Source organism: Melospiza georgiana, chromosome 1 (genome assembly GCF_028018845.1).
Source record: "Melospiza georgiana isolate bMelGeo1 chromosome 1, bMelGeo1.pri, whole genome shotgun sequence".
NCBI lineage: Eukaryota > Metazoa > Chordata > Aves > Passeriformes > Passerellidae > Melospiza > Melospiza georgiana.
The window spans coordinates 62,465,475-62,587,823 of NC_080430.1; the positions used below are offsets into that span (position 1 = coordinate 62,465,475).

General features: G+C 40.1%; 4 protein-coding genes across 8 annotated transcripts; 2 read left to right on the top strand and 2 right to left on the bottom strand.

Moving 5' to 3' along the window:
- Positions 1 to 12,840: 12,840 nt before the first annotated feature.
- On the top strand, positions 12,841 to 67,271 carry KIAA0319 (KIAA0319 ortholog). 3 transcript variants are annotated; one of them, XM_058021501.1, is made up of 22 exons: positions 12,853 to 12,938; positions 21,542 to 21,723; positions 24,007 to 24,171; positions 32,816 to 33,585; positions 40,860 to 41,043; positions 43,184 to 43,282; positions 43,955 to 44,052; positions 44,435 to 44,522; positions 45,097 to 45,189; positions 45,805 to 45,937; positions 47,605 to 47,833; positions 50,186 to 50,309; positions 51,687 to 51,819; positions 52,753 to 52,901; positions 54,772 to 54,923; positions 55,987 to 56,125; positions 57,294 to 57,453; positions 58,759 to 58,901; positions 59,872 to 59,994; positions 60,963 to 61,053; positions 62,600 to 62,691; positions 63,546 to 67,271. In XM_058021501.1, exons 3-22 carry the CDS (start codon positions 24,123 to 24,125, stop codon positions 63,722 to 63,724), a joined length of 3,228 nt encoding a protein of 1,075 aa, XP_057877484.1. In that variant the 5' UTR covers positions 12,853 to 12,938; positions 21,542 to 21,723; positions 24,007 to 24,122; the 3' UTR covers positions 63,725 to 67,271. The 3 variants fall into 3 exon arrangements, with proteins under 3 accessions (XP_057877495.1, XP_057877484.1, XP_057877504.1); XM_058021512.1 differs by lacking the exon at positions 21,542 to 21,723 and having other exon boundaries at positions 12,841 to 12,938; XM_058021521.1 differs by lacking the exons at positions 12,853 to 12,938; positions 21,542 to 21,723 and adding an exon at positions 13,127 to 13,205.
- Positions 67,272 to 70,091: 2,820 nt separating this feature from the next.
- ALDH5A1 (aldehyde dehydrogenase 5 family member A1) lies at positions 70,092 to 79,645 on the bottom strand. The gene is made up of 10 exons (XM_058021563.1): positions 79,349 to 79,645; positions 79,132 to 79,215; positions 78,028 to 78,198; positions 77,776 to 77,892; positions 77,206 to 77,349; positions 76,224 to 76,367; positions 75,343 to 75,501; positions 73,877 to 74,046; positions 73,076 to 73,134; positions 70,092 to 72,923 (listed from the first exon to the last, which is right to left on the bottom strand). The coding sequence occupies exons 1-10, from the start codon at positions 79,643 to 79,645 to the stop codon at positions 72,718 to 72,720; spliced, it is 1,551 nt and encodes a 516-aa protein (XP_057877546.1). The 3' UTR covers positions 70,092 to 72,717.
- A 253-nt stretch (positions 79,646 to 79,898) lies between these two features.
- On the top strand, positions 79,899 to 102,638 carry GPLD1 (glycosylphosphatidylinositol specific phospholipase D1). Of its 3 annotated transcripts, none has more exons than XM_058021551.1 (25): positions 79,899 to 81,148; positions 83,995 to 84,050; positions 84,565 to 84,643; positions 87,241 to 87,338; positions 88,146 to 88,256; positions 88,513 to 88,561; positions 89,043 to 89,097; positions 89,758 to 89,865; positions 90,556 to 90,583; positions 90,665 to 90,804; positions 91,739 to 91,804; positions 92,043 to 92,166; positions 92,670 to 92,809; positions 93,840 to 94,026; positions 94,998 to 95,108; positions 96,096 to 96,170; positions 96,629 to 96,785; positions 98,383 to 98,524; positions 99,101 to 99,173; positions 99,275 to 99,368; positions 99,954 to 100,130; positions 100,434 to 100,594; positions 100,853 to 100,879; positions 100,970 to 101,020; positions 102,174 to 102,638. In XM_058021551.1, exons 1-25 carry the CDS (start codon positions 81,052 to 81,054, stop codon positions 102,249 to 102,251), a joined length of 2,484 nt encoding a protein of 827 aa, XP_057877534.1. In that variant the 5' UTR covers positions 79,899 to 81,051; the 3' UTR covers positions 102,252 to 102,638. The 3 variants fall into 3 exon arrangements, with proteins under 3 accessions (XP_057877534.1, XP_057877514.1, XP_057877524.1); XM_058021531.1 differs by having other exon boundaries at positions 79,900 to 81,148; positions 99,074 to 99,173; XM_058021541.1 differs by having other exon boundaries at positions 79,900 to 81,148; positions 92,046 to 92,166; positions 99,074 to 99,173.
- A 1,404-nt stretch (positions 102,639 to 104,042) lies between these two features.
- MRS2 (magnesium transporter MRS2) lies at positions 104,043 to 116,191 on the bottom strand. The gene is made up of 11 exons (XM_058022012.1): positions 115,750 to 116,191; positions 115,448 to 115,521; positions 113,890 to 113,926; positions 113,186 to 113,298; positions 112,595 to 112,768; positions 111,820 to 111,950; positions 111,014 to 111,130; positions 108,368 to 108,520; positions 107,211 to 107,328; positions 106,351 to 106,464; positions 104,043 to 105,378 (listed from the first exon to the last, which is right to left on the bottom strand). The coding sequence occupies exons 1-11, from the start codon at positions 116,189 to 116,191 to the stop codon at positions 105,268 to 105,270; spliced, it is 1,584 nt and encodes a 527-aa protein (XP_057877995.1). The 3' UTR covers positions 104,043 to 105,267.
- Positions 116,192 to 122,349: the final 6,158 nt, after the last annotated feature.

A 122,349-nucleotide genomic window follows, 5' to 3' on the forward strand; every position in this document is an offset into this window, starting at 1 on the left:
CCTGTGCAGCAATAGAAGAGTCATTCTTGGTTGAAAAGGGAAGCACAGCAGTTTGTCCTGGTTGATAGTGACAACTGATGGGGACAGAGCATCTGGGTAGTGATTCCCTCTTTGTTACAGGCTTGTTTTATGCTGAAAGCATGAGAAATTCCTTAAGTATTACATTGAAATTCCCTCAGTGTTACATTAGATAGCCTTAAGCAGGTATTAAATTTGTCAGCATCACAATTCCTTGATCATAAAATTGAAAAAGATGAAGCAATGTTTGGGTAAATAAGATAAAAATTAGAGATGTCATTTAAAATGAGGTAATTAATATTCAATGCTCATTTAGTTAATAGTGTATTGATCCTGATTTTCAAATAAATTATTAGGGTGCACATAGTGCTCTAGTAATTTGGACTAGTTATTGCATTCTGTGTACTGTACAAATTATTCGTTTCCATTATTTGCTGAAAGCAAAGGAGTTATTTCAGATTTTTTGAAAGGGAAAGTGAAATTAAAATCTATTTGTTGTTACAGATTTTTGCTTTTCTGGAAGATAATATTTAGCTATTCTAATATATCTATACGCTTTGAAGTTCTTAGTACCATGAAGTACTGATTTAGAAAATCTCTCAAACCACCTCTAATGAAATAGTAATGTTGGATGTTTCACAAAACAACATTGATGCAATTTATTATCATGCCTAAATTAATGAAGGCTCCAAGAACAGATGAAATAGCTGATATTTTTTACAATTACAAGGTCACATACAAACCATTATTCCAGAGCAGCCATTTATAATCACACTTTTCCAAGAGTAGTCTGGGTATCTGCCATAGTCTTACTCACATTAGCTTCAGTAAATATCTCCTAAATGACTTAGAAGCTCAGTTTTCAATATTTGATGTAGTAATTCTTTTAGATACCCATCCTAGCACTATTTTTTTGTTCCTTCTGCTAATACTAATTGTTTCTCCAGCCAGTTTCTCCAGACTGTCATTTTCAGGAGCTATCCTTTTGTGTGGCTGTGCTTTGAGAGTTTTCAAATGTCATTGTAAGTTCCTAGTAAGAAAGGGTATCAAAAAAAACTGCTTCACCTTCAAACCAGAAATAATCAACCTGTGATTTCTCTGTTTTTAGGCAAAGTAATCATATTTCTATGCTGAGGTGCATATCCTCCCACCACCCCTCGAGCTGTTTTACAATTTCAGGAATGCTTGTTAGGACCAAGCCTTGTTTAATGCCTCATGCAGTTAGACTCCTCTTGAGATCATTGGAAACACTGTCTGCTCCCAGGAATTTCTGTTGTTTAATGAGGTCCTGTTTCCTAACAAAGACCATCCCTGGTCTTCATGTAAACCATTCTAGATTGATTCTAACTTGATTTTACTTTGTGTGCTTTATGCATATAGTAATAGAATGAACCTTATCACCAAGCTTTGTTCTTTTGCAAACTTATATTAAACCTGCATTTGTCAATATTTTAGTCAGTGTTTCTCTAAGTGACCTAGACCGCTCATTCACAATGCTCTCTCTTACCTTTCACTTTTCAGTCATTTCTTTCAACTTGCTAATGGCCTTCATTGCTGCTTTCCCATTGTCACCTATTTAATTGAAAGTCTTTTTTAGCAGTTAATTTTGCTTTAGATATCTCAGTATCTGATTTCTTGTTGTAAAAGTCCCTGACTGTAATTACCTTTCTGTCTTTTGATTAAAGCAGCTTTCATACCCTAAATCAGTGCTTGTGACTTTTCCTGCAATAAGCTCAATGACATCATGTATAATTGTCATTTATTACAACTCCTTCTCCTTTCCATGCAATTACATTCCAAGGTTCTCTTACTGAGTATCTTTTATTGGCATTCTTCCCTTTTCCCTGATTTAATACATTTGTCAGATACACACTCTGTGCTGCTTCCTAACAGCCTGAGATGAGCCTGGAGCAGTAAGTTAGGATGAATACAGCTTCTACTGCTCTTATGCTTCACTTTTGGATGCAGGAGCTGGCCACTATGAAGCAAAGGCAGTTTCATAGATATAAAACTTCAGCTGCAAGTGTAATAATTTCACTGAACTACCCTCACTGCCCTCTACTTTGACCCTGCAATGTTCTCCTACCAGGCTCAGCAGTAAGGACTCCAGACCCATTCAAAAGATGCAGCATGAGAATTCTAGGGGAAGAAAGAAAGGATCAAGCCTCCTGCATCAAGTCTTAGATCTCTTCTCCTCCATGCCAGTTCCTTCTCAAAGGACACTGTGTTGTTCCTAGATAAAAGTACACTGTCAAAACTCTTTTTTTTTGTAAGCAGGGCTTACACCAGCTTGCTTCCCACAGCAGTTCCCTGAGTACAGCTGAAGCCAGTTACAGTTTCCTATTGCAACTCTAGAGAGCAGTCAAGACCAGGCAGATCAGAGTATTTTCAGAGTCCTTTCAAACTGTCTTTCCCTGTTTCTCAGTTTTGATCTGAACATCTTACTCAAAACAGCAACATCGATAGTTTTTCATTATGGAAGTACTTCACATGATTTGACACTTTTTTTCTTGAATGACATGGGAGAATAAATATTTCATGTCAAAGACAAATCCAATAATTCCTTGTATGACATCTAAAACAAATACTGACTAAACAATATCCTCACAGTGCAAGGTTTTTTAATTTGACCTAGGTGTGATCAGAAAGGAAAAGACTACAGAGAGGTGATCTCCTTTTTTTTATCACATGTTTTGCATGTAGCTTCTTGCTTCAAGTGTTGGAAACATAGAATCATAGAATAGCTTGGATTGGAGAGACCTTAAAGAACTAGTTCCAACCCCCAATGATAATGATTACAATGATAAAACACATAACTATAAAAATTATAATAATTATAATGATTATAATGGCAAGACATAAATCATTCCAAATGATTAATTTCAGGCCAGTGTCTCCAGGTATTAAATATCAATTATTTCCTATTTTGTGTAGGTAGGAGGGTTAGATTGGGCAATTACCCATAAACATTGTTTTGGTTTCCATGGTTACTCAGGTGATTCTGGCGCCTTGCTTCCCCACCATTGGTTACCACGGATACAAGTCAAAAATTACAGCAGCTACAAGTCAAGATTGCAGGGGTATAGTCCTCCTGCATGCTGCACATATGTGCAATATGTGTTTGACACAGCATTTGAATCCTGAGGGCATAATCAGTGGAGTTCTTTAAGTTAATCAAGTTAATAAATTTGTTTTAAAAGGAGATTGTGCTTACCAGACATAAAATGGATATGACATGGCTACGTGGCCTGAAATAAAGCACTCGAGTACCTTCTGGCAAAAGATAGGAATATCCTGATCCTAACTGTATTATAAAATTCCAACCCAGACCAACAGAAACTAAATCAGAGCAGACTGCTGTCTACAGTTAAGGTCACTATTATCTTATCAACTGTGAAAATGTCCTGCACTGTAGATACTTGTGTAAAAAAAATTCCACAGTATTTTCAAATGTCTGCTGCAACATATAAACTGACAAAACGAGACCAAACAGCCTATAAATGTAAAAAGAGATAGAATAGGAAGTGCACCGAACTAGTTTTATGTTTTTCTGTTCACAAAATTGCAAGAGGTTTATGTGGGCATTGGTATGTCTAAGTGTCTAAACTACGTGGAAATACACAATAGACATAGTTAACCTATATTCAAAAACTGGGCTTTTAATAACCTCCACCACATAGCATGTAAAAAATAGATGCTCTTTTAAATTTTGCAGTGCACCTATATTAAAAAATAAACCCCTGTATTTTCATTAGAACACAGTTCACTAAGATCGAAGCTTTTAAGTTCTTTCAAATGGCAAAAAATAAGAATACCTGTTCTTTTCAGATATAACAAACAACTTGCTGAAAATTAATAACTTCTGATCTTGTAAAAACTCAAAAATTGTTAGGGGCGCTATAGCATGAAATATATCATCCTAGTTGTAATAATGTTTATTTTATGAAAGACAGTTCAAAGTATATTTTAGAAACCTTTCTGAATTTTATTGCTGTCTGAAACAACAGATCACATTTCTGAAGTAGAATGTAACTGAATAAAAAAAACCTTTTTCCCCATGAAAGAGAAAGCTTTAATTTTTTTAATGGATGTTCACTCTCTGCTGCAACTTCTAGAAATCCTGAGAATCAAGTGTCTAAAAAAGCTTGAATTATTTTTCTTCTGTCTTGATATTTCTGGGGATCTTTCCTTGTAAATGGATATCTCTCTATTTCCTTGTCTAAGACAGTATGTTTCATCTATAAATATTTTTTAAAATCCATACAGGAAATTCATAGTACTTTCTTTCTAGTGTTAACTGTGTATTATTGACAGTAACTTTTTAAATGTATAAAATGTGGGCAAAAAATAGAAATGGCTTTCATTTCTGAAACATATACTCTCCTTCTAAAGTTGGATAAAGTTAATGGACAGCCTTACAATCTGCTTAGAAACATAAGAATAAATTCTAGAGACCCAGATTCTGCTGTTTAAAATATTATATTGCAATTTTAGATGGTTGACCATTCTTATTCTAAGATATTACAGAATCTGTGGCAGGAGTCTGATTAGCTGCAGAAGAAGAAAGCCGGTTTGGTTTTTTTAAAATTTAATTAGTAATTATTTTTCTTCTGTTGAATTGCTGATTTTCCTCTCTTTTAAACAGATTTTCACAACTTACATCAAAGTTTGAGTTTTGAGTTTGCTAGCTGATTAAGAATGCTGAGTAGTCAGCTGAGTAAACATCTCCATGAAGAGATTTGCAAATTCATAATCATACTTCATTTAGGACCAAATTAAATAATATTAACTATAGTTGAGGAATGACATCTTAAGTTACCAGTGTTACAAAGCAAAGGCATTAAAATTACATGCAGAATTCACTAGGATGCTGCAAGTTTATGTGAAAGCTGGTCCTCAAAACACTAATCTGCTAATCAACCAGAAAACATTCTAGTAACGCTGTCAAAAGTGTTGACACAAAGTATGGAGTTAAATCTTTAGGCTTGACCTGATCACAAAAATTAAATTGGGATGTTTAGCTCAAACATTAGCAAGCTTTTGAGTCCAGGATTTTCATGTGACTTACAAGAACTGGCCAAAATCACTTTGCTAGGAGAGTTGCACTCTTTGCCGTGGAACCTGCTTCTGTGTGTTGGAAAATAGCTGCATGGAAATAGAAAAAATATACTGCAGAATTTCAGCAATATTGAAAAAAAAATGTGTAAAGCAAGAATATTATGTACAGTGCCTGTCTAGGGTGGATTCAGATTATCAGACTTTTCTGATGCCTGTTCTGAGTCACTTATTTGACAATTCAACCTCCCTATACTTTGTTTGAATTTGTTTGAGGATACCAAGCTGTAGGTGTTTGAAGCCTTGGAGCTCTGTAATTTCTTGCCAACAGATGGTATGAAAACTAAGAGCTAACACGAGGTCAAAGGGAACTTGGATGCTCATGGACTAGAAACACACAGGACTACTACAATCAGCTCACAAAGACAAAACTAGCTGGATGTAAAAACTAGCAAACGTAAAAGCTACCATGTATATTTTTCTCTAGCTGCCTGGTTTTGGCAACAATATAGGGCAGGGTACTGCCCTGAATGAACATTTGGGCTGACTGTGCTTATGTAAGAAATCCTTGACATGTAATTTTACCAATCAGATCTCCAAAATAAAAGAGTAAGTATGAGTGTTACATGAAAGATTCTGCTCTCAAAACTACACTGTGAGCTACAAAAACACTTGAAGCTCAGCCTGGATAATTGCAAATAGCCTGGATTTTCTGTTCTGAGCCCTACACGTCTCCCTGTAACTACAAACAGCACAGTGATATGGCTATAAAAATGGACCATGATGACACAATTTCTTTTTTCAAAAGGCACTATCTGCTTTTATTTCCTTTTTCCAGTCAGCTTTTTCTTTTAGGAAGGCTGGTATCACAGTACAATTTCTGGTTGAGCATCTTTGTCACCATAGACCAAAAAGGCCAGTCACTTTATTCTAATTTGATGTGCGCAACCTATGCCAGTGTGTTTAATTCCTATGTTGTCTACAGCTTGTAGGGGGGATAGAATATAAGAAAATAAAGATAGTGTAGAAAGTAATCTTACACCTAAGGAGTTGCAGCTGGGCCAATTATCAAAGATTAGGAACAGGCCTGACTTTACAGGCCACAGCTGTAACCCATGAGAAGAAGAGTACTATAAAGGAGTGGGATGGCTGGGTGAGACAGGAACTGGTGTTAGTTGGTGAGTTTGTGGTGATGGGAGTGGCAGTGTGCTGAGGAGCTGCCCAGGAGAAACACCAAGAAGGTATGAAACTTTTGTGATAAGGAGACAACAGTATGGAACCCCTGCAATCAGGTGGCCACAACAGCTCACATGTTTATAAGGACTGCTTAATGCTACAGGACCCAGCTATTGCAGGCAACAGTAATAAACTTTCAAAACGTGAGGGGAAGACAGCTGCAGGGATCAGAGGGGTAAGAGCTCCCATCTCACCTCCTGTTTCACCACACACCCTTTCCTCCCCTCTCATCACTCTGGGACCTGAGGGCCCTCCCTGGGGGCTGTGCAATGCCCTGGCCTTTCTGGGGCAGGGGGCTGCTCATGCACAGGGGTGCTCATGCCCTATAGCCACAGTCATGGCTGTGCCTCTCCGCTGCAGGAGGGCATGGCATGACAGGAAGTCACTGAGGACATTCAAACTGAGAGAGGGATGGACAGTGAGAAGCAGCCCTTCCTCTACGATCAGGAGCCCTGGTCTCCTCCTGGCCTCAAGGAGCTGCCCTGACCTAAAGTCATACCACATCTAGGCACAGCTTTTCATTATTTTTGGCTACAGGAAGGGAAACCATGATATGACAACTGAAATAAAATTTTAAAGGACCTATTCTTAACATACCCAGAAAGCTTCTCAGGAGTAACTTGGCTTAGCAATATCATTGTAAAGTCTCACGACAGCTAAGACAGAAAACTCAGTCTTTTATTTATTCATTTATGTTCCCAAATAACTAAAAGCTCATAAAATCCTCAGGTGCCTGCTAATTTTTATGGAACAGCTCTCAAAAATAACAGCAATAGTAAGTACTTGTGGCTTTTTGGTGGTTTTTTTTTTCATTTTGAAAAGCTTTTTATTTGCTTAGACTTTCAAGGAAATGATGATGATAGAGAAAAGTGTGGTAGAACCTTGTTTGTGGTTTCCACATTGCCAAACTGTCTCTTTTATGTTTGCCTTTTATACACCTTTAACCTATGTGTGTTTTTTTTACAAGGAATGAATCTGATGTTAAATTAAATTACTCCCTCCATCTTAAGTGACTGGGAGCATTTGAGTGCTAAGAACTGGGACTGTAATTTAAGTGATAACAGTCGTATGAAATTTGTAAGTCTAGTTATTAGGGTCATAGGATGCAGAAAAAAGGCAGTCACAACTTCAGTTCATATTTACTGGAATTTTTAAGGAATTTCTTCTGCACCAGTTGTCACTCTACATCTGTAACTTCAACAATGCAAGTGTTCCCTGTTCTCCTACATCTGGTTGTGAGTGACAAGGCCAGCACAAGCAAACAGCGCTAACAACTTTTGATTTGCTTCACATTCTCTTCTTCCTCACTAAGAGGAAAGAAAAACCATGAGGTTTGCTTTCATTGCTTACATCTCCTATCCCTCCCTAGGAGTCGCAGCCAAAGGACTAATGAGCAAGGGGAAGACAGGGAGTAGGAATTTAACATTCCTAAGGATCCCTGAGAAAGGGAAAGAACCATAAACTCATGCTTTGTCAAAGAAGCACCAGTTTACACACCCTACTACATTATGACTACTTTCGTTTCTTTGTGTACCTTCAGTACTATTTTGAAAAAAAAAGGAAAAATGCTATTAATGGCTGATATTGTAGGACAGGTTTTTAATTTGGAGAAGAAAGAAAAGAAAAAAGAGGTTTCAGAACTCTGAGTGACTCAGCATCACACTTAAGCTGCAGATCCATCTCTAGAGCTGACTAACTGCTCCCTCCTTTGATCAGTAGTGTTTCTTCACCTTTGAAAGAGTGAGTGAGTGGGAATGTAATATTTTTATTAGGTAGAAGCAAAGTCATAACACTTTGTAAGAGACAATTCATTTTTCTAATTGCAAAGACAGGCAAGAAGAAAATTATATTTGGTGCAATTAAGTAGTTAGTCATTCTTCCAGAATGAGAAAATCTTGCATACAGCTTTTAAAAATCTTTTTAAACTACAATAAAGCAATCATATTTAAGGAAAAAAAAAAAGGCATAAATGCTAATATTTTACTGACTCCCGAATATTAATCAAGCACTACATCTTTAATTAAATACATTTTAAACCGCTTAATACGTACCAATATCGCTGACAGTCAAGAGACAGAGCCCTTATATCAATTTACCTCTTCCATTGATGTAAAAGGCAAAATAACTGCTGAATATGGCAACCCAAACTGGTATGAAAACACCAAAATATTTAACGTTATAAAAACAAAAAATGTAAAACCTAACAAAATATTTACTAGGCTACAACTTAGAATTTGAACTCTTTTTCCTGAATCAGTGATATGATGTTATGGAAGCTATCCATCAAAAAGGATTTAAATGAACTTGGAATATAAGAAAATGTAGTGATTATCTCCAATTGATAATCAGAAACAACAATGGACCTTGATAAAATTCCATATGATAAGAAGCATTATTTTATTAATATTTTGATTTATGCATCAAGAAAAGCAACTTCTTTTGAGAATCCAGGCAAAGCTTTAAACGTATCTACATGAAAATAGCCTGAAGTTACTAAAACAGAAGAGATGTAACAAAATAATGTTTAACAAAATAACAAAATGTTAAACAACTGTGAGATAAAAAATAATTAGATGGATTTAAAAACAAAAAAGGGGGAAAGTAAAACCACAGTAATAACAGGAAGTTATTTTATCATGACTAAAAGTATACATCTAAAACACATTTATGCTCTTAGCTATTGAAAATAATCTGATTTTAACTATAGAAAGTAATCCGCAACTGTAAATAACAAAAATGTGTTTACAAAGAGGCTGCCATTTCAGTCAGGCTGAGAAAACAGGAGGCTTAAATGGAAGATACAGTAGGCAGGAATGTTGTTACATTACAATTGAAATGAAAGTAATATTGCATCTGCAACAGCCCACGGTGAGATCATTCCTCTGTCATTATTTCCAGATTCATGCATAGTTGACAATAAATGGACTTAAAAACATACAGAAATTTTGTAAAACTACAGTGTTGTAGGGAAAAAGTATGGACTGCCTCAATGAAACATAACATGCTTCAACAACAGAAAGAAGGAAAGAGTTATACCATGTCACTCTAACCTTTTGCACTCTTATTAGATTTCCTGATACTGTCACTGGTGGGACAGAGAAGCCAATAAAAAGCTACTCAGACACAATTGGTCAAGGCAGAAGCTTGACCTGGGCTGGCAGTAGAAATGACATGTAAGAACAACTGGACAAATGTGGCCAAGTGGAACTCACCTCCTTCCAGCTTTCAAAAACTTTTACTATTACTAATGAATAAAAAAATAAATCTGTCTCAGGTGCCTTGAAGGTGAATACTACCCTCTTTTTCAATGTTGGTTCCTTGAACTGAAACATATGAAGTTGTTTTACCTATTTAAATGGGAGGTGGGAAAAGGTTATTTTCAGAAAAGTGAAACACAATCTAATAAGGGTTAAGTAATGTGACCTAAGTGGCATATGCCCCAAACCTCTTTCTTCTGAAACAGATGTCACGGGGAAAACTTCTGAGCAGTTGGTTTAGCAATCCGGTTGAAAAGGGATAGGAGAATAGGATGCAGGGTAGTGCCCGCCCCCTGTGGGGGCAGGGACCTCCTGAATATCACCATAATGTTATGTCTCAGGTCAGGGCTTCCCTGACACAGCAAGGAGCTGCTCAAACGGTCCACTTGGCAGTGATGGGAGGTGCATGTCAGGGGTAGACTCCAAAATGAACCTGGATATCTGGTGCTGAGTTAATTGTCCTGGGTGATGACAGCTCCACGAGACTTTTGTCTGATCAAATGAAAGCACTTATTGTGGGAAGGCAGCTGGAGGTAACCCAATCAACATTCACCTAGAGGGGCTAGATTTTGAAGTTTTAATGATTTTGAGATAGCATTATGACACGCTAAGACTATTATTTCGGGAGAGTTTAGCCTATTAATTTATCAGTTATGTGAAAGGCAAGAAAGGCTCAGCAAGAAAATACCTTCTTAGCCTCATCCATCTGCAGCAAGCCTGCCTTCACAATCTGTTTAGCCATTTCATAGCATTTCTGGAGTTTGCAGACTGGCAGCAGAACAGGCACCAGGTGCTGCTGCTGGGTTTCTTGAACAGGAGCTGTTTGCTCCAATTCCTCTGTGTTTGTGTAGGAGGAGTAGCTGCATCTTGATTACTCAGTGGAGGAGGCAATCTGAAAAGCCAAGGGCACTGGATCAGGCACCCCTGTGGAGGGAAAGCAAATAGGGACAGTCACTGCTTTCATCCTTTTTCACCCTGTTTTAATTAAGACAGTGGGAAGAAGAAGAACCTCCTGACAGGATATGCAGAAGACTTGTGTCCCTAAGCTTGTGCTGTGCTAAGGAGCCTTTTGCATACCCACACAGATCCTTCAAAAAGTGATAACGTTGAGAGAATAATCATTCCTGCAGAGAAAATAATTTAAAAAAAAAAAAGTGCCACCATATCTGGTGGCAGTCAGTAAAATTAGGATCACACAACTGTATGAAACATTGGAGGTCAATTTTCTTCTCCCACTGGGTGAGTAAATCGAGTCCCAGTGCTGGCAGGAAGGCTTCAAGGCATGAGAAGTGGGGCTGCCACAAAGGAAAGATATCCAGGCTTCCTCTCTCTGCACACACATCCTCTTCCAAGTCAAGCAGACTAGGTCAACAGTGGGAATAATAGGTCTTCTCTTCCTTTTGTGTTGTTATTAGAACATGTTTTAGGAATTCACATGATACTTTTTTACTTCAAATTAGTAGACTTGGTCTCCCTAAGCTGGCCAAAACAGCCAACATGCAGAAATCGCAGAAACTGTGGAATCAAAATTGGCATGAGAACACAGAAAAAAAAAAAAAAATGTCAACAGACAGCTCCTTTGGGCTCCTTCATATATATTCTAAAGCAATCCACAATTACAATTCTGAGATATCATTCCTTACTTTAGAGAGCAAGCACGTGAGTCACGACCTTCCCATACTGAGGAAGACATAAAGTAGCTTCAGGAAATATCATAACAGACCATTGTTGAATACAGTTGGTAAGGTGGGAATCAGACGAGGAGGTAAAAGCTGTTGTTCACTCAAGAGATGACACTTTTACATCCTTAAAATGCTTTGATTTTTTCATCAAAGCATTTTAACTGCAAAACACTGTTTACCCTGAGTCAAGCACTGGCAATTCATTAAAGACTGAGCAGAACTTGGCAATACAGCAGCATCACTAACAGGTGGAACAGCGGATCTGGGACCTTGATAGGCTGGTGCAAAACAGCATGAAACCTTTGCAAGTCTGAAATTCACTGCTTTTTTTGTTTTATTTCACGTAAAAATGAAATAGCTTGTTGTACAATGTTGCTGAGGTGGATATACTTAAATCACTTCTCTATGGCACATGGACTTTGGTGTTGAGTAGAAAAATGCCTCTTTCCAAATCCAACTGGTGTATTATTTTGGAGTGGAGCTGTAAAAATCAAAGAAGCAATCAAACCATTTCTGCATGCTCTGACTGCAAACAGAAAATGGCAACGTGGCAAAAATAGAGCAAAATCAAAGACAGAGAACTGCTGAATATTTTGTTGAAAAGCTATTCTGGATAACCTATGGGTTCTCTTGCAGAGGCTTCCAAAGAGGTATTTGCCCTTAGGATGTGGGACTTTGTCAGATGAGCAGCACTGACTCCCCAGCCCAACATTCATGAGAAGATTGGAAAGGTAAGGATCAGAAGGAAGATAGAATGAGGATGTGTGAGCTGGGGAGTATGCCCCAGTGCATCTCATGCCTGACAGGTGCTGGCCTCCTGCTGCAGCCACCGTGGGAAATCCCTACCAGCAGTAACAGCGTCCCCAGAACGCTGTTCGTGGAAACAGAGCAGCGAAAAGCCGAGCAGGTGGCAAAAGTAGGGAGACCTGCACTCAGGGATTGGGTGTGGGATCCACCTTCGAGGCCCTGGGCAGACCAGCAGCAGTGCCGCGGTCGCCTTTCGGCCGCTGGCACCCAAAGCGGCGTGAGGCAGAGAGAGAGCTCGGCTGCCTCCCCGCTACAGCTTCTTGGCTCAACACCTTCAGACCCTTGCTGAAGGGCTTCAGACCTGGGAGACCTCTCGCTGCTCTATCTCCAGGTCGCGTCCATGGAACAGTAAAAGCCCTGTGGGCGCAATACCGTGGCAGGTGCCACCAAGGTCCCGCCGGGCGGGGAGGACAGCGGCGGGACCCTGTGCCCAGGGGCTGCGCCTCCCGCTCGCCCCCTCCTCGAGATGAAGACGCGGCACCCCCTCGCCTTGCTGCCAGCAGGAACCCGCCCCCAACCCCGACTCCCTCTAGGGATGGAGCTGGACCGACCCCAGCTCCCCGCCCGGGGCCGCCTCCCAGCCCTCCCCGCCGTGCCCAGGGCTGCCCACAGGTGCGGCCCGCTGCTGCGGCGGCGGCGGGCGGTGCGTGCCCGGCGGGGCTGTGGGCAGCGATCCTGCGCGGAACGCGGCGGCCGCCCCTCGGCAGCGGCGTGAGGGACGGCGCCTGCTCCTGAGTCAGCAGCGGCGAGGAGGAGGTGGCGGCACCTCCCGCCCTGCCCAGCCCGGCCCCGCTCCGGCCCCACGCCCGCTCCCGGCGCCCTGCACCCGCGGGAGGGAGCGAGGAGGGACGGCGGGGCGGTGCCGGCTCCCGCCCTCCGCTAGGTAGGGTCGCCAGGAGATGGGATCGCCGCCGCGGCCTGGGCGAGGGTGGGGAAGGGGCGGAAAGCGCAGCCGGTGCTCCGGGCGAGGCGCTCCGCAGCTGAGCGCTGGGCGGCCGCCCTCGGCTCCCGGCGAGGCGCAGCCCGGGCTCCGCGGGAAGCAGCTGGGAACGCCGGGCTGCAAGGCTGCGGGGCAGCGGCAGCGATGAGCCACCCGGTCTTCCAGGGAGTTCTCCTTCACTCCTTGACTCCCCCGTCTGCGTGAGGCAAAGTGTGTATTCTGAGCGACCTGTTAGGCCGGGAGCGTGGGGAGATACAGCAGTGGGCTGCTTTGGGGAAACGAGTGTGCGTGTTGGCAGATAGATGCATTTATTTACGTATGAAGGATCAGTTTTGATAGCATATTTCCTATGTATTCATGTGCATTTAGCTATGTGAATTCGAGATCAGAAATCATAGCTTTATGTTGTTCTCTATGTGTGTGTATATATTGATATTTATATATCCGAGGAATGTAAGAATATTGCTCTCACGAAGCTGCCCTCCAGTCTTCTGTCAAAGTGTGTTTTTGTTACAGCCCAGACGTGTATTTATGTGCCTGCCGAGAATGGGTGCTAATGTGTAGTATGTGAAAGGCTTTGTTAGATTGCATTCTGAGCAGTAGGACAGAGCTTAAACAGGAGAAAGTGCTATGTGTGATTTTTATATCACTGCTGTTTTGGGTGTTATCTGAATGATGGTTGCTATACAGAAACATTTCCATCCTTCTCCTGACCCCCTTCAAGCACCTATTGCAGAATAGTCAGATAGTTGAGGGAACAAAATGAAATGCAAACTGTTTTGCCCTCTGTTCCTCCCTTATCTGTTTATACTGCAGGAACACTCTCATGTTCCTCACACTGACTGCATGACGAGATAGTGCAGTTGATATATTAAACTCTTTGGGGTAGGTTCTCTATCTCTTTTTGCCTTTGCAATGTCTTGTAGTTGGAGACTGATCCTCAGCCACACAATTCTGAGAAATGTAAGTATCATGTAAGTATCCTTGTGCTTTACAAAATTTAACTGTTGCAGTTGATATTTCACAGTTAGACATTGTGTTGAGCCAAATTTGAATCTGTAGAAACCAGAGTTAATAGGTGATATTGTCTATGCTCGTTTTGGTAGCTTAGATGATGGGAGGTGAGCTGCTCAGCATGTTGTAGGTCTGAGTGGTGCAGGTAAGGTGAGAGTGGTGTGTACAAGCTTCTTGGGCTGATGCTTTTCCCTAAGCACAAGGCAGTGGAGAATGCAGTATAGCCTGGATTTTACATTGTTTAAGATAAGTGGAATCATGATCATGGTGGTTTGTCGAGGATGCTGTGCGCAGGGATTGCTTGCCCAGCTTAGTCTTTTCCCCACCGTGTCCTTTGGGGAATACTGTGGTGGAGGCCTGAAGCAGTACTTCTGAAAACTTCAGATTCCACAGAGAACACATGCAACTATTAATCTGTTTCATCTTCACTAGCTGTGTATCAGTGAGCTGTAACAAACTGCATGAGGTGACAAAGTTTTGGTGACCTGGAGATGCTGTAGTTTGGTTGAGCTTTGCATTGTGTTGACCTCTCACCACTTTGGTTTTGGATGCTGTCTGAGCTGGCTGCTAATTTCAGTGGCATGAAGATGGAGGAGTTACCATGGGCAGGTTTCTGAACCTGCTAGTGAAATCTCCATCAGGAATGCTTTAAAAACAGTTTATTCTCTCTCCTACCCATGTGCAAAGACACAATATCTGTTTCAGGTGGAATCTTTCTAAACCTTCCCAGCTGTACCTTCTGCAATGTTGGAAAAGGCTTTCTGTGGGCTTCCACGCATACCAGTGGTACAGGTTTGCTTACAGATCTTTTATTTAGTGTGTGGGAAAGGTTTATGTATGCTAGTTTTGATATGTAAGTATGTGAAGTACTAAATGTATATCCTTAATGGAAGACCAGTGATTAAAGGTAGAGCTGTGAACAAGTGCTGCATATCCAGCAGTCTCCAATTTCAGGACAGTGGAGAAGGCAAAAACCATTGTAATGGATATTGTACCCATAGGGAGAAATCTTTCCTACTGTCGGGCTGTTAGCTTTCAATTTCTGCCACAAGGTATCTTTCTGTACAAATTTATAATCTAATTTAACAGCAGATATAGTTGCTTTTCCATTTAAGCATCTAATCTCTTCCTGAATGATGCCAGGGTATGACCACTGAGTATTTTTCAGGGTGATGTGATTTTTTACTGAGCAGATTGGAATTGAGTCAGTCCAGTTGGTGATAATATAAATGTTGTAAGGCTAATGCCAGTTTTCAGGCTAGTTAACCTTGATGAAGAGACAGTTCAAAGGTTATTTCCTATCATAATGTATTTTCTTTGATAAATCTGTTCTCTGTACAGTTTGTTAATTGCTTTGCATGTTGCAAGGAGTTCCCCTCATAAAATACAGATGGATTTTAGAGAAGTAAAATGTACTCAGTTATCTGAGATTGGGCTCCAGAAGTTTGCATCTGAGGGGAGTCTGTGTGTGCACATGTGCTTTAGCTGTTTATTACAAGCAAGTGATTTCCTGAACAGCAGAGTTAATTAAAATTTCTGTAAAGTTGTGTATTGAGGTCAAAACCTGATTTTTTTCATTGTCTTTCCCTGTACCTCTGCATTTTTTTGCCACGCTGCTTCCTCTTTCCACAGACTGGACTGATTTCACAACACATGGGCTGCCATTTTCAATTATGGAAACTGGATGGCACATTGTATGAGGTTTGAGCCTAAAGATGTTCAAATTGCAGTTTTGTTTTCTCTGGCCTAGCTTATTTTACAAAAGTCATGAGAATTTAATTGCCTTCTGGTAATCAGTTCTTCTCTGGTTGAAATCAATGAATGGCTTAAAGGGTATATAAGTGAAAAAAATCTTTCAGACAAGATTTTTCTCTACAGGGCAGCAGACTAACAATGGGCATAAAAAGTTGCCTTTTTCATGTGGGTCAAAAGACTCCCCCGTGTCTAGAAATGGATTTGCAGCATCCAACTGCTCTAAAGCTCTTTTCTTGAAGGTGATACAATAGCAAGACAAATGGAGAGAATGTTTGTGTACTTGATCTGAAAGACTGGGGCTTTTCTGGCTATCTGCTATTGTATCCATGCCCCTTATGCAAGCTTTTTTCCTGCAGTGTGTGTTATTTTATCTCAGGCAGTCACTGAGTTCAGTACTCTAATCTCAGAAATGGTTAATTGATTTAGTTGATGTTAATACTTATATTTCTTGATCCAGTCTCTGCCAATCAGTCTGTGTAAGCTTGGAAAGATTTCATAAACCAGATGCACCTCTAAGTCTGGTTTTATCACACCATAGCATGATACAAAAAACATTATCTAACATCCTAGTGCATCCATTTGACTTCAAGTGTCAGGCTGTCATTTCTCCTACTGTATGGTGCTTTGTTCATTAATGAAGATAGTATTTATCACCTGAAGGCCATAAATCAAAAAGCTTGAATCTCCTGTAAGGGAAATGGGTTCAGACAACTTCTACAGTAAAACTTAAATTTTACTGTAGTAGTTTTGCATTGTCTTTCTTCACAGTGTTTGCCTTGTGAGTGCTATTATTGCTAGAGTGTCAAAGTAAAATGTAGTCATTAATTTAAGTGCAACAAATTGCACTGGACAATAACATAGATGTTTTTGCAACTCTTTCTGTAGCTAGTGTTGCTTTGACTGAGGTTACTTATAAACTTGGGTTTTTTTGAGACACCCTCATTTGTTATGTGACAGCTGTCCTCTACATTTCAAAGATAGAAAGTGTCTGCCATTTCCTTTGAAGTGTGATCGTCTCTGTATTCAGCACTTCTGAGATCAGTGTCTGGGGTTCCTGCATAGTATGTTTGAAAATTTGGTCGCCAGTCTGCAAATACTAGTTTGATGCTTAGGTAGAGATCATGTTACAAGAACAGTAATTTTTCTTTTTTTTTTTTTTTTTTTTTTTTTTTTTTAAGTATTAGATACTGAATATCAGAATTAACAGTTGCAACAGTTGAAGTTATCATAAAAGAGATTATCTAAATCCTAGCACAGATTTAAATGTGGTCATGACTTTGCCCCATGAAGTTTTTCTTAAAAAAAAAAAAAAGGCAATATTTAAGGTCTTTACCAATCTATGAAAACCATGAATCTTGTGGGTTTAAATTGTGGGATTTTTCTCTTTGGTAGAGAGAGGGTTTTTTCCCTACTGAAGATTGAGACTTTTTCAGTAATTACTGTAGTTCAGGAAATGGCACTTTAAGAAAATTTGTCAAAATCCTAAGAACTGCAATTTAATAATGGCACTTTGAATCAATTAATTTTTCCTTTTAATTTGAGGATGTAGAATGTAAGTGGAAAAAAATTGCTCTTAGTTGCAGCTCAATGCTATAGCAAAGCTTTTCATAGCTTTAATATAGTCATTTTTGACCTCGAGCAAGTGCAAAATAAATACATTAGATAGATAGATAGATAGATAGATAGATAGATAGATAGATAGATAGATAGATAGATAGATAGATAGATTCATTCTGAACTACCCTTCGTGAAAGGCTAATGACAGGCTAGATGAAAATCCAGAGGATTATGCAAGGTTGCTTTACCTCTGCTGTGGAAGGCACAAGATACCATCTTGTTCTTTCAAGCTCTTCCTTCATGGGTCTCACTTAATTTTCATCGTGGAGTACATGTTTGTAGATTGCCTCACTTATCAGTTCTCTCTGTCCTCTATGTCCTTGTGAAAGTGGAAAACAAATGGAAACTGAGTATAATGGTATAGAGGAGCTGTCCAACAGTTTGACTGCCTTCTGAAGAGAGGTATTTTGATGTGTCTGGCCTGTTGAGGAAAGGCTCTCAGTTGTTTACTGATCTCACTCTGTGCTATTAATTTTCCTAAGGGTTAGTTTTTGATTAGCCTTCCCTCCTTGCTGGGCTGTATGACCTCAGGGCTATGCAAATGTCTGTATTGAAAATTAAGTAGTGACAATCATGAAACATGTCAATCCTGGCACTAATTATGGTGTTTTTATACCTTAGCAGAGTAGCTCCACCATTCATTGGTGGGTTCAGAATATTTCCTTCCTTTTCAATAGCTCTTCACCCCATATACCCCTGCTAACCCTCTCAGCTTTAGCATTTCCACTATTGTTTGCACTCTCCACCCCAGTTGTAATGAAGGAAATGTTGTAGCAGATTTCCTGTGATCTTGTATAATGAAATTGCTCCTTCTGTGCAGCACTGCTCTTTTCTCTTTGTCGGGCTGTTTGGTGTCACTTAGCAGTTGACAGAGCTGTGGTTACCAGTGGAGCTAGTTGAGCACATATCCAATCCAGCTGAACATGGGAGAACATATTCAGCTATTCAGTTTGTTGTTCTATCACCATTACCTTGCTGTTTGTGTCCTGGACCTGACTGAGGAAATTGGGACAGAGTTGGGATGTAATACCAATCTAATGTCAGCCTTCACTAAGACCTGTGGGAGACCCTGTTAATAAAGCAGAGAGACATTTGCAATTATAGTTATACCCTGCAGCTATAATAACATTCCATCAGAAGTCATGGTTTTGTTTTCAAGTATAGATACAATAGTTTGCAAATTGTGTGAGAGGAAGGTGACTTTGCACAGGTCATAAGCATTGATGACTCTGCAATACCTTCCACATCTGCTGAAGGGCTTGAAAATTATCTCCTTTATTTAGATGCCTAACTTGTGAGAGTTTTGATGATGTGTGTTCAGGCAACACATGTTATTGTTAGAAGTCCTAGTGGCTGCACGTGTCCTGAGTATTTCTCTCTGTTACTAGGGACAAATGCTACTGGCATGAAGTTTAATTTTCTTTCCTTCTGCAGTATTTATGCAATGTTAATGCTCGGCTATTAAGTAACTGTCTCAGGTACTAATGCAGGTACCATAACTTATAAAATAACTAATTTTAATTCTTCATGAGAGGTGGATTTCCTGAAGGATTGTTTTGTACTACATTTAATAGAAAGGCTGACAAATATGTGTGTATGTGTGTGTGTTTATGCATATAGACACTTTCATTAACTGTGGTTATATGTTCATGTACTCAGCCAGGCTGCTTTATAAAGGAAATGCTGTCAGTTCAAAAATAGGGATTTGCTTTACTGTGCCTTGAGTTTTGGATGCTGTTTCAGTATTTCTTTTGATATGTTCCCTAGCTGTGCTGGTGACCAGAAGGGCAAGGAGGCAAGGACCTCCTGCCTGCCTTTCTCACTGATGCCAGTGTGGCTGGGCCCGGTGTTCAGACCCCTCATTCTCCTGGAGGTTTCTGCTGCCAGGCAGTGCTCTCTGACTGCCTTCATGGCACCATTTGTCCCTGTCTCTGATTTTTTTGGCATGCAGGGATTCTGCTACACCTTCTGTGCAGCGCCAGCATACTACCTTATGCTCTCTTTGCAGTTCCACAGCTGAAGGATTTGAATGTATTCCCAGACACAGGTAATTCAGTCTGTACACGTTCTTGCTGCTAATGGCCCTGGCCTAATTATGTGTAGGAAGTGGCAATATAGTTCTGCTTGGCTGACCCCTTTCTCTCTCTATGGGAGAAAATTACTTGAGTCTGCCTTAAAGTTAAGGTGAACCAAAATGCAGAGTGAGATTTGACGTGGAGGAGAAGAGGAATATGGAGGTAATTCCTTTCCTTGGAAATCTGTTGTAGTTCATGTGTTAGCTAATAAAAAATGTGGTCCTGATCAGCAGCTGTGAATGTTTAAAAGGTCATGGAGTCAAAATGTTTGTATAGAGGGATCAGTTCAGACTTTTCTCTTATCCTGTTGCGTTGAGAACTGTCAAAAGCTGCCAGCTGGAACAGAAAAACATAGTTTTCAGGGTAAGGCAATATATGTATAATACATACCTGTTTTGACCATACCTGCTGCTCAAGGTTGCCATCCCTCTTCTAGCTAAGAGTGCAAGTCAGACTTGAACTTTTAAGAGCCAAGAAATGCCAAAGTAATTACCAGCAATGCTATCTGCTTGTGTTGTTATAAAAATAACAGGCTTTGTGTTATATGTGAAGGATAGAGATTCAGCTAGCAAAATAATCTTGTGGCCTTAGTTATTTTTAATTGCTGGGATCTCAGGGCTGGCCAACTTAAATTTTAAAATGTCTTGTGTTTGTGTGATGAAACTTGCACTTGTGTGGGACAGAAAAGAGGAGCCTGGGGAAGATAAGAGGAGCCTTGCATGCACACACTGCAGCACTGTTTGCTGTTTTAACAGTTTAAGGAGGCCCACAGTGTCTGGTAGCTTTGTTCTCATCTGTGGGTCAGAAGCTGTGCACTGAATTGTGACTGGGTGTGCTTTGTGTCTGAGCTTGATCCTAATATCAGGAAGCACAAGCTAGTGTTGCAGTGAATGTGAGCTCTTTTATTATGTGGAAATTAAACATCAATAGATGTGGAGCCACAATGGAGCATGGGAGGACACAGTGCTGCTTTTGTGCATTCACTGTATCCTCACATGATTTGTCCCATCAGGATTCAGTGAAGATTGTACATGTGGTCCAAAGTCTAGCATTTTGCAGCTTTGTTAAGTCATGTTTTCTTAATATAAATTATAAAAAAAGCCAAAACAAACAAACAAAAAAAAACCCCTAAAAATTCACAAACAACAACAACATAAACCAAGCAAAATCCAAACAAACAAACAAAACCCCAAAACAAACAACTAAATCCATGACCATTTGCTTCAGAAACTTTTGGTTCTGAACCTGGGACAAGTAACATTGAAAAAGTCTGGATAATTTGCACCATTTCTCAGTATTTTTCTTAGTGTTGCTAAAATGTGCACTCTCATGTCAGTGTTGCTATTATGTGGACTCCTCAGGAAACTGTTCTATGGTAAAAAGAAGCTGCTACTTTACTCTTTTTTTGTGACAGTGAGATTGTAAAGTTGGCCTTGCAGAGGTAAAGGCCTGTAAAATAAATAAAATATTTTTCTGCCTCTGGTTGTGGTTAATTTTTACCTTGTGATGTTCTGATACCAAGCTTGATACATTTTTCCTTAGGCTAAAGAACTAAAAGTCTCTCTTAGGCATCTGGTCCATTTGGCTGTTTCTGGGAATGGGTGAAGGTTACAGCAAATGCGCAGTATCTCAGAAACGTTTATCTGCTGTAGTAAGTTCTTCTGCAAATTGTGATTTTTTTTTTTTGGGGCTAACAACTTTTCCAAGTCTACAAGGATTTCCATAGAAACAAGAAAAAGGCTGTATGGGAAATTGTGATCTTGCCATAATAATCTCTTCTATCCCTCAAGGATGAAGTATTTGGGGTTTGTGCTAATAAGATGGGGATATTTAGTAGGAACATAGCATAATTCTGCTACTCTGTTTTTTTCTCAAAATCCACAGGAACGTTTCAAAAACCACTGAAAGATGAAGCCTGTAAAAATTATATGCTCTGCACATCTCTTTGGTTTAGTTTGAGTGTCTGAAATAAAGCACCAAATAAAAATAATCACTTTGAGTAATGTGTTAGAATAAATGTAGATGGGCAAGTGTATGCTGCTGGATTCAGCTTAAGGAAAGGCTAAAGAAGCCATCTCTTTTCAGCTGGAGATCCCTGTCTGCAAACCTGAGCTCTGGATAAATGGACTTTCTCATGGTGAGGGTGACCATATACAGGCAGATTGTCCAGGAAGGTTGTGGAGTCTCCATCTTCGGAGACTGGATCTGTCTGGATGTGGTCCTTGAGAGCCAACTCCAGACTGCCTCACATGAGGGGTGTGGATAAGGTATCTTACAGAAGTCCCTTCTAACCTCAACCATTCTGTGCATGGGTTGTGTTAATCTCCATAGTGTATTTCAGCATGAAATTAAGCAATTCCATTCGCTTCACCTTTGCAGTGAAATCAAAATACAAGGCTCCATGTTGTGGGACCTTCAGGACTGACACTTTCCTTCTTGTGCAAAAATGCTTGTTTGTCTTCAGTTGCCAATCCTGTACCCTGACCCTGCTCAGTGGCTGCATAATTGGATCATTTAGAATGACTTGGCTTAAAGAAAATAAGAACTTTTGGTCTTTTTGTTTGCTACAAAACTGAATAAGGCTATAGTTGATGGAATGACAGAGGAGCAATTAGGTAATGCAAGAAAGCAAAAAATGGCCCTGTTGCTGAAAATTTTGTATCATAGAAGTAGTACCTGGAAGCATCCAGACAACCTTTTGGTCTTTCTCAGGTCAAGCCTTACTAAATGTGCTACGGAGGAGCACAGCTCCTCTGGCAGGAATTGCTTCCTGAGGGAACATCTAACTACAGATATTAAAATAGCGTCATCTTAGAAGAAGTATAATGTGTGTTTGTCTGGTATTTTGTTGTTTTGGGTTTATTTTTATTTTTTTTTTTGTGATCAGAGATAATTTTTCTAATTGTGCAGCATAGGAATAGGTTGGGAGACCAGCTTACTCCTCACTAAGGCAGCTGCCTTAGGAAGGGGATTTTGTTTTATGTTGGATAGAGCAAAACAAGAAGTCAAGGATCAGGCTTTTGGAAAGTTAGTGAGAGTAAGAATAATGCAATGTCTAATATCAGACTTCATTATTTGGAGATACTTACTGTGACATGGGATTTCTGATTTAGTGAAGCAATACAGAGTATGCTGAAATCACAATGCAAAATCCATTATACTTGGCAAAATGTAGCAGTGGCAATATGCAGTTTTACCTGAATACCAATATGATTCCCTTCACTGATTTCTATAATCCCAGCATCACAGTATCTTCTGTCAGTGGAATGGGACATGTGAGTTGAAGCTAGCTCAGGCCCATTGCTGTCTTTTAAATTTTTTTGTTAGTTGTTTAGTTTTTATACTCTGTATTGGGTTAAGCAACCTGTTCTTGTTCACTTGGCTTGTGCTGGTCCAGCTTCCTCAGGGAGGCAGCCAAACTCTTTAGTGAACTAACTGGAGGAATATTTATTCCATCAGTTGATCCACTCAGCTTTTGATATAACTCCTAACATCTAAAACAAACATCTGCTCCATTTCGTCTTGAGATAAATACATGTCTTGCTTTGCAGAAGCTGTGGTCAGTCACAGAAGTGCAAGTTACAGATCAGAGTCCAGTTGTTTGTATGACTTAAGAGACATGCCACCTATAAAGGATCCCTTTTCAGAGAGCAAAAGTCCAACTGCTGAGCTTCTAGGGCTTCTAATCTAGTTCGGTCAGCCCTGGCTTTTCTAAGTAACTTATTTTTCCTTTTGCAAGGGAAAAAACCTAGGCGGTTTTTCATCATATAAAATTATGTGTGGCAAGGAACCTGCCAAGAGCAGCCAGTTAGCAGCGTTTCTATCACATGTAGATATAGGCAGCTGAAATATGAAAGTCATGTAATGAATGTGTGCTACTCTGCCTTGAAAAGGGCTGTTCACTGAAAAAAAAACGCTACCTGTGTTTTCATTTACAAAAGTGTCTCTTGGTCAAGCATCCATTTAGGATCCTTTATGTGGGGGGAGTTTGGCTAAACTGTTTTTTTTTTGTTGCATGAGTCTTGCATGAGTAATGTTGCTTTGAACTATTCATTCCTTACATCTATTTGTTGCTCAGGATACCTTACTTGGAGAATTTAGTGTCCTGACAAGGAATGTCTGCTTGCATTGCCTTGATAGCTGGGAAAGAATAGCTTGAGCACTCAAAAGCTGACTTAACACTGCATGGATTTTAGCATGGAGAATGCTGTCTGTGCTTCCTTAGTTAAAAGTACCTGCTAGTTTGAAGTTACAGCTAAACCAGGGTCTGGATAACTGCAGACAGAGCATTTGTGGGGTTTGAGGTACTGGAGGCCAAGAGTGCAAATATTTCTGGGGTGTTTCTGTGTATCTAGAGAAAAAGATTTCCAGGTGGGTTACTTGTTCTGTATCTTCAGCATGCCTGATCTACTATGTCATCCATCAAGAAGTCAGGAAGTAATGATAAAGCCTGCATGTCACCTGTCTATTGTCTTTAACTGTGGCATTCTAATTAATTCTAATTCTAATGCTCACATCTGACCTAATTTTTCCTGTGCTGTCTGTTTCAGTGCTTGATGGCCACAGCAGGGCACTAAACAGTATTAGAAAAACACCCCAGCATTAAGACCTATAACTCCCACACCACTGTCTGGAAGAGTGGTTGTCACTGCCTTCCTGGTGCAGCATGGCATTTGGACCTGGTGTACTCTGCCTGTTCCTGTGGACAATAACAGGTAGGAGTACTTCTCCTGTGTTTGAATCATCCAGACAGAACAAATGAATTTAATACTCCTGGAGTGTGTGTACAGCTGTGAAATAAATATGAATAAGGCAAAAGTTGGGAAATCCTGTGATTCCTCAGTGCAAAAAGCTTTGGTAAGTTACAGCTTTGTAAGTTGCAATGGAGGAGGGCAGTTGTGAGTAGATGTTTGAAGCCAATTTCAGCAGGCTGTTTTGGGGGAGATACATGGGGCAAGAGTAGGTGGTGGGAGAGTTCAAAGAGTTTTCTCACTTTTTCACTTGCAGGAGAGCAATTGAAGAATAATGTGTTGCTTGCATTGTGAGCTACATTTTTGTTCTGAATTATCATAAGGTGGTTTATATATGAGTAGCATGAGTGCACTGGTTCACATCTCTCACCTCATCATACTCCCTACAAACATATCTATCCTTTCAAAAACGGGAAAGTCCTGTACATTTCTGCTTCAGCCACAGGAATAGGTAATTTATTTCCATAACCAGAAAGATGAAGAATGATAGTTGATACTGCTTCTGTCAGAGAGAGACTTAATCTAGTGCAGGTAGTTTGATATGATAACTGAAGAAAAATATATTAAGAAGTGGGGTTTATTTGCTTATAAAAATATTGTTTGAATTCTGTCTCTGCTGGTACTGGTAGTATCCATATTAGCAGAAATGGAGAAAATAATGCACTGCTGTCTGGCTCTTACTTCTTGTAGTATAAACAGAATGAGCTGTTTCATGAGAGAGAGACTTGATTAATTTGCTAAAGCTTAATTTGACTGCTGAATTTGGAAAAGTTGGATTAAAGGGGATAGATATTAGCCTACAGCTGAGGGGGGTAGTCATTACCTATGTCTGAACTTGTGGGTGGTGTTTGAGGTAATCATCAAGATCACCAAGAGGATCTCCTAGTGCCAAGCTTTTTGAAGAGAACATGGAGCTGAGTTTTTGGTTGCTGTAATGAAGAAGTGTGCTTTTTGTAAATAAATCCTCTCCTATGAGATACTGAATACCTGCTGTAGGGTCTATACTAGCATCTTTAGGAAAAAAAAAACCCGCAGCAACTTCAGCAGAAGACAGTATTGTGCAGTAAATGCTGAAATTTGCCTGTAGAGAATGTCACAGTTTCATGCTTGTGATAATACTGTTAATTGTTAGCAGATTAGAACATCTTCCACATGCATATAGGAAGTTATCTGTTTTTAATTGCAAATTTCCTATGCTCTCTTGGCTTATCTGAGAACAAGACCATTGCTCTCAAAATGCTGGCTGTACTTCGAGCCTCTACCTGTATCTCAACTACCAGTTCATAGTGTTCAGAGGATAATATAACCTAATAGCTCATATTATTTTAGTAAAAATGTTAGTATTTATTTCCATCTCAGTAGTTTGCAGTATTTTTAATACAATTAATATTAATTTAAACTGGGAGGTTCCTTCTAATTTCCAGGATGTGTTTGCTACAATGTATCAGTAAATGCTTACCGCTTCTAAGTCAAAAGGGCTTCTTTTCAGTGCTGGCTTTAAGGTGAATTGACTGGTGCTTAGGAATTTGCTAGATGTTCATTCTGCAGGTTTTTTCTGCCCATGAGCTTGTGCTTTTAAAGGTTACCTTTTCTTTAAAAAACCTCAGGTTATCTCAACACTTGTTTTAATTTGAAATAAGGAGAAGACTGACTTAATATAGGAAAGAAAGGCTTGATACTCCATCACTGAGAGAAGAGAGAAACAGCCTCACTGATGAATAATGGTGGAAGGATATTGAAAAATATGCTCTGGTTCATTAAAAGAAATTGAGGTGAGCTGCTCTGTCCTGTTTAGGTGATGTTTGTTTAGTTTTATTTTGTGCATGATAGTTTTTGACTAATAGTGTTTTACTGCTTTTAATGAATGCGTAGGTTTACCTTTGCTGGCTGCTAGGCACACAGCAAATCACTCTATCACTTCCCTTTCTCAGAAAGATAGGAGAGAAAAATAAGATTAAAAACTCCATGGACTGAGATTGAGATTGAGACAGGTCATGTCTTGTTCATGTACCAGTTACAGTCAAGAGCTGACAAAACTTGACTTAGTGAAATTAAGTGTCAATTAGTGTCAATTAAGCAGAGCAGGATAATGAGAAGTAAGAACTACTATAAAAACACCTTGCCCTCACTTCTCCCATCTTTCTTTATTCAACTTTACTCCCAATTATTCTTTCTTGAGCCAATGGGTCTTTCCCATAGGCTCACACTCTTCAAGAACTACACCACCTTTTCACATGAAGGTCCTTCAGGAACAAGCTGTTCCAGTGAGGATCCCCTGTGGGGTCACAGGTCCTGCTGGAAAATGTCTTTCTGTGTGGAGTCCTCTTCATGGGCTTGGGGTTCAGGCCAGGAGCCTGCTCCAGCCAGGAGTTCAAGCAAGGCTTCACAACTTCCTTCAGGGCTTACCCACCTGGTTCAAGGTGGGGTCCTGCATAGGCTTTAGGGGTGGGTATCTGCTGCAATGTGGATCTCCATGGGCCACAGCAGGACAATGAAGCAGTGAATCATCATGGTTTTTACCACAGCTGCAGGAGAATCCCTGCACTGGCACTGGAGCACCTCCTACCCCTTCTTCAGTGACCTTGCTGTGTACAGGATGGCTTTTCTCACATTTTCTTACTCCTCTCTTCTGCCTGCTGCACTTGTGCCAGACTTTTTGCCTCTTTATAAAGCTTTATCACAGAGGAGTTATGTTGAGCCACCATCCATTTGGCTCAACCTTAGCCAGTTGTGAGTCAGTCTTGTAACAGGTTCTGTCCTGACATGGGGCATTTTCTGGTGTCCTCTCACAAAGACATTCTGGCGGTCCATTTTCCCCCACCCCTACTACCAAGATGTGCCACATAAACCTAATTGATACAGATATCCATCACTGACTGACGTCCATGCCTCTCAGGAGGCTTGAGCTGAGTGTAGCAATGGGTATGAGTGGGTACCATGCCTCTGTCACTCAACATCTCATGCATTTTGGGTGATTCATTTCCAAAATCTCTGGATGCAGTTCCTAATTTATCCATATACATATTCCTTAGTGTGCTTATAATCTTGTTTCAGTTTTTTGAATCCATTCATTGATGAAAGCAGCATATATTGAAATACATTTCAATTATTCTGGCCATTAATTAATGTTTTTTTGTTAATGTATCAATTTCTTTTTTCTCTATGAGAAAGAGGAGACATTGTTTTCCAGCACAGAAAAGTGAGTTTACTTTGCAACTGGGAGTCCAGTATCTTGGAAGCAATTAAGTCTAGCTCTCATCTTGAGCAGGCATATTTAATTTGGCATATGATGCAGACCTTGCAAATACTGCTGTTAAAATGCATTTCTGAAAATATTATGAATAGCATTCTTGTGGCTGACTCTTGGTTTTGTCATATTGTGTGTGTGTGTTGTGTGCTTTGTTTTGAGATTAGCCACTCCAACAAAAATATAGACAGCAATTACCAGGTAATTGCAGTCATAGGTCTTGTGTCGTCTGGTCTCCTGTTTTCAGATCCACATAGCCCAGATGTAGATTATATGACCTCCCATATTCCTTGATAGCCTTCACCAATGTCCTTTTCTTTACTCTAGCAGAAGGTGTTTCTAAATATATTACAAGCCCTCAATTTTCAACACCTTTCAGTACTACTGGTCTTGGATTTTGAAAAATGTTAATACCCTTTTCTTCCTACATGTCTAACATGTAAAGCCCAGGCCAGGAGTGTCAAGGAACACTTTATGATGTGGGTGTGCCTTTGAAATGACAGTGGAACCACTGCCCTGGGGTCGTGGTGCATTCTTTGTTACTTTTACTACCATGCCTAGATGTTCTAGTGTCCTGGTTCACACAGGTCTTTCCAGAGGTACAGGATGGTGTGGTGCTTGATTATGATCTCTGAGATCTTAGTGAGTTACGCCATATGCCAGGTTAGTTCACATTGTCCATGCCTCCATTGGAAGTGGTCTGGTATTTCCTTGTGGAGAGATGCAATAGTTGCGGCTGTGCATCTACCCTTTTTTTTTATTATTATCTTTTTTTTTCCTTCTTTTTAAATAGCACTTAGTTGGTTTATCAGTGACAAACAGGGACAATAGCAATTGATGGAATGAAAACAATACTTGGAAAGGATGATCAGACCCACTGAACTAATTATGATGCCTTGACAGATTCTGGACAAAAGAAGTGTGAAGACTGCTGTAAAGACCATAAAGGCTTTGCAGATCATTATTTGCAGATGTTTACTGTTGATAGCCTTTGTTATTGCATATGTATTTGTGTTTAAAGACCTGAGAGGCAGCCTCAGGGCAGCCTGAAGTAAAAGAATGAAAATGCTTTCATGGTGTGCAGAGATGTTAGCTGCTGCGAGGAACCAATGAAGTGACAGTTCAGATGTTGAAATGTTCAGATGTCAGTTCTACTACTTTTCTGGTTTCAAGGACAGTACCCTCTGTAGGGCATTACCAAAGCTGATTGAGTATAAGCCTTTTTCATCATTTATGATATGAAGTGTGCTTTGCAGGGGTTTATAGCTCTGCTGTGGAAATTATCTCTAGCTTGATAATTGGGATTTTAATTTCTTCTCTTAGATGATTGTAACTAAAATGAAAAACTTACTTTAATTTTGCTTCAAGAAACTTATCAAAATTGTTTCAGTGTGTTATAATGGTAGTAGGAAAAAACAAAACTTATCTTTTACTGATGCAATGTCTTTCATCTCAAAATTCACCAAGTGAGGTAAAAGTTACTTGAATAGATTTAAAAAAAGATCACTAAGCCTAAAACCAGAATAGAAACTAGTTTGCTGTTAAAAGACAGTAGAGGGAGCATATGGCAAGAAAAAAGGGACAATCCTACTCTTCCTGTAGCAAGCTGATATAGGATCCTCCATGCTCAGGTAGTTGAGAGGCTTTTAGGCTGTGAGAATAATGTGCTATGTGGGCTCACAATGTTGTGCTGCCAGCAAAAAGGTAATGGGATTCTGGTCAAATGTGACATTTCTTGGTGCAACGTTTGAATCAGAGCTTTTCTCTGTTACTGTACATTTCCTCTTGCCATTTCCTTCTGCTTCTTCTTGCAGTGTTTGCTGCTAGGGAAAGCAAACAGAATGGATAGTTCTGCTGAGGTGATGAGCTGTGATGACCTAAGTGTTAGTACACGGTCAATTTTCTACTGACTGACTAAAGAAAAGAATACTTGCTGGCAAATCTTTCAAGTGCTCATGGCTGTGTGAGCACGGGGGAGAGAGACTCTTAGGTTTCCATGTCCACTTGCAGAATGGTCTCCAGCCAACTGCAACAGGGGGACAATTATATATCAGACACAGAGCTGTGTTCCTGATGGGCTCCTGGCATCAATGGACTCATGCTCCAAGATGTGAAGGAGCAGAAGTGTGAAGCTCAAAGAAACGTGTGGATGTTCCCTCATTAAAGGAGTGAATCTCTTTAAAATGAAACTGTATTCCACACTGTGACTCTGCTAGGATTTTGGTAAGGGATACAGGTTGGGGTTTTTTTTAATGGTAACCATCTTGCCTGACTAGGTCTCTGGATATGTCAGTGTTGTCCTGCTGTAGATGTAACAGATTGCAGCTAAGAGGAAGGGAAACACTTTGCTTGCAGAAGTTTTAGGCTTTTGACTCATGTTCCAGAGGGTTTTGGGGGGTTTTAATAAAGGGAATCAGTCTTCCTATCGGTAACTTGAATGAGTTCTACTGAAACAGAATTTCATGATGCTGGGTTTTGCCATTAGTGGTTGGAGTAGAACAGAGGTTTAATACCTGAGATCAGTTTACTAAAATAAAATAGTTGTGCTATGATCTCACACAGTGGGTAGTACTGTGGCAGATACAAATGTTACTAAGTGACCTTTCATATTGCACACCTTCAGTAAATTTTCTGTAAATAAGACACCTTGCTATCTCTGAGTCCACTGCAGACTGGAGATGAGATGTAAGAGAATATGAAATTAGAGAGCAGATCAAGTTCACTCTAAGTACATCATACATATTTTTCACGTGAAGTGGACACACCCAGTATGAGGCCAAAAGAGCTTGATAAATTCATCCTTTCTTGCACACCTACTGCTACAATTCAACTCAGGTGTAATGCTAGATAAAGCAAGATGAAACTTCCATTACTTTGAGATTTTTTTCTGCTCCTTGTTGGGATGAAACCTTCTCACATTTGCAAAAGCAGGTAGCCAAGATTTGTGGCTGGGTTGTGTACTTGGGGAGATCTAGGTTCAAAGTCATGTATCATCTTAGAAATATGCTGGACAAGTTTCTCTCTGTGGCTGAAAAAGCACCATGACTCTTGAGGGATGTTGACTCTGCAGTGTGATAACTGATGTGTCAAACTGAAAGTGGTGCAGTGAGATTTGAAGTTGATTGAGGACTTGAAGTCTGGCCTCAGGATAGAGCTGTGGAATGTCCCAGTTGTGTAGGCCTGTCTCTTAAGCAAGAACTATTGGTCATTCTGTTCTGAGCAAATAAATAGTGAAACCTTCAGTTTGTTTTTTTCTTTTTTTTAACATACTCTTCACGTTCTGTTTCAGGAATACATTAAAGAGGGGGAGGGTGATGAAAACAGCCATCAAAGGAGCTTTTTGGCCCACATTAATAGTGCTGTTCCTAAAGTAGTCATTGTAATGATTTGTTACTGACCTGATATTACACATTTGCACAGAGTCATGTTTCTGTTTTCCCTTTTTAAAGGCCTGTTACTCATCTCTCTACTGATTTATGGGATTAACTAAATGCATTTGAGCTGCAAAAAGACAGAATGGTTGAATGGGATGCCTGACTCCTATACTTCATTTTAACCCAGAGTTTTTCTGGCTCCCCTGTTCTAAGTTGTGCAGACAACTTAAACGAAAGACTTGTGATGGCAATTCTGAGTCTCTGCCACCGTCTTATGTTCTTGGAGGGAAAAGGGAATGTAGAGAAAATGTTTATATGCAGTGTAACAGAAAAAAAATTGCAGAAATCTTGAGCGTCTTCTGGGTACAGATAAGGATACTTCATGTTTGGGCTGTATAAGAACAGGATAGGTTGTTTTAAGTGCACGTTTCCCTGGGTAGATTTTTTTCACTGAAAGTGTAAAGTGGAACAGTTGACAGCATCCTAGTTCTGTGTGAAGGAGCAGCTGCAGTCAGAAAAATGGTTCTTGAAGTTCTTATCCTTTTTGTCAGCTTCCTAATCAGCTATATTTTTGCATATCATCAATCTTCTTTAAAATTTGTTTCATTTCATGTTCTTCCTTACCCCACACAGCCAGCTCTGCAAAACCATCATATACCATCTTGCCCTCTCTGTCCCTCAGTATATCGTGCAATTTTTTTGTTTGTTTGATTTGGGTTTGTTTGTTTTTTTGCATTGAACTAACCTACTTTGCAAGCTTTACATTCTTCCCAGGCAGTTTGACTCTGCACATATATTTTGATAGCTATATTCAGACCATGTATTGTGAAGGAGTGTGCTGCAGTTCAGCCCAGATAAGGTGGTGGGAACTGTAATGTGGCGCTGGAGAATCTCTGCATCTCATATTCTGACTTAACCCCTATTGCCAGCCTATTCCTACTCCTTGATTTCATTTTTCCTATTGTGAATAATGAGGTAGAAAGCAAGCAAAATCAGCTTTGTCTTCCATTCCTGTATTATCCACAAGCTCCACAGTGGGGGCACATTTGTTTCATTCATTGAGATTGCAATTCCAGTTGAAAACCAAAGAGAATAATTTTCTAGCTTTACTCAACTTTCTTGAAACATAATCAGATTTTAGGGAGAAGAATTATGAAGAGCAGTTATAATCAGGGAAAAAAACACCTAGAAAAGATGTTAAAAACTGACTGGAATATGTAATATGTTGATTCATGCTTTTTTTGACCATTTCACTCTCAGTCTGTAATGTGCTATGAAAATAATTCCGATGTCATGTTAAAAAATTTCAGCGTTACTGGAAATGAAGAAAAGAGCTCCATACTGGAGCAAGCTCTTGGGTTTTCACATGAACTTGTGGGTAAAGCAGCAGAAGTTTGAGAAATTGATCCAGGTTTTATATTAAGATCAGTGAGTACGTTGGGGTGAGGAACTCTTCCTGACATTCAGATGAGATGGCAAATCTTTCTCCTATTTAGAGTTTTGCTCGCTTCTCTCTCAAGTGAAAAAATGAGGTTACAGCATCTTATTTGAGTTTTGTTTCTAAACATGTTTCTAAAGATCCCAGTAGGAACATGCTGCAGAAGTAATGAAGGTACCACATGGTTTGGGGTTTGGTTTTTTTGTTTGGTTTGGATTTTTTGGTGTTGTATTTTTTTTTATTCTCTGCTCTTTTCTTGTTTTTAAGTATTGGCAATTTGTTTTCATCTCTATGTATTTGAATTGTAGCACAGGAGTAAAAGTTACTTCTACAAAATATGTCAAGGTCCTACACTGAAAAATCCTCTAAAGTACAATTTTTACTGCAAAGGGACATGCTTAAGAAGGTAGTAATGATGTTAGTGAAAGGAAATGAGCTCTTCTAAACAGGATACCATGTGTCTCTATCTTGAAAGCTATTTACAGTTACAATAAACTCTGTTATCACTTGGATGTAGTGCTGTGCCTTACGTTGGTGGTGTTGTTGCAGGTTCCAGTTGTGAGCAGTGCAGAGAAGGAGCCACATACTCAGGTGCAGTAATATCTCCCAACTTAGAAACCACTAAAATCATGCGAGTTCCTCACGCTTTGTCCGTGTCCGACTGCATCGCGGCATGCTGTGACCTCTCCGGTTGTGACTTGTCCTGGATGTTTGAACGGCGCTGTTACATCGTCAACTGCCAACACAAGGACAATTGTGAGCCTAAAAAAATTGAAACTGTCAAGTCCTACCTTACCTTTGTGCTGAGGCCTTCTCAGAGGCCAGCCTCACTGCTAGGGCTTGGCCAAGTGATCCCAAGCATGGTCCACTCTGTGGGACTCCAGAATGAGCCATCAGAGGAAGTGAGTAGCCTGAAGAAGCTGTCTCTGCTTGGCAAAGATCCCAGCCTTGAGGAGATACCTGAATATATTGATGATTATAAAGAGTTGGAGCAGGACCCCTTTCAGGTGGGCATCAAACATGAGCAAAAGGATAATATGGATTATGCTGACTGGGGCCTGATAGTGGCAGGTGAAAATGGCTTCAACACTTCCACGGGTGATGATGGAGATAACCAGGAAGATTTTGCTGAAAAGAAAGGGGTGGCTGGGAAGGTGGAAAGCCTTCTGAATAAAAACAGCTCTGAACTGACTTCCGTCAATGAACACCCCACAGAGAGGTCGTCCCCTCTGGAGATTACACCACTCCCTGGGAAGACATTTGAAAGGGAAGCAGCAGTTCCACTCCTTTCACAACCTGAGGATGCTTTGCAAAAAGAGGTATGTTTGCCCCTAAGGAAGCAGGCTATGGTGAGGCTACTTGGCAATTATTTTAGTTTTCAAATCTTTTAAAATCTTAGGTTATTGCTTTATAATATTACAACTCTCAAATGACTTACAGTCGTGTTACTGTGTAGAAGAGGCTGAAGGGAAGAGGATTGTCTTAAGAGACAGATGAATCACTAAAGGATTTTTTTTTCATCAGATGATAAGGAGTAACGTTCCCTTTAGGGCACTGTGAGGTTTCCTTGGAAGTGTACAAATTAGTGAACCTGGATCTGGTGTTATAGTGTTACAGTGTTCTTCACTTCTGACCCCTGGTGACTCACTGGAAGAAGTTAGCAGAGCAGTACTGGTAGACCCTGTGGTATCCAAAGGCCAGAATCAGGGAACATAAGCTCTTCCATCAATAAAATTAGGCCTTCTTCATGGTTTCATGCTACTAATGCACAGTGGTGTTACAGGTGTAAGTGCTGAGTTAGTTTTTATAATGCTTTTAAAACATGAGAAGGGCATGGAACTTAAGGAGGCATGATAGCAGTTTTGGACCATGATGTGCAGCAGGATAAAGTGGATAAGGTGTTTCTGTTCTCAGAATCCTTGAGTCTGATAATTAGAAAAATAAGTTAATTACCTAAAATCCAATATGTAAGTCAATATAAGTGAGGTGCACCTGTTCTCTGTTTTCATAAGGTGCACCTGTTCTCTGTTTATGCCAACTAGTTTGATCAGTTGACACTCGAAGGGCCTTGGTTTCTTAATAACAGGGATGGATTCAGCTGGAAAGTTTAAACCAGCTGTAAATTCAGCATTCCCTGGGTTTGACTCCCCTTGCCAGAGGAAAGAGGAAATTGATCAGTTTTAGCTGACTTGCTCTAAATACCACAAGATTTTGTAACTAGCGGGTATCTCTTGTTGTAAAAATGGTAATTTATTATTATTACTGTAGGGAAGTAAAATGCAAGCAAATAAGAAAGTTGCATGAAATCTGTGACAACTGCAGTTCTGGGAGGGGATGACTGATGTGTGCAGAGCAACAAGTCATAAGAAACAGATAAAGACTTCAGGTAACTGGAAGGAACCTCCTATTAACAGCCTTGGTCCTCTTGGTGGATTTAAGACACCCCAATACCTACTGGGAGGGCAAGAGAGCGGGGCAAAAGCTGTGCAGAAAGTTTCTGAAGCTTGTTGATAACTTCAAGAAGGTTATTGGTTTGAGTTGCTTCCAGGAGTTGAGAAGGAGAGACTCTGCTGGACCTCACCCTTGCAGGAAACAAAGGATTGGTTAGGGATGCAGGCATGAGGTAGAAGCTCCTAAGAGGGGCAGGAATAAGTGAGGAAGCAGAGTCACAACCATGGGCTGCAGTCTTTGGTCTGTTGTGGGATCTGTTTGGAAGAATTGCAAGGGAGATGATTGCCCTGGAGTTAAGTGGGGGCCATGACAGCAGGCTGCTTTTTGAGGACCATCTCCTGTAGAGTCAAGGTAGCCTGTGCCTTTTATGACTGACTAAGTTGGTCTGGAGTGTATTGGCACAAGTGAGAAGAGATCAGAACTCATTTTCATGTGTATGGAAGAACACTTGAAAACAGAATGAATGCTGTGCCAAACTGAAAATTAGGTACTGCTTCTGCAAGCAGAGTTGATGATAGGAGACTTGTTTTTAAAAGTTCCTTCTATGCACACTTCCACATGAGCATAATTTACATGGGGGTTTAGGTGAGAAGAGTAGATATTGGTTGTTTTTTTCTTAGTATGCAAAAAATATGTATATATGTATATATGAAGAGTATGAGAACAAAGTAGACTGTCACTGCTAATAAAATTTAGAGTGAAATTCTGTCATGCACTAGTGGTGCAGTTAGTCCTAGCACAGGGCAATAGCTGAGCTAAGATAAAGGACATCCAACCACTGCTATACTAAGCTCATCTCCCATGTTTCCTTCCATCTGCAAGGGGAGACTTACAAGCATCTTTTAGTTGCTGCCTGTGTAGTGTGGCAGAAATCAAGCCACACCAAGAACCTGCAGTAGCTCTATGCTCCACTACATTTGTGTGCTTTAGGTATGCAGTAAGACTTGAAACTTGTTTCCATTGCATTTTGCTGTCTAATGGAAGAGCCATTAGCATGGTGCTAATCTTTAGCCAGTTGTCAGGATCCTTGCTGACTGAATTGCTTATGCCTTGTGCCTTACAGGAGTCATGAAACTTCAAGTTCACCTAAACTATGTGTCAGAGCTGAGCAAGTTTGTTCCCTGTCTCTAAGGGATCGTGTGAATACTATTTTATGAAAGTTGAGATTTCACATCCTGCAGCAGTGATAAATATATTTGGCCAAGCCTACTTTGAAGATCTCTACTTTGATTTTCCCACCCCGGCCAAAATATAAAGATTTTGCTTTATCTTTTTACACTGACTGTAGATGGGAGTTTATTGTAATGTGAAATGGAGAGAAACCTACTTCTCGCTGGGACACAGAGTTATTTTTGTGTGATCTTTATATTATGCTGACATTATGCTAGCACAGCCACTGAAATTCCAATAAAAAGGCTGAAGAATGAGATGGCTGCTTTCCGTGCAGAAGGGATGAGATGCCGAACCTGGGTTAGTCTTTAGCCACAGCTGATAATGATGCTGAAGAACTGGTAAGACAAGTGTAGTTAGAAGGTGGTTGGGACATGCTCTGTGAGCAGAGCTGTAGAAAGCATGTTAATGGGATAACATCGAAAGCTGTTCATGACTTGTATTGAGATACAGCTCTAAAGGCTCTCTATTCATGTAAAGATAGAATCTGGGGAAGCAGAAGACTTTCAGAAAGTGCCAAAGTCTAAGTGACCTTTGTTTCCTAGGTGAGAATTCCTTTGAATTTAGACATGTGTGGAGAAATGAAGATGGTGCGCGGTTTTAGCAAATAGTTTTCCCTTGAATGACCTTCCCTAGAATGAGCTTCAGTCCAGACCTATCTCCTGTCCCCTTCCTAGTCTCCACTCCCCTTCCTTTCACTGCAGATTATGCTGAGTTGCTTTGATGAGGAAACAGGTGGCACAGGAGGTTGGAGTCAGTGCATGGCAGTCTCCTTTCTGCCACTTGTCATTTCTTTCTCTTTTCTGCCACTGTTCCTTTCTTTTTGTTTCATCTGCACTGGTGTGGCTTCTCGGTGGGCCTCACTTCCCTGGGAGGTGGCATGGAGTTCCTGTTTCCAGGAGGGTGTCTCCAGCCCTGTGCACAATTATGTTTGCTTCCAGATGTTTCCTGTTGTGCATCCCCCCACATCCTCCTGTGTCCCCTGCCCACAGTGGCCATTGCCCTTGTTTGACTAGGTTTGAGAGGTTATGGTGTTGGTGCATCGTGCCATGATTCCATCCACTGCCAAACTGACTGGGACCACCAGAGTCGCCCCTGCAGCCAGTCCTCTGCCACCTAAGCCCTGCCAGGTATGCCCAACACAATTTTTCAGCTTGGCTTCAAGTTTTTCTGGTTTGGAAACTTTACTTGTGACCCTAGTGAAATAGAAGCTGCCTGTGGTGTATAGTGGTGATAGGATTTCCTTCTTATGTGTCTCTTTCTCCAGCAAGCAGATATTTTCATCAAATCTCATATGGATTGTTTAGCACATATTTGTGTTTCCTTCTGGAAAAAGGTTGGTTTTTGAAAACCAGATTTTGTTATGAAGGAAATCTTAAATTTTTACCCTGGATTAAAAATGCCGAGAGGTCTCCAAATAATTTTTTCATTGATATATAATCCAAACAACCTCTCAAACTGTGGTGGTTTTGTAAAGGTTATGAAAATATGAAGGTCTTAAAATCATGCTTGCTACTAAGTTTAATGAATTGCCCTCTTTATTGCACATTATGCAATATTGTGTTTTCCTATCATCCTCTCAGTTCTGCCACAGCAGTTCTATATCTCCGTTCCTGGATCCGTGCTGATGCACTCCCTTCTGCAGCTTCCAGACAAAGCTGTTTTGACAAGCCAGACAGAGCAAGGTGGCAAAAATGCAATTCCCTGATTCCCTCCCTTCACAGTAGTCAGCAGGATGCAGTGTCAGGTGCTGTTCTTTGAGCAAGGACAGAGATTTTAAACTGAGAAACCAACCAAACACAGACCTCTGGAGTCTGTGCCCTTGGAGTATCCTTGTCATAAATGTAGTCAGATGCAGGGAGTTTCTGTATGTGATTTGGGAGAGAGAATATGGGGTTTGTCACTTAAATGAGTCACCTGACTGTTGGGTTTACATCAGAGTTCAGAGGGATCTTATGGACTGTCAGTCTCTGGCAGCTCAATAACAGGAGTATGTTCAGAAACCTGTACAGAGTATGTGCTGTCCACCTGCCCAGATCAGAAATCTTCAGTGCTGCCCATCCTTCAAGTGAGATATCTGCAAAATTTTTTCTCTTTAAAATTTCTAGTTAAAATTTATTTTTAAAATTTCCTGTTAATTTCCAGCTGATCTGCTAAGTCAAGTAAGGTTTTTAAGGTCTTAGCCAGAGTCTAGCTGCTGCTATGTTGACGCTGCAATGTTCCAAACATTTACTCAGTAGATAAGGCCTGACTTAATTCTTGTGCTTATTGTATTTGCAGGGATAATGGTGCAGTCAAAATACATAAAGCTCTACCTAAGAAGCCTTAACATGGCTGACAGACTCTATGTGATGGTGAGCCTTTTAGTGTCTGATTTGCTTGCCTTCAGAATTCATATTTAAGACTTAGAATGCAGTTGAATAACATAGATATTCATCTCTTGTTTTGGCTTTGTTTCAGTTTTTATGCCTGCAGAAGCTCAACAGTTCTGTTTGGTTAAAAATACATTGACTTGATCCATAGGATGTATAAAACCCCTGGAAGATGTTTTGATACTTAGAATTACCTTTTTCTCTATTTTGAAGTCGGTTCTTCATGGTATTTGGTTGTTCTTATTTTCTGTTGGAATTCTCAAGAGATTTGCACTCAAGTCAAACCCAGGGAACTGGAGGATGTGGGCCCTCACCATTGGTGTGTTTGTATCAAGCAATAGTGGCTGTAAAAAAGGGTAAAAGCAAACAACCCACAAAGACCCTACCAGCAGAACTGCCTATCGGACTCACTCCCAGAGAGAATTCTTTTCTTTCCTTTAACTTTCACTTCCCAAGCTGGAATTTAGGTTAATCTTGCCCTCCACATCTGTTCCAGCAAATCTCTCAGTAACAGTTTCTGTCTGAGAGCTTAATTTCTGATATTGTCCCTGCCCCAGTTGTCTGCTGTCTGCTAACATTTTTAGTTTGTCTTTTTGGCTGTGACACCTCTTCAGACGTGACAGTGCCACAGGGCACCTCTTTTGACTGCAGTGCCTTGCCTAGGCTTGCTGACTGAAGTGATGTTTGGTGCCACTGCAGAAGAGGCACCCTGGAAAGGTATATTTGAGGTGACTTTGTCTCCATCTGTCCTAAAAAGCCATGATGGCTGCTTTTCAGCTGCTAGATTGGCAAAGAATGAGGAGAGGTGAGGGAGAGGAGAGGAGCCAGAGGAAGCTCAGGAAAGTAGAGGTCCCTCAAATTCAGAAGCAAAAAACCACTGTGGTTTGCTCAAGTATGGGAAGAAAATCTTTTATAAAGATGAAGGCTGGAGCGAGTATGTCAAGGAGATCTATCTGGAGGAAAGACCTTTTGTCAAGATACAAAACAGGATGGGCTTGAGGTTCTCCCTGTACATGATGCTGTCAAGGGTGGGATTCCTGAAGGCACTACTTTAGGAGAGCTGCAGTCCCTGGTCCTGCTCTCAGGGTCCAGCTGCTCAGAGAGTACTGTCTGCAAATGGAGCAGAGCTGGAGGTGTGACCTCAAAGGTGCTTGTCTTGTCTGTGTTATGGACTCACCCAAAAGGGCAGCTCTTGGTGTTGTCCTCAGCATCCTCAAGAGTGGGTAGCTGTAATCCCTGACACTGCACAGGGATTTGTGCTCTGTGTCCATTGTTGAAGGTTGAGATGGAGTTGCCCATGACTTCCATGCTCTGTTTTCTTGTAGGCTGGGAAGGAACAGTTTCTGGCATTGCTTTCACATTCCCAGCTGCACAAGGAGCTTTTTCTCTTGTCCAGAAGGCAGGGCTGCTCTTATTTCCTAGGGAGGCAAACTGCAAAGGGAAAGTAGAGCACCTGAAATGCAAAGAGTAGAGAATTGGGACTGTTCAGCCTTGAGCAGAGAGGGTTCAGGGGATTTTACAGATGTGTATAAATAACTCTTATGGGTGTGATGAAGATGGATCCAGGCTCTTCTCAGTGCTGTTCTGTGTCAGGGTAAGATACAATGGACACAAAATGAAATACAGGGAATTTTATTTGAACACTAAACACTGTATTTTTTTCTGTGAGAATGCCCAAACATTGGAGGTTTTCCAGAGAGAAGGATTCTCTGTCCTTGGAGATGCTCATAACCCGACTGAATTTGGTCCTGAGAAGTCTGCTGTACCTGACCCTGCTTTGGGGGCAGGGGCTGAACCTCCAGGGGTCCCTTTCCACCTCAACTGTTTTTGATGTTAGTGTACACTTTGCCAACCTTCATAATCCTATTCTTCAGTTAATAGTGTACAAATAATAGTATTTTGCTGTACCTTCATATGCCAAATGCAGTAGCCATAATTAGAAAAATGCTTTTCCCATATCATTAGATCAGAAATAAATCCTAAGAATATTAAGGAAAACCTGCTGGCCCATTGAGGGTAATGTGTCATTGTAAGGTAAGATTAACCCAGTGCTGAGTTATTTGTGCCACACTTGCCATGTCCTTTGAGGCAGTTCTGATTTACTAACAAGGTGAGGCAGTGCTGCTTGATGCCTGAAGTAGAGAACATGTCGGGTGTTTTATTCCTGTTGAAGAGATAAAAGGACACAAGCAACTTGGGTACTGAGCAGATGTAGTAAGAAGCAAACACTCTGTTATGTTTGTGTATGGCACAAAGACAATAATACCACATAGACTTTCTGATATTGTCTTTTAAAGGTTTATGACTGTATTTAGACCTGTTGTACTGAATTTTTTAATATTTTGGTAACTGGTAGCATTAGTTGTATTCCAGGTTACCACATGATTGTTCTACATCTGAAACTTGGAAAATTAGCAATTGTTCCTGGTTGGAAAAAAACCCAGTCCTTGTTCAATGGGTATTCTGTATGTGAATAAAATCTTCTAGTAACATAAATCACCAGGGTCATCCTACATGCTATTTAAAAAACAGCATACTCTAAATCTAGAAATGTGAAAAATGTCTCACAACAACTCTTTCCCTATAATTCCTTTTTTCAGGCTGCTACACCTTCCTCTTCTTCAGATAAACCAGATTTCTCCCCAGGCATGTCAGAGAAAACCCAGATTCCCACAGTGGCCCCAGAGAATGCCACTGAAGGTGGGATCATGCTACTTCCCACTAATGCTGCACCATCCGAGCCCATGCAGCTGTTCACACCACCTGCTACTGCTGCTCAAGCAGGTAATGTTTCAACAGAGCTGGTGATCTGAGGGGTACCTGCATTTTGGACAGAGGGTGGGCATGACTTTTCTACTGTCAGGTTTCCAACCTGTTGTAAGTAAGAGCTCATTTTTTATCCAAATGTTACATAATCCCACTTTAAACCTGTAGACCTACAGTAATACTGCAAACTTTAGACCCTGTAGTCACTTAATTCTGAGGCAAAACCCTGACCAAGTCCACCATTGTGAGAAATGACAACTCAAGGAAATACAGCAAAGTAAAAAGCCAAGATTAAAGACCTGTTTCAAACGTTTTAGGTTTTGGGTTTTGTTTTTTTTTTTACTTTGTAAGCAATACCTGAAGCTTTCTGGGATTTCAGAATAGTCTCTTGAAGCCATATTGTTGTTTTTGGTGTGTCTCTTCAGGGCACTGCTCCCTCTCAGAAACTCTGCAGTAGAAGCCTATCCATAGTTGCCAGACACCATGCAGCAACATAGATTGGACATGAGGAAGCTCAGCCCTTAACAGTGGAGAACACGGCCTCCAAATCCTGGGAAAACAAAATTTTGCTTTCATTTCAAAACTGTGGGGGAGCTTATCACACTTATAGCTGCAGAACAGTTGGTTTTATTTTGAAAAGGACTTCTAACTACCATGTCCTCTGTAGTTGTGTTAAATTCTGTGTGTATGTTCATGTATCTCCTTTCTCCTGCTGAGTTTCCTGCTTCCCTGTGCACACTGACAAAGGGTTAGAAGGACCACAAGAAGCAGAGAAGCACAGATGTGTGTTTTTCTGCACTCCTAATGTACTGAGGGACGTGGAGAGCTAAGCCCTTTGCTTCCTGGTAGAGGAAGTCTGGTTTGGAACATTCTTGACACCCTCTACCAAAATGCAACCTGCCAGCCAGGATAGCAGTAGCAGGTAAGAGGAAGAGATAAGCTACAAGAGATTCCTCTCCAAAACAGTGGATCATCATTACCACTGACTGTTAGCTAGGCAGCTTTTTCTCCTCCTCCTGTGAAGGAGCAGGTTGAAGAGGGCCCAAAAAGGAGATTGGAAGAAGAAGCTGAAGGGAAGGTTGTGATGAATCCCACAGTAGGTACTGCTTTATACAAGAATTGCCTAAAGTTTGTGTGTTCTCAGCCAGAGTGTCTAGAAAGTCTCAATGACAGTCCCTCCTTCTCTCTTTTGGCCATCACCCTCTTCTAGCCATTTTATTATCATCTCATGTGAAGGTCCAAGTGCAAACCTTTGCTCCACAGGTGTCTAGGGCAACTTCCATGATCAATTGTGAAGCCTTGGGTGAATTTAGGTAGCAGTGACAGAAAGTGTGTTGTCAGTGTCTTCATTTCATCATTTTTAGACCCATCAGCTGCCACTGCTGAGTAGCTTCTTTGGCATCTCTTCTGAGTTTGTGAGTTGGACATGTAGACACTAGTGAACACTGCCTTCAGAGAACTTTTGTTCTGTGTTTTTCCAATATTAAAAGGAAGATATTTGAAACATTTGAAATACAGGACTAAGTTGTGCTTGGGTATATTTCTTCTGGGGGCTGTTTTTGTGTACTTTGGCATTTTTTGAAAGGAAAAAGTTTTCACAGACAAGGACTGGATAGCAAGTAGATTGAATGGGCAGTTCAGATAATCAATAACCATTTGCCTTGCTATGCAAATGAATTTTTTAAAAGGAACACAAGATGGACATTGGAACCTGCCTTGCAAGTGCCCCATGAACATAGGAATAGTACTTCTTGGTCAAGGAAAGTGTGATAATAAAGTTCTACTATGATTTTTTTGTCTTCCTGCACTTCCAATTACTGGGAAAAATACATAACTCTTTATGCAGAGCATTGTTACCTCTGATATAAAGGAAGAATGAGAATGCTTTTCTCTGAAACAGAAGCAGGGAAAATGAGGCATCATAGCTGGAGAAGAAAAAAAACAACTTTTGTTTGGTAAAAGGTGAAGGAATCACAGTCATGATTAAATAGATCATTATTTTATAATGCATTAAGGATTTTTTTTTAATTATTGCTGACTGTTCTCTGTAGAGTACTTGTCAAATTTTACTTCATCCATTGCAAATGATATTTGATGATACTAAATTTGTATCAGTTCCATCTGTTATAACAATGTACTCATCCTGTTCTATATGCAGTTAAAGAACTTACTGTGTCTGCTGGAGATAACATACAAGTGGTGTTACCCAAAAATGAGGTTGAACTGAATGCCTTTGCTGTCCCACCACCATCTACAGGTCAGTTGAATGTCTTGGTATACAGGGAATGCATACACTACCAACTTGTAAATGCAGACAAGTTCTGAGTTATGTGAACATCTACCACTTCAGATAAAACAATTTTTCTTATTTCTAATACTGCCTCTTTTACAGCTCTAACTGCAGAGAGGATTTCCTCTGTTGGATTTTAAAGAGGAATTTTTAAGTGGCTTTTACTTTCAGAACCTGAACTTATTAGCCAGCTGATTCAATAGAAAGCCTGTAATTTCTACCAAAAGATGATGAGGCCTAGATTTTAGCATCTTGCTGAAAAGCTCAGGGCAGAGGAGGTGGGAAAGCAGGTTTTGCATGCAACATTTGCCTTAAAACTGCCAGCTTCTGAATTGCAGGAGCAAGTATAAGATGTTTCATAAGTAGCTATGTGAAATATGTTGGCTTCACATGAAGAAGTTTTTTGTGAAGAAGTTGATTATTTGTGAAGTCCATTACATCCTTGCTGCTTTACCAAGTTGGAACACACTGGGAGTTTAACATGTGGTCATACTGCTTCATTTTACAGGCTTAGGCAGTAGCAGTCATGATCTCATACTGTAGTGTTTTATCTGATGAGTGGTGAACTTGATTTCTTTGTTTTCTGGGCTTATCTTGAACACAAAACTGATTGTTCTGACATTGTGTTATTGCTCTTAGAAACAGCCTACACCTATGAGTGGAGCTTAATCAGTCACCCTGCTGACTATAGTGGGGAAATGGAGCGCAGGCACAGCCAGACTTTGAAGCTCTCTCATGTAAGTGAGTTGTAAGCTCAGGCTCGTGTTTGTGTGCTTGTGTACTTTCACAGAACTGTAACCTGTGGGGAAGGGCACCTTGATTTAAGGAGTTCAAATAGCTTCAAGCCATCCTGAGTCTCTTCACTTGTTTTTGTCACCAAATTTATGCCAGTATCTTAGAGTGCTCTAATAATTTTCTAAGATAAAGGAAAAACTCCGCAGTGTTTGCTTCATATTCTCCACTTCCAGGCAGTGGCTAGTGGCCTTTTATGTATGTGTTTATAAAAGTAGATTGAGGATTCAGTCATCCCTATTTACTCTTTTGTGATATGATTGTCACATTTAAGCATACTTTTGTATAATCCAACATGTGACCCTATTTGTTCTGTATTTGTTTCAGTTATCAGTGGGACTTTATGCCTTCAAAGTGGCAGTTTCTGGTGAAAATGCCTTTGGTGAAGGTTTTGTAAATGTCACAGTCAAACCAGGTAAATCAGTTGACTGATACAATAAATTTATTCAACACAATATTATAACACATTTATTCAACAGCATACTTATCAAACAGTCTCTCAGTTACTGTTTGTCAAGGATATCTGGCGGTCCAGTCATACTGATGTGTTTCATATCTTGGTGTGTAGAAGGAGTTTTAAGAAAGTAGAGCTAAGGGTCCTGCTCACTGTGTTTAAGTGCTCTCTAGTCTTTCCCCCTCCTCAGGCAAAGCCTGAGATATCATCATGCCACCTTTACTGGTCCTTTTCTCCAGCTAGGGACAACAATCCTGTGCTGATCTGGCTCTATCTGCAGGTTACAGTGCACAGCTCTGATCTGAATTACACCACGTAGGAGCACTGCAGTGGAACACTGCTGTGTCAGCACACTGCTCATCACTAACCTCTTCTTTGCCTTGTCCAAAAAGGACAGCAGATGCTGCAAAGCTGTGTGTCCTAGATTTAATCACTGGGGACTATTGATCTGTAGACTTAACATAAGTTTTGCCTGGGCCTTCACTAATATTTTTTTTCTCCCCCTTTTTTTCTTCCTCCCCTATCTTTCTCACAGCAGTCAGAATTAATCAGCCACCTGTTGCTGTTGCTTCACCCAAAGTGCAAGAAGTTTCCTTGCCTACCACTTCTACCTTCATCGATGGCAGTCGTATGTACTGGACCATCCTGTGCTTATATCCTACATTTTTAATATACAGTTACAACATTATTGTTTGTCAATTTCAAGTGAAATTTCTTATTCTCACTCTTCTCAGAAGTTCCCTGCATAATGATTTATTTTGGGAATATGTGTCCAGTTATAAATTATTTTAATAAATTAAAAAATTATAAAACACAACCTTGCACGTGGAGATTGAGATGCAGTGTGTCAGAGACTGCTGCATCCAGACAGCAGCTACTCTTACAGCTTCTTCCTGTCCTGCCCAGAAAATCTCTGTGCCAGTACAGCTGGGGCCATAGCAGAGAGCTGTCTGATAAGGTGTGATGAGATGTTGTAACTATATTCATAATTAATGAGTGCAGACAAGTCAGAAAGTGTAGAATATGAGGCTGATTTTTTTTTTTTATTCATGTGTGTGAAGAATTGTGTAGATAAATTGTACCAAAGGTAACTTGGTATGACTCTGTGGTTAATGAAGCTTGTTCAATTATACTTGTAGAGACAATTGTAGAAAACCAGTTAGGGATGAACAAATGAATTACTTAAATATTCATTCCAGCAATTGCTACAAGAAACTGATGTGTTTTTCTTTAATGAATGTAGAAAGCATAGATGATGTGAAGATAGTGAGTTACCACTGGGAGGAAATTAAAGGTCCCCTGAGAGAGCAGAAGGCATCTGCTGACACACCTGTCTTGCACTTGTCTAACCTTGTTCCTGGAAACTACACCTTCAGGTACCTGCATGATTATTTTCTTGGAGGCTTATCTGTGATATCAGCTAAATTTTCATTTTTTTCTGTGCTCATCTGTATCTCCTCAAACAAAAGAATTTTTCTTATGCATGCTGTTACTCTTCATTTTGCTCAGTGGAGAAACATATGGAGTGGTTTTATCAAAAAATGCTTGCAGTGATCCTTCATAACTCAAAATTACAGAAAGGAAAGTATCATAAATGAATGTCCCCACTTTCAGCAGTAACAACTGTGACAGACTAATTTTTTTCCCTAGCCTAGAAGCTGGCTAGTGCCCTGAATGAAACTGAGTCAGGCTGTGAAAGTCATCCTCTGAAGGGTGGTGGCAGACAGAATAATATTGGCAGACTGGTCCTCACAAGACATTGTTGTGCGCTGATTTTACTAAGAGTCATTCTGTTCTTTATAAAAGCATTTACCTTGCTACTGGTTTCCTCTATTTATGCATTGTTGAAGCTGGGGGCTGCCCAGGTAGTGGAAGGAATGTTTGTGGTTCAAGGTGCTTTAGTAAAAATCAGTCCTTTTTCTGAACTGTTTAACTTAAAGCTCAGTCTCTACAGAGGCAGACTTCCCACTGACCCAGCTTGGGTTCTTTGGCTGTCAGTGGGTTGCCTGTCAGTCAATATATTATCTACAATCAGCAGATTGACTTACATATACATTAACTGTGGTGCTTCACATAAGTTCCACCCAAAGTTTTACAGCTTCTGCTTCTTAATTCTGTATTTTTTACTGGAATTGTTCCATATCGGACAGTAGCAGAAATGAGTGTTAATTTTTTTCCGTGTTGAATGGGCAGAGTCTGGCTTACAAGCAATGCTTCTAAGTGTGTTCCAAACCATAGGGAATTCAGAAGTCAGTTGTTGGATCTCTGCAACTTTCAGGGAGGCTGACTAATGTGAACAAAAAAGTCCAGTGCCCTTGATACACATGGATGTGCACTCATTGCAAAATGTATGGGTTCCCTACTGTCTGAGATAATGAGTACTAGTTTTGTTCTGCTCAGGTTCCCTTCCATGTGGTCAGCTGTATGCAATTTTCATAACAGAGGTGGATTACAGATTAATTGGTCACCTTTGGAGTGCCTGCAGTAGTCTCATTTTAAGATTATTTTGTGCTTCTGAGAGGCAGTAATGTCTGAGGTTTTTAAAACCCTGCACATTTTTGGTTTTTTAACTTGACATTGATATTAATTAAAATTAGTAATGATGTGCCACAAAAAAATAAGAAGTGAGGATCTGCTACTGTTCTATAAGCAGAGCTTCTGAACATCCAGAGTAGCTTTAGTTGTTTCTCTGTACTGTTTCACTATAGGTGATGAATAAAATCCTTGTTTTTTACTGAGTACATTTCTAAAAGATTTTGTACTGAATGGTGAAGTTGCTATTGACAGCAGGTATAGGGATTCAGAATATCTAGTTTTGTTTTTTGGATTTTTTTTTTTTTTGTGAAAGGTTGAAAGTTGGCTTTTTACAGTTTTCTGAATTTCTTTCTTCCCTTAGCTGAGGGATATGTGTGTCTGAAGCAGAAGTTCATATAATATAATCAGTGGTTTTTGTTTAGGTGGTGTTCGAAAAAGTGCCAGAAAAAGATTAATACTTCCATTTGGCAGAAGTTCATCTTAACAGATTCTGTTTTTCCTGTTGTAGACTCACAGTGATTGATTCGGATGGAGCAGCCAACTCCACCATTGCATCTCTGACTGTCAACAAGCCAGTGGATTACCCACCTATTGCTAACGCAGGACCGAATCAGGCTGTCACTTTGCCCCAGAACTTCATCACACTGAATGGAAACCAGAGCAGTGATGACCATGAAATTGTCAGCTATGAGTGGTCACTTAGTCCCAAAAGCAAAGGCAAGGTTGTAGCAATGCAGGTATGTGTATTTCTCCTTTCATAGGATTGAAAAGCTCTTTTATCTTTGCCTCTAACATGGGCAAACACATACCTAAGTAACTGCTCAGAAGCACTGAAATACCTAGAGTTATGTTATTTTTTTGTTTTTCTCTCACATGTATTCAGTTCTTATTTTAGATACTACTTTTAATTCCTTTTCATTTTTTTTTAATTATTTGGGGCCGAACAAACCTGCTTGTTCTCTGGTGGTTTGTAAAGACTTAGAGATCACATTGTCTGTCCTTGAACCCTAGAAGCTGTTTCACAGACTCCCATCTTTTGAGGCTCTGGGCAGGCTGAAAACTGGTTGTAGGAGAATGTGGGTATGGTCACAGTTTTCTTGTAACACTCTCTCCTGGAGAGAGTAGAACTCAAATAGAAACTTTATTTTCTGAGTGAAAGATGACAAGACCTTTTGGCAGTGTTTATGCAGCCATGCTCTGTGGTGGATTTTTATCCTCACTAAAACATGGGTTTCCAGTGAAGCCTTACAGAATTTATTCTCGTATTTTCATGACTGTTTCTATTGTTGTTGTTGTTTTGGTTTTGTTTTTTTTTTTTTTTTTAATCTGAGAAGTTAATAAATATTTTCATTGGACTTGCATTTGGTAAATTGGAGATTCTTACAGCTCTGTAGGCGGTTGAGATAATTAATGTAATGAATCCAGCTGAAACTCAGGAGCCATTTTTTATGAGACTTGATTTCTGACATGTTGGCAAATGCTTTAGACCTTCAGAACTTAAAAGAGATGACTGTAGATCTATTCAGGAAAGAAGTAATATTATTAATGCAAGACTACAGTGTAGAGGAAATTAAAAATTATGGAAGGACTTACAGCATGATGACTTTTTCTGATCGTTCTCCAGGACAAAAACTTTCCAAAAGCACCCAAGCAAACTGAACTTGTAGTTTTTGAGAGCTGTTCAATCTTAGAGCAGTCTTTCTGAAGGAAGTGAATGACTGCTCGAATGATCCAATGGATTCAGTGGGTATTTAATGTGGAAATGCAAGTGCATGTTACAGTTTCTTTTCAACAGACTAGTAATCTTTGTCATGTGCCTGAAGCTGAGGATCACAGAATCATAGAATGGTTTGGGTTGGAAGGGACATTGAAGGTCACCTTGTTCCAACACCTTGCCATGGCCAGGGATGTCCCTCACTAGACAAGATTGTTCAGGGTCCCATCCAGTTTGGCCTTAAACAGTTCCAGTGATGGAGTATCCACAGCTTCTCTGGGCAACCTGTGCTGGTGCTTCACCATCTTCTGAGTAAATAATTTCTTCTAATATCTAATCTAAGCCTGCCCTATTTTACTTTGAAACTATTCCCTCTTGTCTTGTCACCATCTGCCCAAATAAAAAGTTCCTCTCCCTCCTTTTATAAGCCCTCTTTAGGTATTGGAAGACTGTAGTGAGGTCTCTCCAGAGCCTTCATTTCTCCAGACTGAACAACCCCAACTTTCTCAGCCTTTTTTTGGAGAGCAGCTCCAGCCCTCTGACCCATCTTCATGGCCCTTCTTTCGACCACGCCAGAGGATGCTGGTCTGTGGTGTTTTAAATGGTATCCACTGTTAGAGTGCAATGTAGCAAGTACCTCTGCTGGTTAGTAATTGTTTATCAAGTCTCTGTTCTTATTGTCATCTCTATTCAAAAGAAAAAAAGAAAGCCAAATCTATTTGCATTATGATTTGGTATTCCTCATATGAGAGATGCCGCAAATGTTCCTTTTATTAGCACAAGGACCTATAGCTGGGCCCAGTCATTTTATGACTTCTGTAGGTATCAGCAAATGCTGCTAGAAGAGTAAACTCAGAACAGAGTTGTCTTGTTTAATATGGGAGGGAGTTTCCATAACCCTATAATTCTGGATTCAAGTCAAGCTTGGTTTTGCATTTAACAGTTTTTATAAGTACCAAGGGATGTCATTATGTTTGTTTTTAAAATATCCCTAAGGAAATGGAATAAGCTGTAGGAATTTTCACCAGTGCTTAATTTCCTAATTGAGAATGGGTAGTGTTCCATGTGTTTCACAGTTATTATTGTGGAGATGTGATCTATGCAGTGGTTATACCAACAGAAGAAAATAGGATTTATTGCCTATAGATATTTCTCTGGGTTGGTAAGGAAGAGTTTGAATAGTGAACACATTACTTCTGTCTGTGTCCCAAATTTTAAGCCTCCTCTTTATCTGCAAGGTGCATAACTCCTTGCTCAAACACTGTATTTATGACTTTAAGCATTTCTTTCTCCTTACATTTCTCTGTAAGACCTTTCATTACCCACAACCCATTTCCATTTAATCTTGTGCCCTGTCCTTGCCGGTGCTGCGAAGGGAGTGCGGACACCGTACCTGCAGCTCTCTGCAATGCAGGAGGGAGATTACACCTTCCAGCTGACTGTGACAGACTCTGCACACCAGCGCTCCACGGCCGAGGTGACGCTGATCGTGCAGCCTGGTAAGTCAGTGCAGGCATGGCTGGCTGCCTCAGGGCTGGCCCAGCCTGCTGCCTTGGCTCCAACACCTCCTCTCCTCACATTGTTCCACTGATATGGCAGCCCCAGTGCCTGGTACCCCTGCAACAAGGACTTGTCCACCTCCATTTTCTGTCAAAGCAGGCCGTTAAGTGTAGAATCAAATGTAGAATCAAACAAAATCCAGGTGGTGATCCTGAGGGCACACACCAGCCTGGTTATGTAAGGCAACAGAGGTCTGTTTGAATCTGCTTGTAAAACCCAAATTGTAGCTCTTGAGTTTAATGTCCTACAGAGTGTGTTTTGAAAGCTGCTCAGAGTATCAATCAGCGCTTTGTTCAGTTTTCTTATTGTTTTGCAATTCTCCTGCAAGAGTCCTTGTGTTTTGAATTCACTTAAACAAATTGCCTTGTGTTTCCAAGGAAGAAGTGTCGACCAAGGACTTTTTGAAAGCTGCATCTTTCTCATGTTTATTTAGGTTTGGGAGCCAAATGATGAATAAGCCAAAATGATCTGGGCCTCATGTGATCTTTTTAATTCCTTATTTTTTCACAGTATGTTTGCCTTTTACATCCACAGTAGCCTTTTCTGTCCCTGTGCAGGTCTGACATTCTACCATGGGGAAATGTTTTATCTTCCTGTTACTGCTTAATATACCTCCTTTGTAGATTATTCCTTCTGGGGCAACTTTACAGCAGTCATTCACTGCAGAAACAAGAACATGAATTGGAAGTGTGATGTGTGGTGGTGCCTTTTAGAACCCATCATAATGTGGAATTAGAAAGATGCTATTGCTGAAGTCAGGGTCAAGGGTAAATGAATATGCAGGAAAATGGTATTGTTGCCAGTTTTACCATGTCACAAAAGCAGAGTCTGAAAACAGAGTAGCAGGTTATGTTTCTTTGCTAAATTCTCAAAGCCTCTTAATTGGCATTAACTTAGTGGCCTTGAGCAGCAGAGAGAAGGGGTCAGTATCTTCTCTGAGGGCAAAGAATCAAATTTGTGTGGGAGGTTTTGAAAGGGCTGGACTGGTAGAACCAGGAGAATACCCCTCATGTTTTATGACATTTTATATAATGCATTGAGCATGCAGCAAGATTTTTGGGAGTGTGACTGTGCCTTCAGATATGAATATGAAAAAGGGAAGTAATTGCTGTGGGTTTTGGGATCCTGCTTGCTGTGGGAATTGACTTGCTGCAGAGCAGACCTCCCACCTGCTGGCTTGTGCATGTCATACTTGTGGTTTGTACCTTTTGAGCCAATATATAAAATTTTTATTGAAATACCCTATGTAAAATCTGATTGGCAAGCATTGCCAGTGACTACCTCAAAAAGTCATACACTAAATGCTAATTTTGCAGAAAATAACAGTCCTCCAGTAGCAGTGGCTGGCCCTGACAAGGAGTTGACCTTCCCAGTAGAAAGTACTACACTGGATGGAAGCAAAAGCCAAGATGACCAAGGCATTGTCTTCTATCACTGGGAAAATATCAGGTATCGAAAGATTTTACTCATCCTTAGTAAAACAGAGAACAAAGTGGAAATGGTTGAGTCTAGAGCCTCTTATCCAATCATGTTGAATGATGAATCGTGAATTATGTTTGAAAATCATTTTCAGGACAATCTCACTTGGTTAAGTAATAGTGTAAGAAATAACAATTTTAAGCTGAACTTGAAAAGCTCAGACACTCTCTGCCTATGTTTTGCAATGTTTCATTTTGAGGCCTACTTTTATAAAATTAAGAGAAAATGACAGGAACTTCTGTGTCTCCTGTTAAAAAGCAAGTAGCAGGTTTGGGTTGCATCCTGTAATATACAAAGTTTTTCCATTTGTGCTCAGAACTAGGGTTTCTCAGTCACTTGTTTATTGAAAATAAAGTATCAGTCACATTGCCTTGAACTTCCAGTAATGGGTGACTAAATCACTCTTAAATGATAATTGAAAATATTTTACAAAAGCCTATAACTCTATGTTTATGTGCAAACCTAACTGATCCTTAATAAAAGGGACAGGTATTTTAGCTCCTGCAGCTGTTGTACCTGGTACAGGAAGAGTTATGCTGGCAGACAGTTATACTGGCAGGGTTGTGTGTGGCTCTTAGAGCAATATCATTTGCATGAAATAGTTATTAGTTATAGTTCTGTTTTTATGCTCTGATGAATAACCCTGTGGTGAGGTTGAACTTCTGGGGGGTGTTTTCTACTCTTCTGATAGGTGGGGATGTATGCTTGGGTGCTTTGAATGTCTTGAGAAAAGGTATTAATGAATTCTCTAACTTAAACTCATGTCTCAAATAGTTCTTTAGCCATCAGTGCTTACAGCAGTAGTAGAACTATAACACACAAAATCAAAAGCGTGAGCAATTCTGCTGACGTCACAGTTTGGGTGGCTGGGCACAATTATTTTTGTGAGATGTTTTGTTTCAGTGGGCCAAGCTCTGTACTGATGGAAAACACTGACAAGGCAATAGCTACTGTGACTGGCCTCCAGGTTGGCACCTATCACTTCAGACTGACTGTGAAAGACCAGCAGGGCTTGAGCAGCGCATCTGTGCTCTCCATTACTGTGAAGGAAGGTAAGCCTGGCTGCTGCCTCTTAGGGCATGGTGGGCAACTGGACACTTCATTCAGTCGCTGGTGGAATGTGAAGGAAATCAGAACAGAAAGGGGTAACATATTTGGTGTTACATTTCAAATGTGTTTAAGAAAACTGCTCTTTTGTAGTGAAGTAGTATTAATTAATTTCCTTTGAAGAATTAATTTCCTTTGTTACAAGCTGTTTCGATGTTCAGTATATGCGAAATTAGTTATAATAAGCATGCTCCAAAATAATATTTTTTACAATTGTATGTCTACATCATTAAGAAGATATATTTTTATTTTATCTTTGAAATTAAGCTTTGAGCAGAAAAGCAGTTTTACTGTGAATTTTAAAGTAACATCCAAGAAGTGACATCTCAGTGAACCAAGTTCCACTTAAAAATTTAATATTAAAAGACCTGGATTGTTTGTTTTGGTTTGTTTGTTTTTTTTTTTTTTTGGTGGTATGTTCTTATGGTGGGTTTGTTTTTGTTGGGGTAGGTTTTTTTTTTAATTATACAGAGAATCAGTTGCTTTAGTGTGGGATATTTCTTTTGTGGGATTTTTTCCCAACATGCATGCTGTAGAAGAGGCTTTAGGATAGTATGATAGAGTGGTTTGGGTTTGGAGAGACCTTGAAAATTATCTTCCTCCAAACCTCATGTCATAGTTTGGGACACCTTCCACTAGACCAGGTAGCTCAAAGCCCCATGCAGTCTGGCCTTGGACACTTCCAGGGACGTGTTGACTTCAGCAAGCCCAGGATGCAGTTGGCTTTCTGGACTGCAAGTGCACATTGCTGGGTCATGCTGAGCTTCTTGTCAGTCAACACCCCAAGTCCTTCTCTTCAAGGATTAGAGGCATTATGCTGACTACTCCCAATCCAGTCTCTGCCCAACTTATACTTGGGATTGGCATTGCTGTGACCCATGTGCATCTTGGAGAAGAAGCTGGACTTTGTTTTACTCATGAGCAACATTGCTTGAACTGTTTCAGAGTTTCAGTTAGTGTTTAGTTAGAAGTATGTGGCAACAGCTCTGCCCTAATGTGTCCATGGTCTTGTTTGTACTGTGAAGTGTAGCCACATTAAATTCTACCTACAGGTGTGGGTTTGATATTAAAAATACACAGTTTTCCAATAACCAAGTTTAGTCAACTGATTTTACTTGGAAGAGGCACAGCCCTGTGCTGTTAACAGACAATGCCCTTGAGATCTGCCCAGGATTGAATTATTTATGTCCAACTATTTGTGTACAGTGAGGTATTTCACTCAGCCCCACAGCTTCCTTGAGCCCTAGCTTACTGGTTGTTTTCTGAAAAAAATCAGTGACATCTAGTTTCTGAAAAGAGAACATGTTCATCCTTATTTGGCTTTTTTTCACCATATGTCCAATGCATGACTTAGTTTCACTGCTAGTGGTGAGCAAAAAACATTTGGGAATTAGACTTACTCTTAAATTTCCTGATTGCGTTTTGCCTACATACAGGCATTTTGAAGATACAAGGTCTTACTGGGTAATAAGTGATTTTCCAGATGAAAAGGTCCCAGCTGTAATCTCACGCTGTGCTGTGTTTCTAAGTAGGCAGAAAGTCTTTTTGCTTGACTGAGAAGATCTGATGCCTAAGTTATTGTGAGACTATAAATAGAATATCCCACAATGCTGTTTGGAAAAGATCTTTCTGCTCAAGTGCAATATGCTCAGAGCCAGATTTTTTATGCCCACTCATCCTTTCTCTGTAGCTTTGATATGAGGTTCTGTTGTTATTGTCTGTAATCAGCAGGTAAAGAATTGCAGTGTGGGTGTATTGGCAATGGCATGTCACATGTTTTGAAAGCAATTCCTTCTCCACTATTTTTATGGCTAGAAAACAACAGTCCACCCCGGGCACATGCTGGTGGGAAGCATGTTCTAGTGCTTCCAAACAACTCTGTTACCTTGGATGGCTCAGGGTCTGCTGATGACCAGGGCATTGTGTCATATTTGTGGATTCGGGATGGTCAAAGCCCAGCAGCTGGGGTAAGTTTCTTGAAGGTTTTAACATAATTTGGCTTTTGTTGTGCACGTAACTGCAGCAGGGAGAGCAGATATGACCCATAAGATGCTGTCAGGTGTGCTGCCTGTTTCTGGTTTGTCTCTCCTGCTCTCTGTAATGCTGTAGTTCAAGAGACTGGTGATATTTTCAGTACAGCTAGAGAATATAGTAATTAAGGACTGCAGCAGTGCAGAGTAATTGGTGATAGTATGAAGCTAATGTGTTTGAGGGAAAAATAAAATCTGAAATCCAGATATTCCAAAGGAGGAAGGGTCTGAGAGAGCAAGTACCAATAAAGTTGGAGGAATCCTGCCTGGTAGCATGCAAGGTAAAGTTTAAGGTAAAAATAGTGTTTGGCATTACATGTATAGGCACCTTCCCAGGCAGATTATTAGCCTGGGGCATTATGGCAGGGGATTCTGCTCCCTGAGTGGGGCAAACAGCAGAAATACCTGAGGAAAAACTTCAGTTAGTGTCAGCTAATAAAACTGGGATAATTTTTTCCCTATTTGCAAAAAGTTTTCTGGACAGCTCTTTGGTCTCGGGAAGATCAGCAAGATCAGTAAATCAGCAAGTACTGGGAGAGGAGAAGAAGCAAAGCCATAAAAAAAACTTCTAGAAGCAATTCACAGGAGGCTGTATGAATTGAAGAGGTTTAGCTTAAATATAGCTAGTAGAGTTGATAGTTGAAAATGCATGAACTCCAAGGAGAAGAAATTAGGAGTTAAGGAAGCAGAACTAAGGATACTCAATTAAAATTGAGAAATAATTATGTAACTGTCTTGGATTTTGAAGAAGATGAGTTCTTCAGATTGTCAGCTGTTCTCTCTTTGGGTGTTTTTAGTGAAAATATCCACAGTGTGCAGACCGTGAAATTTGGTCGCTTCCAAATTTCGTTACTCTGCTACAAACTGTGGATAGGTCACATTTGTCCCAAAAGTCAAAGCAAGAGCACACAGCATCATACCAGATAGCTGACTTGATAATGAAAACTGCAAATGAAATCTTTCTCGGAGGGTGTAACTATTCTGGACCTTGTTTTTGCAGGATGTGATCCATGGCTCTGACCACGAGGCAGTACTGCAGCTAACTAACCTTGTGGAAGGAACCTATATTTTCCACTTGAAGGTCACAGATGCTAAGGGAGACTCAGATGTTGATTCAGCAACTGTTGAAGTGCGGCCTGGTATGACAATTAAAAGGTCATCGACATGTTGTGAATACCACATCTTTGTTCTCCTCTTCGCTTATTTGTTCAGATGTTGATGAGAATCTCTCAAGTTAAAACATAGAGCAAACAGGTCTCTCTCTTTCTGCCTTCTTACTCTTCTGTGACTAGGCCCAAGTGTGTTAAAAGGTGACATAAGGATTCTTAACTGCTACAGTTGCCACAGTTAGGACCATAAATAAATAAAAATTATACTTACTAGTTAATATTTTCATTAGGATTTTGTTGCTTCTCATTAATTATAGGTTGTTTCTTTTTCTGGTTGTTAATTCGATTGGTCAATAGAAAGAGATGGGAGATGACCACTGAATTTAAGTACAAATGCTGCTGTTTGATGGTTGAAAGTGTGGCTTTGTTTGTTTTTCTCCTTTCATCCTGAAAGACCAAAAAATTCCTCAAGTAATTTCAGGGGGTTGTAATTGCAAGTGAAATAGTTAAAGGATGGAAGTTGAGGTCTCAGGAATAGAGTCTGAAATCTTGGGTCTGTCAGAGAGACCTTGTTTATCTGGCTTCTGGGCAATGATAATGTAGTCATAGTAATTGGATTCTGATTCTCATGAGATATCTGTGAAGTTTGTTTTGTTTGCAAGGCACTCTAGAAGTTCAAGCACCATATAACAGAAAACTCAGTTTGTAAGGGTAGGCACGGTAAACATACCTGATATTTCTCAAATTTACCATCCTCATTTAGACTAGTTCACTGTCTTGCATGCTACAATACAAGTCCATCTTTGGCTCCCTTTTCCTGAGTTGTCAGCAGTAGATTACTAGCAGGGAACTTGGTAATTGGACTCATCTAGTGCTTACCTCTGACTTTAAGAAGGCAGCATTTAGGAGAGCAGAAGTTGCTCTTCTGCACAGAAATGTGTAAATGCTGGAAGTGCACCCTGAAGTACTTTATTTCTATTGATAAGATGGGTTACTATTTTAGGACCCAGCAGGTTTGTTTCATAGATAATGTGAAAAAATAAGCTGAGTACTTCTCTAAGAACACAAAAAAGTTGGCTTATCAGTGATAGGGTCCTATGCAGAAAACTATAGTGTTAATAAATACTTTCAAGTACTGCATGTTGGTACTAAAATACTTGCCAGGCTCTGAAGGAATAGCATGTTCTTCTTCTGTCAGATCCCAAAAGGAATGGTCTGGTGGAGCTGATCCTGCAGGTTGGAGTGGGACAACTAAGTGAGCAGCAGAAGGACACTCTGGTGAGACAGTTGGCTGTGCTGCTGAATGTTTTGGATTCAGATATCAAAGTTCAGAAGATACAAGCCTACTCGGATATAAGGTACAAAGATGTCCTGTTGTGCCAGAAAGACTTGTGATTTACTTTGCCTCTCTCACTGCTCATAATTAGTTGCAAAATAATCTTTCCTAAGATGACAAAAAATGCTATACTTCTCAACAGAATATACTGTAAAAGGTGACTTTCTTGGTAGAAGGTAGAAAATTGATGAAATAAACTCTGTAGACTGTTTTGTTTTAAAAAAAAATCCCATTTCTTCTGTACAATTTTTTTCTTTTTCCTTTAAAGAAAGTGCATGCATATTTCAGTGTCTCTGTTCCATACAGTGCTGCTGTTTTTTCCAAATGTTGGATGGAGTGAGATAAACAGACTTTCTCACAGTGAAGCATTTATTGTATTTCAAAGTAATGTTCCAGCTCTATTTAATCAAACCTATTTTATTTCCCCTTTTTTTTCTACTTCTTCTCCATGGTTTTGATATTCTTAATATTTTATAAACATTTTCCCAGGTAATTGGTGGTGAAAATCCATTTTTTGCACAGAAAACTCCACAGTGGATTCTCTTAAATGTGGTATTTCACCGTGAAGAAGAAATAGTCCCTGCAGTTGGTGTAGAATGCTAGAGATGGCTGTGTGTACCCTGAGAAACTTCTCAGCATTATTGGTAGAACCTATTTACATGAGTTAGCTTTAAATTACTTGTTGTCAACCACTTAGTAATTTATAACCCATTTTGATGTTTGTTTAGCTTTTGGGGAGCTTCTTAAAATTTAAAAACACAGTGTGGAAAGTCCACCATTTATACCTATGGTATTTTTTATCACAGCTTTTCAAATTAAATTGTTCAAATTAAAATGTTCCCTGAAATGTCTGATACAGGGTGAGATCAACACCACCCAACTTACAAGTTGTGGATGACAGGGCAGGAGGGCTTCCATATTAAGTTCTCTAGATCCCTTCCTTCTGAGCTTTTTCTCCTATTAAATTCAGTTTCCTAAATTTAGTGAAATTGCTTCAGAGTGTTTTGTGACAGGCTTTATATGACAGTGGAGAAAGCAAATGTATACATACTTAAAGGTCAGGAAGACCAAGGAGGGAATTATATTTGCTGTTATCGTTCTCTATCATCTGTGAAACTGAGCATCCCAAGAACTGCTGGTGTTCCCAGCTCAGAATGAAGATCAGTTCAGGGCTCCACAGACAGAGTTCCCTAATCTTTATCAGTAGTGATGTTGGCTTTCCAGAAGCAAAAAAGACTAAATGCAATATGCCTTTAGACTTTATTGCTAAATGCATGGCAAAAGTGGTCTGTGACATCAGTCCTGACTTTAGCTCTTCTTTCTGCAGCACTGCAGTTGTGTTCTACGTGCAGAACGGGCATCCTTCCACGGTGATCAAGGCATCAGATGTCTCACGGACTCTGCACGTGCAGCTTTTGAAACAGAAGGCTGACTTCCTGCTTTTTAAAGTCCTGCGAGTGGACACGGCTGGTATGTTTTGATTGTGCTTGCCCATCTCAGAACTTTGCAGACATTTGGCTAACACAGCACCTGGAAACACTGCATGAAGTCTTTCTGGCTGCCATCTGGTGTCTGGGCTTGGTAGCTTTACAAAAGATGATGTTGAGGAAAATACTTAAAATGCTTCATGATTTGTAGTAGGTAGACTGGTGTCAGTCACTCTTAAAAGATGCCATCAGTATCAGCAGGCACATCTTAATCTGGTCTGCATTAGGAAGGCCTGTGGAATGAGGATAAAAATACCTTAAAGGTATAGGATAATGAGGATATGAGCATAAAGATACCTTTTCTTACAAGATGTGCAAAACTTAATATAGCCATAAAGTAGATATGTTTCATGTCTATGCTTCCTTCAGGGCTTTTACAGTAAACAGGCTTGTAATCTAACTTGTTCTTGTCTGCCTGTATTAGGCAAAATGGATGATAGCTCTGTTACCACCTGGTCTTCTAATCTTTGCAATATACACAGGCCACTGGGGTTTCCTATAATGAACTCTTTATTTTGCCCCAAAAAATGCTTGAACTTCTAAGCTTATTTTAAACTACACTAGTAATGTCAACCCTTTATGATCCTTAGGTATTACAGACATAACTTCTCCATAATTTAAAATCAGGACACAACAATTCAAGTACAAACAAAGTAAGCAAGCTCTGGTGATAAAATAGTCACTGATTGTGCAGTAAATTCTGGCTTTATTTACTGGGTGAAAAGGTTGTTGTTCTGTTATAAATATACTCTGATCACATACTTTGTTCACACAGCCAGCAGTCTGCTACTCTGTAGATCTATTTGACACATAACCCCAAAGGAAGGGGAGTTTCAAAACATATCACAATGTTATGAGCCAGATGCTTTACCACCAATCTAGTCTAACATTAAGAGGATGTATGAAAAGTTGTCCATTTACACAACAGACCCTGTGTTTGGTTCTGTTCTTAGCCTGTCTTTTGAAATGCTCTGGACATGGGCACTGTGACCCCATAACAAAGCGCTGCATTTGCTACCAGCTGTGGATGGAAAACTTGATTCATCGTTATCTCAGTGATGGAGAGAGTAATTGTGGTGAGTTTGGGTGTTGGGTGATGTCTTTCAAGAGTAACTTGTTGTCATGTGAGACTGTTAATTATTTGTTCTCAGAATGGGTAATACTTAAGAGGTAGATGCTGAGGGGAGACTAAAAGAGTCTGTGTTTTCCAGCCTAACAATACCTTTCTATAGAAAGATATTTGAATAATTTCTTGAAATGATATCTTGACAGTAGTAGCCTAAATTTTGAAGAGAATCACTATTTGAATAAATAATGTGAAAACTTGGTAACGAGAGGGAGATTTTGCAACAATTTGGGGCCAGTTGGAGGATTTGTTGAATAACATGGGCATTGCAAAGCTTTTGGGTACCACTGTTGCAAAGCTGGAAAAGAGGCAATTATTTCAGTTTCTCTGACTGGGTGATTGATGCTTCTGTGCCAGAATATGATCTGATGTAAGCAAAGAAGACATCAGTCTTCCAGACTGACCAATACTGACCTTTAGAACCTGATAACACTGACAACTGTGAGTATACACATGTTGGAGTTCAAATTGCACATCTCTCTATATCCTGTCCTGTTTACCTGGATTTATAAATATAAATGTGGAGCTAGAAGGATCTACATCTAATCAGCTCCTCTTATGAAGCACTACTAAAGTGCCAGACCCAAAGAACCTCTTTTTATTTTAGTTAGGGAATGATAACTGAGGTGATAACCATGACCCTTTGCAGGACTGTCAGTTCCCACACAGACTTCAGATATCTTGAGGTGGTGAAAGTGATTTTAGAGTATCTGATATCTAATAGTATATATAATGTGCACTTCTAATCTTAAAACTTAAAGATTTTTAGGGATTCATCTAAGAATATGTTGGTGCTGAGTTTTCCTACATTCCTTTTGTCACTCCCCATTCCTCAGGATTGGTTATTTTAATGGAGTTGTATTAGAAATTATTCTACTCACATGACCTTACAAAGCACTGTTGTATTTCTTTTTTCAGAGTGGAGTATACTCTATGTGACTGTATCTGTTTTTATTTTCGTTGTGGTCATGGTAGGGCTTGCCTGGTTCTGCATCTGCTGCTGTAAAAGGTACATGATTTGTGTTTCTTTTTGATGGTGTACACAAAAAAATTGCACACAACTGCCACATTTTAGTCCAGTCCATAGCACTAAACCACTGAGCTCATTTTGGACATGTGAGGAGCTTCCTGTAGCTGTTTCTGTAGACACATCCTTCTTTTCAAAAAAAGGAGGATCCATTTGTGTGTCTGTGCTCTTCTGCATTATGAAAACCAAAAAGTTGATGTTGCAGTATCCTTCATATTAAGTGATAATTGATGTTAAAATGCTGAGAGTATACTGCAGATCTTCAGTCTCCTACTGAGCCCTGCAGGTACTCCATGCTAAAAAATAAAAGGCACACCCTGAAGGTCACTGATGTAGGAATGTTCTAGGCCATGGGAAAGGATCTGCTCCCAATCTGTTTTAGGCTTTGGACGAGAAGGGTGGGTGGCCAGGCTACATGTGGCTTACAGGCAAGGAGTACTCTAGTGATCTCAGTCATGCAGACTTCTTGCTTCATCTTTCCTTACACAGGAGCATTCATACTACTGAATGTTGTTTCCCTCCCTGCCTCCCCTCCAGTCTTTCCTAGTGAGCTGATAATAAATTCTCTTTCAAGTGACAAGCCCCTGCAAGTTCTGTCACTAGAGCAAGTGTTTTTGCTGCAGCTCAAACAGCTCAGCAAATAGATAGCTTGTTCAGGTGTTAGCAAAAATAAAATGCCATCACAATCTTTCTGGGTTTTCATCTTTTTCTAGGGTGTCTTTGCAGTATGTAAAGGATGTGTAGGAGTTGATACCAATTTTATTTTTTATGGTTGAAGGAACAGCGCTGTAAATAGAAAACTTTAAATAGTGAAGCATGTCCCATTCCACTCCCACAGTGTGGGGTGGAGCCTCACAGGCTTGTGCATATTGGATGATTATTTGTGGGATTTTTTTTTTAAGTTCAGCTGCTTCTGTCCTTTGCCCTCATATGGCTTGTGCCTTAGAGTGAGGGCTGGTTGATACAGATCCATGTGAAAAAGAGGAGGGAATTACAGCATGGGACAGAATGTCAAGAGATTCCCTTTGCCTTGTGGAAACCACATGAAAAAGACAGTGTAGACTCAAGATTTGGCTGGAGATTTGGAGTTTTTAAAAACTTTGAGTTGCCAGATGAATTCTACAGAAGATCATGGAGGGGAGGCCAAGGCTGGCTGTTGCTGTAATGCTGGCTGAGCAGTAAGGTAGCTTCTCCACTGTGAACTGTGGGGCACATGAATATTCATCTACCATGTTTGTAGTTGCTATGCTGAAATTGAGCAAACTGTGGCTTAGGAGAGCAAATCAATCTGCCTTGCTTTCTTCATCTTTTTATATCAGTGAAAATTAGCTATACTGTCTTGTCCATATTGTACAACTGCCTTACTCAGGGATAAACTAGCAATATTTTTAAGTGGAGGTGAGAAAATACAATATTTTATTTTTTGTTATATATCTGTATATTGGGGTATGTATATGAAAAGGAAGTGGGGGGCAGATTTATGTGTGCACATGAGAATTAAATGTCTTTTTGGTTACTATCTTTTTAGCCGCAAGAGGACAAAGATAAGAAAGAAAACAAAATATACCATCCTGGATAACATAGATGAACAGGAGAGGATGGAGCTACGGCCCAAATATGGTAAGTGCTGTTTGGCAGCCCGGGAGCTCACCCACCAGGTGAGCAGCCAGTGTATCTATATTGATACCTGTAGGCAGGAGGAGCCCAGAAGCAGGCCTACAAGTTTGGGAATGGCAGAGACAAGCAGACAGTGAAGTGGCTGGGGGAGAATCAGTTAATTCCTTTAATAAAGCCTTGGGCTCAGCTTCTGCTCTGAGCTTCAGAGTTTATCTTAATTTAGAAAATTAATTTGCCCCACAGATTTTCTCCATGTAAGCCTTCCTCCTCAGCACATGCTTTAATTTGGAGCTGGTTTTGTGGCTGCACAGCAGTTCCCTCCTGACCCATCAGTGCCCTGTTGGACATCAGTAGATTTCAGCTGCTGTTTACATGTCTTTTAATTTACCTGACTTTCCGTTTTCAGCAAGGGAAATGTTGGAATCCAAGGAAGCAAAATCATTCAGAGAAATTGCTGTCCTAGACAGACAGAGATAATGTTTTTGTAGAAATCTTGACCTTTCATTGCCACTCATATTAATAAGGTCATTGAGTGGACGGATTGATTCCAGATTCAAGATATTAATAATATATTGGTTGTGTACTAAGATCATCTAGTTGTTCAATTACATTTAAATTTAAATACTTATATTCACATTTCAGAGTTGTAAACTGATGGGCCTGCAATGAAGTCATAAAAGTATCTGAAATGGTATATGATACTTCTAAAGTCAGTTTTTGTATTGGTGTGTGCTGTTACATTGCACTTCAGGGAATGTTTTCACTTACCTTTCATATCACAGCAGGTGAGAACATGGTAATATGCTACTAAAAATCCAAGCCTTTCTAATGAGTTTGTTTTGCTTTTTTATTGTCAGGCATAAAACACAGAAGTACAGAACACAACTCCAGTCTGATGGTCTCTGAGTCAGAGTTTGACAGTGATCAGGACACTATCTTCAGCAGAGAAAAGATTGAAAGAGAGAATTCTAGAACACTTATAAATGGGTCCGTCAGAAATGGAGTTTCCTTCAACTACAGCTCCAAAGACAGATAACTGCATGAGGGTAAAAGCACAGAACACACTGGTGTGACACATCTGAAACATGTTGGCCCACTTCTGTTTTTCCAGAACCAAAATCTTCCTAAAATATCAACTAATTGCAGATTAAAGGGTAAATTTTTAGCACAGGTAGGGGAAGGCAGAAGGAGGGAGAAAGGATTAGATGGTCAGCTAACTCCTCTTGTCACCATTATAGGAACAAGAAAATGCACATCTTATTTCTTGCATGTTCTGTGCTGAATGTTTGAACTTCAGAAGGCCTTTTTTGTATCACTGCTACAAAACTAGCCAGGGCTGTTCTGCTACAAACTATGGTAACTAACAACGGCATACAGATTCATATCTGCTCCTAATGCTCTCTTTGAGAAGTGGTGTGATTTACAACAGCAAAAGCCAATATAGATGAAGTTCCTTACAATTATAGAGAGCAATATGTGGACACAGGCTCCATCTTAATTTTTAGTTTAGGATGGAAACACAAAGGGCATTTTTAGTGCATTGTCTTTATCCATCTGTATTTTGGGACTTCTTTTACTACGATAGTGCTCATTGGGTAGGGTAGTGTTCATTGGGTGAAAACATTCTTGTTTTCAGAGAAAGTTAAAAACTGGAGCAGTTGCACTGGATCAGCTGTAATGTAACATGGTACATCCTGTATGTCTCCTGTAGGATGCAATGTTCCCTGTATTCACATAGGAGGTGTGATGTCCACAGGGAAATTCAGCCTTAGGTTGCTTCTGTAATGATCAAATTGCTTTAACTCTGCCATGTCCATCCAGGAAACTGTAGCAGGAAGGACTTGGTGTGATGCACCTTGAGAAGCATTTTGAGCATCCCAAACAATCTTTTTAGATCACTTTGAGGAGCTCTGGACCTTTTAAGACAGAATGCTCAGCTGAGGTGAGTTTCCATCCATCAGCATCAAGTGCCCAATTAAAGGATGTGCTGGGCACTCCTGCAGTGAAATGTTTGTGGCAAATACCCTGTGTGGAGCAGGAGGTTCATTGTATTTTCTTTGTCGTGGTAATTGGTATTGAGCAGTGTTTTAGCTTGAACATGAGATTGTTTGACTTTTTTCTCTCTTGCTCTTGAGTGAATGGATGTATTGGCCTAAAGAGATCCTTTTTGGTCTTTGGGAAGGGTAGGTGTATTGCAGATGTGACATTCTTGTTCACAGTCTGGGTAATTTCTTCACAGTCTGCTTGTTAGGCTTTGAAATCATGTCCCCAGTACTGCTTTTGAAATCCCTAACTAAAGACCTGACTTTTATACACAGGCCTCACTTGTGGGAGCATCTGTATCAGTGGTACTGTTTAGCCATGACATCAGCTTCTCCTGGGGGTGCTCTACTGATGTACTGAAGTCTAGGGCTGCGATGGAGGAAGATGTGTTTTGATGGAGAAAGCATTCCTCTGGGAGCATTTTTGAAGAGGGTTTTTTTTTTAATGTTTTGGGGATTTATTTTGTTGTTTGGGATTTTTTTAATCCAGTGGTAGAGAACCTGTTATCAGAGGCTGGAGCAGTATAGAGATCAAGGGGAGCAGTTAGAAGGGTCAGGGAGGGTACATAGCCCATTTCCATCATGAAGAATAATGTAGTTGAGGATTTTGGGGCTTTCTCCATCCTTGCTTTGAAGTCTGACACAGAGTAGCTGTGGCTTCTGTGCTTCTCTTGTTAATGGACTTGGGCAACACTCAGAACTGTCTAGGCTGGAAGAAATCAGTGGTCAGAAGGTGCAGCAACATAGCACGCTCATCACTTGTTTCATACTTTTGATTATCAAGTGCAGTCAGCAACAGTCCCTAAGGCTACTAGTTCAGCACTGAGGAGTATTTACCCTGTGTCCAGCCCTGCATTTTTCTGGAGATCTTTGTGTGGCTGCAGGAGTCATTGTGGTGGGAGAGGCTGTGAAGAGCTAAAAAGGGCTAATACAGGTGTTCTCTGTGTTTTTTCCATAAGGAGTGCAGTAGGAATGGTATGATTTGCTTTATTCAGAAACCAAGTTTCAGCTCTGTGTATGGGGGGTTTAGGCTATTTCTTGAAACAAATCTACTTTCTCACACTCTCCCTCTTCTTGAGAGTGTGAGTGTGTATGTGTGTATATATTTTTAAGTATCTTGGTCAACAAAAGCAAGGTCAGCTTCTGATGTCATTCAGTTCCTGCTCCAGATGTGTTAACATAATAAAAGCAGTGTTAATTTTAAAGCATTCCTGAAAAAACTTAAAGCCCACTCAAAACAATAATTTATTTCTGTCCTTTGAAATCCAAATGTTTGGCTTAATCCATTATGAACAACTAGACAGAATATTCTAGCAGGAATTATTCTCTTGAAAACATGCGTTTTTAAACAAGGAAATAAGTTGCCTAAATAATTTCAAGTTTGTACGTGCTGTGCTGCCATTGATGCTTCTGCTAAATACTGTCTCCAGTGTGCCTTTATCTGTAAGCTTACCTTCTAGGACATGTCAGTGCAGTCTGCAGCATCTGTCAGTTTTGTGAAATTAGTGACTTATGTCTTTTGGGTTTATTTTATGTTTTTAAAGCCACTGCTGAAACCTAGGATATTCTTCTTTGAAGGTATTAAAATATCTTAAAAAAAAAAACAACAAACAAACAAACATACAAACCCCACCAAAATGAAGAATTGTTTCTCTAGTAAACAACTCCAGGAATCATAAACCTGCATTCCTTAATGCTGCAGAATTTCCTCCAGGACTATTCCCCTGCCCACTGATGCACACTGGTGGGCCCAGATCCTTTGGATCTCTGGTAAGTTCATGGGCCATGAGAACATATGCATGATTTGGCTAAGTGTTTCTCACTCTAACAAATAAGAAATATTTAGACCAGTTTCTCATTGTATAAGGCCCTAGCAAGTGGAAGTTGCTTGGCAAATTCAGTTCTCTGATAGTACTTTAACGTCTTTATTGCTAACAGTATTTTAGCTGTGTTTTCAAAGTTGAATATAGATTACATTTTTCAGCTGCTTCTGATTCTAGTTTGATTATTCCATCTGCTTGAAAGAAGTTATTCCTCTTACCATAAGAGCAGGCTTGCTTTTAATATGTGGCACTTGCACATATTAAATATGTAAGCAAGCATTGTATCTTGATTCAGTATAATTGTTACTTCTAGAACTACTGCTTTCTTGCAGAATGTCAGTTCATACCTTGAATGAAGGGTCAGAAAACTGGCTGTAATGCAAACACAATGGCAGAATTTGGATTCTAACCCTTTGTTTCAGGTTATTATAGATTCCAAGCAGGTTATCAGTCCTCATGTTTACTTCTGCACACTGTTTTCCTTCACATACAGAAAGAGTACTGGCAGCTGATTTGTAAAATTCCCAAAAGACTCATCTGCACTGAAAAGCAGAGGAGACCAGATAGAGCTTGTCTTTTGTGGCTCAGAGTCTACTGAAAATAAAGAATAATTCAGTTTGGCACTGCTAAGATACTGCCTCTTGTTCAAGGCAGGCAGTGCCTCATTGCCTTGAAGTGTAAGCACTGGATTTTCATTTGCATCTTGATTTTACACACACAAGGGATTCTCCAGCTATGTAAAAGGACTGCCTTTGTTTGCATTTTGGAAGAAAACTTCCCAAGTATTAAACAGGTTCAGTATCCAATTGTAGTAGTCCATGCAGTACATACACAGCATGAAACTGCCATGGCTGTGATTGCCTTGTGGATTTTATTTTCCTAACTAGAATCATACTGCAGTATGGAAGAAAGTTTACCTTGGCAAATCTGTTGAGATCCACATCCAAGTTCTCTGTCCTGTGGTTCAACCTGCCATATTAAGTGGAAAAAACAAAGCAAAATGCAATATGTCTAATTACAGACAATTGTTTATTTACATAGGTGAAAAAGGTTATTCTTGTTTTGTGTGTAAGAATAGATTATCAACTCTGTCCTTTTAGTAAACAATTTTACTCTCCCTCTGTCAGATGCATCAGATAAAAGTGCTGTTCAAGTGTCTATTTTGTGCTGTCAGCTGTTTGCTTATACAGTGTCAATTTTCCTTTCTTTTGTCTCCTTTGGGCAATCGGAAGTTCACACACATGCAAGGAACTTAACAGTGAGACAGTGAGTGCATGCATGTGTTCTCTGTGCTGTTGCAAACTTTCCTCAGATACTCTGATGTTCTTGAAATAATTGAGTTCCTAGGGAAATGTTCTATTCCTGCTTTTATTCCTGTCCTATTCCTGCTCACCTCAAGTGAAATTAATTTTGCTCCCTGTATACCAGTAATGGGCAGTAGTCAGTTGGAGCTTCAGGGTGGTGGTAATAAAAGAACAGTAAGTGTAGTCTTCTGATATTTAGGTGAGATTTGAGAGAGGAAAACATTCCTCCAGGAGAAGGGAAATGGGATACAGGTGAATTAGTTTCTTAATGTCAATTATTGCTTATCAGGGATCCCTAACTTGAATACTAATCCTATTATTCTGCAGTGAAGAAAAACCCATTTCATGTACCTTTTATAACCTTAACTCCCCAAGGCAAAGGAGGGAAATATAAAATTTAGAAATAAAATTTTAAGGAGGCAACAAAGGCAAATGATTTTTGTACAGGCCATGAATCAGGTGCAGATGAGCTGCACATCTGTATTTTGTCTCTGTATGAAAGCACTTCTCCCTGTGGGTGGATGGGTGAGCTATTACAGAATTTATATTAGGAATCTGTTTCTAAAAAATGTTATTTATTGCAAATGCTATTGTATTGTAATTGGAACCATTTCTGAGCTGAAATTACTACATTTATGTAACGATTAATAAAGTTTTGTCTTTCCTTTTAGAAACTTGTCAGGTACTTTTTTAGGCATGGTATTCTGTATTGGATCCCACAGTCAGGCCAGGTTAATAGACATATGTTGTCTTCCACAGTTTGTCCATACTCAAACATAAAAGCAATGCAGTAGTTGATTCCTTCCCTCCCTACTTGCAGAAGCATCTTTTACTAGAGAGGTGATATAATTCAGTAGATCAGAGAGCGGGAAAAAAATCATTTACTGCACTTCACAACAAATTTTCATGTGGTGCTTGTCCTTACTTGGTTTAATTGGCTGTGTGGAAGTAATCACCAGCTGTCATGCCAAGAGTGTTGGTTTCACAGGTGCTGTGGCTTACTCTGTAACAGATTCCATACTGGAGTCAGCTGCTTAGCAGTAATCAGAGATACAGGTGTGCAATATAACCCCAATATGCTGTTAGAGAGGGGTAGGTTATGCTGCTTGTTTCTGAACTGGAAAAGAAAACTCCTTCCATCACTGTGTATTAAGTGCTGAATAGTGATAATAAACGGTGCTATGAGATACAAGTGTCTTTCTGTAAGGAAAAATCGCACAGCATGAGAGCAACTTTTGAAGTCTGTTTGGATACACAGTGCCACAGTCTGGGTGGCACAAAACATTGCCACTGGACTGCAAGGGAATCCTGGCAGCTAAATGAGCTGATGAGATATGTGTCCTTTGTTGAAGGATGGAATCTGCCCCTTTGCTATTGCACTGAACGTTTGGTAATAGCAGTAGCCTTCTCCCATCCCTGTGAGTAAGGGGTGCAGCAGAAGATAATGGGCATGATTCCAACACAACTTCAGCCACTTGTGCTAAGCTGCTTTGGCACTCACTGATGAACTGACTAAACCACCAGCTTCTCATGGTTCTTCTTGGAAGGACCTAAGCAGGAAATTTTGACCTAGGAACCCTTTAAACAAGTGCTAAAATGTAACTTAGAGCTTCTGAACACCATACTTAAATCCTTAAAATAGCTAAGTTGTTAATATGTAGTAGAACAGGTAAACATAGTTTCTGAGCGCTTTTTACACAGAGAAGTCAGGCAGTGGGGGTGTGTGTATGTTTGTGAAACAGCTGTTTAAAGAGTAACTTAGGAAAATGAACTGCAACTTGGCCATGACTGTGTCAAGTTGGAAATTTAAACAGTTTCTCAGGCTTCAAGATTGTATTAAATAAATAGAAGTACAAGAGCTCCCAAAACTCTATTTTAAATCTTAATGAATGAAATAAAGAATTATGCAAGTAATCACATTACAAAAGCAGGGCAGACACTCTGATCTGTTTTGTGATAAAAATGTTTGACTCAGCATAAAAGACTGGCATACAAAATGACTGATGGCATATTACTATGCCAAGTAGTCTCATCTATCTGATTTAGATTCAAGGGACTGTAATTGGGGGTACTAAAATCTTAGACTATATGAATATGTGGATGCAAAGAAGTGCTGTCTTTTCCAGTGATAAAGATGTCAGAAGAAAATCTCTGCAAATCTGAGAGACTGAATTTAATGTGGCTGCTGTAAATTCATCAATTCAGCACTGAATAACGTAATAAACCACAAAATCTGATGCTTTCACAGAAGTTATTTATTAACTGAAAACATTTTTTTAATCACAGTTTTAATATCCAGGAATTGCTAAACTATCACGAGTGCAATCAACACAACTGAGGTGTGAGAATTCAAGTAAGTCTTTTGTTGAAGAGTCCCAGCTTTTGCTATGAAGATAACTTCGATTATTCTGTGCTTAACTGATGTAGACTTTACTGACATGAGGATATTAGCTGGGATCCAACCACAATCCAATCTAGACAAAAGTATTTCTTAAGTTTCTTACAAACATTATCTTTAATTACTGTTTGTGCTTGTTATCAGGCATTGTAAAAGGTATTATTTGCAAAAAAAAAAGTAAACACTCATTAGAAGTGCCATTATCAGAAAAGCACATTAAAAGGCATTAAGATTTTAAATGTACCAATGCATCATCAGTAACTTGTAGTGAAGAGAGCAAGGGTTAAATAACTTATCCTCCAACTGCACTGTCCCAAGAAGTACACTCGCATTAAATACTACACTGTCATACGCTGTAAGTAAGATGATTTTCATTTTGACCTTCTACAGTTCACAGGCAGATACAATTGAATTTCAGTGGCAGATATTCTACCTGTGTACAATACCTGTAACTATGCCCGCATCACTGTGTTGTGGAAGCTGGTAACCTAGGCATGATCTTCTTTCACCCTGTTGTTTTTTCCAATTAATACTAAACACATCAGTAGCTAAGGCTGGCAAACAGCATCTCCTGAATTCCCCAAATTCAGGCAGCCTGTGTGCTCAACAGTGTTATCTTAGAAGTTGGGTATAGGAAAGTTTCTTGCAACTAGTGTAGAAAGAGGACATCCTTTTTGTGTTTTTGACAAGCACAGATAACAGTATTAAAGTCCTCACTACCACAAATACATGGGTTTGGTGCATAGGGAATTACTGGAGGGGCAGTAAATATCCTTTAACTGCCCTTCAGTTGACATGATGCACACAGTACTGACAGATAATGTGCTGCAGACCCACCTGGTCTCAACTGCTACACAAATACAACCATAAAAAATATTTAAAAATAAGGAGTAGCAGTCAATGCTACTTTATGTGCGCTTTAAACAAAAACCCTGTGTAATTCTGTTCCAGCTTGCTCTCGCTCCCTCTAAGTCTTGTGTTACCTGGTACCTCTTTGCCTGATGGGATAAAAATATTTTATAATATTTCATTTTAAAGGTACATTCATTACTTTATAGGAAGAAGGATTCCGTTGCCTTCTTTTCTTTATTTTTAATAACACAAGAAACAAAATTTATTCCACTTAACTTCTGCCGTGCTGATTTATTCACCAAATTAACATTGCCCATTTAAAGTGCTTTGTTTGACTGCCATTAAAATGTTTTCAACAACATTGTTTATTTCATACTGAGGAAGCCTTACATCATCTTTTGAAGATGACAGAATAGTGAGGTCAAGCCCAAGGTCAAAGCCTCACCTCTAACCACCACTATTTAAATCTTTATTAGGTCACAAATGAGCCATGTTCAAAGGTTTTTAAACCTTGCTCCCTAATGGACCTTCACCTGTGTAACCACAAATCCAATTCAAGACACAAACCATCAGGAATGGATATCTGTTCCTGTTCTTTGCAGGGTGTGAGTTATGTTCCTATAGACACTCAGCAATATTTACATCAGGGACTGTACTTCTACCCAAGGAGAGTCATGGTCTTTTTATGGAAGAGAGGGAGTTTATGACCACTTGTGCTTTTTTCACACTGCCCTTATAGTCTCCCCTTATAATTCTGCAAGTTGTTCCTGTCAGTATCTTATCTTCCTCCTGCTTCTCACTAAGCCAGCAATTCTTTGTCCTGGGCTGTCCTGTTCCCAGGACTGCTGGGGCTAACAGGCATCAAACAAGGGCTATATTTCATCCTAGACATGCAAGCTGTTAAGGCCCAAGTACACCTCTTTGCTCAAAAACCTAAAGCAGCCTTGCAGTCAGCATTAACAGTGCTGAAAAAGCTGTCTGTTAGCCTATGTGGATGCCTAGGTATAGCTCAAAACAATTCCTCACCTTTTGTAAGCAGCAGATTTCTCCCACAATTAAAACAAAAACCAAAAAAAAAACCCAAACCAAAAACAACAACAAAAAACACCCATAAAAACAAAAACACCACACACTTGCTTCTAAAAAAGGTCACATAACCACATTAGAAAGTGTGAGTATTCACAAAAAATTCTAAAGGTAGACTGCCATCCCAAAGCCTCCCTTATCCACACTGAAATACTAAAGGTAGTAAAAAATGCTGGTCTAGTTTCCCTTGCTATAGGTCACAATCTGTTTTGGTTATGCACAAATCTCAAAGTTCTCCCAGTTACACAGGGATAATCCAAGAACAATAAACATACATCCTTACTCTTTACTACAAATAATGGACATTGTGATCACATTGCTGAAAAACTGGATGTATAAACAAAGACTGTGTAAAAACATTTGGCAGCACAGAATACTGTAGATATCTCTATACACACACAGGACAGGGCTGATTAGTTCTAATGAAGGTGGAGGTTGCATTCATACATATTTCTGGCTCAAGAAGCTTATAAAAACAACAGCACTCTTTCCCAAGTTGTGGGCATTGTGCTGTTTGAAGGCTTTTATAATCCTCCAAAGCAGACATATTTTATTTCTAAGTATTCATCGATGCCATATTTTGAGCCTTCTCGCCCTAAGCCAGACTCCTTTACCCCGCCAAAAGGACACTCTGGTGAGGAGATTATGCCTTCATTAACACCAACCATCCCAACTTCCATCTGTTCTGCAACTCTCCAGATCTGGGCTGGATCTTGGGAGTAGAAATATCCTGTCATGCAGACACAGAGATACAGGAGGGAAAATCAGTAAGAACAATTGCAGAAGACTGAAAAAGAGACTTAATGACATACAAAATCATCACCCCACAGCATTAAAGCTCACCAAACCACAGAAATACATTTATCTGGCAGAGAAGCATACCTGCTAAACCCACATTAGCTGCATTTGCTATAGCAACAGCTTCTGCTTCAGTGTCAAATCTGTCAATAGAAAGAGAAAAAACAAAAATGAGGCCTGCAGTTCACATGCTGTCTTGCTGACTTACTGACAAGAAGCAGTCTTATCAAGAATTAAAATATCAATTTATTTTTCCCAAAAGTGTACATTCATTTAACTTTCATTTTGAAACACTGAAGTGTCTACCTTTTCTCTGAATTTAAACTGCAGTTAAGTAGCTAAGATTGCCTTTATCCCCCTGAGGTAGCTGGATGGTACCAAGACATTTACTTCACATGGGTTAGCCTACCTATTTCCCCAACTACACAGCACTCTCAAGTCTGAGAGATAACTGTATGTTCTTCCATCACATCCAATTGGTCTGCACAAAGGCAGGGAAGGCTTTAAGGAGAACAGACAGCTCCAACTCATCCTCTGTCAGAAAAGCTTAGAACTAGCAAATCACATGACAAACTCAAAAGTCCTGTCTCCTGTTTCATACTACAGATCATGAAGCCAATGAAGGTTTTGCTGCTATCTAGCCTTGCTTAACCATTGAGATACTTTAACTTTCAAAAAGTTGCAGAGATGCTAAGATCAGGTCAAGAAAAAGAAACAAACTAGCCACCTATCCAAAGTATGTTTTTACATGTGTTCGCCAATCTTTTTACAAGATTTGTATGATCATACAAAAATACTTTTTTGTCTTTCAAATTTTGTTTATTCAAAATAATCTTTCATTGTTTTTTAATTGTTAATTTTAATCTGTAGAATTAATAATCTTACTTGATAACTGGTGCTAAAGGGCCGAATGTCTCCTCTTGGGTGCAAAGCATTTTTGTTGTAACGTTAGTAAGTAATGTTGGCTCAAAGAAATTCTTCCCCAAGCTGTGTCGTTTCCCTCCAGTCACAACAGACGCTCCTTGAGAAACTGCATCCTTAATGTGTTTCTCTACCTGAGGAATGCATAATAAAAGTTAAAAGTCAGCATTTAAGAATGAGCAATAATACATTTCCCACTGAAGAAATAATACTCTCCCAATATTTAAGAGAAAATTTTGAAGAGAGGTTTATACTTTTCAGAGGATCATTTGCAATATTATCTAATTTCTCTTCAATTCTTGTTTCTCTCAGTCTGACATTATTTTAGAGGGATAAATTATGAATGTGGTCCCCAGCCCACTTTGCTGTAGAAATTAAAAGCCTACACCTAATATGAGAAAAAGTCTTTGCAGGACTAAAAACTGAATCTTATATCAGTGATCAAACATTATGGAAATGAAGTGTATGACTGCCATGGAAAGAGAAACAACTCTCAAGATGGAACTGGCAAGAACATTTTCCTACATCTATGATTCTACTTACCCCCAATATTTACAATTCCTCTAAAGACAACAAAGCAATAAGAAAACTAAAGTAGCAATCCCCACCTAGAATGCTGTCCTCTGAAATTACAGAAAGTGACTACATACAGTGTTTGTTTATTTGTATATGTATTTGTATCTGATACACATACTACACTTTTGTGATGCAAGAAGGGAAGACATAAGGACTATATCCTTTGTCTCTCAAATAACTGAATATTTCCCATTCTTTTATAAAGAGAATCTGGCAGCATTCATGTGTGATGGATTCAAACCAAGCCTGCATGCAACTGAGCTGTAATATCTTACAAAGTATGGGCCACTTGACTCAATAATCTTTAGCCTTAGGAAGAGTGAAATATTATAAAATATGTTACTTTTACGATTTATTTTAAAAAATAAATATTCCTGGAGTTGCAGGTCACCCAAAAGAGAAGACCCAAACCATGCACATGAAGTTTCAAGTATCAAGAGTTCTGGTATTTTTAACCCTGAGAAATTATTCTGCCTAGCTTTTGCCAAAAACAAACACTGTTCCTCAAAAGAAATTGTCAACACAGTGCTTCAGAACTACAGGATCACTGTACAGTTCTCACAGTGTATCCAATTTCAGTGAATGGACTTGAGAACAGCTAGGGAGTAATCAGGAGGAATCAGTTTCTCCTAAAGGAGGCCTCTCCCTTAAAGGAAACAGAGGGATGACACATGAACTGTCCACATCTGTTTGTCTACATGCACACATGGACTTGGGGGACAGAACACAGTTCCAGCCACACTGCTAATATGCTCTAATAAAACAAGGGAAAAAAGGTGAAACAAAAATGTAAAGTTATTTTATGGATCATAAAAAGAAAATTAGAATGTTCAAAATGAAATATTTACTTATACCTTCTCCACTGCTTTTTCATTGATTAGTGGTCCTTGGGTAGTTTTTGCATCAAATCCATTTCCAACATGTAGTTCTTTGTCTATAGCTTTAGCAAACTTTTCCACAAATTCATCATGAATTCCCTTTTGCACCAGGAAACGGTTTGTGCAAACACAAGTCTGAAAACAAACAAGACAAAACCACGTTAGTTTATATTGAATTTAATCCATCTATTAATTCATTCTGGCCCTCGTGCCACAGAATCAGGTTACTACACTGATGTCCCTTGCCTCTCCTCCCTCATCCTAAGCTGTTACCCAGCTATGCCATTAGTGTCACCTCCCATTTCACTTCAGAAATACAACTTCAACAAGCTGTCAGTGGGTGTGTGAAATATGTCACACTGCCAAGCTGCTTACACTGGGGAAATGTTTTGGGAGTTTTGTGGACTCAGGTACATGGATCAACCAAGGTCCAGAAGATGCATGAAATACCTTCTAATTAGACTGCAGAATGCTGGACTGAGCAGCAAAAACTCAAATCACACTTAGTAGTTGGGGGTCTGTTTTCCTAATTCCTTTATTGTTTGAGTTTGCTTTCTTCCTGAATATTGTTTTTTGAGTGCTTTCAATTTATTTATTTATTTGTCTATTCATTTGTCTATTTATTTGTCTACTTATTTGTGCTACCCCTTTGCTCTGACAAAAATATATGGGATTTCAGTGTTGCTGTTTAGACTTACTGGTAACTGGCTTTAGTGCCCAGAACCATTTGTGAGTTCAGCACCTTTCTCCTCACAATGAAGTGTTTTGTGCTTTCCTTTTACATAAAATAGCTTATTTACAACTTCAACTTTATGTACAGCTCTTCACTGTCTAGAAGCAAGGACAAAGATTCTCACCTGCCCTGAGTTTCTATACTTAGAAGCAAGGGCTCCTGCCACAGCCCGGTCCACGTTGGCGCTGTCGAACACAATAAAAGGAGCATGTCCCCCAAGCTCCATGGAAACTCTCTTCACAGTGCCAGCTGCATGCTTCAGCAAGATCTGCAGGCAACAGGGGAGACACACACATCTGTACCTCTAACAGATGTGAACAGTGGAATCATGGGTGCAAGGGAGTGAAAAATTAACTCTGGCAAGGAAATAATCTGCATCTTCTCTACAATGTTAGACCATCTCCTATGACAAAAGCAACTTTCATCTATTAAAATCCTTAAAGATGAAATTCTGACTAAGGACTAATGGAGAGAAAGATTTTGATCAACTTCAGGTCAGATTAACCTTTTATACCCTAATACTGTCAAATTTTTTTTGTTCTATTTTTTTTGGTAATAAAATGTTGACTACTCTTACAAAAGTTTTCCAAGATCTGACAGAACTTGGTATTAGGATTTGCCTTGATACCAGACTTTTGCTTCATCCTGCATACAGCCATCCTAGTGAACTGTCATTTTGTAGCCACACTCTGCAGTTCTAGTGATTCAACTAGAGATGGTGACAAGATTGCTTATTGACTACAGTTGATAGCAGAGATTCCAGGGCCTCACTCCTGTAATACTTCCTCTCAACTGCTGAAGCCATTCTTGAATGGCACCTTTGAAACTCAGTTTCAGTGCTCTTATAGGTATGTTGTCACCTTACCAAATAACCAAGAACATTGTGTACAGGACTGTTCACATTATAGTTTAATAAAGGGCAGTTATCAAGAATTACAGACAGGCATTCTTCTGTGAAGTACTGATGCTAAAACATACAAGCAGTACCTCAAGAGGTACACAATTATTTGGACAATTTGTGTACAGTAGCCAGAAAAGAAGGCTCTGTATAAAGGCACACACTTTCCCCGTAATAATCTTCAAGGATATTCTGTCCACATATGTACCTTTCCTGTTGCTGTAGAGCCAGTAAAAGATATTTTGGATACCAATGGATCAGTGCATAAAACTTCCCCTACAGCTGCTGTCTGTTGTCTGGAGCAAGGGACAACATTATACACTCCTGCTGGGATTCCAGCCTGGTTTGCAAGCTGCAACAAAAGAAAAACAGAATTCGCATAATTAGTGCATTCTGTAAAAGGAATAGTCACTTAATGATTGTTCACTATTTTGAAGAAAAGCCTGTAAGTCAATGGAGGACAAAAGGACTCAGCACAATCAGGAATAGGCGCCACAGGTGCTTGAGAGAGCACCTTTGCTCCGGTTTAAGCTGTGTTCAAAAGAACTAAATTAAAGATCTAAGGATATTTTGAGTATCAAAATGGCCCGATACACTTTGAGGCTCTAGATCATTTTAGAGGCAAAGATTCTCAATAAACTCAATAAAATACCTGCATCAAGTCAGTTTGTCCTTTCTTCATATATGAAGCTGGCCAGAGCTACCTTCCAAGCCCATCTGATTCCCTGTTCACAGTATCAGTCCACTGCTGAGGTAAAGCTTAGTACTGAAAGCTCACCTCCCCAAGAGCTAATGCTGATAAAGGTGTGTCCTCTGCAGGCTTCACCACGACTGTACAGCCAGCTGCCAGAGCTGCACCAACCTTCCGCGTAATCATAGCGCTGGGAAAGTTCCACTAGGAAGAGAGCAAATAGTACGGTCAAAGTTGGGAAAATTCTGCCTCCTGTTTTTGCAGAAGTAAGTGACATTTTGAACTAGGGGGCTGAGCTGAAAACCTTTAAGTGACTCGGAAGAGTTCAGCTATGCTTACTGGGGTTATAATGGCTGCCACTCCTACTGGCTGCTTCAGCACCAGGACTCTTCTATCCTTTGCAGACGCTGGAATAACATCACCATAAATCCGTCGAGCCTCCTCTGCAAACCACTCCAGAAACGAGGCTGAGTAGGTGATTTCACCCTGTGCTTCTCTCAGAGGCTTCCCCTTTGATTAAATCAGATTGAAGATACATTGTAAGCAGCAAACAGAAGCAATACAAACAAATTCAAGTAATTTTGGAGTTTCTCTTCTTTTCAGAGTACTTTATGATCCTCTCCCTCTGACATACACTGTAATCTCCAGCAAGGATTATATGATTGCAGCAGCAATAGTTGTGTGGATTCAATATACCATCATTGTATAGTCAATAATTTGTATTGCTGTGCCTGGATTCATACCTGCCTATACAAGGAAGAGAAGCAGAAAATGTACTATGCATTTATTTACAAACTCCACATTAGCTGCTATTACCACTCTGAAGAAAGACACAACTCATGGCAAAACAGTTACAAGTTTATTCCAGGGTTATTTGTTTTGGGGATATTGCTTTGGACCACCCCCAGGTCAGATCCAGTGGACTGCATGACCATTAGCAGCTGTGACACAACAGAGGCGCTGCTGAAGTATCTTCCAGCAAGGTTTGGTCCAAAAGGACACCAGTTTGTGAGCTCCCAGACTACTCAGTGATACAGACTGTATGAATCCTACTTGGAGACTTGCATGATTTTTCCCACTCACAAACATTTCTGCCACGGGGACCATGGTTGTATAGGTGGATGTACGCTTTTGCATACCAAGAAGCACATCATGGGTCTGGTTTCCTCTGATTAGGTACTACTGTGACCAAACCGACGCACTTTATGTATGTCCGGAGGAGGAATGTTTGAAACGTCACCCACCGACCTAGCAGAGCAATGTGAGTGCACAATATGCCCAAAGTTATTAAAAAGGACACGATGGCAAACTGGTGAGGCACTCAGGGAGAGGCTTGATGGCTGTCCCTTTTACTCGTGTCCCTGTTCGTCTGCCTGTGCTGTTTTCCCAGCGCGAGCGCCAGCACGGGGCAGTGCCCGTGCCCACCCCCGCCGCCCCACTCACGTTCTCGGCTGTGATGATCCGCGCCAGCTCCTCCTTGTTCTCCATCATCAGCTCGTACCATCTGCGGAGGCGCGCACTCCTCTCCTGGGAGGAGGGAGAGACAAGGCTGCCGTGGCCGCCGCACGCAGGGACGGGGAAGCGAGGCCCCGGGAGACCCGACCGGACCGGCCCGGACCGCCCCGGGGCCCCCTCGCCGCCACCTCCCGCGGCCGCTCACCTTGGCGGGGAGGCGGCCCCAGGCGGCGCCGGCTTCGTGCGCGGCCCGCACGGCCGCCCGCGCCTCGGCCGCCCCGCAGTCGGACACCCGGCCCAGCTCCTCGCCGCTGGCCGGGTCCTGCACGGGGAAAGCGGCGGCCGTCTCTACCCATCGCCCGCCCACCAGGCCGCCCCGGCGCACCAGGGCGGCGGACAGCGCCTGGCTGGCGGCCCGCACCGGCCCCGGGGCGAGCGGCGCGGGGCGCAGCAGGAGGCGGCGGCGGACGGCGGCGGCGCCCCGCGGCAGCAGGGAGGCCATGGCCGCGCTCGGCGACAGGCGGCGGGCCCGGCACAGCCCCGGCACGGCCCTTCCGCGCCGCCCCGGAGGAGGAGCTGCCGAGGGGCTGGGCCAGAAGCGGCGGCTCGGCGGGGCTTGGCAGCCCGTGGCGCCCGGCCAAGAGCCCCCGGTGGGCCTGGGCAGGGGTGGGAGCGTAGCCGGGGGGGTGGGGCAGGAGGGGGCTTCTGCTTCCCGGAGCCTCGTGTCCCACACCCCATCGAGAGCCTCTCCTCATAGGGCGAGGGGAGGCCCAGAGTCACAGAGCATCCTGCATTGGAAGGAACGCTCAGGGATCATGGAAGTCCAAGTCCAACTCCTGGCCCTGCGCAGCACACGCCAGGTGTCACACCATGTACCTGAGGGCGTTGTCCAAATGTTTCTTGAACTTTGTTAGGCTTGGTGGTCTGACCGCTTCCTTGCGGAGCCTGTTCCAGAGCCAAAGCAGCCTCTGGGTGAGGAACCTTCCCCTAATTCTCAACCCAAACCACCACTGACACAGCTTCATGCCGTTCCCTCGGGTCCTGCCACTGATCACCACAGAGATCAGTGTCCGCCCTTCCTCTTCCCTTCGCGAGGAAATTGCAGGTTGTGATAAGATCTCAGGGTTCTCAGTCTTCTCAGGGTCTCAGGCTAGCTTGTGCTTAACTGCAGGAGGGCTGGGTCCCATGACAGCTGGTCAGTCTGTGGCACAAGCACCACGCGAAACCCCTGCCCAGTGCCACCATGTCGCTGGGGACTGCTGTGGCTGTGGCATGTGCATGAAGGGTGGCTGTGAAGCGCAGGGTGTCCAGCCTCTGCTGCCTGAAGTTCATAGCAATACACTTGGCAGGAATACTTCCATGAGTCTCCCACATATCAGCTGTGCTTTCAATACTGACCACAAGATCCAGACTTAAGTGTGCAATATCCTGTCAGCTCACCAAAGGTTATGAATTTGTATCACCTGCAACTCAGGAGCTAGTGTTTTTCTATTAACACTGCTTTGGCAGTTGGCTTTAATTTGTTTTGCAAAATGGGATGTAGCTGCTGTAAGGCAAGCACACCATGAGCTGGACGAACTCTGAGAGGATACTCTTTGCCATGCTGTTGGATTCGACAAAAATCTCACTGCTGCTGTGCAGTGATGCATGGATTAAAATGCTCAAATCCCAGAGATATTACAGAATTCAAGTGGGGAGAATACCCACAATTTATTTATTTCTTTATAGAAATCACTTTATTTGCAGTAAAAGAAAGCATTGGTATAAAATAGCCTTTCAAATTTGGCAGTCGTTTGCTTGCTGTGTCAGCAATATGTGTGAAAGAAAAGGCATGCTCCGTAACCTACATTTCAAAGGTCACAGTGCTACTGCTCCAGGCTTCTGAAAACCACAGTTGGAGCCAGCATCATGGTTGGTCTGAAGATTTGGTCTGTCTCTCTGGTTATACTCTACCATTTCTGTCAGAGATGTATCCCATGTGGAATTTCAACACATGTTGAAATAGGTAAGACATGTTCAAAATGGATTTTGTTGTGTTTTGAATTTCTTGTGAAGAGAAGTAAGTTCAGATTCAGCAGGAAAGCAGAGGGAGGAAAAAATGTTAAAGTAGTAAGCAGTCTACATAATTTAAAAAAATGTGAATAACAGATAGGATAAATGAGCAGTTTGATTTTTGGAGTTTGAAATTTTACTGGTTTTGTAAGTAAAACGCTTGAGTTGACTTGTGTCGCATATTTTTCCGTCTCCTAAGGCACAGGCATTATGTAACTGGAATGTTTTTGTCTGTGAGTCCTACGCAGACAGAGTTTGGTTTGGAGAAAGAAAAGGAATGCTTTAGGCAATTTGTGGGATTGTTATATTTAAATTAAAGAATAACACAAGTTCTTTGTGGTAACTCTCTTTTTAAATCACGTTGTATTAATTATGTTGTACCTGCACAAGTAGATAAAATTCTGTAATGTGTTTCTGTCTGTAACTAACAGCAGAAAAATTTTGTTCTGTGTCTCTTTCTGATAGGTTGCTCTCTGTAGCCAGAACAGCCTAGATGTTTAGAGAATGAAGGAGAGAACTGAGCGAACATCAAAATGGAGAAATATTTCTGTTTTGAATGTCTTGTTTGCCTGTGCTATTTTTAAAATCTGGTTTCTTCCGCAGTTTTGCGAGCACAAACACAAACAGTGTGAGGTTATTCTGAGTTACTCATAATAATTGACAGTTTATGTTGTTTGTTCTTCTGGTTTTGTTTCTAAATTCGTTGCTCTAACAGGTGGTAAAATGTAGGATGTTGCCTTTATTCAGGTAATTTTCTCAAGCTATAAGTACTGAATACAATACATGCAACTTTGAACAATTTAGACTGGGATTGTTCATGGTGTTTGAGACTGGAGCGTGTTCCCTTACTGAGCGTTGTACCCATGTCAGCATCCTGGGACAATTTGCTTTTTCTAACAATGTGTCAAGAAACCCATAATAATCTGTAGGAGAAGCCATGCTGCCTGAGGTTAGGCAAGTGCACACCACTCTGCAAGCTCAGGGCTCTAATTACCAAGTACAAGCTTCTGAGGACTTGAAATAACAGATTTGCCAGAATAGAATGAGTTTGAAAAAAAAAATCTGCAAAGAGAAGCTTACAGATCTGTCCCAAAGCAGTGATTTTTTTTTTCTTTTCCTAATCAAGTTTTCTGTTGGCAGAAAACTTGTGTTTATATAATATAAAGATCTTGGTTGCCTGAGGAGTTGTGAATACACTGAACTATTGGGTTATAGTTTACAATGAATTTTGTCCATGTGACAGAAAATTACATTAAACTGTGATCAGCTATGATTCTGCTAAAATGAATACTCTTATTTTTGTTCACATAAAATTCTAGTATGATAAGATGAAAATATTTCCAAAATTCAAACACTGAGTACTTCAGGAAAACAAAAACAAGCAAGCAAACAAACAAAACCCAAAAATACATAAACAAACCAAAAAACTGAACAACAAACTATAGAAGGAGTTCCTCTTACTCAAAGCCAGCACCAAAGAAATCCTGGACACAGTTTTGAATGTACTTTTAAAATGGTGAAAAACTCTGCCTGTTCAGAATGTTGGTGGTGTTCAGTGTGCTTGGCAGAGCTGTGCTGTGTCCTACTTGCACGGCCGTGCCTGGAGGCAGGTCCCAGTGGGGAAGCTCCTTGCCCTGGGGATTCCTGTCACACTTATGAGGCTCTATGAGACTGTGGAGATCTGGCATAAAATTCCTTGTGAAGCTGGAGTTGTAGAACCTGGGCCCACTTGAGCAGTGAAGAGAAGTGCAGAGGACGTGTGAGGCAGAAAAAGCAAACTGTCAAACTGAGGCTCTCCCACACTGGAAGCAGAGATGTGTGTAGAAATGTCTGAGCCTTAACATTTTAGAGTATTGCTTACTATTTTGTTGCTGTTTCTCTTCTGGTGCAAGGCTGGTCTTTAAGGTATCTTACTTGTATAAGGATGATTTAGATTATTGGGTAAAATTCAAAGTGAAAGATCATTCAAACCCCCACAGTTTTGTCCAGATCTTATTCCAGAATAGTAATGAATTGTTTTGGATTTGGTAGGGGGAGTTTTTTGTTTCTTTGTTTTGTTGTTTGGTTCTTTGGGGCTTTTTTGTGATATGATTTATTTGGTAAGGAACAAATCAATCTTTGAAAAGAGTTTTAGAGGAAATGTTAAGTATTTTTAGAATAGTGTTGATAGATTATTCCTGGGATCTAATATTAATTAGGAGACCTCATTAATGAAAAGGAAGTAATTTCATTTCATTCACTTGTTATGCCAGCTAAATAAAGATTTTGGCAGTAAGAATATCTGCCAATTCAGTGAATAAGTAGTATTATTTACCTTGCTTATTTACCTTTAGATTTTTGTTACTTTCCATGCATGTTAAAAATTAATCAAACCATTAAACACCCACATAGATTCCCAACATACCTTTTTCACTGTTAAGGGCAACAATGAAGCTTGAGTACAGTTAAAACTTTATGGTCTGTGCTTTACATGTGCTGTGTGTGGTCCTGTCAGTTCACTGCTGTAGCTCAGTTCTGGACATGGGGAGTTCATTTCTCTGTGATCAGCTTGGTTGCTCAGCTTGGCAGCTAGGGATTAGAGAGAGACTGAAGATGTGCCACAGAAAGAGCACTTCCTTATTAACTCCCTAGGTGAGAAAACACACCTTCTCACAGCTCTGTGAGAAATGGTGTTTCATGCACTTGGTGCTTGGCTTAGGTATGAAAATGTGTTGTCTTCTGGTTCTGCTACTGCTTCTACCAAAACCTGGGCATGCACCCAGTACCTGTAAATCAACACTTCAATATATTGTTTTTCAGCACACAGAGCTCTGGAATTTTTCACTAATCATGAAGGGAGTGTTAATTATAGAAAGGTAGGAAGTATCTTATTTCTCAATTTTGTACACCTTTCTTCTGAATGCTTTTCTTTCTGCCTTCTTACCTGTCTTTATTATTCGCAGTAATGTGTGCATCAATATTGTGCCCAGACTGTATTTTTTACCTTTTTTTATTCAAAATCATTTGAATTATTCTGAATATTATTACAGAAATGTAGCAATTATACCAGTATATATATATATATATATATCTATATATATATATACACACACTTTGTGTGGTTTCTTGCATGTTTTCCTATCTTCTTTAGTCATATTCTATGTGAGCAGTTGTATTACAAGAACCAGTAGAGTACTTTGGGAAAGCAAATTTAATAAACCTAAGGACAGCAAATGGCAGCAAGGTTTTGTGCACTACATGGTATATTTTACCAAGATACTAGTTGTATTTTGCTGGCTATTTAGAATGTATCTTTGATGTTGGCAGTAAAATGTGGTTTTGTGTTGTGCAATAGCATTCTGATTCCTTTCCCCCCCATCCTTTCCCCAGTTATTATTAAATCACCAAGATGCTTTTCAGGCTGGAAGCATTTATCCTGATGCCTTTTATCCTCCAATCTGCAAACGTGGTAAGAGAAGCTTTATAAGTCCAATGCTATAACAATTACATTTTTATGTGGAAATCTTACAGAGTTTAGTGGGTTGAAAATGGTTACATTGTAAGAAATGAAGTGTGGACAAAAATGCTTTTCTGCAAAAACTATCCAGCATTTTTGTTAAAGCCTTTTTGTAGAAATTTATAATGAAATAACACATTTGAAACTGTTTTAGAAAGTAACTCTTGGGCAAATTTAACGATTTAATGCGTAGGACAATTTAATAGAAGGATGTTGTTTGATCAAATTAGGTCAGATTACTAAGTACAGAGAGGACAAAATTATGGTTTTTTTATAAATCTTAGGGAAGACCTAAAGCTATTTCTGTGTTAAAAATTATTAGTTTCTATCAGATCAGTCAAAAAGAGGATAGGACAATCTAAAAGTCCCACAGCAACAAAATACTGTAGGGCTTGCTGGGGGGTGGGTGGGCAAGTGTTAATAACATCCCAGTTTAAAACCTTTTTTTTTCCAGAGTGCAGTCTTTTGCCTTTTACTCTTCTTGTTGGAAATTAATGTCAGTCTTAATTTTGCTGCTTGCAGATCAAAAGACTGCAGTACAAAATTAGCACCCTCTTGCAATAGCTATGAAAAATATGTCTTGACTTGCAAGTGGTCCCCTAATTTTTCAGCTCTGGAAGGTTGGTTCTTGATCATAAGCAGCTTCTTCAGCAACATTAGGGCTATAAAAGAGCCAGCTAGGCCTTGCTGTAGGATATTTGCTACTGAAAGGGTAAATCTGGATAGTGAGCAGTTAGGAAATGGGATAAAGAGCCTGTCCTCCAGGTACAAGCTATTAGGGTGTTTAGGCAGATACCAGAGACAGGGCAGCGGTAAGTACTTTGTGTGAGGGTATCTGGCCTTACTGGCTTCAATATTGTTGAGGTATTAGTGCAAGTGTAAAGTATTGAAAGTAGCTTATTTTAGTGGGCCACACAAATTCCATGAAATTTGAGGGATAGTTAGGACCTTTGTTTGGTTTAGAGCCAAGTCACACAGCTGCACCCCAAGTTCTCTTTTTCTCAGACAGAGGTTGTTGATGCTGCCTGTTGCTTATGCCAGCTACAGGCTGCTTCATATCCTGATGTGCTCAGCTCACATCCAAATCACCTCTCTGTACTGGCATTTAATACTGGTTTTGTCTTCTGTCACTCATTGGGGCACTCATCTCGGTTTTCTGCCTGGCTCTGCCAACTTCTTGTCCCAAACTTCAGTCTTGCTTTCCTTTTTTTCATGACTGATATTCTTCTGGGATTTTTTTTCAGTTCCTACTTTAGCTCGCTCTATCTATCTATCTATCTATCTATCTATCTATCTATCTATCTATCTATCTATCTATCTAATCTATCTATCTCATCTTTCCCTTCTAACCATTTTGACCTGTCTTATACCAGGTCAGAGCCTCTCTATCTGCAGTATCCAGTCTTCATTCCTTCACTGACCTTGGAGTCTGTCTTGCCTTGTTAGAATTTGATCACTTGCACAATTTCTTTAGTCAGTATGGAAGAAAATGATACCTCTTCAGGTAGCTGTTTTAACTGTGTGATAAGATCAAGAACAAAGCCATCCAGACTGCCTCTTTGGGCAGGAGACAAGCTTAGATGTAAAAGCCTACTCTGATTTTGCTAAGCAAGAACCATCCTTCTTTTATCTGGTTTAGCTGCACTGTAAAATGTCATGAGGCTAAAAGGTAAGTGAATTGCCCCACAAGGTCTTCTCTCTCAGTATTTAATCTCCCCTAACACTGTGCAGGTTCACATTGCTGTGTCAACAAACACACACTCTTCCTCCAAGAGTACTGATGGTCTGAACAATCTCCCACCTACCTTCCTCCCCCTTAGAGAATTTAACATGTGTGCTGCTCGATCTCTTTTTGTCAACATCCCTTTGCACTCAGCTTTATGTAGGTACACAGAAATTTTTAGGCAAGGTCACTGTTAGTTCCTACACAATCTAATCTTTCTGCCTAAATTCAGGTGAGAGTAGTAAATGCATCTTCTAAATGAAACCTATTTTTTCCTACTTTCCTCCCTTTTTCCCCTCCTACATTGACTGTGTCTTGGCTAGTTTGCCTTTCTGTTGAAAATGATTGTGGTAATAATGATGACATAGCCTGCCCCTGCCCTGTGGAAACTGATACCTGCCAGAAAACATGACATTTTGAGTTGGCTGCCATTCCCTACAGCTTTTCTGCCATACAAGTGGATACATTAATTTAGTTAGCAGGTTCTCTGTCAGCTGTCTTTATCCTCTCTGCTTGGGAGGCAGCTTTTCATTGTACTGTACCCACTCACAGGCACAGGGAAAAGGAGCAGGCACAAAATTTTCAGATGCTTCAAACCAAAATCATAGAAAGTAAATCTAGTATCTGTTTTGTTAGTATGAATCAGATAAAAGTAAGTCTATTTTGGCTCTTTTCATGAGCTGGAGTGCAAAATGTATCATCTGACATGAAATTGAGCAAAAGGCTGTGGGGTTTTTAATGGAGAAAAACCCTTCCTTTTTCTTTTTTTCTATTTAATTTTTCCCCAAAGAATAAATCAAATACTGATATAATTTTATTGCAATAGGAATGTTCCATGATGTGTCTGAAGACACTCACTGGTCACCATTTCTCAAAGCAAGTATTGACTACATCAGAAGGAATTATCCTCAGCCTTGGGAAGAGGTAAGAAAGTTGATTAACTTTTGCTTGATTGACTTTGTTTTCAGTTGTTTGCTTCACCTTCACTGGTTGTAATTTCATCATTTGTGAGGTATAGAAAACCCTACATTTTTATATTAAAATCTCTCCTTATACAGTAACACTTGAAATCCTGTTTTAATCTTTACCATACAAAAAAAACTTACAGTTTCCATATAAAGTCTGTCAGTTATTTCCACTGTGGTCTGGTGCATATATTTCATAGGTCCAAACTTTTAAATATAATTGGTGGTATTGCGTTCCTGTGAGATCTGGTTCAGGGTTTGCCATTTGAAAACCAGACATGTTTTAGATTTCTTACTTGTGAAATCTTGAACTTAGTCTGGATTTGCTCTTGTTAATGGTCTGTAAGCTATGTAGGAGGAAATGAAGAACAATTTGCCAAAAGTGAACGTGCTGAGGAATGTATTTCTCTCCTCTGTCTGCCTACACAACCACCATGGTGGCAGAGGGAGTTCAGTCCTTGGAAGTGGAAATGTTTATCCTTGGTCCAGAAAAACAGTTTGGTTCACATTTAATTGAAGTATGCAAATTACCCTCACATCAATCATGTAATTCTATGGCCTCGGACTGTATAAACTGCTTAAAGCTTCTCAAGTTACAAAAGTTGACCACAGCATCAAGCAATGAGCAGTCAGCACTTTGTCCTGGTAAACTCTTGGACTATAAAATCTTCTTAGTTGTGTCCTTGTTTAACGCATCTACAGAAAATGCTAACATTTTCTTAAAGACAGAAATCAAATTATTGACAAATGGATTGTTGTTGTGTAGGCTACAGAGAAGCTGGTGGCTTTCCTGTTTGGAATTGCTTCACATATGGTGGCAGATGTTAGCTGGCATAGCCTGGGCATCGACCAAGGATTTCTAAAGGCCATGGGAGAAGTAAGCCTGTATTACTTTATTTATTCATACAACTAGATTTATTGGAATGGATAGCTTTGCTTTGGACTGTGGTGGGGAGGTGAGAGAAAAGCTGGAGCCCTGTTTCAGGAAAATTTTTGGAGAAACACAATGTCACAAACTTCATAAGAGTGAAGCTGGTCAGGTTTGGGACCTGTAACCATTAGTGTTGTTGGAGGGTTTGTTTCTGCTCATATGAAAAGAAACAGGCAGTTCTCTTGTTTTTCTCTTTCTCCAGATTGATTTTCGTGGTTCATACTCAGAAGCTCACAGTGTTGGAGATTTTGGTAATGTTTCTGTTTGCCAATCATAGATCCTTGTATTGGAATAAGTCCTCTTCAAAACCATGGTGGTTGATTCTGGCTCTTGTCCTGTGCAATGCAGAAGTTAAAGATGGCATATGGACACTCTATTCTTGCCCTCCCCCATGGCTTGCAAAGCCCTGCTGTACTTGTCCTCAGGTTTCAGGAGATGTGATAAGGCATATGGACATTTGGATTAAAGCCAAAATGCAGACCAAAGGATGCTAAGATATGGATGGAGTCCCTACTGTGATTTTAAATTGTACATTATTCTCCAGAGGTGTAAAATGTCCAGCATACTTTCGGGTGAACTATTTGTGTATTCTAAATATATAGCTGGAAGATCTGCCATATAAATGCATGTAGAAGAGCCATACATACTTCATGCACACTGTTACCCATTACAGATACCTAACAGGGTTTTTTCTTGAGCTGTGTAGGGTTTTTTTCATTCTTTCATCCTTAGGAGGAGATGTAGTGAGTCAGTCTGAGCTGGACTTCAGTTACCTGGCATCGAGTTGGTAAGATAATGAGATTGTCTTCTTTCATATTTAATGGGGTTTTTTGTATAATCATATTTAATATAATTACATATAATATCACATAATTATCTATTATTCTGTTTTAAAAAATGCTTTCCTTTATTTTTCTTTCAAAAAACCCCCTTGCAACTCTTTTAAATGTTATGTGTTCAGTATTCCTCATATGCATATTTACTGTTCCCTGACATAAAAACTGGAAGGACACAAGAGAGTTTTATATATAGGAACACAGCAAAAAAGATTAAATTATATTATCTTAACTTATCTATATTACCTTATTATCTTAAGTTATAAGTAGTTATATGTAAAATAACTACTGAAAACCTTTTGCTGGAATGTCCTAGCACCTAGTTAAATAACTCAGTTAAGTGACAACCACAGTGAGATATATTTAAACTTTGGGAAGTTGAGGATATTGAAGTCAGTTTTAAAAGCATAAAAATGAGCAGAAAACTTAGATATCCACTATTTTTTTTCTCCCAGTTGCATGTGCAATCCTGATATTTGTAGATCTTCATGACCTTATGTAGTCTTTTGAAATTTGGAATGTTTTATAGGCTGTTGTTATTACAAGAAACACAATATTTTATCAGGTGATGTGAACCATCTGCTGTTGTAATACATTATTTTTGTTTTCAGGTATGTACCTGTCAAAGACTTAGCTGCTATCTATAAGGAATTTTATGGAAAAGAGATCATAACTGAAAGCACAATTGCTGAATGTACTTATTTGCTGTTTTTTGAACTGTAAGTTGAATATCTCTGCCTGAGTTTTGTCAGTGAAACATGTATAGGAGAAATATGATAATCATATTTGAAACACCTTATGCATTGATGTCAGCAACGAAGACTCCCTCCTAGACCCCAAAATCACTGAACATCTGAATTTTTTTAATGACTAGGATTCAAATTTGGGCTACATAATGACTGGTAAATTACTACACCACAGATGGTAAATCTTGGCTATTTAATGCATTTTGCATTTAATGTATTTATGCCTATTTATTTGAGAGCAGCTGTGTCTTCAAGTACTGTTGCACTGTGGTGAGTTAGCAGTATAATTATCATGCACTGAAGGAGTCTGTAGATACATACCTTATCTACATTCTGTGTAGATCCCTTCAAGTCCAAGAATAATTCATAAAAGACTTTGGATATCTGGTAGTGTCTGCTTTTGAATATCCTGAACAGCTTAACTGTATCTTGTATTTCAGTTAATTACCAACAGTCATACAACATCTACAAAAACTGTGAATCCTTCAAAATTCGGGGCAATAAAGTTTTTATTGGTTTACATTACAGCTTTAAAAATATATAAACAATCAACATGGAAATGTAATGACTTGCATAGTATTTACCATATAGGACTTTTGAAAATAACTATTTAAACTAATTAAATATTAAATTAAGCAAGTTTTATTTCTCATTTTTTTTCAGGCATGGAGAAAGGCTTCTTGTTGGCAAGGTTGGTTTTCTGGTTTTTTTAATAAAAATGAGCATGGAGACGATGTGATCCATCTTACTGAGTATGTTACTTGTCTCTTAGCTTTTTCCAACATTTGCTAGTAAATCTCCATTTCTGGTGGACAAGTTCCACGAATATTTCCTTGGGGGAGTGGATGACATGGCATTCTGGACCAACAACATTTTTGAGCTGACGAGCCACATGCTAGAGAATGGAAGCAGGTATGGTGTGTGTCCTTAACTATGAAATGTAGTAGTCAAGTGCTGACACCCACTTAATTGTTCTTCTGAAGAGTGGATCTTTGCTGGAATAGGTGCTGAGCTTTAGATTCTCACTTGGACAAGGGAATTTCCATGTCTGCCTTTTGCCTGGGTGCACAGAATTACACAGGCCTTGCATTTGTATTTTTTATATATTTGTGCTTCTTTTCCCTAGTGTGCCTCTGGCATGCCCAGGTGATACTCACCAGGAAAAATTTGTGGCATTCTTTAAGGCATACTCAAGTATTTGCTTAAATATTGCATACCCATGCCCTAGCTGGACTGACAATCTGAGTCTGCACCTTTTGGCTGCTGCCATCACTCAGCAAAGATGTCTCTTTTGAGGAGAGGCCAGATATTACCTTCAGACTCTGAAGGCAAATAGGATTAGAAAGAATAGGAGTATATATTCTAGTCTTTAAGGTCAGGCTTATTCTCACAATTTCATATTGTTGTAGAAGTTTAAACTTGAACAGCTCTATAACAAATACAACCTTTCTTCATTAGAAGACCAACAGTGGCAATTAACCCATCCATTTATATGGAAAATAGCACTGTTGCTATTTTGGGAAATTATGCTTGAAATACAGAATGGCACAATCTGTTATATTCTTTGTAACACTTTGATGAAAAGTGCTTTAGATTCATATGAGTGCATTTTGCAATAAGTTTCCTTCAAGAGCTCTATAAAGACGTGATATTCATACAGAATCAAATCAAGGTCATCAAATAAACATCATGGGATTTCTAAGGTTATGATGATGCTCTGATTTTGATTTTCTTGAGAAAACTGATGACTTCTGACAGAGGAATCAGTAAGTATAAAAGTTGTATTTTTAGTTTCATTTCCATTGTGGTAAAATCTTTAAAGTGCATTCTCTGTATTCTTCTTTAGTGACTGCTACCTGCCTGAGAACCCTCTGTTCATAAACTGCACAAAGGAGCACAAGGACAGCCACATGTGAGTATAGCTCTGATGGTTTAAAGCTTCAGTGATGAGAGGAGAGTCTTCTGCTAGTGTGGACAGTGAGCTTCTGAAAATTAGAGATATTTTGGGTAATCTTTTTGTGTATGAATTTGAGATTCTCTTAGCATGAGTAAGTTTTGTATAAAGGAACTGGGCAGAATCTAAGAGCAGCTTTTACCTTGAGTCTTTATTTCAGTTATATTAATTCTTATCACTGCCTTCTTTATTTTAGCAGAAACAAACAATCAAAACATGAACATCACAAGAATACAACTTCTTTGCTTTCAGAAACACTTGAGAAGAATATAAACTACACAGAGAGAGGAGTTCAGTTTGACATACAGCCTTGGGCAACAGTAAGTGAGAAGTAACAGATGTGTCAGGTAAAAGTCATCTCTATATAATATTGTTTTTGTTTCTGTCCCGCGTGAAGGAGCAGGGTCTCTGGGTGGTCTTTGACTTCATGGACATTCCAGTACCATTGCTAATGTATATGGATACATCATAAATACTCAATTTTAAAACTTTGCTCATTGTATAGTGAAGTTAGAACACATCCTGCAATGCCAAAAATTACAAAATATATATTTAGTATTTACATTTTACAGACATATTATGGCTTTTTTGGGTTAAGAACTCCCAGCAAAGCCTGGCAGTGAATGATTAGTAGTGCTCCCTTTAAAGCATACAGATTTTTGTCTTTCTAAAATGGTGCTTTGATCTGAGTCAGACTCCTCTTAAATCCGTGTGGTGATTTCCATTGTTGGTGACTTGATTTTTGAGGTGTCCCAAAACATTCTGGAGTTTCAGCTTCTGGAGTTTTAACCACTGCTGTGTCCCTTTATTATTTTTATTTCAGAAATCCCTCCACTTGATAAACCATGCTTTTAAAACCAATGTCTGGAGAGCATTAGGAGCTACACATCAGAAATCTTCTAAGCACATCTCCAAGCCAGCAGCTTCATATTTTCTGACTTCACCCTATGCTAGGCTTGGATGGTTGGTAATTTTTTTCATCCCACTTTCCTCTTAATTTCTGAAAATTTTGAGTATCTACCAAAATGTTATTGTTGGTCCTTTGGATACTCTTCTAAGGTGACAGTGCAAATCAATTAGTGATACAAATTTGAGGAAATGTCTTATATTGTATGAACAGCAAGTTAACATATAAGATTTTTCTTTCAGGTGTTGATCAAGCTCCAAAAGGAGGGAACCAACATTAATACTACCATTGTCTCTAGTTCTGAACAGTAAAAAATTGTTGCTACCCTTTTTTGGTTGTTGAATGATGTTTGTGCAAAATTAATCATCTGTCATGAGTTGATGACTGATGATGTCTAGCGAGACCTCTTGGAAATACTCTAGACTAGTAGGAGTTCAAAGATAGATTCAGGACAGAGAGAGGCATATTCTCTCTCCTTGCCAATGACGTTCTTCCTTGACCTGCAACAAGGAAGAGTAATAAAACAAGTTTGCATTGCTGCTTATTTAATTTCCCTTATGCTGTCTCAAAATTTGGATTTAATTCTTGAGTTTACTTCACACTGGCTAAATTAATAGTAATTAGTTCTTTCCATGTTCCCTCTCTAAACTCCAGCATGTTACTGAGACCTGGGATCCTTTTGCTTATCTCCTGTTAAGTCCATTGATTAAATCAGATGTTCAGTTTAAAAGATACTTAATTTCTTTTGGTTTTTTTGTTTGGTTTTTTTTTTTTTTTTGTATTCTTTGTCATATGCAAACAGCCCTTTTTAATGCTTTTCTTTCTCTGATTGCTCTCAGGTGCCTAATGGCAGTAAAAAGCATTTCCTGCACATCTCAGATGTATTGAAGGAAGATGATTCTTCTGATTTCACTTAATTCAAAAAAACATAACCAAATATATAATATTTAAAATGCTGTATAGGTCTTTACAAAACAATATGGGGAAACACAAGTTCTGGTTTATCTGAATTACGGGGTTTTTTTCCACTGATGTTGAGGTAGTTTGGAAACTAATGCTGATTTTGTTGACTCCCTTGCTGTACAGGGCACTGATCTCAGCTGACCTAAACCAGGATGGATATGAAGATCTGGTGGCTGGAGCACCAGGGTACAGCACCATGGGCCGAGTTCAGATAGGAAGGGTGTATGTGGTCTATGGCAACCAGTCAGGTTTGCCACCAGGGGACATGGATCTGGATGGGAAAGCTGACCAAGTACTACAGGGTCATCAGGTAAGGGGTCAAGGCAAAAATTTGTCACTTAATTTTTTTTTTTGCCTTAAAATTGGGGAGTTTTGAATGAGCAATAGTATCATTAATGTGTATGAGTATTATTTCTGAAACGCTCCTCCTGATGTCATATAATGTCATATGCTTTTCAAGGAAAATAATCATTATTAAAGTCCCAGGAACATTTGAAATTATGGTGATCTGTAGGTTCACTTCCATTACTGTACCAGATAAGTGAGTATTAGACCATAGTGTAATACCAAAGGGCACCAAAGTGCCCTTAAATAAAACTCCGGTTGTGTCTCTGTAAGTCACAGTATAGCTAATTCTGGTGCCTGCATTTAAGAAAATATTGTGTTTCCTGTCCTTTTAAAATTATTAATTTAATAAGTTTTAATTCATTTGAGTCTACATTTCTTCATTAATTGATAACTTCTCCCCAGATAATTTTGTCTGTAGTAAGAGTATTGAAAAAAAAAAGAGAAAACTCTTAGACATGATGATGGTTGGTTTGTAACCAAGGAGTAAGGGCAAATGACCCTTTTGGGTGTTAAATATGATGGTCTGTAGAAAATAATTTTATTCATAAAGAAGATAATATGGAGAAATGAGATACATTTCTATTTGTTTCTGTGGTTATAAACTGTGGAGTAACAGCTTCTGTCTTCTTACGGAGTGTTTTAGTGGTTCCCAGTCATAATGCTATTAAAAAGAAATACCATAAACTTGACATCAGTGGTGCACTGGACTCAGGAGATGAAATAGCAAAGCAGCACCATATTATATTCAGTTGTCCTTAATTTTAACACAGTTGACTTTGAATTAAATATGTTGTCATGGGGGTTATTACGTAGAAGAAAAAGAATTGTTGGGATAGACTTTTGTCATCTGTTGCCAGTTATTCCCTGTGCAAATGTACATTTGGTTTTCATGGTTTTGACTGGAAAACATGAGAGTAATCCCTTTTCTTTTAGCCTTCAGGAAGATTTGGTTCTGCCTTGGCAGTCCTGGACTTCAATGAGGATGGAGTGCCAGATCTGGCAATTGGAGCACCTTCTGTGGGATCTCAGTTTCTTACCTACAAAGTAAGCTACAAACATGGGTTTGTTTTGGTTTTTTTTTAATTCTCCCAACTGAATTTTTTTATTTATACATAATTTTTAAATATTGACATGAAAAAGAGAATTTCTGTTGTGGCTCAAGGTGACACTGTAATTTAAACAGGAGTTTATAACCTTTGTGGGTACTTTGACTACAGCAATGACACCTACCTGTAGTTCTCTTTGAGTGGCCTTTGTGCACATTAGAAATCCAAACCAGATTGCAATTTTGCAGCACTGACATGCTGGAAATGTAAGGAGCCATTAATGAAATACAAACATACCCTTTTTGTTCAGGAACGGAGAGTCTGGAATGGACCTCATAGGTCAATGAATTTTGTCATATGCTTTCACAAAGCCAACAAATTATATCTAAAATGTGATATGAACACAGACACTCTTGCCAAATAATCAAGTGACAGAGGCTTTATGACTTGCAGCTTATGAGATAAGCCTGTGTAATAGTCCCTGAATATTTTTATGCCATGCAAAGTGAGAGGCAAAATGTTTTGATTTAGACTATATCCATTAAGCTTAAAGCTCTTCAGAATTTTAGATTCTAATTTCGCTGTCTAAATAAGAATTTAAGTTGCTTTTATTTAGACTCACCACTTGGAAAATTGTGCACATCTGTTGTGCCATTGCATTACATAATAATTGTCAAAATTTGAGCCATCTGAACATGTGTATTATGAGTATAAATACACTGTACTGCCCTTGTTCCTTACACAGAATATGATGAACATGTACTTCTCTGCTTTGTTGCTTGGTTACAGCAGTACCCATTACCCATGGATATTCTTAGGCTTGGGGTGGGAAAGAAAGTATTATGGGAAAGCTCTGAGAGGGAAAGTGAAGTAGTATGAACAGCCCTTGCAGAACTGTTCCACTCCTTGTGATTGACCTTGCATTTCATACTTGATACTGACATGCAGCTGCTCTCATGCCTTATTTTCTTTTTCTGCTGTTCAGGGTGCTGTGTATGTCTACTTTGGAATGGAGAGAAGAGGCTTGGCACCTCAGCCAAACGTTACCATAACGTGTCAGGTATATTGATAATGTAATGTCCTGTTTATACTACCCTGTTAGCCAGGCTAACACAGGGCTACACAGGCAGGAGGTGAGATAAAGGGGAAAAGGGCTTATGGGCTTAAAAAAGGAATGTTAAAATTCAACTTATCATTGCAAGGAAATATAGACTGATGGGTATGGAGCAAGCAGGTACTTGGTTGGATTGGCAGTATTTGGGAAAGACATTTATACCCCAGTGCAGAAAGGCAGCAGGATGACTAGAAAGGTGCATTAGCTCTCAAAACCAAAAAAAGCCACCAAAAAACCCTGGCCCAAACTAAACAAAAAACCTCAGAAAACAAAATTGAAGCCAAGGAGTGGGAGGGTAATTTGGTCAAAAACAAATTTAGGTCTTTAGAAAAAAGTTGCTCTATTTTGCTACAGAATTGATGGTTTCAGATCTATTTCAGGCTTAAACTAACTGTTTATTGCAGTATTCCTACTGTAATCTTGGTTGGTCCCTCCTGGCAGCTGATGTTGATGGGAATGGAAATGCTGATCTGGTTGTGGGCTCTCCATATGCACCCGGTGGTGGAAAGCAGAGAGGATTTGTGGTTGCATTTTACTCTCATTTCAACAGGAGCCGCCAAGGTAATATTTGTTGAGTAAATTAACCCTTCCATAGTTTATATGACTGATTGATTGTTCCTTATTAATCAAGCCATAATTCAGGTTTGAAGTGATCTCAGAGGGTGTCCCTCCTACTGAAGCTGTGAAGCCAGACCAAATTGCTCAGGGCTTTGTCCAGCTGCATCTTAAAACCTCCAGTGGTAGAAATTGCAGAGACACTCCGGGCAGTTCTGCTTCTTGGCAGTCCTCATAGGGGAAAAAACCAAACCTCTTGTTACAGCCAGTATGAAGCTTTCTTGTTTCAGTTTATGTTCGTTGTCTATTGTCCTCCCACCTTGCATAGTGATCTTACAGGCATAGAAAGCATGGAACACCCCTACTAAACTTGCTGCAGTTTTTCAACATCTTTCCTGTTATGGAAGGATGTATTATAGGCGTGATCTAGGGAACAATCACTTCTCTCAGTCTCTTTGCCATGCTCCTGCTTACATAGTCTGAGGCACTGTTGGCTGTCTGGTGCCAGAGCCTCACACTCAATCCCTGCCCACCAGGATCTCCAGGGCCTTTTCCACATGGCAGCTCCTCAGCCAGTATGTCCCCAGCTGTATCAGTGTGAGGGCATCTCCTTTCCCAGGGTCAGGCTTTGCATTTGTCCTCACCCAATTTTGTGAGGTTGCTGTCAGCCTGTTACTCCAGCCTGCCTGAGTGCCTCTAAATGAGACCACCCCCTGCAATCTCCTGTTATCTGCCAGCTTCAAAAAAGGGCATCATGTTGCCTTGTATAAATATTTTATAATAAAGTGACCAACAGGATGAGTCAAAAAATGGATCCCTGAAGGCACTCCACTTGTTGCAGGCATTCAGAGAACAACACATGTTTGTTGTCATGTTGGTAGAGATCTGCTCTTGTCAGAGGGGTAATCTCTACCAAGTTTTTCCCATCTGGTTTTCTGTCCATCTGGACTGCAATGTCCCAGCTTGGAAGTAAGAACAAATGTGGGAAACTTTGTTGGGAACTTTACTAAAGCAATGGATTCAACCATCCATTGTGAGTCCAGGGTAGGCTCACTGCTCTCTCTTGGAAAATTGCAAATAAACCTCTACAAATGAATATTTATCATTCATCTTCATGTGGCTAAAGAGGAATGCTACAAGTGAATACAGTTAATGGCGACAGATGATGATTTTTGCAGCTTGTTCTAATAAATGTAAAATTAGAAACCACAAGAACATGGGTTTGAAAACACTGCTGACAATTTAGTAAAACCAAAGCACAGAATTACTTATTTAAATTATAGCCAGAATGCTCCCACCCAGCACCCTTGAAGAATTGCAAGTTCTGATAAACAGTAAGTAGTTTAGGGCAGTCTTGAGTGGTAGCTTTCATGTACTATTGGAAGGATTGAGAAACAGGCTGTGTCAAAGGAAAGCTTTCACCAGCCAGTAGAGCTGCATGGTGAGCAAGCAAAGTCAACAACTACTGATGCCATGTCATGAACAGTGTAACTTTGCACAGAGAAACTTGTTGTCACAGGATGAATCAGTGGAGGATTGCAAATTGGTTTTTCAATGCCAGGGCACACCAAGAATTAACTCATATTTTTTTCTGGTCTCTCAGGACTTCTCTCAGTACAGGATGCCAACTGGATGGTGCAGGGGGAAGAAAACTATGCTTGGTTTGGATTTTCACTTGCTAGCTGCCAGCTGGAGAACATGACATTACTGCTGATTGGTAGCCCTACATGGAAGACTTGTTCTAGGTGTGTTGCATGTGACAGCTTGCTGCCTTCTAAACTCTGCTCTTCTTCTGCAAGGTTTAAGATTTACAATAGATTAGACTTCTAGCTTTTTTAGGGACTTTCCTTTTCGTTTTGCTTAGAATATTTTTATTAAATTAATAGTTTTATGTCTTCACCCTTCTTTATGAAGACAAGGATTTTTAGACCCTCTAGAGAAGGTCTTTGTTATTTAAAGACACCTAAGAATTTCTTGGGTTTCCCTGAGGAGGGAGGAGAGGGATCACAAAAATGCTGATGGGTAAATGTGCCTTAAATAACCATATGGATAGCTCTTGCTTTGAGATAGCATTTTTAAAATCAAATTAAACATGAAAATGTTTTGGATGACAAACAAGTGGATAGACAGACCAAATCTCTGCTCGAAGCATTGTGTAATTAGTTAGAACAAGTATGGGAATTACTAAAGTAGATTTCTGGAATTTGTCAGGCATTGTTATTCCAAAGTAAAAGGGGAGAATGTGTACAATATTATTTTGCTAGATACAAATTTATTTTGCATTGTAATTGAAGCTGCAATCCCCTCTTGCTGGATGTCAGACAGAGTGTTGGGAAGGTGTACGGGTATAACCCACCAAGTACAGAGCCCTGGTTTGAGATCACTGGAGACAAGGTAGGGCTGCTTCTTTACTATGGGAATAATTTGTGAATATTTGTGAATAACTTGAAGTGTATAAATGTAGAAATTACATAGATGTTTTAAAAATCTAACAGGAGATGGGCAGAATGGGTTTGTCTCTGGCCAGTGGTGTGCTGTCTGTGGCGGGGAACACAAGGAAAGTTTTGGTGGTGGGTGCACCTACTGCAGGTATGTCCTGAAAATTGGAGACCATTTCTGCTTTAGGATGTTTGTTTCTGCATGACTTGAGAAGAGATAAAATGTTTAAGGGAAAAGGGACCTTTAAATTTCCATGTAGTTAAAAAAAAAAAAAAAAAAGAAATCACTGTAATCACCTCTATATGCCTTATATGTAGAGTCCTCTTTACTGTGCCTCAATTTCAGTGGGTCTTCTTCTTTCCTTAAATGGGCTTAAAAGCATTACCACTTTGCATTATTTATGTAACAGTGATTTTCTAGTAGACTGCATATTTATTGGAATTGAAACATCACAGTATTTTGTCCTCACTGTGGCAGTAGACAGCAAGGAATTGAGGACGTCAAACTGCAGAAGTCTAACTGGAATGCATTTCTCCCCTGGTACTATGACTCAAAGAATTTTTTCCCTATCCTAATTAGTGTTAATCCCATATAATTGTTGATGTCATTTGATACATTGTATTAATTTTGTCCATTTTATGTAATGCCAGTATTATCTATAATTTTAAGTACTAAACCTGAGTTCCTATGTCTGATGCTCAACATCTGGTTTTTGGTTGTTTGTTTTTTTTCCAGACAGCCTGTCTAGGATTTTATTTATGTCCTCAGTGCTGCATCAAGCTGGACTGGCTCTGGTTTATGACCTGTCAAACAGCACCAAGCCTTCTCTGCTCAGCACATTCAGTGGGGACAGGAGGTTTTCTCGTTTTGGAGGAGACATATACCTAAGTGATCTGGATAGTGACGGACTAGGTAAAACTTGATGAGTCTAGACCAGAAGTGAAGTGTTTGACTTTTGGCAACAGGAAAATTGGCCACCTGCATATTCATACAAGTGCTAAACACAGCTCAATTGAATTGTACTAGTATTCCATTGTGCCTTACAGGGAGGCCTCTCTAAAATCCCAAGCAACTCAATCAGAAATTGAAACATTTTAGTTGCCATCATTAATAGAAATTTTGTTATCTAGAGGCATGTACATACCAGCTCTTCTGTGTTTTGGTCTACCATTAATTCACTTCTGCTGTGTTATATCCTCTTTGTAATACGTGCAGATGAAATGATTGTGGCATCCCCACTGCGAACTAATGGTGTCACCTCAGTCCTGGCTGGTGGGGCTGCTGGCCGTGTTTATATTTTCAATGGCAGACAGGCATCCTCAGGGAATGTGACAGGCCACTGCACATCATGGACATCTCCTTGTCCTGAGGACTGGGTAAGAATACATGAAAATGAATTCTGGACATAAGTTTAGAATGACAACTAATTAATTACATCCAGTACCAATACCAAGTGTGTTCTGCCTTCGTTCCAGAAAACAAAAGTTTTTCTCAGGCTTCTGAATCTGTGCAAAACTCTCAGGCTCCTCCTGTTTGTTCCTAAATTACTTTGCTGTTTAGGAGCCAGGGTTATCATACTGGTCTCCTACTCTCTTTCAATGACTTTTTATTTCCTCTTCTCTTTTCTTCTATAGGCGCAGTATGTCCTGACTTCTCCTGAGGTAAGTAGCCAGAAACAAATTACTGAGAGAAACTAAAAAGTCCTGCTTAAAAAACCCTGCAGCATTATAACCAGCAATGTTATTTTACAGGAACTATCAAGATTTGGGAGTTCCGTTACCACTGTGAAATCTGAAAGAAAGGTGAGAAAAATTACATGGTTGGAGGTTTCATATCATCCTTCTACCTCGCTTGCATATACTAGCTAACGCCTCGCATGTATCTTACACATTTTCAAGTCTTAAGTTCTTTACATAGTTACTCTCTGAACCAATAATTAAACACATTTTATAGATTGATGAGCTATGGAATGCTACAATTTTGGCACCTAAACTAAAAAATCTGAATCGCTTTAAAGCAGCCTGAATTCTAAACTGCTTAGGAGTATGCTGAAAGGTTCCATGGGAAATGCAGCATAGATGCCTCCCAGCTTCATGCCAACCTGTATGCAAAGTGGATGCTCAGCTGTGGAGCAAACCAGGTCCTCAAAACCATCCCTCTGATTTAGTTTTTACAGGCTTGCTGTCCTGGCTATCACCTGCAGTGAATGCTGTTCATATGTCCTGTGTTTCTAAGCACAGAGGTCCAGTTCCTACCTGACTGGTTTAGGATGTGTTTGTGTGCCTGTTTATCTTTGCTTCTCCCAGATGCCCATTTTTTTACCAAACCCACATTGCTACATTTGTATGATGCACTAAGGAGCCTTTTTTTTTTAGCTGGTAGGTTACTTAGTGCTTGTTTGGCTGAGTTCCAATGTTCTGCTCACTCTAACATCACCTCCATGAGGACTGGGGTTCTCTGTGTGAATACAGAGGAAGCCTCAGTACCAGGCTGAGGAGGTCTTCAACAAATGGTGTTTGACTTCTTGTGTTAAAACATGAAATGGAGAAACACCTGGAAATTCTCTCAGCTAGATTAGGGTGCATAATCCAACACCTGAAACACAGGCACTGCTAAATGCAAGTGAGGCCATTCTCCAAGCAGTTGCTTTCTGTTGCTATAGCACCATCTAGTCCACACTCCCCCTTCATCCCTATTGATCTTAGCCCTGAGAAGCAGTTAATATGGGCAAGAGACTCATTTCATTTGGTTCCAGCTTGCTCCAGTTCCCCAAATAAAATAGTCTGGTTTGCCAAACTGTATTCTTAACTGCTACTCCAATGAGGTGGGCTGCTCTCTCATTTCCCATCACATTTCTATATGACACTAACAAGATGGTCATAATCCACGAGGGAAGCTTAAGGCAGCCATGCACCTGCAGTTGCATTTGCTAACCTTTGCTCTTTATCCCTGCAGAAAGAAGTTGTAGTGGCAGCAGAGAGAAGTTCTGCGAAAGCTCGACTTGGTGGAAGGCTTTTTGTCTACTCACTCTAGAAGTTTGCAGCAGCCTTAAAAACCAGGGCACACCTGGTCTTGTAGTGATGAACCTCTGTAGTATTTGTGCTACTTTCCTGAGCCCACACAAACCAACATACTGTGTCAGCAAGCTTTTGCTGAATTGTGGTGGGCAGCATCATCGCTTATCTAGAACAAGCAAGCTGGTCTGAAAAGCTTTGAGAGGTTGAAAGGAGCAAGCAGCTGCATTTTTGGTAGTAGTATTTGGCTGTATAAGGAATGTTCAGTGGCCACCTTTACTGACCAGATTTGAGTATCTTCTTGACAAAACTGGGAAACTGCAGCACAGCATTTACAATTCTTACATACTGTGATAAGGATTCTAAGTTATGGAAAGTTACTGACAAAATAATAAGCATGCAGCAGGGGCAGCTTTAAGACTGACAGAAAGGTGGGTGCTGATCAACAGGACTGTCTCTCTCTCTCTTCTCTCTCTCAAGTCTTGAGGCGTGCATTGAGGGTGTAGTGCAGCTCAGATCCCTCAGGAAAAAAAGAATAAGCAAGACTGGTAAAGTTTGAGGAAATGCATTTGGCTAGTTACTCTTGACATCCTTTCTGCTTTTGTGTAAAATTCCATGACCATGGTAACACAGAGTTGTTAATGGCTTTTATTGTTAACAGTATTGTCTTTAACTAATTAACACTAATTTTGTACGATGCAGGTTTAACAGTGCGCATCAATTCTCTATTAAACAACTTGAGCAGCAGAATGTGTTGATACTGTTATTACCAATGCTAGTCTGTAGACACATATGTGTGTTTTGCCTCCTTCACAAAGGCAAGGCATTATTTTTATTTTAAATAAAATTGCACAGAATTCTAAAGGTCATACTCCAAAATTAAGACATCTCAACTTACCTTCCTAGGAATTGTCTCTCAAGGATGTTGTTCTAAATACATCAAAAAAGGCAAGATGAACAGTAGTTTGATTTACAATGCATTCTGGTATCTATTTTGAGGACTTGCCCAAATAGCAGAACACTTTAAAAAAGAAGTTAAATCTGAACTTAGTGAAAGAAGTGATTGGCTACAACTGGGATTGCGGTACTTATGTTACAAATCTGTTAACCGTGGTATGAGGCAAAACAAGCAGCGTGCTTTTAAGAGCAGAATATTTCTCTTCAAATCAAAATTGACAAAATCAGTTCTGTAGCAATTTCATTCTGAGCATACAGTCTCCACTGGCTTTTTGCTATGTATGACATCCACGTAATTTTATTGCACTTGACTGCATTTTGATTACTTGAATTGTAAGAAAAACTTTAAACATTTGCATATGTCTACAGATAAAAGGCAGTCCTGTAGAAGACGTCTTTTGCTCTACATTTTTTATTGTGCTTTGAGTCAGTTATGTACAGGTAAAGAGTCAAAAGGAGTTCACAGAAGCCTCCCTGCAAAAAAGCTTATGAAAAAGCTTCCCTAACAGTTGCACCAATATCAGTTCTGGCCTAAAAAAATTACAGCTCATTTGAAAATATCAGCATCTATCTCCCTTCACACACTGAGATTCCTGGGGTTTATCTGCAAGGTATGTAATTGTTTTTTTTCTTTTCATTGGACTGCTCAGTTGGGTGATTTTTTATTACTTTACCTGCTAAGCTTAAAGGCTGCAAAAAAATCAGCTAAAAAACTCAAAAGCATTACAAGCCCCATTATCCTTCTCACCTTCTCATGCCATTAGTATCTGTACTTAAAGTCACGTACAGAAGAACTGTTGGAAAGTAACCACATCCAACTGACTTGAAGCAAACCAGAATCACAGGCCTGGACAACTTTAATTTAAGAACCTTTTTATTTCCATCTTTGACTCATTAGTCCTGAGAAGAATATTCACAGCTACAGCTACTGTCTTTTCAACCCTGCCAGTACAATGATTTACATGGTAGCATCTAAGGAGCAGCTCACTGTGTTTACAGATAGATTAAAAAATCCCAAAGAAGAAATGGACAGAGTGTGACATGATTTAGACACATTTCATGCTTCCTCTACAACCTGAGAGAAACCAGTGGAGAACTACACCCTTAAAGAGAAGTCCTAAGAACAACAGAAATAGTTGCCATAAGACTTTTACTCCTTCCTGCAGCCTATCACAGGACAACAGGCTTCCACACCTTTAACTAACCTGGCTACTTACTGTGGCGCAGGCTAGTCCATGCTTTGTCTTGGAGGGAAGAGAGAAAGCACATCCTACCTTAAGAAAAACAAACAACCCATCCGATGATTTTTACCAGAATTTGAATTATGACAAGACACGGAGGTGTTAAACTGCAGCTGTACCAATGTGTGTTGAAACAGTATCAGATGGAAAACTCAAGTGGGCATTATCCATAGGCCCACTTGTCCTGTTCCTAGAACTGCTGTTTGGAGCCTAAATTAATTGTTAAGGAACATACAAGATTAGCAGCTACATTTCAAAGCCTTTTATTGCTCCTTTTTTCTCATTGCCTCCGATCTAGAAGTCATGCTTCATGAGAGATGCAGGTATGCTTTTTGCTTTGGAAAACCTGTTCTCTGCAATTAAATAGGGTCTTAAAAATCCATTCAGGAAGTCACTCTTGGAATGGATTTTTTTTTGAAGTCAGATTCCTAAATCTGCAGTTCAGAACCAGAATTATTGATAAATTCTGACTGCTTCCTTCTTTAAGCCAAAAATTCTGTTCTCTGTAATAAAGGCCATTAAGCAAAGCAGTATTTGACAGAAACACTACAAATGAGAATGCCCAAAAAGTAAGTACATGTATGTGATACAGAAAACTAAAGGCACATACATGGGGTGGAGGTGAAACTACTATAGAAAGCATTTTGCTATTTGCCCTCATGTTTCTCTCCTTATGTGCATGAGCATTAAAAATTTCGTTGTAGGGTTTTGGCACAAAATATATATTAAATTAGCAAGTTTAGAAATTCTTGCAGTTTTCAGTAAGGAAGAGCAAATACAAGGAAAGAGTCCAAAGTCCACCCTGTAACAACGGAAGTCTCTTCATTCCTGCTGTTCCTACTGGTTTGTTAATGTGCTTCTGCTCAGCCCAAATGTTTCTCCTTTAAGACTGGTCTTTATGTCCACTCTTCCAGCTGCTGGTTGGGATTTTTTCAAAGCTGCAGGAACCTAGGCAAGAAACAAAATAGCCTGGTTACGTGAGAAGCTGCTCTACATGTGGCAGAAGGAAGTAAGGCTCCACAGATGCTTGAACCCTGATTTTACTCCCCTTATTTTCAGAGCAGTGTCTTTGGCTTCTCCCTCCCTAATACCTCCCAATATCTTTCTCCAAGTCAGTCAGTATGAGCTGGACTTAGTTTTGAACTACACTTATTCTAGTAAATTGTAGCCATAGCAACAATCCACAACTACTGCCAACTGATTCTTAGTAGCAAAGGAGAAGAAGGAAGGAGAATTTATCTGAGCCTCCCTGTGTCATTTGTAGCAACTTAAGTTTTGACTTTACTGATATGCAGAGATGTGATAGACAACACAGTTCCACAAGTCCTGGAGAGTGCAGTCAATAGGGAAAATGACCCATACATGCTAATCTGAGCATGGTCTCTTTGGAAATCTTCCTACAGCTCTGTACCCTCAATGACAAAGATAATTGGTGTATATGTAAGAAACTATTACAAACTTCAGACTGAGAGTCAGGCATTACAACCACGGCATCATTCTCCAGAGTGATGTTACAGCTAGTGCTCATCTTCATCATATACATCATCATGTAAATATACATCTTCATGTATATTTAGCTCTCCTTACTCTTTTACAAGTCAGGAACTATGGATCCAGAGTTAGTATGTGGGTAGAAGGACAAGGACTGCTTCTACCATTAGTCCCAGCTCTCCTTGGGCTTCCAGGTGAAAGCAAATACAACACTTCTCATGGAACAGCTTGCAGCTTCACTTCTGGCCAGTGCTGGGGCTCCCCATCTCCTCCAGTCCAGCTATGGAGCACCTTCTCTGTCATGGAGCAGACCCTGAGCTGAATTTTGCCATGCTTTGTGGCCTATCCATCTAAGCCATCTTATCTTCTGCCTTAGGAATGAAGTGTAGAAGCAGAGTGCAGGCAGGAGCCCCAGGCAGCCATACGTACGTGAGGAGGTAGCGGAGGATCCAGGTGCCGCCCAAGGAAGGAAAGTAAGCGCCGCCAGATCAGACCACTTCCCAGAAACATAATCCCTGTCACCAACCAAAATATCCTGGGGTCCTACCAAGACAACACTCCCATTAGTCATCCAATTATCTCTCCAGAAAAAGGATTATCCAAAGATAATCTCTCACTCCCCACCAGTATTTCTTCCTTTATAAGAGGAAGTAGTAAACTCTTCACCATCAACAGCCAAATCCTTCCTTGGAAAAAGGGCTGTTTCACAGCAAAGCATTTTATTTAGGATCACTGTACTGTATTCTGTTACTGTTCCATGCAGTTTTCCTTCCTTCATTGGGAAGTCTGAAAATTCAATCCTTATATTTAACTGATTTGAAAAGGACGAAGTCTTTGCTTTGTTTGTTTGTTTGTTTTAAAGGTGATAAGTGCAGTTTTAAAGTTGTACCCCCCCAGCTGGTATAAGCAATTACTGACAGTAGAGTACTCCCTCTGATGTGCTGGAAATGCCCTGGTTGCTTGACAGATACCCTTGTGTCTGGAAGACAAAGCTGCTCTTGTCAGAATAGATGATCATTAACAAAACTTTAATACTACTTTATAATGAACTACTTATACAACCAAAAATGTGTCTTCCCATTTCTTTTCCATGGACATGACACAGAAAAAAGGCTGCAATACAATACTGTGCAGTTTGCCTTGCAGTAATTTGCTTACAAAAGAAGTGACTGTATGAACACATGAATCACTGGAGCTTTGTCTATGGAAAGAATGAAGTTGTACCAAATATGAAATAAGCTCTAAGAGCAGGACACGCATTTATGATAAACACAGGACTTGTTCCTTACCTCTTCAAGGGATGACTCCAAGTTCATACCAAATGCAACTCCTATGAGTCCAAAGAGAGAGACAGAGAAAGTCCCCATGGTCAGCTGCAAGTTCAGCCTCATCATCACATTACGGTGGCTAAAGAAGGGAGAAACATCTGTAAGGGGAACCCAAAAATTTATTTGCTGCCTAAATTCTTGAATTCCATATAAAATGCACTAAAAACAAATAGTGAAAGAGAGGAAGTCATGCTGAAATTATGTAACTCAGTTGCAAAGATCATGAAACAACAGTACAAAGAAACTATTATTTTGACATTGCTACATTTGGACACCTCTACAGGCAGCAGGTTCTGCTTAACCATCATCAGACTTTCCAGTATTGCTCACTTCTCAGAAGTGTATATACAGAGTAACAGTAAATTTCTGCTGAGATTTGTAACTTCTCACCACCACCTGGCTGCAATTTCTATGTCTGTATTCACAACGGTGACAAATTAATTTGCAAGGTAACAAAAATTTTTTGTTACCTTGCAAATGAATACATTTTACAAAAAATGGAGTTGCTTAATGCTGCAGACTACAAACTTCAGTCCTTTTGGGTGAATTTCATATTCAAGTCTTCCACAAAAAGATTTTTGTGGTTTCCTGATACAGCATCCAAAAAGTGTTTCTACAGGTAACTCCTCAGTGTAAAGGAGAAAGAATATTAAACACTGACCTCAGAGGGGCATGTTCGTGCAAATGCAAACTACAACTCTTTTTCAGTAAGAAATCTGACTAAAAGTGAAAAATGTAGCATACAGAGAAAGAGTAGTTAGATTACTAGTTAGTAATCTTTTCTGAACAGAATTTTAATATGCTTCTCAATTTGCAGATATTTCCTGTATTGGACAGCTCCCCTGAAAGGTCTAGGAGAAGCTGAGTTTTGCTGCTAGAGAAGACTGATGCCTAGCTACAGAGTTACATACTAATTCCACTCAGTAATTAGGCTGTCTTCTTGCTTTGTTTTATCCAGTTAATGACTAGAAAAGTGCAATACAGCTGCTGTGACTACAAGTCCATTCAACCCTCACTAAGACAGAATTCTCCAACTTTCCTTGTAGTAAAATTTGAGAAAGTCTAGCCCAAGAAAGTCTAAATTCCAAATTTTGGTAATCTAACAGATGGTAGCTAACCTGTCCAGGTTGATAAAGATGATGCTTTCTGAGTCGTCAATCAGTACTCTGAGTTCACGAGCTTCATTTAAAAGATCTTCTGCTTGTCTGTAATAATTCTCCAACAGCAGCTCCATTTCCTCTGCATGGTCAATCCCAGATGTACTCTCCTCACTGTGAGCAACAATTTAAATTTTCCTGGTTATATGTACATATATGTATATACATTCATATGTTAACATTTAACGTGCTCAAAGTATGCACACCACCAAAAATTTTAATTTTTTGGATATTAAAAAGTTAAAGAGTTATAAAAATTTTATATATTACTAAATTTATATATTATTAAATATATATATATTACTCAAGTTATTATAAACTTGAGTATATTAACTTTTTGGTGCCCTCAAGTGGTGAGAGCTGGTAACAGTGCAGTCAAAAATTCTCCAACTATAAAACAACACAAAGCCAATTTACACAGTGATGGAGATGGTTTAGCTTATATTAAAATGGTTTAGTAGTAAAGTATTTGAGCTGTCCACAGTAATTGCTGCAAAGCATTCTTCAGTCCTGAAGCAGCCAAGGAGTGACTATCTTAATGAAAGATGCTCCTCTCTTAAGTGAATTTTGAAAGACTTTCATCTAACTTCAGAGTGCTGCTGCTGGAGCAGCAGCCTTCCTCTGAAATACATGTTTCTGGCATTGTGTAGATGAAACTGAGACATCTGAGGTCCACAAGAGCTTGGAAACTAAGCAGCAAAGCCAGGAAGATTGTTCATATTTTTTTGTTTTGTGGTATGATCTCATTTCTCTAGAGAGACTGAAGTTTTTAATGAATCTCCTCTTGGCACTACTGACTGCTAAAGGAACATCTCTGAAATGGTTTTCCATAAAAATCAGTGCTACATCTTACAAATCAACTAATGTAAGCTCCCTGAGGACCTATAACAGAGCACCTAGTTTTTCTCTTTCTGGGGCAGAAACTGAGTTAGCCAACCTGATTTGAAAGCCCTCCAAACCTTGAGGTTTTCACTGCACTGCATGGAGATGAGAGGAGCTGCAGACTTGAAAGTCTTAGAGGACTATCTGCAGTATTACAGATTCAGCTCAAGGTCATTCTTGATGAGCATCTTTGCATTTACATCAGCTCCTCTGGGGATATACAAAATAAAGACAGCCACAGAGACATGAAAATAACTGCCACTGGATATGCTTTCATTAACTAGTTTCCATCTGTCTCATGACTCTTCCACATTCTGGCAATCCCTCACACAAAGTCAAGTCTGCCTCATCTCTCTGAGCTAAGTTCACCATTCTGCTGCAGATCTCTGATGGCACCTACTGCCTAACTGCGCTCCTCCACATCCTTTCAGGATGAACTCAAATTTGAGTTCACCAAATACCACCCATCAGTTGTATCAATCCTGGATCCAAAAAGAGCGGTTCACACATGGCCAATGTGCCTCCAAATGTGTTATCATGGCTTGTGTTTGCTGGTGTGCCTTGTGCATCCTGCAGCACAGCTCTTCACACAACCCCCTACTACCTCTCCTACCCTTGTGCACTGGTGTCTGAAAGAAGGGATGCCTGTGTGTTTCTCTTGACACAAGCATAAGGTGTCATTGGGATCTTTCCTAGATCCCCTACACACTGTCTAAGATGAGGCAACAAAGGCTTTGCCAGCAGACTGTATTGAATCTAAAGGAAGGCTGTGAGCAAAACCAGAAAGAGACCAGCTGCTGACTCAGGAGCAGCTAGAATTTACAGCTACTTCTGATACTGTTCCAGAAGATGCCTTAGAAATGCAAACCATGTCCCACTTCTGGAACAGAGTTTCCAGAACTGCACATTTAGATTAAGCTCTGCAGGGCAAGTCTTCAAACCCACACACCATGTGAACAGGATTACAACATACAGGCACTGCAGTCAGGCAAAAGTATCATTCAGCCACTTCACAAAGCACCCTGGAAGGTAACTTCTGTTGTCTGCTTATATATAAAATACATCTCTATGCCCGAGATTGAAATACAATTCAGCCCAAAATATATGTGGAAATTGTATACATTATTTTTATCTTTTTTAGTTTTTATTAAAGTGACCAGTGCTGCTGTTGCTGTGTGCTGTCCTGCACCAGAACCCCAGGGTGCAATAGGATTGTTTCTGCACTTACGTCTCCTAGAATGCTGTCCTTCAGGTCACCAAGGTTACTCTAAGGCCTCCTTCTTTCAGGTTCTGCTGGTGAGCAAAAAAGCTAGGAGCAAGGTGTTCAGAACACTTCTAGTAAAGGAAGTGTGGAGTCTGACCTAATCAAAACAAGCTTTAAAACCTGCCATATTTTGGTAAAAGTGAAGAAAATGCTCCCAGCATGTGTTGATTTATATTGAAAAATAACATTTGCTTTTTCTGCCATCGGGCTCCAGTCCCATCACATACTAGATGATCCAGCCTGCTATGTCAAGAACTATTTGTAACTGTGTAACAATGGAGTTCCTCTCCAAAATGGCAACTACAATAGTTTCTGAAGTAGCAAGCATTGGAGTTAAAAAAAAATAGAAAGACTTTTTCTTTCTGGCTTTTAGCAGTAAACATCCAGTTTAGTGTTCAAGTTTTCCTCAACCAAAATCCACTGTTTAAAAAAAAATGTATGTGGTTTCAAACGATACATACAATACTTGTGGATCAGTCCATTTAGACAGACAGAGTTCTTCTATTACTTCTTCTTCGTCTAAGATCTCCAGAATCGTTTCTTTGAAGACTTTAACATCTGTTTCCAGTTCTGACAAGCTGAAAGAACAGGCAAAGGCTTAAATAATACCCCGTGGCACCAGTGCCCAAAGGTAATCTCTACATGAGTTTGCCAGCCAGCACCCTCACCAGACAGAGTAGCCAGGGAAGACTTCCTTGCAGGGCTGTAAGAGCTCCTTCAAAACATGCTCTACAAGCCACACACTTAGCTGTGGCAGTGATCTGTCTGGGACCAGTGAGGTACAGACACACATTAAAGGCATCCAGATGTGTTTCTGGATGTATTTGTAAACCAAAAAAACAAGCACTCTTTGAGCACATAGCAAGCATATGTTTGCCCTATCACATGAGAGAGGCCAATACATGAAGGTAGCACTGTACAAGTAACTTCAAAACACAGATGTACACAGATTTACAAAGGTTTACATTAAAGGGAAGGTTTTTTAGGGTTTACATTTTCACACTGTTTGATTCTCTTAGGTATTATTTTGTTTTGTCAAACGCTATTTAAGAAGCATGACACTATTTCTGACTCTTCAGAATTTCTTTCCCTTTCCCACCATATCACAGGTAATTAATATACTGACTTTTACATTTCCAAACAAGATGCGCAATCCAGCATTACAGTAATTTAGGAAATTATTATCAGATACCATTTTTCTAACACTTTAATGCATGCCATTTTCTATGGTCATCTTCTAGTGCCTTCACAGCTTATTCTTAGTTACCTCTTGCCATTTTGCAGAAGAACATGTAGTTTACTCCTATCCACGGATAAAAGCTTGGGATCCACTAGGGCTTCCAGTGTCTCAAGGATCTGAGGCTGCAAAGTGTTAAGTCTTCCCTGCAGTTTGCTGATCTAGATAACAACATGATCCTTCATAAGAATTAAAATAATTCATTTAGAATGATTTGGGCAACTGACTCCTGTCTCTCAACACAGAATTCACAGTAATAGGTATTTAATACAACCTGCTTTCCAGTGCCTGGGAAATACTTCCTATATGGATACCCCATAAACACAAAGCCAGTGCACAATACAGTATTTCATAGAAAGTGAACTGAAACCCAGTGACAACCACACCAATAAGGCTAATAAAGCTAAAACACTATTGTCTATAAATGTTATATTACAATTAGCAAGCACAGACGATAGCTAGATATCTCATCTAACTCCTGCTTAAGAGGCCAAAACCTCAGCACATTTGTGTGATTTTCATTCCAGCTACAACATGTCTCTAGAAAGGAATTCTGACTTGTTTTTTCATTTTCCAAATGATGGTGAAGCCATCATATCCAAATAGCATTTATTGGAAAGGGAAGGAAAACACACATACACACAAAATGATAAGAACTAAGGGGTCAAAACAAAAAAGATAAAGTGAAAATGCAGAATACATTTAAAAATATATACATGTAAATATTAACACAAGACTAAAGTCATACTGCCCTTTCTGTGTAGCAAGAACTTCCTAAATATTTTTACAAAATGAGATAGCTCACCCAGTACTGCAGAATTGCTTCTATGGCTCGGAATTCAAAGGGCAGGGAATATGTGACTAGTTGACCTTCCCCAGCCAGCTGAGATGCTAGTTCATTGAGGAGCCAGTGTTCCAGACTTAAATTACGATAATCTAGTATCAGAAGAAACTCTGGTGTTATGACAGCCTTCAAGAACTGAAAAAGACAGTACATGTAAGGAGTCTGAAAAAAAATTCACTGAAGATTTCTCGTAACACTGTAGCACATTTGATGATTTGGGCTTTGATAAAACCAATCTTCAAATGTAATTTCAGGCAGGAAAATAACAAAATCTCATGCTAACTGCAAAGAGGCTCAGACACAGCACTGTGCCAGGGATTGAGAAGAGGCTCTGCACCAGCCTTTACTTCTGTGACAATGTTAGTAATGTTTCTCCAGGGTCCAACAAGGAAAATGGTCACTAATGTGTACAGTTCATTGCTAGGCAGAGCTCCAAAGAAACATTTACTGCTGGACTGCATGTCACAGAAAGCTGCTGTATTCTTGCTGTGCAAGAAAATCATGGTGCAAGGATGAGACAGGGTTTACATTCAGCTATAGGGAAACCATTACCTCCATTCTCATGATGATCCTGTTGTTCCTGGTTGCAATGCTCATCACATGTTGAAATCTTAGATCTCGAGCTTGAAGACCCAACTCCTGGTACAATTCTGTTTTCTTCTTTTCTATCATGAAAATATTTTTAGATGAAAACATTTAGAGGACAAGCATGTATGTTCCAAAATTACATCCTAGTGTGTTAGCAAGTCCCACAACAAAACAACCCAGCTATTCTTAAAGGTTTTCCTCCTATTGATATCTCAATTCAAATTATTTTCTACAACATTTAAAAGACTGTATTTTGAATGGAAAAATTCTAGATATAAGTGAAAAAGTTGGCCATAACAATTAATTTCACATCAGAAACAAGTGACTCCTTTAAGAAAGCACATATAATCCTACATGGACAGACAAGGCAGGAAAAGTAGCATGGTGGTCAGAAAAAAAAAGGCAAAGCAAAAATTACCTTCCTGTGACAGATGGTAATCTATTATTTTCAAAATATTACTTAATATACAAAAACTGTAACAATAGAGATGCTATGAAGGCCCGATGGAAGGCAGCAAAACAGAAGAAATGCTGCAATATCTCAAACATAAACACAGTGAAATATCTAAACCATAATTTTTTTAACCAAGTAGATTTCAATTGGGCTTTTCTGCACTGGACAAGGAAAAAGCTCAAACAAATCCAACCAAAATTCAATGAAAACTTACCAAAATAGGTAGTATTTCCCTCTTTGTCAAACTTCATCTGGAGGAATGGGAAAAAAAAATTGTTTCACAGAAACACTATAAAACAAACAATAAATCAATTTCTAAAATTATTTGCACTTCCCTAGAAGCCAAATGGAAAACACATTATGAAGAGAAAGCCACTTTTATGCTCTCTATTCACAATTAAACAAAATAATTGCATGAATTGACCACGTTTCACTGTGTTTGTGATCAGTGTCATCTGCATGTCCGTGTTCCTACACAAACCTTGCTAAGGTGATTTACAGAGGATCAGACTTAGAGCAGACTATTTCTGTTGGAAAAGACCTACAGTGATCAGAGTCCAGCTGCTTGACCAGTTCAGGGCCGACCAGAAGTTAAAGCCTGATATTAAGGATGCTGTCCAAATGCCACAAATGCTGGCAGGCTTGGGATATTGACCACCTCTCCAGGAAGCCTGTTCCAGAGTCTGGCCGCTCTCTTGGTAAAGAACTGCTTCCTAATGTCCAGTCTAAACCTCCCCTGGCACAGCTTTCAGCTATTCCCATGCATCCCCATCAGTGGATCTCATGGAGAGGAGACCAGCAAGGCATCCCACATCTGGGATTGAAAATTCAGCTATTTTCTCTGTAACATTCTGAAAAATTTACAAATGAAACTTGAAAAGTAAAGATTACCACAGACTGTATGGTTAGGCTTTGTGCCCACATCGAGTATTGCAAAGACATACTATTTAGCTTGTAGCCTGCACCTAAATACTTCTTGTCTTAGCATCTGTCATTCTTATTATTCACTTAATGCTTGTATTTCCTAGTAAAGTTTCTGTTCTCAGAAAGACTGCCATTCTGGATTAATAATGAAGTTTATTCTTTTTCCTCATAAACTGTATAGCTTAATTCAACATTACTGACTTTTAAACTGACTTTCAGTGAATTAAGCCTACCTAAGCATCCATTCCAGTAGAGCTGCAGTGGAGGTTACATAGAACCTTGTTGAAAAGCAGAATGACTGATTTTTGTTATCAACAAGGAGACCACATCTTCTTTCACTGGCACTAATAATGGGATTTTTCACAATATATATATTTAAAAGAAAATAATAATGTGCAAACCAAGCAGCTTGCAAACAGCCTTCAGTCACCTTTAAAAAGACAGCATAGACAGAGCCTGTTTTCCACCAAATTCTATGTTTGCTTAAAATTGCAGCTATCAAGACACAGGACTAATAAGGTATTAGCAAGCCTTGATAAACTTAAGAAGAAAGTTCTGACTGCAGCACTTCCAGTAGTTGACTTGCTTTCACAATTAGAGCCAGAGAACTTCCAGCAGATGCTGGGCCTTAGAAAAGCATTTTCATCAACACTATGTACTCCAGCTGGTCCTCAAATCAGAATAGCTCAAACCAACAATTTAGAACTCAGGGATGTTCTCCGAGACACAAATCCACCTGTTTTTATGACGCCTTAAGATTAAAAAACAACCAAACAAACAACAGAGAAAACAGCACCATCATCCTGCACCGGCCGCCGTAGCTGGCGGAAGTGCCTGCAGGTACTTACCACGGCAAAAACAGGAGACACGCTGGCCAGGGTGGCTTGGGAGCTCTCAGTCGGGGCATGTTGGTACAATTTACCTGCGGGGAGAGAACACAGCTCTACTCCCAGCACACCGCCCTTGGCACGGAGCTGCGCGGCGCCCCGCTCCCAGGCTCCGGCACGCACGGCAGGAAGCGCCGGGCACAACAAGGCCCCGACGATCCCGATCCCGAACCCGACCCCAACCCGCCCGGCCCGGCCCAGCCCGCCCGCCCGCAGCGCAGCCGCCCCCGCCCCCATGTCCCGGGGCCCGACACGGCGCTCACCGGCCCAGCGCAGCCCGCGGGCGCCCAGCGGCACCGCCGCCACGGCCGCGGGCCGGTCCCAGGCGCGGCCCGGCGGCAGCCCCGGGGCGGCCCTCGGGCGGGAGCCGCCGCCCGCCGCGCCCGCCCAGCCGCGGGCCGCGCAGCAACAGCAGCCGCCGCCGCCGCCCAGGGCGCGGGGGAGCAGCGCGGCCCCGCGCAGCATCGACCCCGCTCGGCCCCTCGGCCCGGCACCGCTCCCGGCGCGCAGCCGCGGCGAGGGAGGAGCCCGGGCCGGGACGGCGAGGAGGAGCCCGGCGCGGTGACGGCAGCCCCGGCGCGGCCTGCGAGGAGCGGGATCAGGCTGGGGCCCGGGCGGCTGTGGAGTGGTGGGTCCTGCCAACCCGCTTCTGTATTTCTGAGCGCTCTGAGATAACCCAGTGGCGCCCTGGAAGTTCGTAGCCATTGTTGTGTATGTGAAAAATGCGTATTTTATGATTGGCTTTTCGCAAATATTAAAATTAATATTATATGTGTTGTGTTAGAAAATAATGCTATATTAATTCTCTTAAGTAGTATGTTAAATATAGTTTTAGGTTATAACAAAATGTTAAAATAGAAACTATGCTATGTAAGATATTTTTTTAAAGAAAGGACCGAGATAGCTGCCACAGGATATCTAAATCTTTCAGAGAAAGAGAATTTATTGCTCCATTACCAGGAGAAACGAATTTCTTCCCGCCTTGCTCGGGCAGGACGATGCCGTTAGGGTTAAGAAGAAGAAACTGACGATGACCAGACAGAATCCTGTATTTGAACGGAATTTATGCATCATGTATGAGATGTAGGAATATGCAACAGGCTATTGTTTTTAAGGGTTAATCCTCTGTTAATGTGTGTCCTTTATTGGGCTTATGCTGCCCAGAAAAAGGTACCTGGACGTCCGTAACTCTGTTTCTATTGCCTCATATTGTCCTAATTCAAATTGTCCAAATTATTGTTACTCTAATTGTATTACTATTTTATAACCATTTTATTACTATTAAACTTTTAAAATTTTAAAAACAAGTGATTGGCATTTTTCACATGTATATGCACAGAGCCATGATCCTTCTCACCGCTTCACCCAGGCTGTGTTCAATCCCACTATACATGAAGATTTGTGAGAATGGGAAAAAAAAAAACCCAAGTACCCCATGAAGCTCACGTGAGCTCCTCTAATGACGTAGGTCCAAACTGAAAATCCAATTAAATGGATAACTGTTCCCAAAGACATAAGTGTTCTTAAAATCTCAGCCCCAGCAGTGCTCATAACACCTTGCTGTGTGAGCACACCTTACTGTGGCTGGGGTTTTCCCTGCTGCATTCGGCCTCTTCCAGATGATCTTCTAAAATACAGGTTTTTTTCCCAAGTGAAGTACAGTTTTATCCCCAGCAAATGTCTTGGAATTAAATTTCCTTGCCCTACTTCTGTATCTAAGCTAGAGACAGCCTGGGTGGTTGAGATGCAAAAGTTTCATTAGCAGCACACCAGGTTCCACTGTTGTACATTCATTTGGAACTGCAGCTTTCATGTGCAGAAGTGCAATGCAGGTACTAGGGGTCCTTTGGCTAGTCCTGCTGAAGTGTGTAAATTGGCCTGGAGACAAAGCCTGCATCCAAACCCTGCAGCAGAACACGTTATCAGAGTGTACTTAGAGTACTCATTAATCCTCAGCAGGGCAGTAAAAAAGGAAGTGATTAATGAAATGATCCGTGCAGCATGGCTGCTCCAAGAGGAAGGCACAAATCTAAACACTGGTCGGAATTTTGAAAACAAGGCTGTCACCAAACAGGACAAAAGAAACTTACCCAACACCAATTTGATGTGAATAAGCAGACACTTCTTTTTTTTGGCACTGGGAACACACGGGATTACACCTCCAAACATGTTCCACTTAGTAAACAAAATTCATCCAATTTTTTTTTTTTTTTGCCAAGTCATCGTTACATAAGTTGTTTTATGTACTATGCATAATTCATCTGCTCTTAAATTTAATCTTTACAATAATTGGTTTTGCTAGTTATATAACTTCATTAATATTCCTACTCTAAGACAATCATTGATCATCTCTGCTGAGCTCTACTGAAAGGAATCCTTGACATTCAAATCAAGATGGGAAGGGTATGGGGTTTCCAAGCAGTGTAACTGGTGTGCATGATGGTCTCCACAGTTTCTTGAACAAAACATGAGAAATCCAGTGACTTCTTGGTGAAGTTTCTATGACTGCACATTTTAAATACTCCTAACATTGCTGTACCTTATACTTTGCTTTTTTCTAGCTGTAATAATAACTCTTTTATATGGTTAAATCAATTATATTATCAGAATATTTATAACACTATACTTATAACAACTCTTTTTCTTTCCTGTAGCAGATGACCCATGCATTTGTATGTTTGTGTGTACATACATACATTAACATACATAGATGAGCCTCTGTTCCAAGTGGATTGACATGCACAGAATCTGAAGGATGGTTTACACACACCTTGCATAAGGGTGACCGACCTCACAAGGAAGTAATTCAATGAAAAAGTTTCTCAGTAGTTATGGATAGCATGGATATGTAGACTGAAGCCACCAGATGTTTTCAGTTAAAGGGTAACCACACCTGTCTGCAAATGTTGTCTCTATTCATACTTGAAAAAGCTGAAATCTACTCTAAATGGAATATTTTAGCTCTAGTTTTGGTTCATCTCAGCAGGTGGCAGTATGTGCAACACTAATTTAAACTCTAGGATGTCAGAGATACTTAAAATTTGTAAATAGCAGACAGCACAGAAAATACCTCAGGAAGGCAGGAAAGCATTGCACACTATTGCTGAAAATTAATGGCAGCTTATGTGGACTCTGCATGTTGGAATGCAAAAACTAGGGAAGCATCTAAAGGATATCTGCCAGAAATTCACATTTAATGAATGTGCAGTAAGTCTTACACAGCTGACATTTCACACTCTTCAATAGAAAGGGAAAAGCTGCTGGGTTGATCTATTTGTTTTCCGTTGCTCATCTGTTTTTCTGGCTGCTAAGACAACAGAAGTATTGGAAATAAGATGATGTAACTTCTCACTGAATCTCTACTGTTACAAACTCTGCACTGTACAATCCAACAGGCCAAAGTACAGGTAAGCACTGGCATTGTGTCTCATTACAGCTGCATTATCAGCCACCACTGTGACTGTCTGGAAGGGCAGACAATGGCCAAGTGTCACCTCTGTCTTCAGAGGTGAAGGCAGCACATGGGTGTGCACTGACAACCAGGGACAAGTCATAAAGCACACACACAATGTCTGACTTTACACTGCTGCTGGCAAAAGATAACTGGAGATCTGGAATTGGCATCTATTTATTGTAGCTCTAAATACCAACAAGCTGCTTGTTGATTCCGCTGTCAGGTATCCATCCTGCAGTGCTGACCTTTGGGAGCTGTTTGCTGAGTCTCATCAAAGAAATAGTGGGCCAAGCTCATCTGCTGTTTGTTGAAGAGCTCACTGACAAGGACAGGCATGATGGCTGTTCTTCATTCAGCCAAGAAGAAAGGATAGCTTCAGCACAGGCTTGCTTAGTCATGAAACTGCCATCCAAACCAGAAGCTATTTGTGAGCTTGAATGACACGAGCAACTAGTTGCACTGCCAGCTGAATGTCAGCGCAGACAGGGGACTGCTCTGACTGCAGCTGGGCTTTGTGCAAAGAAACACCAAGGAAACACCAAGGAAAAACACATTGAAGGAGAAGGAAAACACAGGTATCATCAGAAGGTCCTTATAAATCTCTGCAGAAGAAAAGCTCAGAGAACTTTTTGGTAAAATTATGGTAAAAAGGCATCTTGGTCTACAGACAATTCTCAGTTTATATCTTGTCCATTTGATCAGTCTTTTTTTATATAGAAATACATGCCTGTACCTATGACCTGTTTCTTCTCCTAAAAGAAATGTGCAATTTAATTCACATTGAGAAAAAAATAAAAACCAGAACAACAAACAACAAACAAAAAGCCAGATTAACAAAACACCCTACTGTGTTTAGTGGATGATGACGGCTACACAAGAAGAGAGAGATAGAAAAGACCCCACAGAAAGATTGCCAAAAACCCCACTCATCTTTACAGTAATTGCTCTCACATGAATGAATCAGGAATACCCAATTGATAATCTCGGGTTCCTTGATCAAACAGCTACAGCAACACACTGAGAAATCTTTGCTTAAGAAGGATGACTTCACTTTCATTACTCTATACCAAGACCACATGGAAGGTATCTTTCAACCTTTTCCTTACTTAAGGTAACCCACTGGAATTTGATTTTTCATGGAGAACCATTTCCTTTTGTGCCTCTAAAGGTTTGTTAAAGCCTTTTCCCTATGTAATCCTTCAGCATCTTGGCTGCCTCAAGAATACTGTTGGACAGGACCTGTTTAGTCAAAAGCTGTGGCTTAAACTATGATTGTCTAAGGTATTTTTTAAAGCAAAAATACTTGATCATGGTATTCTAAGGAGTTTTTGATCTGGCAATTAAACAAGTAAATGTATTTGCTATAACATGGGCTTTAAAATTTACAACTGCAACGGTATTTTACTACTTCTATTGTGTGCATGTGAGCTGAACCAATTGGTATTTATGTGCTTTAAACTGGCAGTGCAGACAGTCTGGCTACTCCAGACTTACAGCTGGGAATAAAGTAGCTGCTATGGCTTAGTCTGATTTTCTGAAAAGCTGCACAGGGTTATTAAGTGTGATTCTCAGCACTGTGCACAGTAGAATAAGCTGAATTTCATTCTGTGTTTAGAAACTTCATCCTTTTCCATTCTGTCCATTTTGTTGGTCTTTTTTTCAGCACTAGCACATTTCTGTCTTCATAACTTCATGTTTTGCTATCACTGAGCATAGCTGGCAAGGCCCTGTAACAAGCTGCAAAATCTTTCCTGGTTCTGAAATGGCAGAGAGCTCACGGCATTCTGGTGCACAAAAAGTGCCCCTGTTTGATGTTACACTATGCCATGGCTCTGCTCTCATCACATTCCCCAACATTACAGTACGTTATGCTCCTTGTGTGACCTCAGGGGATCCTGACACAGGACCTGACAGACTTCATGTCATGCACCAACCTCATGTAAGATGAGAGGTCTGATGTTGCTCCATCATAAAGAGATTATGTGTCTCTGCATTTATCTTACTCATGTCAGTGGGTTCAGCAGCTTGACTCCTTGCTGTTGAGAATGCGATAGGAGATTGCATACAAGGTGAAACAATAGTGGGAATAAAAGGTCAGACCTTGGAAAAGCTAGGAGGAACAAATTGTCATGGTTCAAGGCACTGCTATTATGGACCTTTTCTTAGCTTTTGGTCAGTCATTGTACTTAGGTGAGATGGAAAACAAAGATTTTGTCCACTAATTTTAGGCTGCTTTGAGGCTAGCAGTGCTCTGGTACCAGTTAAGGGATATTTTATTGCAATCCATAAAGTGATTGCAACTGGTGTGGCCATAGGTAAAGACCAGTATTTTGAAGTATCAAAAGTGTCAAAATGGGTACACCAATAAAATATTGAGTGTCTTACTCCTATGTCAAAGATGTTGTATGACTACTAACTAGACCTAAGATTACTGAATGTGGTAGAATCTGGTATAAAATAGCAGATAGCTGACATATCACTACTTGAATGCAGAGCAGTGTGAGGGTCATCAGCAATTTTGGTTTTTACTCAAAAGCATATCTTTAATAACAAAAATTTCCTTTCAGGCTGCAGTAGTTCAATGTTAAACGGCATTACTTCGAGGATGGTAAATGCTTGGTTCTCCCCGTTATTAGTCAGAAAGAGACCCGCAGCGAGTGGGGAACATTAGCTGTTAACCAATAACAGTAGCATGTTTGACTGCCCTCACCCTGAAATTGCTCTTTTTGTAATGGTTAACTGCTCTTTTGTAACTCACAGCAGGGGAGTAATTTTCCCATCAAAGGAGCTAAGATAAAAGGAAAGAAAATTCTTTCCATCTCGCGTGTAAAAGACCCATTTGAAAAGACAATCATTACTGTACACTACAAAAATTCAGGTAGGAAGGTCTAGTGCATTTTTAGACTCGAGGCTATCGGCGGGGGAAAGAGGTTGATTAAAGGAATTACATTTGAATTGAAGGCGCTTCTGTTTTACTTTCTCTCAGGTTTGACGGCTTCTTGTCCCCAGGGTGTGCCGGAGCGCGGTGAGGGCGCTGCGCCGCCAGGGCAGCTCGGCCGCTGGCCCGGCCCTTGTGGGAACGGGCGGCGGTCGGGCAGGAGGAGGCAGAGCGGGGATTTCTCTGCCTCCCTCGTTCGGATCCCGTTCCCTCTGCCCCCGCGGGCCCCTCTGCCTCCTCTGGGCATGCTGCCCCTCTCCCTCCTTCCCCGGGGGCTCCGGGCCGGGCAGGGTCCCGGCAGGCTCCCGCCTGGCAGCCGGGCGGGGAGGCCGAGCACACGGGGTCAAGTTTCCCGAGGAAAGCCGCGCGGCCGGGCTTCCCGTCATGGCAGAGCCGGAGGATGAAGGGGCCCGAGGCTCGGTCCCCGGTAGTCCGTGTCCCGGCTCGGGAACACCCGAGTGCTCCGCCTGG

What these genes read in the sequence shown, in the direction of transcription:
- KIAA0319 (XM_058021512.1), top strand. Translation starts at nt 24,123, where the DNA reads ATGGCATTTGGACCTGGTGTACTCTGCCTGTTCCTGTGGACAATAACA. An exon ending in AGGATGCTTTGCAAAAAGAG is followed by an intron (nt 33,586 to 40,859) that starts GTATGTTTGCCC and finishes TCCTTTTTTCAG; the next exon opens with GCTGCTACACCTTCCTCTTC. An exon ending in TACCTTCATCGATGGCAGTC is followed by an intron (nt 45,190 to 45,804) that starts GTATGTACTGGA and finishes TAATGAATGTAG; the next exon opens with AAAGCATAGATGATGTGAAG.
- ALDH5A1 (XM_058021563.1), bottom strand. Translation starts at nt 79,645, where the DNA reads ATGGCCTCCCTGCTGCCGCGGGGCGCCGCCGCCGTCCGCCGCCGCCTC. An exon ending in CAGCATTAGCTCTTGGGGAG is followed by an intron (nt 77,350 to 77,775) that starts GTGAGCTTTCAG and finishes CTTTTGTTGCAG; the next exon opens with CTTGCAAACCAGGCTGGAAT. An exon ending in AGCTAATGTGGGTTTAGCAG is followed by an intron (nt 72,924 to 73,075) that starts GTATGCTTCTCT and finishes TCTGCATGACAG; the next exon opens with GATATTTCTACTCCCAAGAT.
- GPLD1 (XM_058021531.1), top strand. Translation starts at nt 81,052, where the DNA reads ATGGTTGGTCTGAAGATTTGGTCTGTCTCTCTGGTTATACTCTACCAT. An exon ending in ATGCTAGAGAATGGAAGCAG is followed by an intron (nt 90,805 to 91,738) that starts GTATGGTGTGTG and finishes ATTCTTCTTTAG; the next exon opens with TGACTGCTACCTGCCTGAGA. An exon ending in ATGTCCTGACTTCTCCTGAG is followed by an intron (nt 100,880 to 100,969) that starts GTAAGTAGCCAG and finishes GTTATTTTACAG; the next exon opens with GAACTATCAAGATTTGGGAG.
- MRS2 (XM_058022012.1), bottom strand. Translation starts at nt 116,191, where the DNA reads ATGGCTACGAACTTCCAGGGCGCCACTGGGTTATCTCAGAGCGCTCAG. An exon ending in GGATCATCATGAGAATGGAG is followed by an intron (nt 112,769 to 113,185) that starts GTAATGGTTTCC and finishes TGTCTTTTTCAG; the next exon opens with TTCTTGAAGGCTGTCATAAC. An exon ending in TGGACTGATCCACAAGTATT is followed by an intron (nt 108,521 to 111,013) that starts GTATGTATCGTT and finishes TGTTGCTCACAG; the next exon opens with TGAGGAGAGTACATCTGGGA.